The sequence below is a fragment of the Xenopus laevis genome, chromosome 7S (genome assembly GCF_017654675.1).
Source record: "Xenopus laevis strain J_2021 chromosome 7S, Xenopus_laevis_v10.1, whole genome shotgun sequence".
Lineage (NCBI taxonomy): Eukaryota > Metazoa > Chordata > Amphibia > Anura > Pipidae > Xenopus > Xenopus laevis.
This window is the reverse complement of record NC_054384.1, coordinates 70,102,695-70,246,873: the sequence shown is the minus strand read 5'-3', so window position 1 is coordinate 70,246,873 and position 144,179 is coordinate 70,102,695. Positions and strand designations below refer to the sequence as shown.

Sequence of the window (144,179 nt, the reverse complement as noted above, 5' to 3'; positions counted from 1 at the left end):
CTATGGACTATATTAAAACAATAAAATTGTAGCTAATTTACATATATAGTTTATATTCATCAGGTGCGGGCATGGGGTGTCACATAGGCACATCTGTTTGTGGGATTTTTAAATGAGCTACAAATTTTTTTTGTTTGTTTTATTGTTTTGTTTGTTTATAGAATGTTTTACTGGATGGTCCATAGAGCCCATGCATGCACTGTTGAAATTTCCTAAAGAAATTACTGCGTGTATGGTCACCTTTTGAGAGCTAATTAATGAAAATGCCTCACCGTAATAAAACTAAAAAAGTGGTGTTTGTTTTACAAATAGCTGAAATATATTAACCTGTTTTAATGCCTAAATGTTCACATAAAAATGTATCTTTAAGTTATTTGTTGGCTTTCTTTCTGAATCTTTCTTTTTATCCTGTGCCAAAAACTTTGAGTCATACTGATTCACTTAACAGTAAAAAAAAATAACAAAAACAATTAAAGGCCTAGATTTATTATTTAGCAGATGAGTTACAGTTCAAGATCCAAGTAATTAATGCAGACATTGAATGACAAGGTTAGTTTGCTATAAAGATTGTAACGAAGTTGTTGACTGACTATAGAAAATCTTTCTAGAGTATGTAACTTGCTGAGGTCCTAAAAAGCTGGATCTGGAACAGTCCAAAAAGACATGGGCCCATAATATTTAACATGTACAGGACTGTCAAATGCTAACGTAGTAGTTGTGCTTTTTAATACATAGGAAATGTAGATATAAAATTTCTGCAGTGACCATAGGTAAAGTAGGAAAGCCATAGTGCTGGCAGGTCACTTGGATCAGTAATCTGGATGCCCTCAAATGGCCCACTGTGAGATGGTCTGGTATCCTAGCTGGCTTATCTATAACTGGGAATGGCAAAGCCATATTTTGTTTTGGTAATACTTGAATTTCATTATTATGAGGTTTTATTTCTGGGATAAATTTGTGCCACTTTAACATATCCCTGAGAATTATGCAATTCATTTCTTTGCAGTGCAGATTCTGGTCTGTTTCAGGGCACTCACAAATGATTAGCAAGCCATCCATGGATTCTGGACACATGAAAGCATTGTTGATGTACTGTGATTCGGAGACTGGGTCCTAAACAGAAAAATAACTTATACTCTGTCCCTGTGGCTTGAATTTCAAGGTTCAGCAGATTGTATGACAACAAGGGGCAAAGGGAAGTGAAACCTAGAAAAAAACAGTGGAGAGAACTTTAGCAGAACTTGTATGCACTGAGGCATGTTTTTTTATTGCTGCCATAGTTACACTGTTCATGGATCCTCTGTGATTCTATGATGGTGTTATCCAACTGTTTCCATATAGTGGGACAGTTATTCAATATACTGTTAGGTTTAGTAATGTTTGTGCTATGAATCCCTTGGTGAAACAGGAAATAGTCATAAGGATGTATATTTACCTTAAAGGGTACTTCAGTCTCTATTTTCTAGGTACCTGGGAAGACAATGGGAATGTTCTGGTGGGTAATGGAGAAGACAGCAAGAACTTGCAGGAGAGTATTACTGTTAGTGGGAAAATTGTCTTTAGGAGATAATATGGCCTTAATGGTCAACTTGTCTTTTCCAGGTAACCAAGGCAACAGGATACCTCAGAAGGTAAGTAAGTAACGGCAGACGAGGGAATGAAATCTGTCACACAAAACTTGAATAGTGGGCAGGCACCACTCCGGAACGCCAAAATCAGTCAGTCAGTAGAATCCAGGAGGCTGAATTTTAAGTAGTACAAAAAAATCTTTATTTTACATTATGTATAAAACAACAAAAGCCTGATGCGTTTCGTGTCCCCCAAGGACAGTTAATCAAAGGCTAACTTACTTCTGACGCATAAACAATATTTAAAGAAAAAAGAGCCAATATAAAGTGTCTTGGGTGGAGTTAAAATTAACCAACAGATGTCTGTATAGCATTGCCCCTAGTGGCTCATTTTTAGAATTCATTCTATATTGTTAAGCTAAGCACTTCAGCATAAACATTAGAATTTTTTAAAATACATTCTATATGCATAATATAAGTTTATTGAATATTATATAAATATTAAATAGATGTGTAAATACATGCTATATGAAATATGAAATATGAATGTATATATATATATATATATATATATATATATATATATATATATATATATATATAAATATACACAAATATAAATACAAATTCGGGGTTTTGTTAGATAAAGCAAGAGATATCAAAATCATAATTTAGACCTAGTGGTTGTATGGTCCCTAGGTGGAAAAACCATTTGGCTTCTTTTTTTAATAGGTCTGAAGATTTATTCCCTCCACAAATATTTTGTACTATTTTATCGATGGCAGTTACACTCAAAAATGACACATTTCTATTGTTACAATCAGCAAATTTGCCAGTGTGACGTCATTTTGTTACTTCGCCGATTTACTAATGGGTGCTGGAGTAAAATCGCTAGCGAAGTGGACCTACTCTAGTAGCTACTAGCTACTTCGCACCCTTATGGCAGGCGAAGTTGCTCTATGGCGAAGGGACGTAACTACGCTAATTCACTAACTTGCGCATTTTACTGAACCTTGCACCAGACTTGCCTTTGCCACCTCAGACCAGGCGAAGTGCAATAGAGTAGATAGGGTTTGCTTCAAAAAAAGTTGACATTTTTTCTAAGTCCCAAAAAACGCTAACGTCTTTTGATAGGCTGAAAAAGATCGTAAATTTTTTTGGTGGTACCCTCCTTCCCCCCTACATTTCCTAACATATGGCACCTAAACTATACAGTGGGCACATGTATAGGGCAAAATAACAAGTCTATTTTATTTCATGAATCTTTCCCAGGCTTGTGTAGTGTAATGTATTTGCTGCAGCATATACGTCCATTGTACTTTAACTTGGCGACATATGCAAATTAGGCATCGCTAGTGTAACTTCGCTTTGCTTGACGACTTAACGCTAGCGCAACTTTGCTACCTTTCGCCTCCCTGAGCGCAACTTCAGATTTTAGTGAATTAGCGGCGACCTGGTGAAACTTCGCCTGGCAAAGTGCGGCGAAGGCGTCGCAAGCGCATTTTCGGCGCTTAGTGAATTTGCCCCTATATCTTTTAAACAAATCTTTTCTATTTATTTTAGCTGCTTTTTCAAGGGCTCTATCTAAAATGTCTCTTTTATAACCCTGTTGTGATAACCCTGTTATTATAAAGATCCTTAGATGTATCACAAAAATAATCTTTTTTACAGATGCGAAGCAGAAAATTTACTATATGTTATATTATCTGTTATATGTTTTGGGTGACATGATTTGGCATTAAGAATAGTGTTCACTGAACATGGTTTTCTATAAATCGTCGTGACAACAGAATTATTCTCACTATAAAGGGTAATATCTAAAAATTTATAGAAAGAGTGTGTATTTCATTTGTGAATTTAAGGTTAAAGGCGTTGTGATTTAATTCAGAAAGAAATTCTATAAATAATTATTTTGTACCTGACCATATTATTAAAATATCGTCAATGAAACAACCGTAGTATTGTATATACTGAGAAAGCAAAAACAGAGCCGACAAGGAGTAAGAAGACATCATAGTCTTATAGTACAGTAGCTGAGCATAATCAGTCCACTACAAAAGGGGACAAACCAATATCTGAAGGTCCAGAAGGATTCCTGAAATTCAGAACTGAAAGTCTGTTGAAAACTTGCAAGTATCTTCTTCTGGGAACACTAACAATAACTGTGCACCGCATTGCACATGTGCATCCCTTGAAATAAATAAGCAAAGCCACACAGAGGCACCTCACACATACTGCATGTTCATTTGCCAGATTGTAATAAAAAAAGTTGTTTAAAGAGATCAATTGATCTTTTGAGCATTAAGAGGGCCATCAAAAGCTTTTTAGGGCCTGCAGCATAGTCCTGCCCTAGAAAACTAGTTATTTACGTATAGTCCTTAATTGTTTATGAAATTATCATAAATTCTAAATTTTTAAAAAGTTAATATTTCCCATTGGCTACAGCTGCTATTTATTGTAGGAGTATACTACAAACGTCCCCGAACCTAAGTGAAGTGGATGAGCCTCAGCTTCTGTCACAAATAGAAAAGGCTGATAGATTAGGGCACATCTTATTAATGGGGGGGGGGGTTATACTGATTGGAGCAACAGTATGGCCAGAGTTGTTTAAGGAAAAAAGTTTAAAAACTTTTTAAACAACAATTATATGTCACAGATTATTGAGGGAACAACCAGAAATAAACCTATACTGAATCTAGTGATTTCCAACAACCCAGAGCATATAGCAAATTTGCTATTATTAGAGCTCCTGGATACAGGGGTGTAACTACAAAGGAAGCAGACCCTGTGGCTGCAGGGGGGGCCAGTAGGTAGTGATGTTGGGGTGGCCATGATGACAGCAGAGACAGGCACAATGATGTTAGTAGAGCTATGATGCCGGGTGGGGTAAAGTAATAGTAAAATATTTTTTTATTCCCAAGAAAAATTTGTGTTTTCCCCATTAAAACCCTGACCAGAAAAAGTCAGGTTTTAGTAAATAACTCCCTTAATGTTTTTGCAAAAAGGATGCATTCACTGGGCCCAAAAAACTCTAAATTTTAGGAAAGGGAATTTTAGCACCTTAAGATCAGTACTTCAGTGTTTCAGTGTTTCAGTGATTGGAATATCAGGTTTTCTGCTAAAACAGAGAACAGAAATGGCTGTCATTCAAAACTATTTTATATTAATACTATTCTAAATTTATTCCAGTAGGAAGGAAATACTGTATGGGAGTGTTAAAGACCCTTTGTGATTTAACTCAAAAGAAAGTTAATAGGAATGAAGAGGAAAACATTAAAAAAGTGTCAGAGGGGACAGACACTTATTTTAAAGAATGTAAATACTATAATAAAGGGCATTTTTATCAAGGGTCGAATTTCGAATTTTAAAAACTTCGATATTCAAATTCAAAAAGACCAACCGAAATTTAGTCAAAGTTTTTTTTGGCCAAATAGGTCAGTTTTCGATCGAATAGGTCCGTATTCAGCCGAATTCGAATCGAACGAATCAAAGTAATAGCATTGAATAAGAATCAAAGTTTTTTCCAAAAAAAACTTCTGTTTTTCAAAGTCCACCAATTGACTACAAATGGGTTCTAGGAGGTCCCCCATAGGCTAAAACAGCAATTCGGCAAGTTTTAGATGGCGAATGCTCAAAGACAATTTTAAAAGAGACAGTACATGATAAATTTCGATATTCTTATTTTTTAATTTTTTTCAAACGCGAATCGAATTTGGACTATTCCCTAGTCGATGTACACAAAAATAGCTTGAAATTCTAATTTTTTTAATTTGAAAATTCACCTCGACCTTTGATAAATCTGCCCCATGTGTTGTAAAACAGCAATCAGGAAGGCAAAATACAAAATGTAGAACAGATTGCATTGTGAATTGTAAATAATAAACAGTATGATTTTATGAAAGTTATGATAATGTAAGTAGGTACTTGGACACTGGGTTGCAGTAGATGCAGTATATTTATGTATTATTTATTGGGATTAGTAAAATATCATTATTTACATTCTCTAATTGGTGTAGGGTTCTTAGTGGGGTGCTGTTGGGTTCTATATTGGGTCCACTTTTATAATTATATAATTTCTTTATTAATGACTTGGAGGTGAGCATTGTAGGCGATGTATCATTGTATGCCGATGACACAAAACAATACAGGATGATTACTTCTATCCAGGATGTGGCATTCTTGCAACAAGATCAACAAACTGGCATTGATAAGATTCAGTGTTGGTAAATGTAAGGTTACACCCTTGGATGTAGAAATATGTAAGCAGGTCATACCCCCTATATGCCACCTCAGACACATATGAATCTTGGTGTGGTGATAAGGGGGTCACACACTCTCACTCACTTTACACACAGGTAAACTGGCATCATGCCACCCAACAGACCAACCAACATCTACAAAACTCATCAGCAACCATGGCGCTCCCCATGAACACAAGCGCTACACAAATGATCAGCTAACAGGTAGGTAGGTTTTTATCCATAACTACAGGTATGGGATTCATTATCCAGGAACCCATTATCCAGAAAGCTCCAGAAGCTTACGGAATGGTTGTCTCCCATACATTCCATTTTACCCAAATAATCCACATTTTAAAAAATGATTTCCTTTTTCTCTGTAATAATAAAACAGCACCTTGTACTTGATTCAAACTAATATATAATTAATCCTTACTGGATTAAAACCAACAAATTGGGTTTATTTTAAGGGATGCTGTAATTTTTACTATTGAGTGTTGTTCTTAGATTTTCCAGGGAGCTGCTATCTGGTTATCTTCCCATTGTTCTGTTGTTAGGCTGCCGGGGGAAAGGGAGGGGGTGATATCACTTCAAATTGCAGTGTAGCAGTAAAGAGTGACTGAAGTTTATCAGAGCACAAGTCACATGACTGGGGGAAGCTGGGAAACTGATTTCAACATGTCAGATTTCAAAATTAAATATAAAAATAACAGTTTGCTCTTTTGAAAAATGAATTTCAGTGCAGAAGTCTGCTGGAGCTGCACTATTAATTGATTTATTTTGGAAAAAAACATATTTTCCAATGACATTATCCCTTTAATGTTTACATGATTTTTTTAGAATTAAGGTATGAAAAGATCCATTTTCTGGAAAACCCCAGGTCCCAAGCATTCTGGATAACAGGTCCCATACCTGTACTATGATACAAACACACAAATTATTTTACTAAATTTTACTGCTGTGGGGCCCTGTTGGGAATCCAAAGCAGCTGCAAAGTATGGAAAATATCTTGTTGTCAAAGTTTAGTGGCCCAATGATTTTGCTGTGTGGTACAATAACAAATCAGTCCACTGTTCATGGAGGTGAAATCTCATTTAATTTAAACTCCATATAGGAACACTGAGAAATACAATAATTTGTAGTGGTCACATTTGTTCTTACTCATAGATACCAAATATCAATATTGTGTGACCTACCCCTGCCCAGATATTCCCATCTGATAAACCAAGAGCAGGGCCGACCACGACGACAGGGCACCCTAGGCACCTGGTCGGCTACCCGTGCACATCCCATGTGAGCATGCATGCAGCTGCGCATGCACCACAAGACAAGAAGGGAGGGGAGGGTGACAAAGCAGAAGGAAAGGGCAAGGAAGGGAAGGGGATGGAGAGAGTGATAGATGGAGGGGAGAGTGATAGAGGAGAGATGAGGAGAGAGGGGGGAGACGAGAGCAGCAGGGGAAAGAACCACCCAGACTAGGAGCAGGCAAAAAACTTTTGAACAGGTACCTGCCCAACGCCCCCACATCTTTGTGCCCTAGGCAGGTGCCTCTTCTGCCTACCTCTAGTTCCGGCCCTGACCAAGAGCCAAACCTAGTCATGTTTGTTTGAAAGCTAATATGGCATTGAATCCATATCCACTTTCCTGTTGGTACAACAGGTATGGATTCTGGGCTGATAAATATGTCTAGGTTATAGTGTTACCTCCAATTAACCTGCAAAGGGCCTTGCTGTGAACTTTAATTTCCCCCTCCATGGTGTCATTAGCGCCTGATGGCACTCCCGTCTGCGGCAGCATTGCATCCAAGATGATGGCACTCGTGACCCATGTAGGATGACGCCGGTGCAATGACGTTGTGTGCTTGGCACAAAAATTTGAAATAAGAGAACGCAGAGGTCACGGGTTCAATGTCCGATTATAGGAATTGCTACCTTGATTCCTGGGTGCTCCTAAATTGTTCCTCATTGTATTTCTGGACTTTGACTCTTGCCTGAACCTGTTTCCATGATCCTTTGCTGCCTGCCAATTGAACTACTGCCTGGAATTGACTATTATTTCTCCTGATCCCTTTTGTTAAGTGCAAATTTGAACTTTGTCCTCAAGCTTCCTCCTTGGCCGCCCCTCACACGTGGGTTTTCACCCCTCCACATGGAATTGCTCTTATCAGCCAGGGTTTGGAGCAGGGCATCACAGACTATAACCCCTTTACACGTGGCTAATTCCAGACCTTAGTGAAGAGAGATCTGTAATCTGGTTTTGGTGAAGACATGTTTTTTTCATGATGCCTTGGCCTGTTTTATTAACTCTTACAAGTCTGTATCATGACAAGCCCCTTAAAAGTTATCTTTTTTTTTAACAGGTGTTATTTTTATTTATTTTATTATAACAGGGGGATGGAAAAGTGATCTTTATTTCAAACAACTGATGTTTATACAAAAGTATACACAATTCATATATACAACATATATACAATTTTATAGTGGCCAATTTAATTGGTGAGCAGTGGTGGTAAGTGTAAATCCAGACCTGTTACCCACCTACCTGCCCCTGTCAGCTCTTCTGTGTTGTCATTGCTTTATATGTCCATTTCAACACAAATCACAGGAGTGTTTAACGTAAATGTATATGTAAGTTACTTAAAGGGGTTGTTCACCTTTCAAACACTTTTTTCAGTTGAGCCGTTTTCAGATTATTCACCAGAAATAAAGACTTTTTTCAATTACTTTCCATTTTTTTTTATTTGTTATCTGTTTTTCCAATATTGAAGCAGGGCCGAAACGAGGGGTAGGCAGAGTAGGCGGCTGCCTAGGGCGCCATCAGTGAGGGGTGCACTTTAAAAAGGATTTTTTTTTTTAAACCGATTATTTAATTACTTATTTTGATAATATGGGCGCCAGGCGAAACCTCCCGCCTTGCCCTCACCTTGCAGCGCTTCCGCCCACCCTCTCCCTCTTGCCGGCAACTTACTACTGCAGCGCAGCTTAAGAGCTTTCCAGTGGCACAGTGCGTCTTGCATTGCATACCTGATGTCAATGCAGCAGAGAATTGGTGGACGGACGCGTTGTTGTGACTCAGGCTCACTCAGGCTCAGTGTTCAAGGCTGCCTTGAACACTGCACACAGTTTGCTGGCAATGAAGATTGGATTCTTTCCTGTGAAGGTTCCTGCTGCTGGCACAGGGAGGTACAGATTTGGTACCATATTTTTTTATGTTGCTGCTGGGCTGGCACAGGTACATAGATACTTGGGGGGGGGGCTGCATGATCTGATAGATTGGGGCCAGGGGCAGTATGATGGATGCTGGGCTTGTGTGCCAGGGGGGGCAGTATCATGGATGGCTGCTGGTACAGGGGGCAGTATGATGGTTGGCTGCTGGCACAGAGGGGCAGAATGATGGGTGGCTGCTGAAAAAGTTTCATTCATTAATGTGTTTTCCACTTTCTTACTTTCTTTATTTAAATATTTTCATGGTAAGGTGGGAAATGGTAATGCTTGATCGGGGGAGGGGGGGCGCTTATTGAAGCTCTTGCCTAGGGTGCCAAACTACCTTGGCCCGGCCCTGTATTGAAGTTTAAAGTTGAATGTTCCTGTCTCTGGTGTCTCAGTCTGGCAGCTCAGTGATCCAGGAGCAGATTCTGAACTGTTACAAATTGACACATTTAGTTGATACATTTCACAGCAGTATTTGTGGAAAATTAGCAACAATTGTATCAATTCTAACAGCTGCCTGTAATAAAACTCAGGGATTCTGCTGAGCTAAAAAAACATTGTTTTTGCTACATTGTATTACTCATCATTCTATTCAGGTCATCTCCTATTCATATTCCAGTCTCAATGCATGGTTACTAGGGTAATTTAAACGCTAACAACCAGATTGCCGAAATAGCAATCCGGAAAGCTGCTGAATCAAAAGCTAAATAACTCAAAAACCACACATAACAAAAAATGAAAACCAATTGCAAATTGTCTAAGACTATCACTCTACATCATACTAAAAGTTAACTCAAAGGTGAACAACCCCTTTAAGCACAGCAATTCAACAATCTTGAATGTAAAACTTTGCAAGTTAATGTAGAAGTCAATGGAAGTTGTGTAGTTAAGCAATGTTATCAATTAGATTTTTCTATTTTGTTTGTATTCTCTATTTTTGTAGACCCAATGAAAATTATGGTTGTATTCAATGAAAATGAAAAATAAGTGCTAGCATAGTTTTGCAATAACTCACTCTACGAGTGAGTGGCAGGATCAGGGTATTTAGTCCATTAAAGGACATGTAAAGCCTACATTTTTTTGCTACCATGTATATAAGTTGGGCAGATCTTCCCCACCCAAGCCACATATTTTGTACTGCATATACCCCCTCCATTTGCCAGCGCCATCAAATTTTCCTAAAAAAAATAGGATCATACAGCAATGCCATCTCTTCATTGGCTGTTAAAGAAGAATTCAATCCATTTGTAAAAAAACCCGAGTACCCCCCACCCCAGGTAGACCTCCCTCCTCCCCCCAGGCTAACTGCCCTCCTGGGGAAATACCCCATACTTTATACTTACCCCTCGGCGCAGATTCTGCCAGTGGAGTTCCACACATCCATCTTCCAGGTCCTCGGTTAGCTGACTGGGAGATTGGCAATTTCCCCGTAATTTACGCATGTGCAGTTGTCGCAAACTGGCAAATTGCTCCAACTGCGCATGCGCAGAAATACCGGTCTCCCAGTCAGCTTACAGAGGACCCAGAAGATGGATGCGTGGAACTCTGCTGGAAGAATCTGCGCTGAGGGGTAATTATGGAGTTTGGGGCAATTCCTCGGGGGGCGCAGTTTGGGGAAGAAGGGAGGGAGGTCTACCTGGGGTGGGGGGTACTCAGTTTTTTAGAAATGGGTTGATTTAGTAATCTGAGCTGAGAAGAACTGAGCATGCTCATGAGCCAACAGCCAAAGTAAATTCCTGAGGGAGGAGGCAGAGTGGGTAAGAGAAGGAGAAGGATTTCTAAGTGATTAAAGGGATACTGTCATAGGGGAAAAAAATTTTTTCAAAATGAATCAGTTAATAGTACTGCTCCAGCAGAATTCTGCACTGAAATCCATTTCTCAAAAGAGTAAACAGATTTTTTTATATTCAATTTTGAAATCTGACATGGGGCTTGACATATTGTCAATTTCCCAGCTGTCCCAAGTCATGTTACTTGTGCTCTGATAAACTTCAATCACCCTTTACTGCTGTTCTGCAAGTTGGAGTGATATCACCCCCTCCCCCCCCGCAGCAGCCAAACAAAAAACACAATGGGAAGGTAACCAGATAACAGCTCCCTAACACAAGATAACAGCTGCCTGGTAGATCTAAGAACAACACTCAATAGTAAAAACCCATGTCTCACTGAGACACATTCAGTTACATTGAGAAGGAAAAACAGCAGCCTGCCAGAAAGCATTTCTCTCCTAAAGTGCAGGCACAGGTCACATGACCAGGGGCAGCTGGGAAACTGACAAAATGTCTAGCCCCATGTCAGATTTCAAAATTGAATATAAAAAAATCTGTTTGCTCTTTTGAGAAATGGATTTCAGTGCAGAATTCTGCTGGAGTAGCACTATTAACTGATGCGATGTTTTCCGATGACAGGATCCCTTTAAGGGAATGCTGCAGCCTTACTGTTAACCTTTTAACAACCAGAGTGGCAGGTATCTATAGATTTCAAAGAGGCTACTCACTGATTGCATTTTTGTAGGGAGGGTTTACATGTCCTTTAAGGAGCCTAGTAAGGGTTAGCAATCTGCAGTGACAATGCTGCTAGTATAGGGACTTGGTTAGAGGTTAGGCCCAGTAATAAAGGGATCCTTGGAGTGCAAGGCCGCGGTGAGCTTCACCTAGTGCTGGGGATTGTTCACCAATGCAAGCAATACTAACCATGAATTTGATTTTAGCTCCCACCATCTCAAATTGTCACTGCAGAGTTATTTGAATAATCTGTAAGTGGACATTATCTGTTTTTCAGTGGAAAAAAGTGTGTTTAACTCATCTTCCAACAGTACAGTGAGTACAGTGAGGGCTCATCTGATGCAGGTACCAGTTACCTACAAGAAGTCAGTTTCTTTAAACCTGCTACATAAGAAAAGGTGCTAAGTGGATTTTCTATTTAGGCACTATGTTACATTTAGAAATCAATATATCCTGTAATGTTAAAGCTGAATAGTTAATACTTGTATCATAAATAAATAACCAGGGGCTGATACTGTTTACCTGAAAGGACATACTGAAAATAAAGCTTACGTTTGAGCCAATCTTGTACCCACACACTCTTTAGCAGCTCACTGTGCAGCAAACAAATTTCTACAGCTTGTGCTTGTCACATTGGCTGAATCTGCATTCCAGAGACTAAGATCCACATGTGCATAAGCGATAGTCCAAATTATGTCTGTTCATGTACGTCCTTTGGTGCTGCAAGCTTGAAGGATGACGTGAGCTGGTTGGGAAAGGGGCAAACACATGAGCAAAAGCAACCTAATCACGGCAATGATTACGTTTAAGGAAACAGTATGTCGGCCAAAAGCTGATTATGGGGCATTCTTTTCAGTGGATTAATTAACATAGATAGAAGAATTCTTTAAGAAAAAAAATCTAGCGTTCACAAGGAGGTATTGCTTTAAACAACGTGGTAAATTTATAATCAGAGGAGTTTCTTTGTCCTTTAATCACACTCCTTATATGAGTATAAGGCACTGGCAAATTTTTGTTTTCACACAATATGTCTCATTTAAATAGGCCGTGTAAAGTGTCAGTGATTAGCCTATGACTAAGTGCCCCCTGGTGGCACAAAACATGCAAGGCTGTCTTAAAAAGGTTCCTTTCTTTTTCAGCTGGTCTCTAGATTTGTGACAGCCTGTCTACTTAAATACTAAAGCAAAAAGGGGATTGATGTGTTATTCACAGGGGAGGAGGTATATGACTAAAGGTCAATACCTGATTATGATTTTCCAATCTTCCCACCCTAATTCACACTTTGCACTTCATTTAATGCCTTATTACCTTTTCTGTGTCCAATACTAGGTTTGCACTTCCCCTTTAAATGCTTATATTATAATCATAACTTTAAAAACACAACTATGTGGTAAGATATGTGGGCAATTGCAGTCTAGAAGTTTATCAGAGATGTCCCATGCTTTTCTGAAGTCTCCAGAATTCAAACACTGGAATTTGGTGGGGATGTAACTAGGTCAATTATGTAACCCTCTCATATTCTGTAAAGTATTTGGAATTTATAAAAACAGTTATAGACAGAATCATGGGTATCACAATATATATTTGTACATATTGAAAAGGCATTTTGTTTGACCTATGTGTTTCTGTATAGTTTGTGTACATAGTATGTATACTATACTGAAACTTGTCTATTATAATTAATATAATACATAAACCACCCCCTGTTGAAAAATATGAGGATCTTAGAAGTCAGCTTGGAGTTCCATGACCTGTTTTAAAACCACTATCGTTACATATAAATATATATATATATATCCTTGAAAAAGGCCCCAATATGGGCCGAAACGTTGGAAATGCATTGTGAATAAAGCACATCTATTTCTTCACGATTACTAAAGAGTCCGGGTCCATTTGCACTATATATATATATATATATATATATATATATATATATATATATATATATATATATATATATATATATATATATATATATATATATATAGTGAATAAAGTACCCCCACTTGTAAAATATAAGGATATTATAAGTTACCGAGGAGTTTCATGACCATATAAAAACACGAGGCCGAAGGCTGAGTGTTTTTATACAGGTCATGGAACTCCGAGGTAACTTCTAATATCCTCATATTTTACAACTGGGGGTACTTTATTTATTATAATACACAAGTTTCAGTGAGTCATGTGACTGAAATGACATCAGAACTTACCGTTTATAACTGATGACATCAGAACTAACCATTTATAAGGATATAATTTACAGGATATTCATGGCTTTTGTGTATTATATATATACACACACACACACACACACACGTATGGGATCCATTATCCGGAAACCTGCTATCCAGAAAGCTACGATAAGGCAGTCTCCCATAGACTCCATTTTATCCAAATAATCTAAATTTTAAAAAAATGTTTTCTTACTCTTTGTAATATTAAAACAGTACCTTGTACTTGATCCAAACTAATATGTAATAAATCCTTATTGGAAGCAAAACCAACCTATTGGGCTTATTTAAAAGGATTCTGTCATGATTTTATTTCTAAATTACACTGTTTACACTGCAAATACAGTATTTCACTCTACCTTATAAAATTTTATTCCTGAACCAGCAAGTGTATTTTTTTAGTTGTAATATTGGTGTGTAGGCAGCCATCACAGGTTATTTTGCCTGGTCATGTGCTTTCAGAAAGAGCCAGCACTTTAGGATGGAACTGCTTTCTGGCACGCTGATGTTTCTCCTGCTCAATGTAACTGAATGTGTCACAGTGGGACCTAGATTTTACTATTGAGTGCTGTTCTACCAGGGAGCAGTTATCTTGTGTTAGGGAGCTGCTATGATGCTATCTGGTTATCTTCCCATTGTTCTGTTGTTAGGCTGCTGGGGGGAAGGGAGGGAGTGATATTACTGCTGCTGGTAAACTGACAATATGTCTAGACCCATGTCGGATTTGAAAATTAAATTAAAAAAAATCTGTTTGCTCTTCTAAGAAACTGTTTTCAGGGCAAAATTCTGCTGAAGCAGCACTATTAACTGATGCGTTTTGAAAAAAAATGTTTTTCCTATGACCGGATAGACAGTGTCCGGATAGACAGTGATCCTGAGCAGATGAAATTAGATCTACAGTAGATATCATGGGACAGAAGTTCCTAGATAGGGGCTATCCACAAGCGCTCATCAGCGAAACCATAGATATGGTTAGTGCCATGGATCGAGTACAGCTTTTAAAGAAGAAGGCAAAACAGTTAAGGGACAATGACAGTAATAACATGTACTACGTCAGTAAATATAACCCTCACAGCAAGGACACCAGAGGGGCAGTGTCGAATTACTGGGAAATAGTGGTTAATGATGACATCATGGGCAATAGAATACCATTCAAACCAAGGCTCAGTTATTCCAGGAACACCAGCCTCAAGGAGCACTTGAGCCCATCGGACCCTGCAGGGAAGTATACACAGTCCCCATCACAACATTTTCTAAGCCCACGTCCAGGAGTATGTACAGGTTGTGTCATTTGCAATACATTGATCCTAGGAACAGAATTTAGACACCCGAGAACGGGAAAAGTGTACAAAATTGGGCACAAAATGACATGCACTACAACAATGGTAGTGTACAGTATATTATCAAATGTCCGTGTGGGCTAATCTACTGCGGGAAAACAGTTTGACAGCTTAAAGAGAGAATTAACATGCACAGGGCAAGCATAAGGGCAGCACTTGACACAAACAGGCAAATAGATCCTGGTAAATAGGACATTGTCCAACAGCCAGTGGCTAAGCACTGGCGTGAAGCTAAACATGACCCTTCACAATTTAAATGCATGCCAATTGACCATATATATATAAAAAAAAACCTTAGATGAGGGGATATGGAAAAGTTGTTGCTACAGAGAGAGGCCTTTTGGATTTATGAATTGGATTGTGTTACCCCTAAAGGGCTAAATGGACAATTGCAGCTGAATTGTTTCCTTGTCTAATATGGCTTTTATTACGTTAACAGGTTCAGTTTCCTCCACTTCATGAAAAGTTATAAATAAGATCTATACAGCTAAGAAATGAACTTTCAAACAAATTATGTGAGTAACAAATGTTTCTTTATTGTTTGCATGTAGAAAGATACAGTTTCTTTTTTACCTTTTTTTGATACATAAAATGTTACAGTTTCAAATGAACACGTATACAGACACAGATGGTCAGACACTGACACCTAGTGGTTTGGAAAAAGCGGTGCACTTAACATGTAAAGGAAACAGAAGAAACCTTTGGACTCTATATTCCTTATCTTATATGGACTTATGACGTCATTTTTGTTGCCCAAATTCACTCATGGGGGTGGGTATTTATTCTCTACACTCTATGTACACTGAGAAACATTGGATAACATGTGATTTTTGATTAATAAATCAACACAATTTCACCAAACTACAGAGAGTGCTGATCTTCTTTTCATATATATATATATATATATATATATATATATATATATATATATATATGTACAATTATATAGTGTATATATATAAAATAACAAAAAAAAACACATTCATCAGGCTCAGTTAGAGTAACTGATTTTAATAGATAAACAAAAGATTTTCTTTTGTTTGTCTATTAAAATCACTTACTCTAACTGAGCATGTTGAGTGTTTTATTTTTTTGTTATTTTGTACACATTTTACCCGCACCTAGGCATGCTGTGTTTTTGTTTGGTGCGTGCTCCTCCATATTCCATATATTCCTCCATATTCCATATACACACATATATATATATATATATATATATATATATATATATATATATATATATATATATATATATATATATATACAGGATGCTATTGAGCCCCATACTTAGTCCAATCATTTATTTTTCCTGGAATAATCAACATGGTGGGCAGAGCATGGTATCAGAACCCAAAAAGAAAAATAAGAAAACCTGTGATATGTTTCTAATTTGTTTGATAGATCTATGCAGGGGTCTGACTTGGTCAGTATATATAGTTAGTTGGAGTAAAAGGAGAGAAAAAAGTACCCGGCATAGACCCAAACTCGATAAATATAAACCCTATAGTTCTACTTAGGCTTGCAAAATATATTTCATGGCTTAACAACTATCAATAAAATATTTTTTCAAATAAGAGTTGACTGATAAAACAAATTCAATTCTATAAATTTGAGTGAAGATTAATTGTAATAAAGTGCTTAATGTAATGCCTGATGAAAAATTAATATAACCAATAATTAAACCACCATTCTAATTTTAAAAATTGTAGATTGTAGATTAAAAGGAAATAATTCCTTTATCGGTGCAAAGTGCTAGTGCTCAAAATTACGGAGAATGAATCTATCCTTGATATTAGTGTATTATAAATATAATGTGTCAAGTGCTTCAACTGATTATTTCAAAATTCCTATAATTCATTAAAAATTGCTATACAGATGCAATTGATCAGATAACCATTAAAAAAGGGGTAATTAATTTCCTGGAGCGTTTGAATTCATTGATTAGATTGAAAAAAGAAAATGCAGATGGTGGAGCTGTCCCAAAATCCCTGTCTCAATTTTTTCTATCTCTGGGACACCACAAAGTCAAGGTAGTCAAAGTATACTGGACTGTAGTCACAATATTATTTTAAACTGTCTGATAAAGAGCTGTCTAAACTATAAGACAACAAATCCAGCAACCTTTAAAAATGTAGTTAAGAAGAAGACAGAGAGTAATGAATTTCAATGCCCCTCACCAAAAGGATAAAAATTATCAACAGAAGACCCCTAGGGTACTTCCCCCAATAGACAGAAACCCCAATTCCTCTATGGAACAAGAGGAATAAAACCTTCAGTACTTTCTTTAAGAATAAAATTAGGCGCACTGAGGTCAAAAATAAGTTGTTTTTTCTAAAAAAAAGAGCTTTTAAAACTTTATATCAATCTTGCCGTATCATAACCGTGTGCTATTCAAGCATTGATCAAAGTGCTGGGGCAATGGCAGACCACCGTCGATTTACATTATTGCCAGTGGGAAAGCATTTGCTTTAGTTTCTCTCCATAGTAAATAATTATCACATTTAACTAAACTTCTGGTGTGCCACTGCCCTAAATGGTAAAACAAGCAACACCATTTAGTGGATTACAAAATGCAAGATTTCAGGACTTTCACTTTCTCCAGGCATGGTATAATACATAAAATGAAATGTCACTCTATTTATACACATAAGCATAGCATAAATAGAAGTGCTGGTAGGGTTTGTGTCGGGTATGGGTTAGGAGTGGGCTGCTGAGGGTTGGGTGCAACTGCACATCACTGTTGTATAATGTATAAAATATAGAGGGACATAGTGCAATGTTTGTAGAGACTGAGGACAAAATCCAGTGATCATGGGCGTCCACATATAGGGGCAAGGGGGACACTTGCCCCTCCTGGGATTTGTACTTGTACATAATAAAGGATATTCTTTTGCCATATGAATATATATACTGTTTTGCTCTTTTTCCTATGAACACATTTCTTACAATTACCATTAAGAACCTGCAATAAGCTTATAAAAGGCTTACATCTTATGGTCAGCTCAGAGTACAAAATAGGGGGGTGTGGAAGCACTCTAAAGGCTAAGTTATAGTATATTTAAGTATAATGGAAGTGCTAGTTTTAATGCACATTCCCTGGTACCCTGTCTCAAAAGTAAGTTTACAAAACAGGGGTATTTAGTTACAAAGTTATGATCATAAATTTGAAAAGCCACCATACCACGGTAAACCCCATATGGCGGTCCCCAACTTATTTGCCTTTCGGCCATAGTATAAAAAGTCTTACTGCATAGTAGCATTCTGTGTAATCAGGGGAGGATAGATCCTTCATATTGAAACCAACAGACACTGATTACACAGAATGCTACTATGCGTCCTGCCGAATGCAGGAAAAATGCAGCATGTTGCGTCTCAACCTGCGTTCGGCACCTACACGCGCCTGTGTGAGTACAGCACCATTGAAAAAACCTAAATGCATTGATTCCTGTGCTCCCCTGCGGCTGAACTCTGAAAAACGGAACGCGGGGGAGCGCAGCTTCAACCACTCGTCAGTAAGAACCCTTAAAGGGGTTGTTCACCTTCCAAACACTTTTTTCAATTCAATTGAAATTGGAGTTACTGAGAGAAACAGCCAAGAATGCAGTGCTTGCTTTATTGCCATGACATGTTTCGGGCTCAAGGCCCTTTATCAAGTGTTATAACACTTGATAAAGGGCCTTGAGCCCGAAACATGTTGTGGCAATAAAGCACAATTAGCAGCAAGCACTGCATTCTTGGCTGTTTCTCTCAGTAACTCCAATTTCAATTGATTTACTCTACACCTGAGGTGGGGGTGTACACTGAGATAGAAGAAGCCTATTAAACCACTCTCCCACCCTACGTAGGGTGTGGAAAATGGCAAACACTCTTCTTAATTCTCCTGCCACTGACCCACTTACACCGTTATGGAACAACCGAGATTACCCCCTCCTATTAAAACTAGGCCCGATGAGTCTCTGGTCGGACCGTGGCGTGCATACGTTAGGTGATGTGTGGCTTGATGGCAAACTAATTTCTTTTGTGCAATTAAAGGACCAATTTCAGGTCCCACATACCCAATGGCCGTGCTCTCAATGCCACACACAAACACCATGACTTATCGCTGTCCACACATCCCCTTTTGCTGTACATTAAGAGAGGTCATACGAAAGGTCTGGTCACAGTGCTATATGCTAAGTTGCTACAAGAAGTACACAAAAACAACCTAGATGGGCTACGGTCAAAATGGGAGGTAGATGTGGGCACCATCATGGATGAGGAGTGGCAGGAAGCGCAGGAATCCCCTCAGTTAGTATCCCCCAATCATCGATTACGGCTAATTCAACTGTATATTCTCCATAGAGCTTACTACACCCCTGTCAGACTTCATTATATTAGTGCCAGCACCCCGGATGTTTGCACTAGATGTGCTTTGGAAAAGGGGACTTTGCTACACATGCTGTGGAGCTGTACTAAGCTCTCTACATACTGGAGGAAAATTCTCGACACATTAGATGCGGTGCTCCAGGTGACCATTATCAGGTCGCCAAAGGTGTGCATCCTGGCCATAATTCAAGACTTAAAGCTAACTCATCATCAGTCGTTTTTCCTTCTTGAGGCCTTACTACTAGCTAAACGGTTAATTACTCAGAATTGGAGAGCGGTGGCTCCTCCTACATTCTCTTCCTGGAAAGCAATAATGCAGGATACCTGTAACACTGAATGCTTAATGTACCTAAAAAGGGGAGTCCCCATCAAATTTCAAAAAATTTGGGGGCCCTGGACCGACCTTTACCCCCAGCACCCAAGACAACTTCTAGCAGTTTAATCTGTCAGGTTTCAGGGAAGGTGACAGTTGTATTAATACAGATGTGAACTGTTGTGCCTAGTAGTGATGGCGGCACGTTATACTTTCTGCAATGTTTTTTGTCTATGACATGTAACTTGTGACACATTGTTCTTCCTTGTTTTGACTTTATTTTGTAAACTGCTATTTTTATGCACTCAATAAACTACCCGAATTTAAAAAAAAAAAAAAAAACCACTCTCCCAGGGCGCAGTCACTTCTATAGTGTGGCAACTTTTTTCAATTCAGTTAGATTTCCCGGAAATGAAAACTTTTTCAATTACTTTCCATTATTTATTTTTTACTGTTTTTTCAAAATCTAAGTTTAAAGTTGAATGTTCCTGTCTCTGGTGTTTGATTCTAGCAGCTCAGTAAATCAGGTGCAGACTCTGAACTGTTACAATTTTGCAACATTAAGTTGATACATTTCTCAGCAGCATCTCTGGAGTATTAGCAACTATTGTATCAATTCTAACAGCTGCCTGTAATGAAACCCAGAGATTCTGCTCAGCAGGGACAAAGATAACAAATGTATCAACTAAATGTATCCATTTAGAACAGTTTACAGGGTCGGCGACCCCCCTCTCAGGGCTGCTTCAGAAGGTGAAAAATGACACTGTACACTTCAATATTAGAAAAACTGTGACACATAGAAAATAGAAAGTCATTGGAAAAGGTCATTATTTCTGGCAATCTATCTGAAAACAACTAGTTTTTTGAAGGTGAACCACCCCTTTAATGTATGAAGATCTTAATTACAGAAAGATTTACGGAAAGATCTGTTATCCGAAAAAACCCCAGGTCCCAATCATTCTGGATCACAGATCCCATACCTGTATTGTAGGCAGGCAAAGTTTTATTTTCAGAAAGATATACATTTTATAACATAGCAATAAAAACCCGGAAAGTGTCAGTATCATAGTAAATGAAAATCTGCCATCAGAAATAAATATCTTCTGTTTCATAATATACCTCTATTTATAGATATGCCTTTAAAAGTTAAATTTTAGTAGTCAATATCTATCCAATGTAAGAAAAAAAATGTATTCAAATAATGAATTACAGACTTATATACATACAGACATATATAGACATTTTTTATTTGGATTATGGAGACTAATAATTGGATGTAAGACATGTAATATACAGTACAGTATGCTATTTCACCTAATTTTGTAATTAATTTGGATTGTATTTCACTGAGCATTATGGAGATTTTTGCTGATTGTCGAAGGAGGATCTTATTTACTACTCCCGTACGTATTTAACACATGTATTAAAGAGGTTTTTTTTACACAAGGGTGCAGGCTTAAGTAAGGAAATTGCCCAAAATGTTTGTTTGGCACAATAAACACTTTTACAACATTAAGGTCCATATTTCTGGTGAGGCCACAAAGGCCCAGGCCTAGGGCAGCAAGAATTTAGGGGAGCTGTCAAAACAGCACTGGGGGCGTGTACTCCTACACACGAATCCCCAGTGCTCCTGCACATGGGCATGCTAGCACGTGTAGGGAGGCCCTCAGGCAGGGGCGATCTGGACCTAACAGCATTCAGAGTGCTATTATATTTCCATTTCTTCATTAGTATATTATTTTTAAAGCGCTACCTATTTTTATTAGTTACAGGCTAGGGTCAGAGGGGGCCAAAATCGGACTGTGCAAACAACGTCAGTGGATTTCGGCTCAAAATGCATTTCTTCACCAAAATTTGCAGAATGTGTTGACAGTGGAGCTCACACAAGGCTTCCAGATGCAAACACAGAAGAGGATTTAGTGATCAGGGGCTGAAATTGACTTTTCTGGATTTCAGCAGGGTGATTTTAGCCCTGTTCTGATCCTATAGGGATCAATTAATGTTGGTGCAAATGCTTGAAGTTACCACTTTTTTTTTACAGATGTCCAGGGAACCTTAATAAAGACAAGGGAGTTAATATAATACCCTACACATGAGCCCACTGTAAAATTAATGTTCCATATATTGTAAAATGTGTGGAGAAAACTGGTTACCCAAAAAAGTAAGTTTGGACTTTTCCAGCTAATCCCTTTTAAAAAAGGAAAAGTCGCCAGCGTTTTTTGAACTTTAATGCATTTTCCGCACACAGGATATGATGTAAGTGATAGAAGATTGAGGAAGATCTACCTGTTTTTTAGCACTTTGCCTGGTGGCAAAGATAACTCTGGCGAAAGAGGTAATGTTCAGTAAAATTCGCACTTTAATGAAAAGTGATGGTCCCGTTCACTAGCGAATTGGCGATGTCCCTGTGGACGCTGGTGAAAAGTCACTAGTTATAACTGTGGTGCCAGGGACCCCCTTAAAAGTTTTTTTAAAAAATTAGTGGTCAGGGCCCTCCTACAAGTTAAAAAAAAATAATTGGTGACCAGGGCCCTCCTATAAGTTATAAAAAACAACATTGGTGCCAGGGTCCCCTTACAAGTAAAAAAAAAATGGGGCCCCAAAGAATATTTTTTAAAAAACCATTGGCGCCAGGGCCCCCCTTACAAGTTAAAAAAAATGGGGCCCCAAAGAACATTTTTTAAAAAAAAACATTTGCGCCAGGGCCCCCCTAACAAGCAAAAAAAAATTGGGGCACCAAAGAATATTTTTTAAAGAAATATTGGTGGCAGGGGCCTTTAAAGTTAAAGCACTGCATATCTTGTCGGCACTGTACAAATAAATGATAATGATAAATGATGATGAGTAGAATTGAACTGATGGCTTCAGGACTTCAACTTCGCCTCCTTTCGTGACTTTGGGTCTTTTCGTCGCTTCGGGACTTCAATTCCAGCTGTTTTCGGGACTTCTTGCTCTTCGGGAGTTCGGCTTCGGCTATTTTCATGGCTTCGGGTCTCTTCGCTGCTTCGGGAGTTTGGCTTCGACTGTTTTCGCATCTTTTCGTCACTTCCGCATTTCGGCTGATCGTGACTTCGGAAATGGCCGCTTGGCTTCGCCGCTGTCAAGGGGGGCCCGGCTCTTTCGAAAGTGCTGCACTGCCGGGCCCCCCTTCAGGCCCGGGCCACCTGTACCCCATGATGGCGGCCCTGGCAATAGCACTCACTGCACTAGCAATGTGGCCCCTCCTTGACCCGCTCCAACGCTAGGGAAAAAAGATAAATATATAGGAAGGAAGACCAGTTTTTTTTTTCTTGAAAAGCTGCCAACCCTATCCAACGCTAGAAGCCTCAGGCAGCAGCGTGAGTGTTAGCCACTTCACCCTTTAGTGAATCTGCCCCATAGAATGTAACATGGACTGTTCCATAAATGCTGCGCTTTCACCGACCGTGGCATAAAAAGCTGCACTCAATAATGTAACAGCAAGTGAGTGAAGTCTGCGACCCAAACAGTAATATGATAGAGTGCTTCCACCCCTGATCATGTACCCTTTGCGGTACCAGGTGCTATACCAGAAGACCCACTCCTGCCTTGCAGGTCATGTAGATACATAGAAGAAATTCCAGTAGCACACTGAATGCTGAAAAAAGTGTTATATTTATTCACCCAAATACATACAGACAAGGGCAACGTTTCGGACCACTCGGGCCCTTTGTCAAGCCTGGTGTAACAATCATGCAATCAACCTTTTAAAGTGTGAGGAGGGGGTGTGGATAAAGTCTCCTCCCCTTCCTAATAAATGACATCACTATCCAGGTGTACATATTAAACCATTTAAAGTGCGATCCAAGTCCATGAAGTTTCAGAGTCCAAAGTTCATTATAAACAACGTGAGGAGTAACCTTAGTGATTCAAAAACCTGTAATTACACATTAAAAACATTCTAAAATCATTAATGTAGAGCATATTGAGAAAAAGGAGAAAAATCGAGAAAAATCGAAAAAAATAAATCGAAGAAAACAGTTGAAAAAAACAGTTGAAAAAAACATTTTTGAAAACAATTTTTTGAAAAATTTTTTTGAAAAATCTTTGAGAAAATCTTATAATATAAAGGTCATAATTAGTATTTACCTGAGACGCCAGAGTGACCCATTCCACATACTGCACTCAGCACCTTCCTGAGACACATGATAGTATGTTGGTAATGATGTCAGCACTCAGTGTGTTTAATACTAGTAACCTTAAAAGGAAGGAAAAAGAAAAAATTAAGTATACATATATGTCTATACATGATTCATAATTCTACACCATATCATACTGTATGTAGAGGACTTAGTCACCTACCGAAACATAAACATAGCAGGTGTATATTCCCTGTTCAGACCCCTGGGCCATATAGTGTCCAACTTGTGGATCCATTGCATTTCAAGCTTTTTAAGCATCATGAGTCTATCACCACCCCTTCTTGGTTCGTCCACAGAGTCAATGATCTGAAATTTAAGTTGGCTTACAGAGTGCCTGGCTGCATGAAAGTGTGCCGGGACTGGTAGTGCCGTGATTTCTCTGCGAATAGTGGATTTGTGCTTACAAATACGGTCACGAATTTTTTGTGTGGTTTCGCCTATATAAAGTAGGCCACATGGGCATTTTAACAAATAAATCACGTATGTTGATTCACAAGTGTAATAGTTCTTTATCGAATATTTTTTACCTGAGTGGGGATGGAAAAATGAGTTGCCCTTTATAACAGAATTACATTGAACACAGTGTAAACAGGGAAATGTGCCGAATTTTGGATTTTGTAAGAACCGTTGTTTATGGCCCTTTGTGCTTCCAATATCTGCCCTAACCAATTGGTCTTTCAAGCTTTTACCACGTTTGTATGATAATAGTGGCTGATCTTGAAAAGCTGCAATGTCTGGATGGCATGACTGCAGTAAGTGCCAGTGTTTGCGAATGATATTGCCCACTTGTCTGCTGGCGGTGGAATAATTACTGACAAAGGCCAATCTTTCATTCTGCCTATTATCCCTTTTAACAGGAGTCAGTAGTTCCTCCCTGCTTTTGTTTTGTATTTTGTCCAGGTTAGACCTCAACACTTCCTCTGGATAGTCCCTTTGTTTGAATCGATCTGTCATCTCATTCTCACCTCTTTTGTAATCAGCCTCCTTGCTCACAATCCGTTTCAATCTCATATATTGAGTTAAGGGTAAAGAGGCCTTGAGCGAGTCAGGATGGAAACTGCTGTAATGTAGGAGGTTATTTCTATCTGTTTCTTTCCTGAACAGATTTGTATCTAACACGGGGCCATTTCTGGTAATTTGGACATCCAAAAAGCTGAGAGACATTTTATCAACAACACTTGTGAATTCTAATGTTACTTCCATATTGTTTAGAAATGTATGAAATTCACGTAAACTTCCAAGTGTACCATCCCAAATGACCAAAAGGTCATCTATATAGCGTAAGTATAACATACAATGCTGTAGGTACAATGGGTGTGTGTATACCTTAGTCTCCTCTAGGTGGGCCATATACAAATTCGCATAAGTAGGAGCGACATTACTGCCCATGGCAGTGCCGCGTTGTTGTATATAAAAGGAATCCTCAAAGAGGAAGTAATTCTGGTGAAGTACAATTTCTAGTAAATCCAAAAGAAATAATTTTTGTAAAGCGGAAAATTCGGTAGTATCCAAATGGTGACGAATGGCATTAACACCTGACTCATGCGAAATAGATGTATAAAGGCTGGCCACATCGAAACTAACCAAAAATATTTCATGATCTGGGAGGACTATGTTATTGAGTTTGTTAAGTAAATGTGTTGTATCCTTAACAAAAGATTTGGTGTTTTTCACCAGAGGTTGCAACATAGTGTCAAGGTAAATGGCAATAGGGCTTAATACAGAGTCAGTTCCAGCAACTATTGGGCGACCTGGGGGTTTCTCCAAATTTTTATGAATCTTTGGTAAAGTGTACAACACTGGTGTTATTGGATTATCCTTTATCAAGTAACCTTTAAGATCCTCATCGATAATGCCATTATCAAACGCTTCGTATACTTTGGTCATTATACACTGTTGGATAGAGGAAAGGGGACTTGAATTTACCTTTGTGTACACATCTGCCTGAGACAATTGGGCATAAATCTCTTCTCTGTAGTATTGTTTATTCATAACTACCAGGGCACCCCCCTTATCTGCTGGTTTTATGACAATGTCCTGATTATTCATCAGCTCTGTAAGACACGCCCTTTCTTGGTAATTCAAGTTAGATTTGTGACCTAACATAGGGTTACGTATAACTTTACGTTTTAGCTTTTCAACATCACTGGAGACAAGTTTTACATATGCTTCTATTACATTATCGGATGTTGGAGGAATAAAGGTACTTTTATTACGTAAGCCGGATGACTTGAGCGACAGCTGCGAATGGCCAAGTCCGGCGTTACTATGGGTACCTGGTTGTATAGCAACAGGCATTTTGGAAAAATAACTCTTTAACCTTAAATTCCGGAAAAACCTTTGTAGATCAATGTCCAGATTAAAGGTATCACATGTAAAGGTGGGGCAAAAAGAGAGGCCTTTTTGTAAGACAGACATTTGTTGGGTAGATAATATACAGTTAGAAATATTATATACTAACGCTGTTTGTGCCCGTTCCGTCGTGCTGTCCGTGGCGGTTGCTGTCTCCGTTCCCCTGGGGCAGTGAAATAACGGTTGTGGGCCATAAACAACGGTTCTTACAAAATCCAAAATTCGGCACATTTCCCTGTTTACACTGTGTTCAATGTAATTCTGTTATAAAGGGCAACTCATTTTTCCATCCCCACTCAGGTAAAAAATATTCGATAAAGAACTATTACACTTGTGAATCAACATACGTGATTTATTTGTTAAAATGCCCATGTGGCCTACTTTATATAGGCGAAACCACACAAAAAATTCGTGACCGTATTTGTAAGCACAAATCCACTATTCGCAGAGAAATCACGGCACTACCAGTCCCGGCACACTTTCATGCAGCCAGGCACTCTGTAAGCCAACTTAAATTTCAGATCATTGACTCTGTGGACGAACCAAGAAGGGGTGGTGATAGACTCATGATGCTTAAAAAGCTTGAAATGCAATGGATCCACAAGTTGGACACTATATGGCCCAGGGGTCTGAACAGGGAATATACACCTGCTATGTTTATGTTTCGGTAGGTGACTAAGTCCTCTACATACAGTATGATATGGTGTAGAATTATGAATCATGTATAGACATATATGTATACTTAATTTTTTCTTTTTCCTTCCTTTTAAGGTTACTAGTATTAAACACACTGAGTGCTGACATCATTACCAACATACTATCATGTGTCTCAGGAAGGTGCTGAGTGCAGTATGTGGAATGGGTCACTCTGGCGTCTCTGACCTTTATATTATAAGATTTTCTCAAAGATTTTTCAAAAAATTTTTTCAAAAAATTGTTTTCAAAAATGTTTTTTTCAACTGTTTTTTTCAACTGTTTTCTTCGATTTATTTTTTTCGATTTTTCTCGATTTTTCTCCTTTTTCTCAATATGCTCTACATTAATGATTTTAGAATGTTTTTAATGTGTAATTACAGGTTTTTGAATCACTAAGGTTACTCCTCACGTTGTTTATAATGAACTTTGGACTCTGAAACTTCATGGACTTGGATCGCACTTTAAATGGTTTAATATGTACACCTGGATAGTGATGTCATTTATTAGGAAGGGGAGGAGACTTTATCCACACCCCCTCCTCACACTTTAAAAGGTTGATTGCATGATTGTTACACCAGGCTTGACAAAGGGCCCGAGTGGTCCGAAACGTTGCCCTTGTCTGTATGTATTTGGGTGAATAAATATAACACTTTTTTCAGCATTCAGTGTGCTACTGGAATTTCTTCTATGCGACCCAAACAGTGTCAGACTGACCCACAGGGATACCAGGAAAACTCCCGGTGGGCCCAGGTGTCAGTGGGCCCTCCTGCTTCAAAACATTTGGCCTATTTCATGGTCATTACCTATTTCTATGAGAACAAAGAGACTAAATAGATTGAATAATAGATTATAGCATGTAAAGAAAAGGGACTAGCAGAATAGAGGTTGTGTGAGGAGAGGAATTATAATAGTACTGAGAGTGGGCCCCTGATGTAAGAACTTTTGTTGGGCCCCTGGTCTAATACTTTGAGGTGGGCCCTTGGTGTCCCGTTCAGACATGGACCCAAACTATGGCAATTAAAATAGAGCTATAAGAAATTATAATAGAGCTATAGAAAATTCAAGGATAACATAACTATGAAGTGTTAAGTTGCCCTTAGAAGAAAACAAAATGATATGGATTATTATTATTATGCGTCCCATGCGAAGAATTAGTGCACCGCTCCTGTCCGGACGCCATAATACCCTACGCTCTCAGTGAAACCAAAGGTTGAAACTAAATACGGACAACGGGATGATGTTTTAAATAGCCCACTATATAAATCATCACTTCCTCCTCTAAATATCCCAATTGGCGGGCCAGCATGTCATTGCCCATTGCTTCGCTTCCTCGTTTTTTTTAAATAAAGTAGTGCGCGGAGTATGACAGTACAATGTGAGCTCTGAAAAATAGACTTTACGACAGGGCGGAAGGTTTCGAACGCGCGGCGCGGGGAGGGTTTAAAGGAGGAAGGAAGCCATTTTGGAGCTTCGACTAAGAGAAACACACGGAGAGGAAACAAAAAAGAAAAAGAAATCAAAACAAAAAAACCCATAATAGTTATAATTATATTGACTAATAAACAAAGAGAAACGACGGAAACACACGGACATCACGGCGACGAGGAATCAGACGTGTCCGAGCTCGGGGTGCGTGTTGGGGGGAAGGAGGGAATGCGGGGGACGGGGGTGGCTGTTCCTGTGAGGAATGGGGAAGAGATGAGCTCATCTGGGCCCGGTAAACACTGCCGCGGATTAAGAAAAGCCCGAGTTATACGGACGAGCTCGGGGATGTTTCCGGTATTTAATCTGTTAAACACAATTTTAGGATTTGCGCTATAGATATATGTGTGTGTATGTGTGTGTGTGTGTTTGCTGGGAACTGTATATAAAACATATGGGGGTCAGACTGGTGGTAAATGTGTGGTTGCATCTGATGTTACCCTGTACCTGTACGTGTTCATTGTTTTGAGTATTGTTGGGTTTTTGTTCCTTGTAGTTAATGTAGGCCTTAATGTAATGGCTGCTGCTGTGTCTCATCTCGCATGTTTCTCCTCATAGGTAGGCCTACATTCTACTCAACTGCGACGGTGGGCAAAAAGTTCAGGGATCTGTTGGTTTTGTAAAACTGACTTTAATACAAGGTACTGTTTCCTTCATCATTTCCATCGAACATTTTCTTACTCGTTTTCACTCAGTTTGGATTCGCTGACTCGACATGAATTGTAGTTCAGCCAAATGCACTAGAATTTACTTTTCTTCCTCAGGAACCAGCTCAATTATTTTTTCTGTAATCCATAATGTATAAATGAAGCCCAGCCTGATGGTGAACCCCCAAAGGGAAGTTAGAATATGAAGACGGCTGATTTGAGAGGTCTGTGCTGCTTTTGGCTATGAGAATAGTGACCAGTCATTGTCGCAGGACTTTGTCAATGCATTGGGGTCTAATACATAACCTGACCGGACAATAATAACTTTGAAAGTTATTATTATTGTGGCCAATTTAATTGGGGGGGGGGGGTTCACAGCAGTTTGCACCCCTCTGATGACTTAAGTGACCCCCCCCCCCCCAAACAGACATTGTTTTTTTTCTGGCTACATCATAATTTTAATCGTTTACAAGATCAACATTTTAGCATTGCTTTCAGGCTTTCAATATGAGGCCCAGATGTTCTAGAACATCTATGAAAGTGGCCTGTCATAGGTTAAAATTGATATTGCTTTCCATGGCCACTTTGGGGCATGTTTGACAACCGTGTTAGATATACTGATTACCCAACAGAGGCATTTCTCCTTATAGATTACATTACACACCTATTTAAAGGTGGACGTTACATTAACAAGGTTTGCAACACCCAACTGAATAATTAGAAGGCCCTGCTAACAAGTGTAACATTTTGCATAGACTGCATGACTGCACTTGCCAACCAATCATTGTTATAGCCCAGGCGTCCCCAACCTTTTTTACTGTGAGCCACATTCAAATCTAGAAAGAGTTGGGGAGCAACACAAACATTAAAAAGTCCTTTGGGGTACCAAATAAGGGCTGTGATTGGCTATTTGGTAGCCCCTATGTGGACTGGCAGCCTACAGGAGGCTCTGCTTGGCACTATACTTCATTTTTATTCAATTAAACCTTGCTTTCAAGCTTGGAATTCAAAAAAACCTGCTTTGAGGACACTTAGAGCAACATCCAAGGGGTTGGAGAGCAACATGTTGCTCACGAGCTACTGGTTGGGGATCACTGTTCTAGCCTATGCATATTACTCAACCAGTATTTCAGCATGCATTTATGCATCCATTTACAGAATAGGAACTATCTGCATGTATAGCAAGTTATGCCTTGCTGTTGTCTTTAAATCCTATCTGTTCCAGGCTTTAGTCAGTGCCGTCTAAGGTTTTGAGGTTAAATACGGTATGTGTGTAAACAATACCCTGCTGCTATTTCTTTTGTTGCAGCACTACTATGCAGGTTAAGGAAAATGTAAAGTTAAAATCAAAGGGGATGGCCATTTTGTTGAGCACCATCCAATAATTCAAACCAATACCAATAACCAATCTGCGGCTAAATACCATAAATCCAATTTTTTATATGGGTCTTTGAAAATAACTGCAATGTTAACTATTAACTATATGGGTGTTTATGGTTCTAATCCATAATATCCTGGTTTTATGCAAAAAGTTGCTAATATTTTTTGGACATTACACAACTTTAAATGACCTATTACGTAATTTTAGAAGGTAACTAGGTTTGGTATAGATTAATGACATCTTGTCCAAAAAATGTGTATTTAGTTTTTCTTCATGCCCACACACATTGGATTATTTGGTGGTGCTGGTGAACAGATGGATTCTTGGTTCTTAGAAGGTTACGGGGAAAGCACTTTGAAGTTAAACATGGAGAAAAGAAAGATGTTAGATTGTCTAACTAACTTAATAGTAGTTATCTGAACCGCAAAGTTAGAATTGCTGGATGATGGCACCAATAATAGATTCATTCCCTGTGCTCTTTGTCAACAAACCAGTTTGTGACACATTCAGCTATCCATCTGAATGCAGCTGTAGAGATTTTCTTTAAAGAAACACAAACCACTAAACAGCCTATTTTATTTATTTTTTCCATACAGGTAAAATTCTTTGAACTGTAATGCCAATCCTATAGCAGTCTCACCTGCCCTGATTGTGCATATATTGACCGGTCTTATTTGTTGCACTACCACATGTGGTGAGGTATAAAAGGTTAAAGTTTTGGCTTTTTCCACAGACTAGGCAGGCAGAAATGCAGTTGCTGTTTATGGACTACCTTTAAAGGAACAGTAACACCAAAAAATGAAACGGTTTTAAAGGAATGGCAATATAATGTACTGTTGCCCTGCACTGATACAACTGGTGTGTTTGCTTCAGAAACACAACTATATTTTATATAAACTTGCTGCTGTCTAGCCATGGGGGCAGCCATATAAGCTCAAGTAGGTAAAGCACACACAGTATGTAACAGAAGTTCTGAAGAATCCCGCTGTAAACTAAAGACTTTGTTACCTGCTGTGTATCATGTGCGTTTTCTCATTTTTCAGCTTTAATAGCTGCCCCCATGGCTACACAGCAACTTGTTTATATAAACTAGAGTAGTGTTTCTGAAGCAAACACGCCAGTTTTACCAGTGCAGCACATCAGTACATCATATTTTCATTACTTAAAGACTTTAATTTTTTGGTGTTACTACTCCTTTAAGGGGTGGAAATAATTAAATAAAAATAAATTATCCACCTTTATTTGTTTAATGGCATGGGAAGCACATTATAAAATAATAAGCAGTAAGTGCAGTCACATTTCCCTACCAACAAACCGTATTCTGAACCTAAATCTCCCCAAAAATGGCTTGTCCTTCACAAACCTTGTAATCGCTGGAAGTCAATTTCGTTATTTGCAGAGATGGGGCATAATCACAGGGAACATCCTGCTTTCACATTTTCCTCTGATTAAGCCAAATTGCCGCAATTTATTTACTTTCAGCAGTTAGTGTTGGGGGGGAAAAGGGCGTCAAATACCCCCCACGTGTCATTAAAAATAGCTCTTGCTGAAGAAAGGGGTCTGTACACAATTTCTGGTTAGAGCATGGTAATTATCAAATGTGAAATGTCCCGCACATGTCATTCTCTATATTCGTGATGCTTGGAGCAGTTAAATTTTAACATGAGATGTACCATATCCACTACGTAGAACAGTGCTAAAGGTGGCAGAAGAGGAAAGCTAGCAAGAAAAGCGTTTTACACCATGAAATTTTGGTGTAAGAGTCACAAAAAAATGCAGGCCGCATCGCTAATGGTTTCAATGCTTTGTTACAGAATGCATTTTATATTGGTGTGGCAAGGTTATCTTGGAGAGAAACTGCATCCATATATTTTGCTGTTACACCATTCAAAACAAGCTGGCAGCTCTTCTCCCATAGCCATGTCCTATCTGAAAGTGACAGCTTTTCTCAAACTACCACATTTTCTGTAATTGCAAGAAGGAACAAAGGCTTCCTAGCATGATTCACGTAATTGTGAAAGCTCAAACTCATGTGGTCCCACAGTGAAGCCCTAATAATACCAAGTTTTACATTTTCTCTCTAAAGAACTTTGATAGTACACCAGGAGTAAGAGAATTAAGTCACCGGACTCATTCATTCCCTCCACGTGATGCTTTACACTTTTAAATAGGGATGCACTGAATCCAGGATTTGGTTCGGAATTCGGCCTTTTTCAGCAGGATTCGGCCAAATCCTTGTGCCTGTCTGATCCTAATTTGCATATGTAAATTAGGGGAGGGGAGGGAAGTCACACGACTTTTCGTCAAGAATTTTTTCCACTTTCCTTTCCTGCCCCTAATTTGCATATGCTATTCGGCTGAATCTTCCACCAATGATTCGGCTGAATCCCAAATAGTGGATTCGGTGCATCCCTACTTTTAAACATCGCTCATAACATTATGCACAGTCTATATTGTGTTCTTAACTTTACTTACAAACGACTACATTTCTTGAGCTATATTTTTCTTGAGCAATTTAACAAAGGCAGTGGCTTTAGGCGAACAGTAATGCCACATTGGGCTCAAACTCTGCCTGTGGTAAAAGACATGCCTAAAATCAGCTTCTATTCTGTCTGCATCAGCCAAAATGCAAACTCTTGTGTTTCTGCCCCCTTTTTACTAACCTTCGTTGATCCCTAAAGGAAAGCAGCTTCCTGGGTGATGTTTGTGGAGGTTCTGCAAACTTCTCATAAGTGTGTGGCTTGAGAGAGGCAGTAAGGCATTAACAAAAGTAAAGCTTACCAGTTTCTCTGATTATAGTATAGTTGCTTTGATGTCAAAGATGTAACTTAGAGGTCCTGAATGAGGTACTGAAAACAATAAGAGAGTCTGCTTTTTGGTTGCTGAAGATTTACTGAACAGCCACAACTTTTTACTTGAAGTCTGTAAAGCAGTAGAATGTAAAGGCCATTGAAAAGTTGCTTAAAATTTGTTTTAAAGTAAATGTTATGGGATTCTGAAAAATGAGATGGTAACTATTTTGTTTTATATAATGCAACATGCTGTGATCTCAAGGAAACTTGACACATTCTGCGCAAAAGAGGACCGCAAGGAAAAAGTCTACATTTAGAGCCCAAAAATAACATTGCTGGGAATGAAATATGATACATATTAAATGCTAGGGCTAAAATGAAGTCCTAAAGTTGACCTACAGAAATATTCAGGTATGTAGGTATATACCTCAAACACAGTCACATGGTGGAGCAGAAAATATAGGGTTGAGTTTGCAGATGTTAAAGTGGACCTGTCACCCAGAAACAAATCTGTATAATAAAAGTCCTTTTCAAATTAAACATGAAATCCAATTTTATTAAAGCATTCATAGCTGTTGTGAGCTCATTTAAAAATCGCAAATATTGTCTGCCCCTCCTCTATGCCCTGGGCATAGAGGCGGGGCAGACAATTACTTTCACTTTCCATTCAGCACTTCCTAGATGTCACTGCTCTCCCTACATTCCCTCGTTCTCTTTACCATTTAATTGTGTAGCCAGGGCATGGAAATGGACATCAGGTCCCCCATTCTGGTGCTCAAACAAGATTCTGAGATGATGCAAAGCTTTCCTTAAAAACAGTGTCCACAAAATGGCCCCTGCCTGCTTGTTATAATTATGAATTCCCAGACTGAAGTGAACAAGATTCAAATAATTTATACAGTGTAATTCAAGTTCATTTTGCTTGACTAATGTGAAAAAAAATAGGATTTTGAATAATTTTTTTGTCTGACGGGTCTCCTTTAAATGACTGGGAGAGAATGCAGTAAGATGAAGACTGTCACTACAAGGGCAAATGCAGTGCAGTAATAGATTAGAAAATTATTCTTAGGATTTTACAGAAAAGGGGTCTTTCCCTAAGTTGGATCTTTCTAACTTAAGTCTACTAATTAGGATAAACTTTACAGGAAAATCAAGGATTCCAATTTTCAGGACCTTTTACCACCACTTTTGTCCATTGAAGCCCCGTATCAATAGATCAAAATGTGATAGCAAAAAGGTCAGACACAGAATTTAACTGCAAAAGGTTGTAGTGCTTTTAATTACTCGTGTTTCAAGCAAGAGCTCACACTTGAAAAGAGCTCCTTCTCTAAACAACTTTTTGCAGTTAAATTCTGCGTCTGGCCTTTGTTACCACATTTTGATTTGTCCACCAATTGTTTTGCCTCCAATAAGGATTAATAATACTTTAGTTGGGATCAAATACAAGGTACTGCCTCTGGAAATTGGAACTATCTGGATAACTAGTTTTCAGATAGCAGATCTCTCTAGGACTACATAAAAACTTGTGCTATTTGTATTTGCTTCTTATCTTTAATTGTAACCCTGTTACTGAAGGAATTATGTATGTTATCCATGAGCACTTGATAAATGAAACTTTTTAACATGGCCTCCTGTATATGTTGACCTTTAAGGGTTTACTAATTTGTTTTTATTTTCATTCTAGGTTGAATTGAAAAAAAAGGACTTTATTCTTAGTTGTGGGCTTTTTTTAATAAAGGAAATTGATTTTGTGCACCAGAGCAAGTGATTTCACCGTTCACAGACTTTAAAGACAAGCACTTGCTTGTGTTGCAATAACAAAGACTCATATATTGAGCAAGACTTTATCTCTTCATTTTGAAGAGTCAAACTTATTACAGTCTCTGTACTGACTTTAAACCTTGTGAAGCTGAAAAGACACACCTTCAAAGGGACAATTTAATAAACGCAACAGAATGAGCACCGCCAGAACAGAGAACCCTGTTTTAATGGGTATGTCCAGCCAGAATGGGCAGCTAAGAGGCCCACTGAAACCCAATGCAGGGCCTGGAGGTGGGGGGACACAGACACAACAAATAAACCAGCTGAAAAATGCCAGCACAATCAACAGTGGCAGTCAGCAGCAAGCACAGAGCATGAGCAGCGTTATAAAGTGAGTATTCAAACTTTTCCTTTTTTTGCCCTTGTAGAATGCTTCATTTTGGTCTGTGAATTATCCATAGTTGATACGTTTTATTTGGTTAAAATAATAAAATGCTCTGTATTGTACACGAAGCCTTCAAGGAAGCTATAATAAATAATGTCCCCTAGTTTATAAAAATGCTTCTGTAACGAAACAAAAAAGTCCTGTGGTGCATATTTGTAAAGCCTGCCCATAGGGAAAAATGTTCACTTGCTTGTGAAACTGCCGTCAGTCTTTGTATGATAGCATGAAATATCTGAGCTTAGTAGTCAACTTGAACATCTTTGTATTTCTGCAGGTCTATATTTTTCCTTGTGAATACATCTTTATTTTTAAATGTTATGATCAGTGGTGTTTTAGACATGCTTTTCCAAGCTGCCGATATGGCTTACCTTTAATTGACTTCTAAGTCTGCCAGAACTGGTCCTGCATGGCAGTGCTCTAGAAAAGGATTGACCATCTTTTTCCGTATATTGGGCCACATAAAAATGACTTCAAATTTTATGAAATATTGTTCAAAAGTAATGTATACTCTGGCCATAAGAGGCTTTCAGATTGTTCTTTATTTAAACCGAACTGTCTCTCAATGCCTTTCTTCTTCTAACTAGTCTATTTTTAATGGCAAAGAACAAATGTTACTGCATAGGTATATCTGCAACACGCACACTCGCTATCTCTCTCACACTTGCACTCTGTGCCACACTATTAAATACTAACCTGTGGCTCTTTTAACGGTACATTTGAACTATTTTGCTTATAGACCTGGTGATGACTGGAAGAAGACTTTAAAACTCCCTCCAAAAGACCTTAGAATCAAGACTTCGGTAAGATGTTTAAATATTTGTAGCTACCATTCTTCATCAGTCGTTTTAAAAAATAAATAAGTAAATAAAAATCAAAATAATCACTGTTTACAAGTTCATGAGCTTATACAACAAAAGTGGGTACAGCGATAGATTTCTTGTTCCTGTAAACCCTTCTAGATGGTAATCATAACCACTTTTTATGCATTCTGTTAATTTTCTGTCAGTATGAGGCTTTGACTTCAATACAGTTTAAAGGGTTGGATGTTCTAGTACATTGCCTCAACCAGAATAAAGTTCTGCCATCCTCATACAGGCATGCCACTATCCTGATGTGCAATCGCAAAAACCACAGGATTGAGGAGCGCACTAATTAAACAGAATGTCTGCTGTCTACAACTTTATTGTAAATTACGTCTTTGTAAAGTAATCTACAAAAAAAGTTTATAATCACAGTAAATATTCCTTTTTAGTATTCTCCAAGCCTATGGTTTTGCAATTACATTTAGAGGGTGGTTAACCTTTAGTATTTTATAGAATAGCTAATTCTAAGCAACTTTTCAATTGGCCTTCATTTTTTTTTTTTTTTTTTTAATTTTCCTTTTTTTTTTTTTTTACTCCAAATTTCAAATGGGTCACTGACCCCTTCCATAAAATGTATTGTTACTGATACTTTGTATAACTTATCCTTCTAGTCTGGGCCTCTCCTATTCATATTCAAGTCGTATTCTGTATTAAGATACCTAATTTACGTTTGTAAAATGAAACTTTTCTTTTCCTAAACCTGTCACCCAGGATGTCACCTCCACAAAAGGAAATGAATTCGAAGATTACTGTTTAAAAAGAGAGCTGCTCATGGGGATATTTGAAATGGGATGGGAGAAACCATCTCCAATACAGGTTGGCATAAAAAAAAGTTTTTTCTAAAACGAACTAGGATGTTCGATACTCTTACAGTTCTGTTTTTATTTATTTATTTATTTTTGTATTTTTATTTCAGGAGGAGAGCATTCCCATTGCATTGTCCGGTAGGGATATCTTGGCTAGAGCAAAAAATGGAACTGGCAAGAGTGGAGCCTACCTCATTCCCTTACTTGAACGGCTAGACCTAAAGAAGGACTATATACAAGGCAAGTTTAGAAAGGCGAAGTTGTTCCTTTTCATTTGCAGTGCACTTAACTTAAAGGGATACTGTCATGGGAAAACATGTTTTTTTTCCCAAAATGCATCAGTTAATAGTGCTGATCCAGCAGAATTCCACACTGAAATCCATTTTTCAAAAGAGCAATCAGATTTTTTTTAATATTCAATTTTGAAATCTGACATGAGGTAAGACATATTGTCAAGCTTCCCAGCTGCCCCCGGTCATGTGACTTGTGCTCTGATAAACTTCAGTCACTCTTTACTGCTGTACTGCAAGTTAGAGTGACATCACCCCCCCCCCAGCAGCCAAACAAAAGAACAATGGGAAGGTAACCAGATAGCTCCCTAACACAAGATAACAGCTGCCTGGTAGATCTAAGAACAATACTCAATAGTAAAAGCCAAGTCCCACTAAGACTGATTCAGTTACATTAAGTAGAAGAAATAACAGCCTGTCAGGAAGTAGTTCCATCCTTAAGTGCAGGCACAAGTCACATGACTGGGGGCACCTTGGCAACTGACAATGTCTAGCACCATGTCAGATTTCAAAACTGAATATAAAAAAAATGTTCTTGTATGCGGTCATAAAGCAATTTAAGATTTATAAGCTTCCTATAGTTTGCATCTTTTCTCTATACAGCAATGGTGATTGTTCCTACTCGAGAACTGGCACTACAGGTCAGTCAGATTTGCATCCAGGTCAGCAAGCACATGGGAGGGGTCAAAGTCATGGCGACAACAGGGGGCACGAACCTGCGGGATGATATAATGAGGCTTGATGATACAGGTAAAGAATATTACAGGTTGACTAGTAACTTTCAAAATGTCTGCTTTTGCAAGTCGAGATAGTTATTTGCAGTATTTTCTGTTGAAAAGCTGGTATTTTGGCATGGGAAAATGGTGTATCTAAAATGCAGAAAAGGAAGATGTTTGTAAATAAACTGAAAGCCAATGACTTTTTTTTTTTTTTAAATTCTCTAGTACATGTAGTAATAGCAACTCCTGGCAGGATTCTGGATCTCATTAAGAAAGGTGTGGCTAAAGTAGACCATATCCAGATGATTGTGTTGGATGAGGTAATGTATTAAAACTGTAGTGTATTGCAGATGTATAGACTACAGCAGTGTTATTTCAAGGCTATATTAGCCTGGCATTCAGTCTAGCATTTGTTAGCTGTCCAATTCTAATGCATCTTAAAGGAGAAGGAAAGCTACGGAGGCATTTTATTGCAAATAGATTAGCTGCAATAGTGCAAGCTAGAATGCTATATTTATTCTGTAGAATGTTTTACCATACCTGAGTAAAAAGCTCTAGAAGCTCTCTGTTTGTTTAGGATAGGAGCTGCAGTATTAACATGGTGTGACATCACTTCCTGCCTGAGTCTGTCCCTGCTCTGGGCTCAGATTACAGTAGAAAAGGGAGGGGGTGGGGAAGAGGAGCAAACTGAGCATGCTCTTGCCCAGGGCAATGAGGTTTAAGCTGAAAACAGGAAGTCTGATACAGAAGCCCATGTGTACACAATAGAAGGAAAGAAATGCTGTGTTTCTTTTGACAGGGAACTCAGAGCAGCACTAGTTTGGGGGTTTACTGGTATATTTAGATGGACTTTTCTGATAAGGCTTACTTAGTTTTAACCTTTCCTTCTCCTTTAAGTCTGCCCCAGCTTTGCCTGCTCTAATAGAAATTGTTTAGCATGTGCCTTCATTATAGTAAAAGTTAAGAGGTGGATGTTCAGCTTAGATGTATAGCTCCTGCTGATGCCATAGGCTGCTAAAAACCACAATCGTATAATGGAGGAACTGTGGTATAAGCGTTGGCCAGATGTGGCAGTCCCCTGGCTTAATTGGGAGTGTTGTATCCCTATTAGAATTTTTAACTGCTTTAACTTTAGTTTGTGTTACTTTCTTGAATGTCTTGATTATTTTAGTTATAGTAAGTTATGAATGATGATTTTCTCTTCCTATGCCAACCTTTCTTTGTAGGCAGACAAACTGCTGTCTCAGGATTTTGTGCAAATAATGGAGGATATAATTATGACGCTACCTAAAAACAGACAGATTCTACTTTACTCAGCCACATTTCCCCTCAGTGTTCAGAAGTTTATGGCAAGTACTCAAAGTTTATTTTGGCTTGTTCATGTTTGCAAATTGTCCTTTTTGCCTGCCTTATAGTAAAGATTAGTATAAATCACTTTCTTTTCCTCTCCATTATGCGTCTGACATTTTAATAGATATTGTTGTTCACCTTCCAAACACTTTTTTTCAGTTCAATTGTTTTCAGATTGTTCCCCAGAAATAGACTTTTTCATTTACTTTCCATTATTTTTTATTTTTTACTGTTTTTCCAGATTCTTAGTTTAAAGTTTAATGTCTCCCGTCTTCTGGTGTTTGAGTGGCAGCTCAGTAATTCAGGTGCAGATTTTGAAGTGTTACTATTTTGCAACATTTAGTTGATACATTTCTCAGCAGCATCTCTGGAGTATTCGCAACTATTGTATAAATTATAACCACTGCCTTTAATGAAATCCAGGGATTCTGCTCAGCAGGGACAAAGATAAGAAATGTATCAACTTAGAACAGTTTACAGGGTTGGCGACCCCCTTCCCAGAGCTGCTTTAGAAGGTGAAAATGACACTTTACACTTAAATATTAGAAAAACTGTCACATACAGAAAATAGAAAGTAACTGGAAAAGGTATGGGATCCATTATCTGGTAATCGGTTATCTAGAAAGCTCTGAATAATGGAAATGCCTTCTCTCATAGACTCCATTTTATCTATATGATTCCTTTATTTTATTTTATCTATATAATTCCATTTCTCTATAATAAAACAGTACAGGTATGAGAATCGGTTATCCAGAAAGTGCTGAATTACGGAAAGGCTGCCTTCTATAGACTCCACTAAAATCAAATCTGAATTTTTTAAATTTCCTTTTCTCTGTAATATTAAAACAGTACCTTGATCGAAACTGATCTAATTAATCCTTATTGGAAGCAGAACCAGCCATTTGGGTTTATTTAATGTTTATATGATATTCTATTAGACTTAAGGTATCAAGATCCAAATTACTGAAAGATACATTATCCAGAAACCCCCATGTCCCATACCTTGTACGTGATCCAAACTACGATATTATAATATCCTATTGGAAGCAGAACTGACCTAATGGGTTTATTTATTTTAATGATTTTCTAGTTGACTTAAGGTACAAAGATATAAATTAAGGAAAGATCCCATATCCAGAAAACCCCAGGTCTCAAGATTTATGGGTTACCGGTCCCATACCCGTATTCTGTTAATCAATGTGACAAGTGCTAGAATTGCACAATTTCAGAAATTTCTTCTGCATAAATTGGTACATAAATACTTTGTCTCCTCAGTTAATGGTAATTCTGACTCCACAGCTAAAGTAGGTCTTTGTTAGATTCAAGGTAGTGGTTGCTCCATATAAGCTAGTACATGTTTGGTAGCTATAGACTGTATCCCTGTCCTAGTTAGGACCTGGAATCAAATTTTTTTTAAGTTTTCATGCTGCATGCTAATTCAATACATTTTTAATTATAGTCTTTGCATTTGCAAAAACCCTATGAGATTAACCTGATGGAGGAATTAACGCTGAAAGGAGTAACGCAATATTATGCCTATGTGACAGAACGACAGAAAGTTCACTGCCTCAACACACTGTTCTCAAGGGTAAGGACTTAACTTTTATAGCAACAACCTGTGTAAGAGTCCATTGTAAACTGAAAATGCTATGGAAAAATATGGCAGTCATTTTTCCCCCAGCTTTCCCTATAACAAGCTGTATTTATTCTGTAGAATCCTTTACCATACATAATTAAACGGATGCTCTGTTTAAGCTAGCAGCTGCCATATTAGCTTGGTATGACATCACTTCCTGCTAGTCTCGCTCTGATTGCTCATAGCTCTGGGCTCGGGTTACAGCAGGAACAAAGGGAAAGAGGAGCTGGCTCAAGCCCATGCCCTGGAGATTTAAGATGAAAACAAAGTCTGATACAGAAGCCCATGTATACACAACAGATCGAGAGAAATATGGTGTTTCTTTTGACAGAGCAGAATAACTTTACTCATGTATTTAAGATTTTTAAGAAAGGTCTATATAGTTTTAACCTTTCCTTCTCCTTTAAAGTTGTATAGAATAATTGTCAAATCTGGTGTTGAGCAATGTAAAATAACACATGCCTTGATAAATTTACCACTTCAATATTGTGTTTTAATATATTATGAATTGAACAGTTGATCATGTATCATTTTTTTTTTTTTTTGGAAAATGATCAGATCAACCAGGGATATTAAAAATGCATCTTCTAAGGCAGCAATCGGCTATATGTGGTAGCATGTCAAAGATCTGTTGGTAGATTGCATGTCATGTTTAGTAGCTAGCTACCGTGGCTTTTATTTTTTTTGTGACTAGGCCTAGTTATTTAATCCATTTACCTTAGACAGCCGTGCAAGTGCAACTCTGACGGTGTCTAAGTTAACCTGTGAATATTGCATTCTGAAGCGTTTCTATGTTGCAGCATTAGACCAGGCTTATACTATGTCTATTCCAGGGGTGCATGTACAGCCCTGTACTCTGGGTTAGCTAGCATAAAGTGGGAATTATGCATCAGGTTAACTTGGATCTGTTATGGCTTCTTTCTAATTTAGATTGTAATCTTTTTCCAGCCACTGGCAATCACTCTTCAAATGAGAATTTCTATAACTTTACAAACCCTGACCTACTAACTGAATTTCTAATCTTAACTTTTCTTTTTAGCTCCAAATCAACCAGTCGATCATTTTCTGCAACTCCTCCCAACGAGTTGAACTCCTGGCTAAGAAAATATCTCAATTGGGTTATTCATGTTTCTATATCCATGCAAAGATGAGACAGGTATGTCTATATGTCCTTATTGTGGGATCACTGTAGTGGAGCAGTATACTTAATGAAGTTTTGTGTTGATTATAAATTACTGCTTAAAGGTGGTCATACACCGAGATCCGCTCGTTTGGCGATGTCACCAAACGAGCAGATCTCTCCCCGATATGCCCACCTTGAGGTGGGCAATATCGGGCTGATCCAATTGTGGGCCCTAGGGCCCAACGATCTGATCCTAGCGATGGGTAACGGGCGGTCGGATTGCGGGACAGCATCAACAAACAGATGCGGCTGCGATCCGACTGGATTTTTAGTCCTGTCCGATTGACATGTGGCCGACTTTCGGCCAGATATCGGTCGGGGGAGCCCGTCGGAGGGCCCCATACACCGGGCAATAAGCTGCCGACTCGGTCTATCTGCACTTTTATCGGCCCGTGTATGGCCACCTTACGGCAGGAACTGGAGTTCAGAGTATACAAACGCAGATATTGCTTTCAGTATGCAATGTATTTCGGAAACTTGTTTACAAATTTATTTCATGATGGAGAAAGTTTTTAGAAATGGGTTAAACCATGTCGGGTTACCAAAATATTCTAAAAGTTAAAGAAATAACATGCATATTTTCTTATTGAGTTAATGTCTGAAGAGGGTGTACTTAACCTTGTTAAGCAGGCATTGCTTTGACAACATGGAACAATTCCCAGTGTGAACATTTTGAGTGATATTTTATAGTCTGTATGTTGCTTTTGTATAATGCATAATACATACCTCGTAAAATTTGTTCAACAGGAGCATAGGAATCGTGTTTTTCATGATTTCAGAAATGGTTTGTGTCGAAATCTTGTTTGCACTGGTAAGAGGCTTTTTTTTTTTTTTTTTTTTTTTTTAATGGTAATTATTAAGGAAGGTTGTCTTCCCTTCTACAAAAACATAAAATACATGGACTCCTGATAAACAATCATGGGTGTAATACTATTGTAAGGGATAAGAAGTGATCTGATTTATTTATGCTCTTTGTAAAGTGCTGTGGGCTATGTTAGTACTATATAAAATTAAGGCAAATATATTTGGCGCAAGCCCCTTATTGTGTTGAACAGATTTTGCCCCTTTAGTGCATATGCCTGGAATTTATATATCTTTTGAAACATGTATTTTGGTATTGTAAATTAGTGCATTATTAGCACTGCTCAATATTTTCTGTTTTTTGCCTTTTCTGTCTTAATCAATCTTAAGTTTTCTTTCAGTTTATTTTTAAGTACATTTAAAGAGCTATCCAACCACCAATGTGGTTTTTGTGAAAATATTGGGTAACCATTTTTTTTCACCCTGCAGATCTGTTTACCCGTGGTATTGATATCCAAGCTGTGAATGTGGTGATAAACTTTGACTTTCCAAAGCTGGCAGAGACATACTTGCATCGCATTGGAAGATCGGGTAAAAAAACTTATCAAGTTTATGCAGTGTAAACACCAGCATTGGGAAGCTTGAATTTTACTTTTCTTTTCCACTCATCCCTTTGTTAGGATTCTGCATTAGGATGCAGTGATATCACCCCCTCCCCCAGCAGCATAACAGCGCAATGGGAAGGTAACCAGATGGCGGCTGCCTGGTAGATCTAAGAACAGCACTCAATAGTAAAGGTCCCACTGTGACACATTCAGTTACATTTAGGAGCAATAACAGCCTGCCAGAAAGCAGTTCCATCCTAAAAGGCTGGCACAAGTCACATGACTGTGGGCACCTGGGAAACTGACAATATGTCTAGCCCTATGTCAAATTTAAAAACTAAATATAAAAGGAGAAACAGCCTGCCACAAAGCAGTTCCATCCTAAAGTGCTGGTTCTTTCTGAAAGCACGTGACCAGGAAAAATTACCTGAGATGGCTGCCCACACACCAATATTACATCTAAGAAAAAATACACTTGCTGGTTCAGGAATAACATTTTATTTGGTAGAGTGAAATATTTGCAGTGTAAACAATGTCTTTTAGAAATAAAAACTACATCATAAAAATCATGACGGAACACCTTTAAGTTGAAGAAAAGCATCTTTATAGCGTTTTTAATCCTGATATTAAAAAAGTAATTTGTACTGGTTTCTGAGCTGCCCTCTCTAATTTAATAATCAGCCTCTGCCTTATAATGTGATATTAAGTATCTTGAGCCAGTCCATAAGCTCAGTAACTGACAGGAGCAGAGAGCATGTGCAGTGAATCGGCAGAAAAGATGGGGAGCTGCAGTCGTCTTTGGACACAGATGATACTGCTAAAGGGCTGTAGCTTTCTGGATAATGGATCCCATTTGGTTTTTGTTAAATGTTGTGTGTTGCTATTAAATTACCTCCTCTCATTTAACCTTTATATTTGTTATAGTTGTATTCAGGGTTTCTTTTGTCATTTAGGTCGCTTTGGCCACCTTGGGCTTGCCATAAACTTGATCACCTATGATGACCGATTCAACCTTAAAAGTATTGAAGAACAGCTGGGAACAGAAATCAAGCCCATACCCAGCAGCATAGACAAGAACTTATATGTGGCAGAATATCACAGTGAATCTGGAGAAAACAAACATTAACCTGCAGATACGTAAGGATCTCAATTTGAATTTTTTTTCTTTAATCCTGATTTTCATCCCCTCTCCCCATTATTATACAGTGCTTTTCCAGATGCAATATATGGTCAATCTTATCCGAGCTATTAACCTGCCTGTGTTTTTCGAGTGTGAGGGAAGCCAGAGTTCCCAGAGGAAACCCACATAGGGACAGGGAAAGAATACAAGCTCCTGGCTGTATCAAACACACAAGGCCAGTTTTAATCCTTGCCCCCCACTGCAAAAGTATCTAGCTTTTGTTTTAATGGTACGGATATGGGTTTTGTTATCTGAAATGCTTGGGACCTGCCGATTTCTGGATAAGCGTTTTTTAATGGATCACCATACCTTAAAGGGGTTGTGAACCTTTAAATTAACTAAGTCTTATGTAGAGTGATAATTCTGAGACAGTTTTATTTTTTTATTATTTGTGGCTTTTGAGATATTTAGATTTTTATTCAGCAGCTCTCTAGTTTGCAATTTCAGCTATCCAAATAATCCTAGCAACCATGCATTGATTTAACTGAGACTGGAATATGAATGTTTGTAGCCTTTCAGAGCATTTGTTTTTTAAATGGAGTCAGTGACCCCCATTTAAAAGCTGCAGCGTGTCAGAAGAAGGCGATTGATTAAAAAACTATAAAAAATAAAAACCAAAATGAAACGTTTCTTAGAATGTCATTCTATAACATACTAAAGGATAACTTGAAGGTAAATCACCCCTTTAAAGGCGAAGGAAACCCTTTTGCAAAAATCCCCGTATTCCCCCTCCCTCCAGGCTAACTTCCCCCCCCCCCTAGGGGAAATGCCCCATACTCCATACTTAAGCCTCTGTGCAGATTCTTCCAGCGGAGTTGCACGCATCCATCTTCTGGCTCCTGGTAAGCTGACTGAGAGATCGGCAATTCCCGTGTAATTCTGCGCATGCGCAGTTGCAGCAAACTCCAAATACCGATCTCTCAGTTAGCTTACAGAGGAGCCAGAAGATGGATGCATGCAACTCCACTGGAAGAATAGCGTGTCAACATACAAAATATCAGATCATCCGATTTACGCGTTTCATGGCTTCTCGCCACTTCATCAGAAGCGTACGCTTCTGATGAAGTGGCGAGAAGCCATGAAACGCGTAAAGCAGATGATCTGATATTTTGTATGTTGACACGCTGTTACTTTCTTTTAACTTGGACTATTAAAATTTAATGATTTTAACACATCACTCGGAGTGCTCCGTATTGGCTAAACTTCGTGGATTTGACCCTGAGGGGGACGGATGTTGCGTGCAGCATGGAGGTGAGAGTGTGAGAGATGTGATGCTCCCCGTACCTGGCTCGTGTTTATAACTCCACTGGAAGAATCTGCGCAGAGGGTTAAGTATGGAGTAAGGGGCATTTCCCTGGGGGGGGAGGAGGTAGGGCGGGTCTACCTGGGGTGGTGGCCATGGGTTTTTTTTTTTGCAAAAGGGTTTCCTTCTCCTTTAAAGGAGATCTAAAGCCCCCTGCATTGTCCCTGCATGGTGTTGTACTGGAATGTACTCTGGCTACTCTGACCTGTATATGTACAATAGCAGAGCTCAGGGGTGCCAGCTTTCCTGATCCTCTTCTCTCTCTCTTCGGTAATTTATGGAGCTTTCTGGCTCTAACTGCACATTCACCAAAAGCTGCGCTGTTCTGCATGTGTGGGGCGGTGTTGCTGGAGGGGACACATGTTCTGGGAGGGGGACCAGTGGAGTGGGATTATTTTGCCTTTAAGTCATTTACGTAAACCCAATTGGGTTGTTTGGCCATCATTGTGGATTCCTAGAGATTGCTTACCATCAAGGTACCAACATTTACAAGGGAAATTGTTTAAAAAAAAAAAAAAAATCCACATACCCCTACTGTTAAAGAGAAAAAGAATGTCCTCTGTGGGAGATGCCCCAGCACGAATATTCACAAAATATGTTGATCTGGTTACATTTGATTTCTAATTCTGCTACTTCAATAAGGCCTGCTGTTGTATTGACATGACTTCTGATTTGTTTCTTTCTTCAGGTTTTGTCACCGAGACCCATTGAAGACAAGAAGATGTTGTCCTTTCATGAATCATTTAAAGAGGGTTTCCTCCCCACATGCCTTTTTACTTTATATGTAGAGCTTCCCTCCCCTTCTGGAACACTGAGCAGCACATATAAAACCTGCATTGTCATTTTCTCCTTCCCCTGCTCTCAGGACAGTTCCCCCACAACCCCCAAATGTTTGCACTGCGTTTTCATCTTTTAGTTGCACTTAATCCCCCCCCCTTTTTTTTTTTTTTTTGACATTGTTTGTCACGGGGATGGGAAGCTTTACAGAAACCCTCGTGTCCATTTTGTTTTGAGGGGCCTGAAAATTGGCTACAGCCTTCTCTGCTTCTAAACCTTTTGCTTCCAGAGGACCCAGTATTACTGCTGAAGACATTTCAGGATCCTCTGGCAGCAACAGTTTGAAGTCCCCCCCCCCCCATCTGCATCCTTTTGTGGCGTGTTGGAGTCTCACTGAATTTTTATTTTTCGTAAGCAAACTTATCTTTACTTGTGCAAAGTGCCTTACGCTACGAGACCATTCAAAAGATCATCTTTGCAATGCAGCCCTTGGGATTCAAACCCATTATCTGTAATTAGTTCTCACTTCTCCCCCCTCCACCACTAAATAGAAATCTTCAGATTTTACATATTGTATTGTAAAATTCTTCCATATGTAGAAATCTGGTGGTTTTCCCCCCACCCCTTCAAAATGTCCAGAAAAAGTAAGAATATGTGTAACTTGAGGTCCCCAGATATGTAAATATGGTTTACTTTATAAAAAAAAGAGAAAGCAAAGGTTCAGAGCCAATATCCGAAAACATTTTGGAAGACTTTTCAGTGTGAGTTGTGAGCTTTGACCAATTCGGCATTTTTTTCCCAGATAAAAAGGAAAAGTAAAGATTTCTTCTATTTGATTTTCAACACCCCTTTTTTTTTCCAGCAAAAGCTCTTGTTTCAATCTTATTCCAAAGCCATGCTCCCCCTTTTTTTCACAGTTCATTGCATGAGGGGTAGGGGGAATGATACGAGACAATATGGTGTGTGTATAATTGTATAAAAATGTAAATAACTTTTTTTTTTTGTGGGAGGGCAGGTATTTTTTCCCCTATTGATGGTTTGTGAGGGATTCTAGGTGGATTAGGACTGTAGCAAAAACTGAGAGAGGCTCAGTTTGTAGCAACACTTTGTTTTTTTTTGTCCCCCGATTCCATTGAATGTCACTGAATGGAATAGCTCATGTGGCATTTTAACATTATTTTATCACCTACATGAAGTGACGATCACTGGCTTATTTTGTATCTGTGGGGGGCAGTGAATACTTCATAACTCAAGCACAGTGTTCACTAAACTTCCACTAATGCACAAATCCGTTTCATGTAAAAGGCCAAAAAGTAGCCCTAGCGCAAGTCACATTGAAATACTCTTGATCCACACTTTTTTTGGGGTCAGTGATATGTTAAAGTTGAAAGCAAAGTGTTGTTTTGAGCTGTGCCTCTCCCAATATGCTTGATGCTTGGCCTTATCTACAGGCACCATGAGTGAGGAGCCATCATGTTCTGTTTTATTAACCCAAAATACTTCATTTGCGCCTGGATCGTGTACAAGTGTATGTGCACTGCGCAGCAAGGATTTCACTCCCTCAATCCAAAACAGAAGGATTTTTCTAAAAATGATCCGAGATATTTAACTTAGAATAACACATTGTGTTGTGCATTAAGCTCACGGCTGTAGCAGCTTGTGTGTAAGGCATGTACTATAGATCCGGCACTTCAGTAAACAGCGCACCTAATTGCCATCAATTTACTTTATTAGTGGGATACATTCACTTTAAATTGATTTTGCTCTGCTATTGAACTGCTTTGCTTTATAAAATTGGTGCAATAAATGATCCCTGTTCTTATAGTCGGTGCACATGCCTGTGTGATCCTGCACCACTGCTCCTCTAGTTCATGTTGCTGAGCAGTGATCCGGTGCTAAAGCTCTGATCTTGCACCATTTTTTTTTTTTTTTTTTCTTTAATGTATCCTTAACACTCTGGCAGACATCTTGCGGAGGTGCGAAAGGCTGAGCACTAAAGTAATACACTGGCAGCGGTTTACTAAAGGCTGCCTGCTTTATGGTGCTGTGCAAATATTCTGTTAGGGACCGGTTATAAAAGTCAAATGGAAAGATGCTCTGGAATACCTAATTTGAATCATTTTGTCCCTGTTCTAGTTGTAACTCAATTGCTTTGTTTCTACATGAAACACACAAATCTATTTCCAACTATTTTGTTGAGTAGTTTTAAGTAAATTCACGAATTTTAAAGCTGGAATGGCCGCCGGTATGCCCTGTAGCATCTTGTCAGGCCTTCTGTTGGCTCATTTTCCATGCGATCATGTCCTCTATACCAAGAGATTTGGGTAGGGTAGCCAAATTTTAGGTTGGGGGGGGGGTAAAGATTTTTGTTTTTTTTTTTTTTGTTTTTTTTTTTAATCCAGAGTGAGATGGGAGCATCTTTCCTTGGCATAATTGTTGTGAACTTGCCCTAAATAGGTTTTCTTTTACTACAGGGCACCAAAACACTGTATTACTGTTCAGTGTTACAGGATAAACGATCTATTCAAATACCTCTTACACTGAACAGGTTGGACATCTCATTCTGGTTTTCTTTTATGGGTCGGGAGGGTTCGGATCTGTAGAAATAAAGCATATTCGGGCAGTTTAAAAGTGCCTTCTCCTAACCACTTAAGTATGTGACTTTAGTTTGACTAAAACATGGAGCTACACTGATACCAGTGGGTTGTTTTGGTAACTGACATCTGGAAAGTTGTTTTTTTTTTTTTAAATTTTTTTCTTCCCCCTGGTTTCAAGTTCTGAAAGGAGGAAAGTGAATTCATTCATTAGACTTATTTTCAGAGAGGCAAGCAAATTGGTCCTAAAATGTTTTATTTCAGATCTGTGGGTAGGGGTGCTGAGGCATTGCGCCTTTCCCTTGTTTGGGTGGGGGGAGGGGTGGGTGGGAGGCAAATAGATGATAAACTCTTTGGCTGACAGAATTACTATGCTGAACTGCACCGCAATTCCTCTAGTTTCTGCCATCGGAAGAGTAAATTCCTCTGACACTTTGTTTGACATTTAATTGCCAGCTCTGTGTCTTCCGCAGTCATTGAACGTTGTGAAGACTTTCTGCCATTTCTGCTCCACATCAGCTAAAGGAACAGCTTAGTTACAGCCACCATAATTCTGAAGTTTTGTTTTGGTTGCGGCCATTTATTCGGGGAGAAAAAGTGTTTAATGTTCAGTGCCAGAGTGGGGTAACTAAGCTGCTGTCAAAAGTAATTGGCTTACATTGAAATTTAAGAAAATGGCCTAGTGGGTATTTTTTTTTTTCCAAACATTCTGTATTTTTGGTGTTGGTGGTTGTTAAACCAATTAGAGAGTAAGATGAATGGTTCAATCTGGAATTGTTTTTTGTTTGTTTTTTCTCCCTGTTTATCTTAATAAAAACCCACTGGAAATTATCCTTGTGTGTGTTGTCTGCTTTTATTTATTTTTTTTATCTATAAAGACACAACACAGGCCCTGGTCTAAAAATAAAACGCTCTATATAATATGGTGATTTTCCCCTATATAATAAGTCTCCTTCTGTTGGCTCCTTTCCATTAAAACTCATTGGCTCTTGTGCCAGACACATCCCTTTTCATGGAATACTGTTCTGTTGCAGGAGCAGTGTTGGCTCTTTTCTCTGAGTTTTGGCCATTTCCTTCATCCCTTCTGTAATTTGTTCTCCCTGCAACAGCTAATGGTAGCCTCCCAGAGAACATGCTATTGTTGCCTTGTTTCTACTCACCTTCTAGTGCTAACACTTCATCTTGTTGCTCTGCATTTGATGCCATTGAGGCTCCAAACGCCGACTTGGTTGCAGGGAGGCAGGTTTTTTTTTTTATGCCTCAGTCAAAATTGTCAATCATGCTGCTACTTTGAGTCAAATTTCGTTCAAGGAACAGTAACCTCAAATAACGAGTGTTAAAAGTATTAAAAATATAATGCAGTATTTCCCTGCACTGGTAAAAATGCTGTTTAATTCAGAAAAACTATTATTTATATAAATAAGCTGCTGTGTAGCCATGGGGACAGCCATTCAAAGGAGAAAAGGCTCAGCTTTACACAGCAGATAAGCTCTGTAGAACGTATTGGTGTTATCTAGTTATCCACTATTTAACCTGTGCCGTATAGCTTTTTTTCAATTTTTGACATTGCTACACAGCAGCTTGATTATATGAACTATAGTAGTGTCTGGCGCAAACCTGCAAAAAAAGCAGGTATCCTGCGGAACGATGGTAGGCTTTTCTGGTGCGGGTATAGATGTGGGTCTGTTCTTGCTGCAGCTCCCTCCCAGCAGAGTGCTTGTTGCTCTCGGGCACCTTTGCTGATCAAAGTGGGTAAATATTTGGGTTGCAGGTTCGGGTCTGGGTCTTAAAAATTGGTACCATGCTGGACTCTAATGTGGGACACTGGCAAGGACTGGACGGACTAGAGGCACATAGAATCCTCCCTCTGGGGAGGAGATCCAGGACCCACAGGAAATCGCAAATGCCTTTCGTGACTATTCTAGGGAGTTGTATCAATCCAAAAGGGACCCAACTGCAGAGCTGGGAGATTATCTGGCATTTGTTCCATTCCCAAAATTGACAGGTGATCAGACTGAGGGCCCCAATAACGGTTGAGGAGATCACTGAGGCAATAGCAAGTTTCCCCAACAACAAATTGCCGGGCCCGGATGGTATTCTTCCAGAGTGGTATAAGGCAAATACTGGCCCGTAGCCTAGTCTCACTTTTCAGTGCTATTGCTGAAGTGGGGGATATCCCACACACCTGCTCGCAAGCAGTCACAACAGTCATATTAAAACAGGACCCAGTCACATATGCGACTCATATCGCCCCATATCATTGCTGATATATTAGCCAAAGTCCTGTCAGCCGACTTAAGGCAATAATGTAACATCTTGTATGTCTGGATCAAACCGGCTTTATGCCCAGGACGGCAATTGATAGTAATATCAGATGTCTATACAAGAATATTCAATCCCAACATGACAATACAGGAAGCAGGGTAGTGGTTTCCCTGGACATGGCCAAGGCATTTGATACGGTCAAGTAGCCCTTCCTGTGGGAGACTCTCAGTCGCTTTGGAGTGGGAAACGGATACATCACCTGGGTAAGGGCACTATATAAATCTCAGAACCCTTTCAGCTTCATAGGTGTACGAGACAGGGATGCTGCCTCTCCCCCCTCCTGTTTGCCCTGGCAATAGATAAGCATTCAGATCAGGAATGACAGAGAAATTGTGGGACTTTAACTGGGGCAACTGGTGGAAAAGGTGTCTGTGCGCTGACGACATATTAGTGTACCTGGCAGACCCAGGGGCCTCCTTGACTAGAATCCTTAATTTTGAGGGCGCTCAGAGTAAACTTGGAGAAATCTTCCATTTTATCAGTGGATGAAATAAATATCCCTGACCAAACTCCCTCACAGTTACGTTGGACCAGCTCCTTTAATACTGTGCCTAGGAATGATCATACACAAAGACCTTAAAGGGATACTGTCATGGGAAAACATGTTTTTTTCAAAACACAGTTAATAGTGCTGCTCCAGCAGAATTCGGCACTGAAATCCATTTTTCAAAAGAGCAAACGGATTTTGTTATATTCAATTTTGAAATCTGACATGGGGCTAGACATATTGTCAGTTTCCTATCTGCCTCCAGTCATCTGCTGTGTAACCTGTGCTTTTTCTTCTTTCTTCCAGCTTGAATGGCTGCCCCAGTGATTATACAACAGCTTGTTTATATAAACAAAAACAAACACACCAGTTTTACCAGTCTTCCTTGCTTTCTCATTTTTTGTTAAATAGAGCTAAAATAAAATCCTTTAGTATTATATATAACTAACAGCAATATTAGGCCATATACACATAGCGATTTATTGAGATATTTGCTTTAACTATTTAAAGGGGGTGTTCACCGATCCGTTCTAAGCAACTTCTAATCTTGGTTCCAGGCAGCTCTAATACAGAGACTTGAGGTCGTACAGTCTGTATTGTGGGATAAGGACCTGGGGATATGGCTGGACTATAACATGGATGGTCAGCGAAGAAATACGCATTTTTATCTCAGTAACCTGGTTCCGCAGTGGGCTATGTGTTACTCAGATCCAGACTGAGTAGTGTCCTATCTTGAGGTTCACTGTTGATTCTTTTATAATGATTTCAATGAAATGTGGTCTCTCTTGCTCTTCTAGTCTTCAACAGTGTTGAGTAGGAATGCAAGTGCTGGAGTACTTAAAGCACATACTTAATCACACACAGTATAAAAATAAAAACTGGGTTATAGACTGTGCAAAATAATAAATGTTTCTAAGATAGTTAGTTAGGCAAAAATGTAATGTATAAAGACTGGAGTGACTGGTTGTATAACATAATAGTCAGAACACGATTCCTGCTTTTCAGCTCTCTTGATTTCCACTGATTGGTTACCAGGCAGTAACCAATCAGTGATTTGAGGGGGGCCATATGGGTCATAACTGTTGCTTGTGAATCTGAGCTGAATGCTGAGGATCAATTGCAAACTCACTGAACATTTATGTCCCATGTGCCCCCCTTCAAGTCACTGACTAACTCAGAGTTAGAGAGCTGAAAAGCAGGAAGTAGTGTTCTGGCTATTATGTTAGACATCCAGTCACTCCAGCCTTTATACATTACATTTTTGGCTAACTAACTATATTAGAAACATTTTTTATTTTGCACAGCCTATCTATTTACCCAGTTTTTATTTTCACACTGAACTGTTTCTTTAAATCTATGGCCCCCAAGCCATATATCACAGTATCAGTGTAGTAACCCACAAACTGCTGCCCAACTTCCATAGGATAGTGTGCTAGTGCAAGGTTTTATCCATGTTTGTCAATAACTCCATCAGTAGCCAGATTTTCAAAGGTATCCAGTTGTGCCTTTTCTGGAAGTACCAGTTTCCATACATTAACCCTTCAACTGCCAGTGAGTGCTACTGACCAGGGTTGTACATTACCTAGCAATGCGTTAGTCCTTCAAAATAACAAACCTTGTAGTATTTACAACATCTTTCATTCTATAACCTCTGTGTCAATGACGTCAGTTGTACAGTGATGGCACTTAAATGGGGGGGGGGGGCAAGGCAGAGCCCCAATAGCAAAATAACAAAAATAAATAAATAATCTGAAACACATTTTCAAATGTATGGTCTTTTATTTAAGTCCAGCTTGTTTTAACCATTACCATCCTGATTAAATGTCATTATAACGTCTTTAATCATTTCATCCGGTACAACCATTCATAATATATTATTCCCCTGGCACATAATATATGTATTTACATGTATATATATATGTTTAATGAGAATACTGTGATTATCTGCCAAATAGTAACTTGGATACTGCTAATGATAGGGAGACAGAACTCCTCTTGGATTTCTTTTACAAAACCTTCAGATGCGACCAAACCTGGTGATAATTACAAAAACGTAGCAAAAAACAAGTCCTATAATATATAATATGAATTTGATGATACATACAAGGCAGAGCAAAGCACAGGAAACACAAACCCAAGGATAAAATCAATTCCAAATAAACCCTTTTGCTTGAAATGTCAGTATGGATATAACGTTTCGTAGTTTCTTAAACTCATCTTCTGTTCATGTTGTAAGTGGAATATGACAGCCCCTTTGTGGAGAACCTTACCAAGGGCTTAGGGCAGTTTAAAGAGAATAAAATATCATCTGATTTTTGCCTCACAAAACAAAGGCACAGGCGGTATTTGGGTTAACACAATGAGGTTGCCCACAGCAGAGGGGATATGGGCAAGGCAACACTAACTCCACCACGATAGGCCCCAATAAGGCAATATATATATATATATATATATATATATATATATATATATATATATATATAGATATATAGATATATAGATATATAGATATATAGATATATAGATATATAGATATATAGATATATAGATATATAGATATATAGATATATATATATATATATATAGATATAGATATATAGAGAGCAGTATCTGTAACTGGCATAGCATTATTGCACTGCCAGCTTGTCTTTAAAAATATAATATAGACCAAAGATCACAACGGCACCAGAATAACGCGCAAGTAAAAAACAAGAACAAAAAAAAAAAAAGTATAAAAAAGTAATACTTTTCTAAACCATTAAATGTGATAACAGTACTGTTCAACCTGTTGCACCATCAGCGTCTCCAGACGCACTGCTGTAGGCTTCGCACCAAGGATTTGGCCATTTCCCAGAATGCAGTGGGTAGTGTATTATTATAACACTGAAAAAGAGAGAATTGCTTTTATCTCAGTTTCCCTGTGGTTCCTGAGGAAGAGTAATATTAAGCAATATGGGAGCCACCTGTATTAGTTCATGAACTGAGTGTAACCCTCAGCCCCGGTTACAATAACATCCATCCATATCCGCATAGCCTCTGGGGAGGGCGCTACCATGTAATACAGCCGGTCGTGCGTCTTGACACAGAACGTTAGCGCTGGGTTCGGACTCTGTGTAGAATGAAAAGAATGAATAACTAAATAGGGTCATAGTGTTATTGCAGCAAAACAATGGTTATCTGTTAGATAAAAGCTTCCAATCATACGATCATTGCAGGAACCGCGTTTTTTTTTTTACATCTGCAAGCAGTGGCCTCTCTTGGTTTATCTGTTTGTTGTACTGTTTATCATTTAGTTCTGTATAGCACTTCCTTATAATTTCAATACAATTATGTTTAGCAGGCAATTTTACTGCTCACATCTTATCGACCTTGCCGCTACAACCTCCTAAAAAGGTTGAAATGTAAGTGGACCACATATTTAGCAAGGTTTCTATTGACTTCCCTCCTGCTGCCATTATCCTAAACCATATACAACTTTTGCCTCGTTATATTCCTGTCTTTTAGGAACAGTAATGCCAAAAAACTTAATTGTTTTAAAAGAATGATAATATAATATACTTTTACACTGCATCGTTAAAACTGATGTTTTTGATTCAAAAACACTACTATAGTTTATATAAACAAGCTGCTGTGTAGTCATGAGAGCAGCCATTCAAGCACAGGATACACAAGAGATCACAGATAAGTTCTGTAATGAGATTCTTCACAACGTATCTGTTGAGTATCCTGGGCCTTTTCAACTTTTTCAGCTTTGAATGGCTGCCCCTATGGCTACACAGCAGCTTTTATATACAGTAATTTTTTTCTGCAAACACACCAGTTGTACAAATGCAGCACAGTCAGTACATTATATTTTCATTACTTGAATTTTTTGGTGTCAATGTTCCTTTAAGAGATGTGTTCAGCCCCTTTCATTGGGATGACTTGCTTCCTTTCACCCATTTATAATAAAACTAAACTTCCCTAAGGAAATGTTAACTGGGATCATGAGGAAGACAAAGAATATAAAACATGCATATAGTGCAATATATTAAGGATATTCAGATATAATAGAATTTATCAGATATAATAGAATTTATCAGATATAATAGAATTTATCAGATAAAATGGAATTTATCGTGGGAAGTCTTGTTCTTGAACAGTTAACAAAGCAAAGCAAAAAGGATCAGTAACATCAAAACATTTTTGAAAAAAATTTGTTAGTATACAGTAAAAAAAACCCCCACAAAAACAAATTAAACTTTGGAATCGCCAAGTCAAGAAATAATTTACCGAAACGCCGCTTGCGATCCTCTTCAAAAAAGGTGATCCATCGTGCGGCGCTCGATTTCTCCTCCCAGCCTTCCTTATAGGAGATAGCCAGAGAGGAGAGAACTAGCGACGCACGATGGATCGTTGCCCTGTAGCCTTTTCTGAAGCAGAGTTTCGGTAAGTTATTTCTTAATAAAGACAGTGTTTTCCAAGTTTAAATTTGTCTCTGTGGTTTTTTTTTTCGTTGTATACTAATGAATTGTTTTTAAAAAATTTGATGTTACTGGTCCTTTAATGAAACGATTATACAGTATCCCACTGGGAATTTGTTCCCTCCTTCTGGTGGGATTAAAGGAAACAGATTTTTGTATAAACTTCATGAGAATGTTTCTAGATATCCTGATCTGCATATTATATACACATACGTACATTGAATATCAGTGCGCAAAATGCCTTTATAGTTTAGTCTGTATGTAAGTGAAAGTGAATTGCACATATAAAATTTATAAACCAGTTATAAACTAAACCAGAAACGAATTTCCCTTTCAGGGTTATACTTTCTAAAGGATGTTTAAAATAAATATAATACAATATGCATGGTTTATGAACTTATTATAGGTTATTGATCTTGTGTCATATTAATAACTGGAGTAAATAAATATTTTCTATGCATCCTACTTGTTTTTGAAAAAATATGGTGGTGCATACAAGACAACAAATCCATTGTGGATGTTGGGTCTTTAAAAGCTCTATTTGTAGAGAGGACACAAATGAAAACGTGTAAATATATAACTTTCCTTGCCAGGTTGCACACTACATTAGGCCTCCAAGATGGGATACGGAGCCAAATGTAATCAAACAATAGCACACTCACTCCACAGACAGGCAGATTCTCTACACACCCACTCTCACCCACCTCCTTCCACAGGGGCACAGAAAGAAAATCGGATATCTGCTATAGGGGACAAGAGAGGACTTCAGTGTTGATTGATAATCTGGGATCACATTGAACTGACTGACAGGCAAAATAAGGACCACACAGGCACACAACTGCATATACACAATACAGAACATGCTGGTTGAAAAACAGGCAACCGTTCACATGTATTTAAATATGGGGCACATATTAAAAAAATAAAACCAGAAACTGCACACTTTGCTACAGACACAGCTATAACAAGGCATATGCATATTTATCCACAGCCCTAACATGCAACGACCATCATGCAGTGACATGCAGCCACGTGCAGTTACACTCAAAACTGCACACAATAACAAAGGTACACACGCACCACTCTCTGTGAGGGGACAGGTCCAGTTTATAATGGTTTTCTAGTACACAGGATTGGACAGGGCTAACTAATATTTAGCTGTGTAACAGCTCTTCAATTTCCCTTCTTACCCTACACAGCCCTTTTCCAGAGGTGGGACAGGACTTCAGGTCCAAGTCAGGTTGCTTAGCTAGTATGGAGCTTAGAAAGCTTGGCTCCTGCTAATCATTAAAATCCAAAAGAATGAAGAACACTGCCCAGAATTGTCTCTATTAGGCATGGCAACTACTTAATCAATAAACCCAAGCACAGTTGATCTGAATGAGTGTCAGAAAGCACTGTTGCTTTATCTTCAAGTATCTCCTAGCACTACCACCCTTCTGACCCACATTTTATATTGCTATAATGTCATAATCTCCCCTCGTCTATCCCATCCTGGCAAAGTGATTATGACATGCCCTAATCATGTAGCTGTTGCTGCACATAATGTTAATGCGTAGCTACCAAGAGAGAAGACTCTATGACTGCTGGGGGACCTAGGAGGTATAGATTGGTCATCCAAGGGGAATCTGGGCTGTGAGTGAAATATTTTCAGATTTGGTGATTGTGGATAGTGCAGGTTTACCCTGGATGACAAATCTCCCCATGTGTTATAATCCTAAAAGGGCTCCTAGTCCCAATAAACACTGCAGATCTTCTGTATGTTAATCTTTGTAAAGAAAAAGGCATGGAAGACAAGAAACCTGCTAAAATCTATCAGTATTTTGAAAGCAATCCTGCCTCCTATCAGTGCAAATACCTAGCTGGTTTATCTCTCAAGAGAGAGATGGGCTGGATCAGCAGGGGATAGGCTAAATGCCCATAATTGAGGGTACCCCTAGAATAGGGTGATGACAAAATTTACACTGTACCCCTCCGCGGGTGAAGGAGTGGAGTAGGAACCGTCGCCTTTCACTTCGGGAGAAGCCCTCCGCTACTTGGATGCGCCAGGTCTAAATGTGAGAGAACCAAGGCAAGGAGTTCTGGCAGACAAGGGAACTGTAACGTATGACAGGAGGGGGAACAGGAAGCGCAGTCGAGGGAAAGGCAGAATTCAATATCAATAAGGAAGAGCTGTATGGAATCAGTAGACAGAGGCACAGTCAAGGTCACAGGCCGAAGTCAAATCCAGTAACCAGTAATCAGTAACACAGCTCAAAGTCAGAATCCGAAAGAATGCCAAAATCACCCCTGAGCAATATATGTGACTAGTTTCTTCATATAGGAGGCGTCTTAAAGCTGTCTACTTTTCTACTAAGTATTAAATACATTTCAGTAAGCGTGTTCAATACTTTTTCCCTGCGTCATTCCACATAACTTTATTTATGGACTATTTGTTTTGAATAATTTGTATGTGTGGATTACTTGGGTTGTTACAACACCTGGTGTAAATTTCATGTCAATAGCCCCATTAAAAATATATTTACTGAGAAAAACATTGAGGTTTCAATACTTATTTTCCCTGCTGTAAAAATGTATATGTTATAACCTGTGTCTATACTGTGTTAGCAACTGGGATACAGCCACTATGAATATGTATTTGTTACACAACTAATTATTTCTTTATTACCATTACATTAATTCCAACCTTGTTTTCCATTCATCCCTTTAGGCAATAACATTTTTTGTGTATGTAAGAATACACGTGGAAATGTATACTAATATTTTTAGTTATAGCTAATGTAACTGACAAGTTAATAGCACTGTTAAACGTTCAATGACCAAACCAATAAAAGCAGCAAATTGTTTTGTTTTTGTTTTTGACGAGATTAGAGTTTCATTGTCCACATTTCTTATAATACCGGTGATTATACAGTTTGCCAAGTAATTGATTACGTTTTATGAACAATCCAGACAAGCAGCACTAGTTTAAGGTGTTACAATGTTGGAAAGTTTGCAGTGAAATTGTTCAATGGAATGTAAAATGATGACTATATAGCGACAGTATGAACATGAAACAGGGAAACATATGGCTTTAATGTGTGTCTGACTGGGCAAATTTAAAAGTTGTTGCAATGTTTTAAATAATATAAATATGTTTTAAGTGTGTAACTAGCAGGGGCAAAGGTTGAACTACACCAGTAGTTAATTATTGGTGAGTTAAAGTTGAATATACATCAGATTAAAATCACAAAGTCAGTTTTTTTCAGCATATTTAAATCAGTGTCATATAACAAAAGATACAGACACAAAATTGTCTTTAGACGTTCGTGTTAATCACTGAAAGATTTTTTTCTATGAAATATATTCCTTAGCAGGTGACAGTCTTCCAAAAATCGCCTATTGGCATCAAAGTTATAACTTACTTCTGAAGACAGCGGTTTAAATCAACACATTAGGCTGAAATGGGTAAGCCCAGCTGGTTATAAAAGGCTGTTTCAGACAAGATGCTCCACATCTGATTTGAAAGCCCAGTGTTAATGCTGTAGCTGAACATGCAGTTAATTACACACATCAGTGTATTTTATTCAGCCCCGTGGTGGTGGTAGTAGTAGTAGTAGTAGTAATAATAATAATAATAATAATAATAATGTGGTTACAGTAAGGAGCTAAGACCAGAAGTAGGGACCAATATACGTACAGTGGCCAGGCTGAGGTTAAAAAGTCCTTTCTGTAGAAGAAATAAAGGTCACCAATTCAAAAGGTACAGAGAAAAATATGGATGAGCGAAAATTGGGAATGTGAAATTAAAGACAGACAGATCAAATTACTAAATGGAAATGTTTATGAAGTTTAAAGGCAGGACTGATAGATGAAGGCATGTGAATGTGGCTGCTGCAGCTTTCTCACCTTGGCTGCACTCCTGAGGTGGTCGTAATAAACTTCTTCTATGGCCTGGAAATAGATAACTCCTTTCAGCTTTGCCTCATGTTTATCTAGAAGAGAGGACGTCAGATAAAAAGCACAATGTAACATTTATCAGTAGTGGATCCCTACTCTATAAAATATACACATGCCCCCCTTGAAATTTATGTAGAATTAAAAAACAAAAAGTGTATTTTGAAGTATACGCTGCATCAGTAATATGTAATATACTTACTAGCAATCCAAATAAAAAAATCCTTTAGCATTTAAAATGTATTTTCTAAATATGTAATTTCTACTTGTAATTTTCCAGTAAGTTTTGTAATAACATGCAACTTCTAGATGAAGCACACCTTCTCCTGGTCTCTTACCTACATAATAGGATAGGGTACGTTTGAGGCGATCAAAGACAAACCAGCGCTTTTTCCATGACTTTATCTTTCCACCCATTTTAGTCAAAAATCCACGACACATCTTCTCATTTAAAATGATATGAGGGCAGGCATCTACTGAATGTCCTGAGGATTCTATATGAGCTCGGAGGTCAAAATCTTCCTTCCGGATTGGAAGATAGCGTGTTAGAGGACGTGCCTGGAGTGAGAAGATTAAAGGAAGAAGGATGTATTAAAACCGTTGGTATACTTCACATCTCTAAGAACAATCATGCCCTGTTAAAGGAACAGTAAAAGCAAAAAATTGAAAGCATTTTAAAGTAATTCAAATATAATGTACTTAATGTAATTGCTAGGCATTGGTAAAAGTTATGCTTTTGCTTTAAAAAGACTACTATAGTTTATAGAAATAGGCGGTGTAGAGATGGGGCAGCAATTCAAGCTAAAAATGAGAAAAGGCGCAGATTACAGATAACTGATAAGCTCTGTAATAAAATATAATGGGGTTCTACAGAGCACATCTGTTATGTAACCTGTGCTTTGAATAGCTGCCCCCATGGCTACACAGCAGCTTGTTTATATAAACTATAATAGTGTTTCTAAAGCAAACACAACAGTTGTACTAGTGCAGGGAAACAGTAAATTATATTTTACTTACTTTAAATCAATGTATTTTTTTGTGTGTGGTGCTCCTTTAAGGTATGCTGCAGGTGCAAATTATCAATCTAACCTGTGAAAAATGCCTTTCCCTCATCTTGACCTCCTTCTCTACTAGTCTTTGCCTGTGAGCCGTCTCATCTTGAAGGCGTCTTTCCAGCTCTTCTCTCCTTCGCCTCTCATCATCTAGTGCTTTTCTGCGTACCTCAACCTCACGCTCCTAAAAAAAATGCAGAAGACAAACCCAAATTTGCAAATTGCTCCTCTATAGCTTTAGAGCTTTAAAACATATTTCCTACTGCTATTTATTAGCATTTCCTAATGCTAAGAAACGTACCCTGGATTCTACAAGCCTGGATCTCTCTGCATGAGCTTCTAGAAGCATTCTCTCCATCTCTTCTATCTTCAGCATGTCTAAACCACTAGCACTATCAGGAAAAGAGAAAATGAGTGACATTGACAATAAGCAAGTGACAAGGGAAGACAAATCTGAGTGGGAATGACAGAAAACCCTAGAGAAGCAGGGTGTTAGAGTCTACAAAGGAAAACAAGACAAAAACAAAGTAGTGAAGAGAAACCTTACCTTGACATGTTATCAGGAGAACATGCCGAGTTTCCTGTAGAAACACTAGTGTCTAAACTATCAGAACTCTCCAGACTCAGAGTGTCAAATCCATGTGTAGGGTCATCTTCACGAGAATTGAAAGGCCGCTGATGATGAAGAATGGAGTGGTGCATAATAGGTGTGTACCCTTGATTAGGGGCTCCGTGAAGAGATTCCCACTGAGATTGTGCCTCAACTGCGGCTCTCTGTTTTAACTCTGCAAGACGTCTACGCTGCTCCTCTATCACTTGCTGACCTGGGGAAACATTTTCGTATCACTATACATATCGAATTTTTGTTTTGAATCTTTGCAAGACTTCATATTGTACAGAAAAAGGCATTATAACAACAGTCAATAACTTAAGGTATCCATAAATCAGTGGTTTTCATGCTTTTTTCAGCCATTTCTAGGTTACAGTTTGTTCACGTCCCCCTTAGTTAATAACGTGGTTAACAATAAAGATAAAAACACTTGCATCACTCATTCTGTTATAGTTGTACAGCAAATATCCAAGGTAGCACTTATCCAAAATATCACCAGAATTGCCTTACAGATGGGCCCCGGTTACTTTAGAGGGTCAGCTCTAAAGCCAGGGAACCCCTGGTCAAATATAATATATGAATTAATCATTGCTGATCAAAATGGAAGCTTGTTGACTTGTACATAAAAATCCCATTTGCTTATGACTATTTCACTGGGCTACAAAGCCTTTACAATAAATCGACAACACAAACATTACCATTATCCAGTCTTGCGTCTCTACCTGGCATGGTAATCAGCAAATGCTCTGTTCAGTGGGTATATGGCTACAGAGAACCAAAACCAATATCTATCTATATCTTATAACAAAGTTCCAACATATTCCCATGGTATTTATACACTGTAAAAGTGTCCAAAAGAATTCTTCTTTGGCTGCAGAGAAGCACATTTTTTACCGTTCGTCTAAAACTTCAGTGCAATTCTCTGCCTTCTGCTATACAGAAAATTAGAATTTGGGGGTGTATTAAATGTATACTAGTTAGGAAGCATACCTTGAAGTCTGTGTTATTAGCCTTTTGTGTGTGCAGAGATAAGCTATTAGGGCTCTTCCACGTGGGTGTTTTTTAAAATGCATGCCGAACGTGAAAAAAATGCATATATTGCGTTTTTTCCGTTGCAAACTCTCTCTGTTCTCTTTATAGCTGAACGCATGTTAAATGCAAGAAAATGCAACATGCTGCGTCATAAACAAAAGCACATGGAGTAAAACACAACTCACTAGTACAACCAGGCAGAATATAATGGAATCAATCAACTAATACGTTTATTTGCGCTCAAATCTGCTTTTACACACATCTAAATGCAGGATAAATGCCCATGTGCAAGAGCCCATATACTTCTAGAAGGTATTATGTATCATGGATTTATTCACAAACAAACTATATTACCATAATTTGCAGAATTAACACTATACTATATGCTTATTCTTTTTGTAAAGACCTGGCCATCTTGAAGCAGTACATAATGTTCATAAGAAGTTAATAGATCATTGCACTGCTACACAGTAAACCAGGCTTATTCATGGTGCATAATTGTATCTAGCTATAACTATATATCTTTATGACTGCCTAAAAATTTGCAAAATATTGTACATGTATAGGATCCATTATCCGGAAACCGGTTATCCAGAAAGCTCCGAATTACGGAAAGGCCACCTCCCATAGACTCCATTTTATCCAAATAATCAAATTTTTTTAAAATGGATTTCCTTTTTCTCTGTAATACGTACTTGATCCCAACTAAGATATAATTAATACTTATTAGAAGCAAACCCAGCAAATTGGGTTTAATGTTTAAATGATTTTCTAATAGACTTAAGTTATGAGGATCCAAATTACGAAAGATCCGTTATCCGGAAAACCCCAGGTACCAAGCATTCTGGATAACAGGTCCCATACCTGTATTGATTTGTGACATACAGTGTCATTTGATTATGGTTTGTACAACTGAAAACATATTCTGCTGTTGAATATTGATTTGAACTTGGCCTCAAATGGTGTAAAAAATTTCCAAATTGGACTTTTAGTTATTTGACCAGCAAGAACAATGGAAACAGATAATACTGAACACTGCTGGAAAGGCAATATGTGCCTTCAATTCTTAGCTGTACTGGCTTTTCCTGTATTTCCCTGTAATTTACTCCAACTCAAGATCCACATATAGGGGGAAATTTATTAGAGAGCTTTTTTTAAGTGAAAATTCATAGGGATATTGTCAATCTAGTAAAAGGCGAAGAAGACAATTCACTAGGGAGAAAGCTCAATGCAAGAGAAGTTTTGCGGCATTTTGTCAGGCGAATTTTCACCCTGGCGAACGATCTTTAATCCTTATCCATTTAAAAGCATGAACTTTTCTATACGTTACCTTTTCACCAAATTATATTTCGCCAGATTCTGGCTGGCAAATTGATAAAATGAAGCTACATCCTCAACATTATTATGCCAGTGACATGATATCCTGTACTCCAAAAAAGTTTAAAAAAATAGACAAAACACTGGCGTTTTTTCATATATTAATGTAGGATTAGGTTTAAAAGTTGTAACTGTTAAATATATATTATTTAAACCTTTTTAACCATTTGAAGCTCATGCCACATTTGTTTTAGGGTGGTCTCATGTATAGGAGAATAGAGGATCAATTTTGTCTTTATTTATCTTTCTGGGACATTTTTAATAAGTGGCCACTTCCTGCAATTTCACCAACATCCCTAATAAAATACATACAAACATATGACCTTTATGTACCTGCCATATTTATACTGACATAACTGTAGGTATGTTAATGAAGTTTCACTAGGTAGAAAGTGACACTAGGGGCTGTTTCATTAAGGTGTCGAATATCGAGGGTTAATTAACCCTCGATATTCGACTAGGAATTGAAATCCTTCGACTATCGAAGTCGAAAGATTTAGCGCAAATACTGCGATCGTACGATCGAAGGATTATTCCTTCGATCGAACGATTAAATCCTTCGATTCGAACGATTTTAATCCAACGATCGAAGGAATATCCTTAGATCAAAAAAACTTAGGAAAGCCTATGGGGACCTTCCCCATAGGCTAACATTGACTTCGGTAGCTTTTAGCTGCCGAACTAGGGGGTCGAAGTTTTTTTAAAGAGACAGTACTTCGACTATCGAATGGTCAAATAGTCGAACGATTTTTAGTTCGAATCCTTTGATTCTAAATCGTAGTCGAAGGTCGAAGTAGCCCATTCGATGGTCGAAGTAGCCCAAAAAATACTTCGAAATTCGAAGTTTTTTTACTTCAAATCCTTCACTCGAATTTAGTGAATCGGCCCCTAGAGAAAATACACAAACTTTTGTGCAGATGAATTTTTGCTGGCACAAGAACGCCAGTGTTCATTTGTGGAGAAATTTTGATAAATACACGTATTCGCCAGGAGATAACATCTGACGTAGTTGCGCAAAGCATGGCGGAGCCTTCCTGTAGCAATAATTCACATGTAAATGTGCCCCTTAGACTGCCCTTACACTGACATTACCTATGTTTCAACTGTGTGCTCCAGGGAATACGTGACCAGCTGCTCGAAAATATTTAAATGTTCCTTTTCCCACCCCTAGTATCTCCTTTGGCAATAAGTGCATGTGCAGTAGAGTTTACATGGTGTACACGTGCCGATTGCCTGGCTACAATGTAACCCCCAATAGAGCCTCCTGAATGCACATGTTAAAATAGTTAAAGCATGCAACTGATATCATCATTAGTACCTTAATATTCAATATACACATGATAACTAAAAAACAATAGGCACACGATACACAGCAAATAACATATAAGCTCAGTAGTATACAATGGGATGCTTCAGAACTTCAACACAGCAGCTTGTTTTTATAAAAAATATCTAGTATAGGTAAATCTAAAACAAATGGAATTGCCGAGTAATCATTGAAGACCTTTCACTACTCATCCGAGCAGCTTCTTCAGTTCAACTGACTGGTGTGGGAAATTCTCGGCATATAAACTCTTCCACTAATTCAATCACAATGGCACATTGTAACTCTTCAAAGAGGTGACAACTGAAATTTACAGAGGTGTCATAGGATTACCCAATGTGTTATGCAACTCCTAGAAACAGGTGTTACTTGTGAGAGTTGCATGAATGTGTGAAGTGTTCTGAATCCGCAGGGGTACAGATGTGAGAACTGCATTTTATGTAGCAGACAGGTGGTGTTCTCCACCTTGACATGAATCGCCTCTTTCACGCCTCGTTCAAACCAGCTTCTTTATCCAAGCTCGCCAAGTAAATGGCTCCGCATAGGAGGGCAAACTGTACAGGGCAAGACTCTGCTGTCTTTCTACACCTAAAAAAACAAGGGACACTCCTTTGAAGATAGCAAGGTCCAAATCTTGGATAAAGAAGAACGCTGGTTTGAACGAGGTCAGAAAGAGGCAATTCATGTCAAGGTGGAGAAACCATCCCTGAACAGAGGCGGGGGCCTTCGACACCACCTGTCTGCTACATACAATGCTGTTCTCACATCTGTTTACTGGCAGATTCAGAACACTTAGCCAAGTGAAGCACGTGCACACCCGAGCCCTTCAGAGATAATTAAACCCGGTTCACGGACCCTTTAAAGTCGGCACTTCCCCCAAACTGACAGGAACAGAAAAATAGGTACCGGCACTCATGGCAATTTCAAACCGGGGACAAGCACCTTACGTGTTTATCTTAGCATCACAACGTTTCGGGGGCATTCCCCCTTCGTAGGCGATTCAGAACACTTCACACATCTATTCATGCAACTCTCACAAGTAACACCTTTTTCTAGATGTTGCATGCTACATTGGTATCATATCATGGTAACTACACAGAATCAACACCTCTCTAAAGAGTTACAATGTGCCATTGTGATTGGATTAGTGGAAGAGTTTATATGATGAGAATTTCCCAGTTGAACTGAAGAAGCTGCTGAGATGAGTAGTAAAACGTCCAATGATTACCCAGCAAGTCCAGTTGTTTTAGATTTAACTATACTAGATGTACCATGACCTGGATGAATGAAAATATTAATAGTCACATATAAAACTATAGTCGTGTTTCTATACCAAACACACCAATTTTACCAGTGCATGGCAACACTACATTATATAATCATTCCTTTAAAACACTTTTTTTTTTGATGTTACTTTTCCTTTAATAAGGTCTGCTTTTACTTCAGTTTGGCCATTTTTACCATATTTCTATTAACGTTATTATTTTTATTGGGGCCAAATCAAATAATCTACCTGAGAAACCAGGCATTGGGGCCAAATCAAATAATCTACCTGTGAAACCGGGCAAAAATACTAACACTGAGAATTTTCTAGGGCAGGACATATAATATATTGCCAAAAAGTATGTTTGGCTGTTTAAGACTCACCCATCATTGCCTGAGACAAGTGCAACTACATCTGTGCTTTCGACTTTGGAGAAAACCTGTTTCAGTAGGATAATAATTCTTGGCACAGCATAAGATCCATACTGAATTAAGGTGGCCATAGGCGTTACAATTACGCTCCTCGATTGACGAGCTGACCGATATCGGTCGGCTCGGCTCCCACCACACACACCAAATATTGTACAAAAATTTGTTTTGTATGATATTATCGGTGTATGACCACCTAGTTTGTAGACATGGGAATGGGAGTATCTGACAGGCCTGGCCATGAATGCAGCCTGCTGAAATATGCAGGCTGATTTCAGCCCCTACATGGGCAGTACCTACCTCTCCTTTTTGCATCCTGAACCATTCTACCGGCTCCCGAGCAAACATACTCTCACTCTCTGGATTTCAGTTTGAAATGCAGTGGCACGTTTCTTTGCCAAAATACACTGAGTGTGTTCTCAGGTAACTCTGAGATGAATACCATGTCAGACTTGTTTATATTCTCACTTGTGAATGAAAAAAATCCCAACTAGTGGAAATCCTACTCAGGGAAGTGAAGGATAAAGGCTGCTTTAGAAGCAAAAGGAGAACCAACATATATATTAAATGATCTTGTAGTAGGTACCTAATATTTCATAAAGGGTTGCCAGCACTACGTACTGTAATATAACTTGGTAAATTACATTAGTATAAAGATATCAGCCACAGCATCAATACAGCCCATGGAAAGATGAAGGAATGATGAAGGCACAATAATGCTTTGGTGTTTTAGTGCAAAATTATTCCTTGATGCATTCTGAAAATCATCTCTGCTATGATTATTTTTGCATGCAGGGGATTATTAATGTCAAACTACCTGCAACTTCAGATGGAAGAGAATCCTCTGTGCTCAGACTGTCTGCTCAAAAGACACACACAAGAGACAGGGTGAAAGTGTGGAGGGAAAAGCACAGCGTAAGCCATGAGAAACACAGTATGTGAGAGATAAAAAGTCAAATTATTATTGTAGTTTAAATACTGCACATATTTTATTTGTAGTCAAAATGTTCTGTTGTATACACACACATCACTCACAAAGGTGTGAAACCTATTGCACAGTTCACAGGACATTACGTAGTAAGGGAAATGGTTGACCAGGAACAAAACAGGCACATATAATGCACATGAACTTCATGGAGCACAAGGGATAATGCTTTGCATGGGTCTGCTACGCATTGTATTGGATGTGGCATTATTTTTCTAAAACTCACCTTTTTGCTGCAGTGCCAGCTGTCTTTTGCTTTGGATGTCTTGCATTGTTACTGCCAATCCTCTGGAGAGACTGCCTGTGCCATTCTGTGTCAGAGGGGCATTCTGCAAAGATTTATACCATTTCCAGGAATATTAAAAATGCCATATGGAATAACTAGAAAATGGCAGCTGCAATTAATGTTATCTATCTACTTACCTTTGGAGAAACACTACGGCCCAGCGTGGCCACTGAAAAGTGAGAAGAAGAGGGGGAGACTGTTTTCATCCGTGGAAGAGTGCCTCCACCTCCAATTTCTGTCCGAGATCGAGAAATCTGTGGGGATAGACAGGTGAATGATATACAGGTAAAAGTTACAAGAGACACACACAAACTGTGTTACAGAACACTACATTTTATATGTTAAGCCTATATCATTGACTCAAAGTTGAATGAAAGACATACAATAAAGTTTTAACTTGAAAAAAAAACATTGACACCATTTATATTCAGACCGCTCCATTTTCCCCCCAATAACATTTAATGCAATTGCATTCCTATGTATTGGCATGGCATAAACTTAGCTTATATTTGTTCACGTGCTAAAATTATTCTGTTTGCCCTGTATAACACTGTACCATAATGACTTGCTGTCACCAGGATAGAAAACGACAGAATCCATCTTTGCTCATGAGAGATACAGCACAACAAGGGGGGTAGGCAGATTACCTGCAAAGCTTTACGAGATGAGTGAGATTTAGCAGGGAGTGGAGGGGGGGAAGAAGATGGAGAAGAAGAGGCAGAAGGAGCAGTTACTAAATCTTGGTACCAGGCATCCAAATCAGGAGCTGGGGGTGCAGAGTGACCTTCTGTTGTTGGGGAATTCACCTGGAATATGTTGGCAACGAGAGATGGGGAAAAGATGTAGTAGGGAGTAAGCATGGCATTAACGAATATGAAGACAAAGAAAACATAGCAAAATATTTAAGAATTATAGTTAATGACAAATTTATGCATAGAAGAACAAACAGGTAAACAAAAAAAAAAAAAAAAAAAAAGAGGGAGAACGCTCACCACCAAAAAAAAAATAAAATATGAAAGATGTGAACGAACCTCCAGAGAAATGGAGGGAGAGGAGGAAGATGAAGAAGAGAGATGAACAGGAGGAGGGTCCTCAGGTGAAGGAGCACAAGAGGCGGAGTTCACATCAGGGCCAGCCATTGGTACAGCAGTTGGGGTAGAACCTGTGGGCATGCTTTCCAGAATATCCTGTAGCTGATCTAAAGTGATGTACTAGTGAAAGATACAGTAAAGTATCACTTTGAGTAGAGGAATTTTTTCAATGCATCACCAACAGCCATTATACTGTAGAAACATTATCCTACATTATTTTATATACTCACAGAAAGAAGTGCTACAGATATCCAATAGTCAATGAATATGGAGCAAATACAAGTCACCGGAATAGCACTAAATATACATATATTTGTACACAGTCACATAACATTGAGTATGCCAAGAAACAAGTATATTTCCAAACTGAAGTTAAGGTATCCTAAAGCTTTCTAAAAAAACCTGTACATAGTATGTGGACTCATTAATCCAATATTGTGTGAAGAGAACAGATAATTTATAATAACTTTCCAATACACAGTGATCGTGCATTTTCAATAGTTTTAAAGTTATCAATTAATAGAATTACCCTGCAGGGATCCCCAACCTTTTGAACCAGTGAGCAACATTCAGTAAAAGGAGTTGAGGAACAAAAATGTTCTTGGGGTGCCAAATAAGTGCTGTGATTGGCCATTTGGTAGCCCCTATGTGGATTGTAAACCTAGATTGAGGCTCTGTTTGGCAGTGCACCTGGTTTTTATGCAAACAAAAGTTGCCTCCAAGCCAGGATTTCAAAAATAATGACCTGCTTTGAGGCCACTGGGAGCAACATCCAAGAGGTTGGAAAGCAACATTTTGTTGGAGCTACTGGTTGGGGAACACTGCTTTAAAACATTATCTATCTGTTCCTTGCTATTGCCCGCACTGCTTGTATTGACTACCAAAAGAATGGAGCAGAAGCTAGCAGACTTGCAAACAAGCATGCCAAGCAAATGGGAGGTTTGGCTGCAGGATAGCTGGATTCAGATATAATAGTAGCCAGAGCAGGGCAGAGAGAAACACTGCTCTCATTAGCAATTATATTTACAAATAACTATAAAGCCAATGAACATTTTTAATGAATGTATACTGGAAAATTGTTTAGGATTATATTTTCTTTCACCAACTTTAAATGTGCTGGTAAAGTTTCATTATACCCAACGGTTTTTTAAGCTTTAAAAGCCACAATTCTCATATTGTAAGTCTGAACAGTGACTCGAGGGCCCCAGTCCTTAGGCCAGTTAATGGCATTAATAGAAAATACCGATTTGAATCTCTAGACAAGCTTGGATGCCTAGACTGAAGGTCAATTACAGTGTGATTTGGGCTAAACAATTTTTTTGCCATCCCTTGTATTTTGGGATATATGACTAAATAGATAATATAGCAATTTTCCCATATCTGTAACATTTTTATAAACCAAGATGAAGCCTGTACAAATTTCGGATCTTAAAGGGATAGTGTCATGAGAAAAAACATTTTTTTCAAAATGAATCGGTTAATAGTGGTGCTCCAGCAGAATTTTGCGCTGAAATCCATTTCTCAAAAGAGCAAACAGAATGTTTTATATTCAATTTTGAAATCTGACATGGGGCTAGACATTTTGTCCATTTCCCAGCTGCCCCAAGTCATGTGACTTGTGCTCTGATAAACTTCAATCACTCTTTACTGCTGTACTGCAAGTTGGAGTGATATCACCCCCTCCCTTCGCCCCCCCCCCCAGCAGCAATGGAACAATGGGAAGGTAACCAGATAGCAGCTCCCTAACACAAGATAACAGCTGCCTGGTAGATCTAAGAACAACACTCAATAATAAAAACCCATGTCCCACTGAGACACATTCAGGCTGCCAGAAAGCATTTCTCTCCTAAAGTGCAGGCACAAGTCACATGACCAGGGGCATCTGGGAAATTGACAAAATGTCTAGCCCCATGTCAGATTTCAAAATCGAATATAAAAAAAATCTTTTGAGAAATGGATTTCAGTGCAGAATTCTGCTGATGGAGTAGCACTATTAACTGATGCGTTTTGAAAAAAACATGTTTTCCGATGACAGGATCCCTTTAACAGTGGACTTGAATTTAATAAGGCCTAAAATGCTCTACTTTTAAAAAGAAAAAATTACAAATGCATTCTATTTTTTCCAGTTACTGCTGAGAAAAATATTTTTGCGAAGTTTCCAGAGAGCATTACATATCTACATATGTATATTTATTCATATGAATCAAAGCAGCCATACTGGTTCCCTTGTTAAATATATATTTAAAGTCATAGTGACAAATTTCTAATGAGAGTACTGTAAACGTTGTTTAACCGCTCAGCAACCTCTGAACTGTGCATCAGGCAAGCAAAGTAAAACTGCTCCCTTAATTCATACATGTATAAAGATTGACAAAATATATTCTGTAGACCCATTGTGTGGCATGAAGCTGCAAAATAACAGTGAGGAAAACCTTTACTAGTCCAGTATGTGGGAATAATGCGAGACTGTCAGAAATGTACCTCAAGGGCGGTGGTGGGCTCTGCAGCAGAGAGAAGGGGGAAAGCAGGAACAAGAGGTGAGCTGCTGTACAAGCGCAGAACATCAGAGAGGCACAGGTATTCCTGAATGCAGTGGAGGAGGAAGGCAGGAAGAAGGCAAAGAGAGAGATAGATAGAATAGATAGATAGATAGAATAGATATAGTCACTTATTTCATATCAAGCTGCAGCCAGTAGCACATTTACATTGTACACAAAAACAATGATACATATTTAACACTCAGCCAAGGACAGCAAGTATCACAGCAGGCTGTTAGTGGTCAGCTGGGTTTGGGAAGGAGGGAGTTTACCTCTTGCTGCCAGGAAGGGGAGTAAGAGCAGACGGAAGGGATAGCGGGTGTGCAAGAAACATCAGCTTGAGCGAGTAAGCAGCCACTAGTCTCAGAGATGTGGAGAGCATCCTGTGCAAAGGGTAATTAAGGGCATTTTGTAAATTGACATGTACTAAACCTCAGACAGCAGACTCTGCCCTGACCCCACAGCACTCCACAGCAGAAATAGTTGGCCCTTTAAATGAAATATTTAGCCTCAAAACATTGTAATTTAAATAAAATCTGATATTTCTGCTTTAAACAGATGCCAAGCGCACATGCTTAAACATGTGCATAATATATTGTGCACATACTTAAAACTGTCATAGAGGGTAGGGAGAGCCTTCCTTTTCTGTTTTTTTAGCTCATTGCACCTAATCTGTGTAACTTTTTATTGTCATTGCAAAGTTTGTCTTCCCTGTTTTTCCTTTTTACTGCATAGTGATATGTTTTACGCAAGTATATACGTTAATAGCTATAAGTAATCCTACATGACTAAAGCTATATATACAGCCATACATAATGTCCATATACCAACATATTGGAGCAGATCATATGTATTCATTAATAAAGATCTCACATCTCTGAGAGCAGCTGATCCAGTTAAGAATCCCCGCCGTCCTGTTAGTGCCTGGTAACTTCTCTCCATCTGAACCAGCTTCTCTTTCTCCTGTGTGGGGCACAGACATCAGAATTGCACACAAAAAGCTACATATAGAAACACCAAGTTATTTGTATCACATTTTGCTCAGTTACTGCACCAAAGTGGCACCTAATTAGGTCTATAGAATATAGCAGCACATAATGCTGTCTCACTAGTGACCACTGTGTGAATGCAATCGATTAAACAATATAGTGCAATTTACTACCATAAAAGAGGAAAAAAATAGAGAAAAGAAAGGAGTCACTCACAAATGTACATACAAGTAAAAAAATACAGTAGATATGAATGGAAGCTAACACAGTGCAACTCTATGCTATAAAGGAGACATGGAGCAGTTGCAAGCCATTGTGCAAAATCTCAGCACTATAGCCCACAACAGAATTACTTCACCTCCCTGGATGAGGCTGAAATGTCTCAAAAGGCTACAAACAGCTTCAGGAAGGGCAAAGGTGTTGGTTGCCTGTAAAATACCCAACACTGGCAGGTCTCCATTGCAAACTGAAAAGATGTTTTTAAACATTATTGTGTTGTGTCAATTCCATTGTGAACTGAACTCATTAAAGGGGCAATATACACCCTTTTTAAATGTAATCTCAGTGAATAAAGGCTTGTGCTCAATACACTTTGTCTATCATTTACATGAAGAAATATCTATGGCATTTGTTATTTCTTGTCCTGCTGCGCGCTGTTTGCAGATGAGAAGTATATGCTTCCAGGTAGTCTGATTTTCTTCAACTCCAAAAACTTACACACGGGTTAATTGGCTTCTAATTAGATTGTCCATATTGTGTGGGAATGGGATGGCAACCACATTGTAAGCTCCATTGGGGCAAGGAATAATGTAAATGATGTATACTCTTTGTAGGCCTGCCCAGCTGAGAGCTGTCGGTCGTTTCTCTGCATGTGTTTATAAGTAGGAGGAGAAACCTAAAAGTTTTAACATTTCAAACATTATCTTTTGCTGGCAAAGGGATGGAAAAAAAGTGTGTGTTTATCAGCAACAGATATGCAGCCATGCCTCATAATCTGGTCTCATGGTTTTTATGAAAGTTAAGATTGATTAGTGTATATATGAATGATTGATTACCTTGTGTAGCTGCAAAAGTACATTGCTTCTTTCCTGGCCAAGATGTTCTGCATCCTGCGCTGCCTGGAGGCAAATCTGATTGGCTTGCATCTCCAGAGCAGCCAGGCGTTCCTGTCATGGGCAAGACAAATTTCTAGAATTACACCAGAGAGTCAAGTATTTGATCCCACTTCCTTCCCTCATGCCCTTCACGAAACTAAAGCTCATGGGACACTATTCATATTGTCTACCTCCTACAGGGCCCTACATTTCTTATAACAATCCCTGGTTAGATGTTACTCTTCAAAACTACAAAGTACAGTATGTTTCTCTGACTACCAGTGAAACTTTGATTTACCACTTTACTATGATATTGCTGCAGGGGGTTCCATTCCCCAGGAGTGTCTTTCTGCTTCTTAAAATTCTTTATTATGAGCCCCATTTACAACACTTTATGTACATTATCCCTTTCCCCATTTAATCCTACACAGAATGTTGCACTTAAAATTTATATCATAATATAAATATAATCTTATTCTGTTTTTTTTCCTCCTAACCATATCTTTACTCATATCCCATAAGAATCCCTTACTGCATTTTTCTCTTCAGAACATTGTATGCTCTACCCCTGGCATCCTAAACCCACCTTCCTGCGTGCAACGCTTCTCTGGCATTCTCCCTTGCTCTGTAAAAGTTGCTGACTTGCGGTCTCTCTTTCCTCTTCCAAGCGGCTTTCCTTTTCTAGCTGCTGGAATTCTAGATCTTCAAACTGTTTCATCTTCGACTCCAGGAGTTCAGACTCCTGAACACAACCAAAAGTACTGTCAGATAATGACGACCCAACATTAAATCAGTAACATACCAGTCATGGTTCAAGAGGCACACACAAAGATGCCAAATTAGCAACACACAGATCATACAAATGCTTACCCAATCACAGAGCACAAACTCAACTGCAGAGTCACTTTCTCACAGCAAGAATCAAGGCCTCCATTCAGACAACACCTCAGTATAAGAGATCATGTATAACAAAGAGGCAACTGTCATGTCTACACTGACACGCTAAAAAGTATAAGAGATGATATTACCCAAACACCAAAAACAGAATAAAAAGAAAAATCAGTGAATGAGACACACTTGTCACACATAGGTGACAAAACGGAGATACAAATCTGATAGATATACAGTTCATGAACAACCTAAATGATAAAGGATTAAAAACAGAGTATGTTCTTATATAAACATATATAGCCACACAGACAACAAAAGCACACTTTCCTATTGGGAAATATATCATTTCAACTGGATAGATACCACAAACTCACACATAAAGCATTACCAAACATACACATGACTTTTGCCCAACCAGCTCTGACAGAGAGGTTAGTAATGTTAAGGGGCAGTTAGCACAACATACACTAACAGCATCTATACAGTCCCACACCCAACAGAAAACAGTATGTGTGTGTGTTTATATGTTTGGTAAAAAAAAAAAACTTTGGGGGTAAGTGTATGGAAGAAATGTTTGCAAAGGTGGGAAAAAGTGGAATATCAGTGTGTAGGTTTGTTGGATATCGTTATGTATATTAGCAGAAAATAAAATGTACTTTATTACTACTACAGAGAAAAGGGTAAATAATTAAAAACCATAAGAACTATGTGAGACTGGCTACTGCAAAAATACATCCCATATCTGTAGTAAATTATAATTGCTTTTTATCATAAACTTACAAAGCACACAGCGTTGAGTTCTGAGAATACTAGATATAAATCAATACAGCAGGGCAATGTATGTATATGTATGTATATCCACAAGTGTAATTTCATATGTGGTCCCTCACAATGCATAGTTTTGGTTTTTTTTACATTGAATTCCAGCATCACAAGGAGGTCACAAAGGGGTGATGTGATTGACATAGCACTGGGTCTGGTGCAATTGTGCATAATTTATGCAACGGTGTGTGCATTTCAATGCAAATCAGACACAATTGCATGTAAAGGTGGCCATACACGGGCAGATAATGTATGGCGGTCGTTTAGACCAATTTGACAGCTAATCTGCCCGTGTATGGCGGCTTCCGACGGGTTTTTCCGATCGATATCAGGACATGATATTGATCGGGAAGGTTTGATTTTTCTCCCGACCGACCCGTCGGAGCCCATTGCGCTCGTCGTAATACGATCATTCGGCCATAGGGCCAAACGTTCAGATTACCCCCGATATAGCCATGCCGTTAGCGGCATATCGGGGAAAAGATCTGCTCGTTTGGCAATGTCGCCAAGCAAGCGGATCTTATAGTGTATGGCCACCTTAAATCAGTCTGGCATGCTGTGTATGAGTTATATTTGTGCTCGATTCAGGTGCAGCCGCTTTCAATTCAGAATGGAGGACATCTGCTTGAGAGAGTGGGTACAAAACAAACTTTACAACACGAATAATTAAGGAATTCAGTAGTACTTTGGGATATGGGACATAGTTTAAGGTATTTACATCTGAAATGAAAATTCCTAAAAACAGGTGATAGTAAACTGGTGAATATTCACTGGATACATAAGAGCACAAGAATGACAAAGAGCAAAGCAGCAACTTTTGCATCTCTAGCCAATTTTGTCAACTACAATTGTTTAGGGAAATTGCTAGTACATTTATGTTAGAAGAACTTTAACATTTTTCTTTTGGGAAAGTGACACATAGGGAGATTTTTTTTAAAAGCGAGTTTTGGCAAAAGTCGTTAGTTTTGTCTTCCCATAGAGAAAAATGTAAATTGCCAGCTATTACACACACAAAGCTATTTGAAATCTCCTGTAGTCCCAAAATGCACAGAGACCCTTTTTGGAGCGATTTTATCAGAAATAGCATGGCTATTCAGAAGTTGTAAAAATCTGTGCTAGTAAAACACAAAAGGAGATTAATAGCCGCGATAGTATGCAAAATTCGTGTGTGCCTGGCATGTCATAAGTACGTAAGATCGTATGCACGTAATTTCTAGGACGGCAATTTTGCATTCTTAGTTCCAGCGACCACACGCTCACTCATCATTCTCATATGAATATATGCACAATATGCGTGCGACAATACGCCACGGAAAATTCCCTTTTTAAAACATTTCTTTAACAGATATAGGCTCATTTCTTTAACAGAAATAGGCTTCTTGTTGAAGTACGTCCAGTTCGTGTGAGCGGAGAAAGCACCGTGGTGCACTATGGGATGCATATCAATCAGAAACCGAAGTTGCCTGAAATCGATTAAGACTATCGCCTTTTTGCCGAAAATCGCTTTTTAAAAACCGTGGAAGACAAATCTCCCCATGTGTCACTACCCTTAACTCTGCACATTTTTTTTAGTAAATATGAGTTGTTTATGACTGACGAATTGTGGCAAACGTTGGGGAAGTTATACGAGGTGATAATTCACACTTTAGTTAATATGCCCCTATATATCTGGCCTCATTTTTTCATGATACTCATAATAAAGTATACGTAGTAGAAGCTTGGTATGAAATTTGGAGCAGTGATGATTTGCCATATTAGCACAGTCATCTTCACTCAAAAAGTGAGTGGAGAATGCAAAAAAGCCCCTTCTCAGAGCAGCTGAAAGAGGTGTATTTTAGGTGTGTGTTAGGGCTTGTGTGGGTGTTTTCCCTGCAACTGACATGCAGTGCATTCTTTCAGCTATACTCACCTGTTAAGTGGCTTTAGACTTGCCACTTTTCTGTAAAAAAACAAATACTAGTCTTCCTATTTCTGTTATATACTTATGTAACTAATAATTGTCATTATTATAGTAAAATGAGAGAAACCCTTGATGGCCTGGGAATGTATTACAAAATGTTGTCATAACCTAACTGCAGAACTTCTGAATGTGTGACCATTAGGTGATTTCCACATGGGAGCTGAAATTGGCCTGCTGAAATATACAGTTATAGAATCAGACTCAAGCATTAGCCTCCAGCCCTGCCTGTACCCAGAACCATTATGTTGCTCATGCACATGCGGTGTATTTCAGCGAAGAAACGCAAGAGTTTGCATTCTCATGCGCCTGCACCCAAGCCACAATGGTTCTGGGTGTAGGCAGAAGAAGCGGCTAATGCCAGTGTAGGGGCTGATTATCAGCCTGCGTGTTTCAGCTGGCCTATTTAAGCCCCATGTGGCATTAAAAAAAAAGTCACTTAAAAAAAAGTCACTAACCACTGCATAGGAATTGTTGGTATGAGAGCCTGTTTAAAGAATGCTATTTAATAATGTTTAAATAATTAAGTTAACACTGCGTTTGATCAGAGGGAGGAAGAAGTATTTTGGCAAATAGGGAAGGAAAGTGCCTCTCTGGTCTTCAGGGAAAAGAAAGCAGCAGCTTGTAGGAGTGGCACCGGAACTTATTTCAGTGTAAAAAATGTAGACTAAAGGAGATGGTAGTTCTACAGGTTTTAGGAGAAAGGCAGTGGCGTCAGGGCTTTGGGGTTAAGGCAGAAGTTTTAAAGGGAAATATATCCCTTTTTTAAATTAGATTTTTAAGTTGCTCTTATGCATATGATTTAAACTTCCAAGATAAATATAAATACTTTTTTTTTTTTTTTTTTTTTTTTACACACACATACTTATATCCACAAATTGAAAGGATATGTTACAAGTAAGAACCATTTCCCAAACTTCCCTTAGGCGCTTAGAGCATGGTTCAACCCCCCATCACCTTGTTCCATTGTAAAAGTAAATTCTGGAATTTAAAATCCCTCTGCTTTCCCTAGACAGACTTCAAGTCCCAGACTTCATCAGTTCACAGTGGAACAAGGTGAGGGAGGGTTTGAATCACTGTGAACTCCTAAAGGATGGGGTTGCCTGCAGCAGAGGCAGACTATTATGGTTTGTTTTTAATCTATGCCTCTAAACATAATTAATTATATATTTATTTATTTTCAGAAGTTCAGATGTAGGGCTAAAAGTAACAACATGGTGGCTTTTTGGTGAATCAGGGAAAATGTAGCAAGTGTATGATTTAGGGAAAGTACAGGGAGTACATCAAGATAATTACTTTCTAGGGGAATTATACTATGCAGAAGAGTATGTATTGGGATAAATGTAAATAAGAGAAACGGAGTAATGTTGTATGTATGTGTGTTGTGTATGTAACAAAGTAAAAAGATTTTTGTGATAGATAGCTGTGCCATGGAAAGACTGAAAATGGCACACTGACCCGTGTCAGCTGGCACTGCACCTGCTCCCGCAGAGCTTCAGGGCAGTTATGGAGCTGCCTCTGCAGGTCGTGGTGAGAAAGCTGAATACTCTGCAGCTCCATCCTCTCCTGCTCCAGTTTCTCACGTGCCTAAATCCAGAAGGGGCACCCAAAAGACAAAATGGGGAATAGGATACAGCTCTGTAACCTCAGCCATGCTTATGAGAGAGGACAGTAAAAGAAGGAAAGGAATGATGAAAGAATAGGGAGAACAGAGGGTTAAGATGGAAAGGAAGAGGAAAAAGAAAATACTTAAATAAAAAAGGGTAAATATACGTGACATGAACTGTTTCGAAGAAGCAGCAGTCACTAAAGAATATCACCAGAATATTAATCTTAACCATTTCACTGCCAGAGGGGATTGCAATACTTTTCTGTGCATTTATCAATATACCAATATCAGGGTAAGCATGGTCATTATAACTGTATGGTCCTGTGCATCACCTTGGATATTCATTATCATTGATATGCACTGGGAAAAGTAGGTCCTGTATTGGATATAGTGTATAAAGAATTACTGATTTATCATTCCCAATGCACTCTACTGAATACTGCAGTGGAAGACAATTTGCTAATATTAATAAGAAAATATCAGTACATACAGTAGATAGTCTGGGTCCCCATACTGAATAGTTTATGCATTATAGATTTTCACTGTTGGCACCAAGACCAAACAAGGTACTACACTGCCATGTTCTTCATTGCTGTAAAGTACATGTTATTCTTACATGGAGTTGTACAGTATTATTTCAGAGTGCAGTAAGTTCTGATTCAGTGTTTATTTGGTATTATTCTACCATGACGTGTTCATCATCAGGTCACACTTTCGGTATCATTCTAGAGGGTAGTATGTACAGTTTCAATGTACAGTCAGTATTTTCTAAGTAAAAATATACATTATGCGCGTTTAGGCATTCAGCAACATTCCAGAGTGCAGCATATTATTATCTCTATATGTCATTATGTACATAGTAAACTGTTTAGGTCAGTCACCTAATTATAGAGTTTAACATGTTCCTTTTTGCAGGTTACAACATGCACACTGGAAATAGGGGTGTTAGAAGTGTTAGAGTTGGTGTTAATAACAGCAAAGGAGTCCCATTTTAATCAACGTGCTGGTCTACAGAATGGAAGTTGCTACAAAACACCCAAAATATTTCAGTGAAGTAAGAATGGTAACAATCTGTATTTGACACCTGGGACAATGCTGTGCCTAGATTTAAACATACAATAAGATTGGTACTGCTCCTATACCACCATTTTTAATTGGCCAGCCATAAAGTCCATAACTACATGGAAACAAATGTATATTTTTTTTGTATATTAAAAACATACTTTTTATGTCACTAAAATATTATTTACAATTTTAACAATTTTTTCTATGAAGCTAGGGGTGGAAATGGAATAGTGGCATAACAGTCTCAATTGAAACAAATGGTACAAAATACACTAGCAGTTACTACTATTCCTTCAGGCTTTCTCATGCAAGTCTTGGGCTCCCTCCATCTACAGCCTGCTTGAAACTTATGCTAAATCAGGCATTATAAGAGAGTGAACGTCATAGCTGAAATTTAATAATTGAATTACTATTTTAAGAGCATTTACTTTGCAGCATATGAGGTAGGCTTTTAAACTGAAGAACTATATTATAGGTAATTCTTCGTACTGGCAGATATTCCATCCCCAATTACTTCTTACGACGCTGTCCATATCAGTAGCATAACTATAGAGGAAGCAGACCCTGCGGTTGCAGGGGGACCCGGACCACAGGGCCTGCTTCCTCTATAGCACTGAGGACAGGCACTTGCAGCAGTGCCTATCTGCGCCAGGCCTGGCTGGGGGCCCCGGTGCACTCATGTTATGCCCCTGGTTCATATGCTATTCCACATACATTTGAAGCAATTAAAAACAAACAAATCAAACAGAAAAAATGCATTTGACAGAATAGACTGATCAGATTCTGTTCTTGTATGTAACCTACATTTAATCAACCCAATTTTATATGAAATTGCATCTAAATTTAAACGTAAACCTTCTATTTTCCTCGACTGAGAGGAGGTGCATTCCCTTATTCTCCCATAATTACCCTATTTACAAATAGAAAATGACAACCAGGTACAGAAGCTTTTGTCCATGTGTAACGGTCTTGTAAACTTGCAGGAATATTACATCCATGCGGGAATGAGTCTGTGGATTTCTACCTTCTCCTCCCCAATTAAGCTTAGAGAGAAAATTTACCCCCTTTTTGACATGAGCTCATTCAGTTGGGCTAATGTAAAAAAGGTGAATAAACTGTTATCTGACTTTTCACATATAGATAGAGTATAGATAGAGTAGAACTATACCTGATTCCACATTTATAGTTATAATCGCAGACGTTCAGCTAGTGTTTAGGTACCTTTTCTACATAAGCTCAACTGAAAGAGTTCATGTTAAAAAGAGGGGAATACTGTTTAAATGGAGTGGTTACGTTTGCAGGCCTCTCTGGCAATGCAAGGTGTTAAAATAAATATATTTATAATAAATATATTTGAAGAAAGGACATTTTAGAAGTTAAAATACAAATTTATCCCAAAAATCAAAGAAAAATAGGAGTTGGAAATATTGTAGTGGATAGATAAGAAAGTAATTTGTGATAAAAAGCCGACTCTTTTCCAGCCAGGGCAACTATCACGTGGGATATTTGGTACCTTGTCTTTTTCTTTCTGGATGTTGTTTTCAAAGTCAGCCAGACTGTCCTGCAGTTGTTGGGCCATCCTCTGCTCATGTTGCAATTGGGAAAGCTCAGCCTCCCGTTCCCCTTGCAAAAGGGCACGTTCCATCTCTGCCTATTGGCAAGGAAGATTATTAATTATTATATATTTATATTACAGAGAGGCTCACTATCTTTATTGTTGGCTTTGTCCAGAAATTCCAATTCAGTTTTTGCTTAATTCCCACAGTGTTATTGAGATTACAAACATACAGATTTATCCACATAAGAAGATGAAAACTCCACTCCTACTCTTCAGCCTAGAATACTCACCTCCCTTGCGCTTTCCTGCAACTGACCCTCTAACTCAGTCACTCTATTCTTTAGCTGATCCACACGTCCCAGGGTCTGCCTGCGTTGCTCCACCAGGACTAGTAATTCTGCATCCCCAGTTGGGCTTACTGCATCTTCCTGCTTGGGAAAATGGCAGTTGAAATAAATACAGATTTTCATTTTATGTTATGGATACATTCAGTTTTATGTTACTGAATCCTTTACAGTTATTTGTGGCCCACACTACTATATAAATCTATATTTACCAAAATATAAAAAAATATATTGTACAACGTAGCGCTAAACTAAAAATCTGTTCGCAAAGCACTGCCTCTTCTCAGCTGAAGTGAATATTCCATAAATGTGTTCAAGTATGAAGACAACTTGCCACTTATGACATTACACAATAATGAGCTATATGCAAAAGAAAAAGCAGTAAGAATTATCATTTTATTTACACTTCTGACAAATGTCATTATGGCATAATAGATAACAGAAGGATTACCCATAGTAGCAAATAGTTTTGTTAGACCTTTACCTAGGATAAAATATTGCATAAAACTTTATGTTATATTGGTATCTAAGAACCTGTGTGGTGTTGATTAACCCCCACATAGTTCTGGCAGCCAATCACATTTTGGTTTCCCTATCACTAAATATTAAGCCTCTCACCTCATGTTGGGTACTCTCCGTACTGCTGTTCTCTTCTCTCTGAATCTCCTCCTCATTCTGTTCCCCCCGTGCTTTTACCCTATTGCCTGTGCTCTCTAGATTGGTGCTCCTGGTGTTCTCCCAAGATGGTCTACGAGTGTAGAGGGATGCAGTGTTTTCCTCTGTGCCCCCCAGGGAGGGGAAGCCCCTTATCTCCTCCAGGCGAACTGGAAGTGTTGTATCATCTGTTTTACTGTATTCTGCACACAAGTTTAAAATGGTTTCCAGCCTCTGCCGTTCCTAAAAATGAGACATAACAGTTCAACACATCTACTCTCTGATCAGTTGTAAGTGCTTAAATTTCTTCTATACCAACAGTAAAAGTCTGTTATAATATTGCAAACAAACTGGCATTAAGGTATCCCTAAAACTACAGCCACATGTTGCATACAGTTCTCCTATCCATGTTTTAATTCTATCAACTACACAGCGTTCACAACCACTGTGAGTTTTAATTGTCACCTCATTGGATAGATACACTGCACCATTGTGATTGGATTATTGGAAGAGTTTATATGCTGAGGATTTCCCGTACCAGTCAGTTGAACTGAAGAAGCGGCTTGGATGAGTAGTGAAACATCTTTAATGATTAATCAGCAAGTCCAGTTGCTCTAGATTTACTTCTACTAGATATACCATGACCTGGATGAATGAAAACCTTCATAGACATACCCATGTTTTAACTATTACTCCTGTTGTACTTTAGGAACAATGAGGAAGATGTAATTAATGCACTTCATCTCTAGATAAAGCAACACAATAACAGTTGTCTATGAAGAAATCTGGGTAACATTTGTATATCTGTGGCCTTGATATTGCCACAAACACCCTGAGCCTCAGCAGCCCCAACAAGCTATCCCCGCTGCACATAAAATATTCTTTGTATAGCAATCCTTCTGCAATTGTAGACCATCTCTTGGGGGATGATCTATGAGTGCAGAGGATTTGCAACAATCAATATATTATTAAAATCATTCCAAAACAAAGAATAATAGGAATTATATTTCAGAAACAGATGGAGAGCCTCATATAGCTTTTCTTGGGTTGAGAAGGTGTGAATAAATCACTCAAACCCATGAGGTCCATTTAGTATCTTAACCAGAATAGCTATATTTTTCTATATTACAATACAAAGTACTACATAATAGATCATGAATATTGAATGGGTCTTACAATGACAGGAGATATCTTCAAAACAGATGTTACAATTTAACCATATCTTCTTAAATGGAGCAGATCCCAGGTCTATGTGCTTCTTAAGGAAAACGGACTCCGCACAATGTCTACAAAAGTACACCTAAATTGAAGGGATTCCTTTGATATATAAAATCTCCCAGAGACAGCAGTGTTTCCTAAAATGTATCTGTCTTTCAAAGACTATTTGTAAATTCCTTAGTTTAGCACTAGTGAATACTAGTGACTTGAGACTAAGTATTTTTTGTTCTGTGCATAAATGCTAGCAAACAGAATAATCCTGAAACCTAATATCTTTATATTTTATATTAGTGCTGTCCAACTTCTGTGGTACCGAGGGCCAAAATTTTACTGGCCTATGTGGTGGAGGGCCGATAATGGAAGTCAATGTTGACCACTCCCCCTTTTAAACCACACCCACTGTAAACTACACCCATATTACCACAATAACTTTTAAGATCATAGCCACATTAACGGTGGTAGCACACCAAAAAACCAAATGGTTGGTGCTCACTGCAGGCAAATCCCTCATCACTCATATGTCAAAAATTGAAGTTAAAAAGATCCCCTTAAATCCATATGCCTCATCCTCCCCGTGGATAATACAACAACCCCCCCCCAACACATGATTAAACACCTTAGGGGCCCTTAACAACAATTTCCAAATGCTAACAAACCCCAAGAACAAACCCCTAACAGGCTTACATACCACAGGTAGCGTAGGGCAAGCAGAGAATGGCACACCCAAGCAGCACTGAGTAAGCAGAGAATGGCACACCCAAGCAGCACTGGGCAAGCAGAGAATGGCACACACAAGCAGCACTGGGCAAGCAGAGAATGGCACACACAAGCAGCACTGGGCAAGCAGAGAATGGCACACACAAGCAGCAGTGGGCAAGCAGAGAATGGCACACACAGGCAGCAGTGGGCAAGCAGAGAATGGCACACACAGGGAGGGAAGGCAGAACAGAGCAGGAGACAGGAAAGCTATCATTCTAATATGTACTACATACAGTGACAGTGCTGGTGCCCATTAGCATTTTGAATAAGGTGTGAACAGGTGAACAATGTTTTATATCATGGTCTCATTCTATAGTCTTTCTGTATAACTATTTAGAAAGATTCATGTACATATCCAAAATATAACACAAATCTCTAGGCTCAAGATGATTTTAGGAGGATAGCCTACAGAACTTGCCAAGGCTCTGTACATTTAAAGAGTCAATACATTGTACACTTTGCAGATTCCAGATACAAGGAAGAACTGTGAGAAGGTGAAACTGCACAGAATACATGCTTTGGGCAGCATCAATTTCCGTTGCACAATGTTCCAGAAAAGTTTTTGAACATTAAAAACCTGAACTAATTTTATTATGCAAATTCAACAGGATGCATAAATGTAATGCTTTATCTCATTCCACTCTTTTTTCTTGATACTTTATTTATTTTAAATTTCACATACAGACACAAACATGTTGCAATGGGGAGGCAAACACATATGGGACCCTACAGAAAGGCATACAAATATATAATACATACATACTTTATGTTAAACACACACAAACCTGTCATGTCCAGTGTAAACTTCAAGGCCCCAAATCAACATTACATCCTACCTGTATTAAAAAACTCACCATACCCTGGGGCTGTCTATTCTCTGCTCCTCCCATTCATGTCTCTCACGTACACTGCTACATTATCAGATCGACTTCACACCTGCCTGCTTGTTCAGCATTACCACCTGTTCACTCCCCCTCCCACATAGGATTGCCACTATAATCTTAGTACTGTGTGTGAATTAAACCAGGACAAATTTTGAACTGTATGATGGAGTATGTGCTGTCCCTGTAAAGTACAGAGGAGTATGTCTTCGGATAATCTGCATCTTTCCAGATACATAAACCGACTATAGTTTGCAATTTGTCACTACCAAAATTAACAGGATTGTGGCATATGTTGATATATAGAAAATAGAAAAAATTGTCTGATAGGACATCAAAAAAACGAGATAGGATTCTTAATGGGACTGAGACTGGCTATAGATTAAGTTGTATACAGTATAGTTAGTACTATATTCCAATTAACAGTACTATATACCACTGAAGAGAGCAGTCTTTAAAGAAATGTTAAATGCACGGGGGAACTTTGTCACTTTCACCTTGTGAAATCAAGCTCATGGGCGGTGATATAATGTCTAGAAATACCTTTCCATTGAATAGACCTTGTATTATTGGTTGAATTGTGCGTCAGTGAGCATTTCCTAAAAATAACAGTTTATTGGCTGTGAGCTTTTGTCAGCATCTATTTGAATGTGTCTAGAGCCCACTGATATACTCACTTGCAAATACCAGGCAATACTGGTGGTAATTCAAGAAGCCCCTCTGTAAATTCACACACAACATTCCTGAAAATGGCTAGCCGAGTTGCAAATAAGAGATATAAACCACATGAACAGCTTGTGTTTAACAGACCAACACTGATTAGGCCATAGTGTTTTTTTAACTTTGCATCATTTATTTGATTTTCTTCAAAATGTTACGCATTTGCTAACGCCCCCTCTAACATTTAAAACAACTAATAAAGGCAAAAATAATGAAGATTTGGAGAACAACGACAGGTTACATTACAGTACTAGCTGAGTTATTCTTCGAAAGCAAAATTCACATTTCTGCCTTGGAGTTCCTGAGGCATAAACCGAAATCATAGCTGCATACAACGTATTGTTTGTTGGAAAAGGAATTGGTTACCAAACAGGTGCTTTGGCCCAGTGTGAGCTATGAAGCAGCAATGGATCTAAGCAACAAGATAAGTACTTTCTCTTTGATTGGTTTGCCGTGCTTGGCTTTCACTGTAATCTGATTCTATAGTGTAGCAGTGTATGAAAGTCAGATTGTAATCTGATTCTTCCGTGTATGAGAGCATGAGTCAGACCCACATTTAATATTAGTAGCATCTAACTTGTAAAATGCAGGAATTTGTATCAGACAGACTCGTTCTGCTTTAAACCAAACTGCAAAAGATGAGAAGACTAAAACAAGCGGATGGTTTTAAAGCTTGATTCCGGTTAATAAATATACTGATTAGCACAGAGGGGAAAATGTACATGCAGGAAAACATTAACAGTAGGGAAGGATACTAAATATGCATGCACAAATCCAGTATTCGGCTCAGGATTATGTTCAAATCCCAGCATATTTAGCAAGATTCACATGTATTCTAAGGCTGGCCATAGGCATTAAGATATGCTTGTTTGGCAAGGTCAACAGATGAGCAGATCTTTAAGATTTGGCTACCTACATGCTGGACCAAATTGGTCTGACCTAATCATTTGCCCCCCAGGCCAATGATCAGATCATAATGAGTGCCTATGCAGGTCCACTGGGAGAGGGCCCTCACCCAATGAGATTTTCAATCCTGCCCGATAGCTGTAAATCAGATTTGTTAGATATTTGTCAGAAAGTGACAGCAGATAAACTGACAAACTGTCAATTCAGTCTGAAAGGGCCACTGGTGTCTAATAAAATGGCGGCCAAGTTTGGGAGTTTTACTTTGAAAGCAGCAAGTAAGTTGCAAGTAAAAATAGTCCCTTTTGTAAAATGTATAATGAAGCAATAGAATTCTTAATGAATCAGATGAAAATTGAGCATATGACTGGCCAGGTATGGGATGACTTTGACGTAGTTGGCCAGCTTAAATATATTGCACTATATGGACAAACAATCCCTGTGTTGTTTAAAGGGTAAGGCATTTCTCAGTAGCAGTATGCACAACATGTCTTAAAGAGATACTGACACCTGAAATTAAACTTTTTTTTACATCTATTATAATATTGGCTTTGCAAGCTACTTCTAACTTTGCCATAAAGTATTTGCATGATGCTTTTACATTACCTGTCTGATCCCCCATGTTCCTGTATGAGGGGGCTGCCATATTTGTGCAGCAGGAGTCCGTTAGCATTAGAAACTGTAACTAACAGGCTGAGATGGGACAGTCAGGTTGGCAAACTCAGAGTGTCAGAGAGTCAGGCTTAGGAACTTCAACTAACAATTATATACAAAAACAAAACTCTCAGCAAAAAATGATCAACATGACCTATAGGTAACATTTAATGTACATTCATATGCTAAAATTCATTTTTTAGTGTCAGTATCACTTTAAATATATTGATAATGGGTGAGTGCAGAGGACTCTTGTATTTGTCTATATGTATTTTGTGGTCACAGCCTCATTGCACCCCCGCCTAATGGTTTTAAAAATTAGTGGCGAGCACAACTTTCCCTTGTTTGTTAGGGTCATATTGGCTGCCTAAATCTGCCTGTGTATGGTCCACTTAAGTGCCTGTCTAAACCCAATCTGAATCATGTTTTGTGAGGGATTATATATACAGTAGAGCCCCCATTTTATGTTTTTCAGGGGACAAGAACAAAAATGGTGTAAAGTGTAGCAAAATGTAAAATCAGGGACAGTATAAATGATTATATATTGGTTGGTGCAAAAAAATTATGTAAAATGCAGGAAAACCTAAAATCAGGGTTTGTAAAACTGAGCTTATACTGTATGTAAAATAATTGACCAACTGCTGAAACAATTGCCCACAATTTTACATAATTTTATTAGAATTCAGAAATATAACTATGCCTTAACCCCTCATTGCCCAGGGGGTCTAGCACCATAGATTTGAATTTTTCCGTAATAGAAAGCCCCAACGCATCCATGCTGCCTCACACTGACTCGTGAAAAATGACAATGGAAACACAGCAGGTACACAGTTCTAGGTCCGAAAACATGCATTTTCAGGCCAAGAACTACGTGTAACATGGTGTTAGGAAGTCAGGAAGAGGTGGGGTAGACTCCTCTCCAATTACTGACCTTTTCAGGCAGAGAAAACACTCATGTGCATTGCCCTAATGCCTGGAGAAAAAAAAGTTACTAAAGTTGACCTAATTTATCATTAAAACTGATCATTATATTTAGGGCCTCATTAGGCTCTTTACAATCTTGTCTCCCTTGCAATCGCAGGGTGTGTATTCACTATAGTTATGGCTTTGTATGCTTGCATTTATTGTTCTAATCTCAACCATCTTTCTTCTGTAATCACAGGGCTGCTGGTGAGACTGAGCTAGGATTGCACAAAGGTAGGAGAAAGGCCCACGCGTGTACCAGTACATATTCAAGCAAAGTAAGTGGATATAAGGTCCTGCGATGCACTAAAGCCATCCTTTTTGGATCTGGCCAAATACTCAAAAAATAAAAAGGAACTCTACTTTACAAGGATTCAAATTTAAGTGCATTATCTGAGAACAGAAACATGTTTATTTCACTTGTCCAGAGCTTTGAAGTAAAACAACTAAGGGCTTGTTCAGACGAGTGCTTTAACCTGTGCTCCATTTTAAAGTGCTCATCTACAGGCAAGTGCAAGAATGAAAGCAACCAACTCTTCCTTAATGGTCAAGTACTGACACAGATGCATGCAAGTGCCAAATGAGGGTTGAACATGCTGCCCATTTAAATTTATAATCTGCATTTCTTCTGAATGCTTTAAAACCAGAGCGTGCAGGCTACAACGCACGTCTGGATGAGATTAAAAGACACAAAGTCAGCCCAGGTGCATCAATGTATTGCAAACAAATCAGCATATATTATTTAATGACTACCTGTTAAAAATTGATCCTTTTATTGGTTGCTGTGAGTTAATACACCTGGGCACAAGTAGTGCCTTCCAAAATTCATGGGGGTAAGTGTTCCGCTGAACTGAATCCAGACTAAGGAGTTGGCTAAATCTGAATCCTGCAAAATGTGCTGTAATTCAGATGAATGCCAGATGAAATCCTGTATTTGGTGTACCCATAACATAAAGATCATTTCAGTGGTGTAACTACCGGGAGAGCAGGGGTGCAATTGCACCCGGACCCACTACCCCTCGGGACCTGCCAGAGATCATGCCGCAGCAAACACGGTAAGGAAACCACTTGTCTGCAAGAGGAAGAGGGTAGTTAGGTAACTGGCTCATTTATTTTATTAGGAGCAGATGCACAAACAACTTATCAAATTGTGGGCTGTGTACACCTTAGGGCATTATGTACAGAGCAAATTTATGCAAGAAAACCCTGTAATCAAAACTGCTGCTCCTATAGCCACTTAATGTTGCCTGACTTGCACTGCAAGCAACTGAAGTTCAGCAACTTATAAAGTAGGGACAATTATACTCAAATATGTTCAATTCACTGACGTGCCAGATGCAATTATACTGGAATTATAGGAAATAAAGTTCAATTATGATTACAATTGAAAAATACTTACTTGGTTTTACTTAGCAATTTAACACAGCCAAAAACAAAAATAGGTATGTACTGAATCCAGGATGCAGCCACTAGTTGCATGATTTGATCAAAATCTGTTCACCAAACCAAATTTGAAACTTTTAAGTCATGTGACTTAAGAGCCAACTTCTGAAAAAATTAAATGCAATACATTTTTTGTTTAATTATTTTTTTCAATTTCTATATTCTAGATGTGTAAATTTGTTTACTACAAAAAATCTGACAACCACTACAGGAAAGGGCCTCCTGCATCAGGATCAGTAGCATGTGCTGAATCTAACTACTGACCATGTACCAGGCTCCATTAAAAAAACAAATCACATGGTCCTATTACAGGCATTGTTTATAGCTGCAGGAAAGTCACCTTTTGTACACATTTTAAAAGATCTAATAAAAGAAATGTGTCCAAAAACAAATGATTAATGATGTGCTAATATGAGGGATGTGGACTGCTCTGTTTACAAGATTCCAATGAAACTGCCAGAAGCCACTAATAGACATTTTCATTTAAAGTGAAAATAATACTGATTGCAACCCGATTACCACATTTTATATTTCTCTGGCAATAAAGAGCATACAAAAAACATTTGTCTTCATTTGATATGATACAGTCTGACTCCTTGAGAGCATTTGACTATTTTATACCTCTTTGCTGATCCCAGACACCCTCTTGCTTTCCAAGCCCCTTCGTGCTAGGTTTAGCAGATAAAACCACACATCATCCATGGGTGTCATGTCGGAGGGGAGACAGGAATGGCTGCAGATCCATTCTACATACAGACCCCTTGGAATTAAATCAGAGCAGCTGTGTGCCTCAAAAAAACTTTACAGATCTCTATCTACACCCCTCCCCAAGCCAGCTGACTGACAAGATTTAGGGTAGGGCGATGAATTTAACCTCTTCAGCAAACACTATATAATTCACACTGGTCTCCTGGCACAGTATAAGCACATACCCATTCTGAAAATATTAGCCATTAGAGTACAATAACCCTTCAAAATCCCAAAAGCAAATTTTTGTCATTTTCTGGTCATATCTGTTATCCCCAAGCAACATAAATGTCTCCAAAATAATAATTACTCCAGCGTATATTGGATGTGAGAAGTATGAAACATCCGAATGAGGGAGGCTTCACCAAACCTGTCAAAGAGGGGTGTAGACCCCTCCCCCAAAAAAACATGTACTGTTTAGTATAAGACTATCCTGTGCAAGAGTCAAATGCAGAAGAGCAGTGTACTCCCCTCTTCCTCAGCTGGAAAAGCTAAAACAAAAGGAAAACACTAAACTCTAGAAGAAAAACATTGCCTCCAGCCTCCCATCAGATACTTGTGTTTAAAATCCAGTGAGGGTGAATTGGCAAAAAAGGTGTTTTATCCCATACAGCCACCTAGTAGGCAACCGCCTCCCTAACGCTGACACGCTAGTCAGGGGCCCACAGGTAACTATATAGTAAATACAGCCCTACATAGCAGGACACTTGTATGGTTATATATAGTATGCAGAAAACACATTTTCAATAAATAATCAAATGAATTTGACATAATGCATGCATCTGAGAATTAAACCTGGGCTGCAATGGTTACTTTTGTTTTTGAAGAAAAATCAATGAAGCAAGTTCTGTTTTCAATTTTATATGATAGCGAATTGTATCTTCCAACTGGCCCAACACAACTAAGACTCAGTCTACCAACTGTGCTCCTTTATTCAGAACAGGGATATCCAAGGTCAGCCTCTCAGCTGTCGTATAACTAAAGCAAATGTTTCTTTTTTTTTCAATCTCTAAATGGCTCTGTGCTTTGTTTTTTGCCGTGTCTAATGAATTTGTGGGCAGTTATATGTCATTAAAAAATGATATCAACCAGAAGCTTTTTCTAGAAAAATGCAGATAACAAACTGCAGAGAACTATTGCTGATAGCTTCCTAAAAAAAATTCAAGTACTGCATTCACAGGCGACCCCCCTGAATATTTTAGCAGTCAAATTTGCTAACATACTCGGGGGAATGTAATAAAAGTTATGCCTCTGGGCGAACAAATTTTGCTTTGTGCTAAATTAATATAGCTTTTGTTTTAGCGACCACTTCCGACACTGGAAGACCATTTGCAAATTTTATAGTTTGCGCCAATGCGCAGTAAATGTAATAAAACTTCTTACTGAAAAAGTCGTTATGTTTGCTCCAAAAGATTATGACACTTTCAAGCACTTCGTAAGAGTGCGCAATTAAAATTCGCAATACGCAAAAATTCGCAATGTAATAACAGTTTAAGGAACAATATTGCATTGCGAGATTTAATTACATTCCCCTGACTGTGTTTTGTCCAGCAACATTTGGCTAGGACCAGATGTTTGCAGATATTGGCCTGTGGAGAAACGGGACCCAATAATCTGCTCTTCTGCTGCTCCTCCCCTGCTTAATGAGCCTGGACTCAGATACATTGCCTCAGCTTGGGTGCAGGCAAACATGGCAGATCTCAGTGCCTAAATTTGAGATTTTGCATTTTGGTGCCAAAATCTGTCGGCATCTGCCTGTACCCAAATTGAAGCAATGTATCAAAGTGCAGGCACATCAAGCAGCGAAGAGCTGATTCTCAGCTTGTTGTCAGCAATGTCTGGCACTAGCCTTATACTGTTATAATGCTTTATACTACTACCCTTCACAGCAAAACTGTTAAATTTGTTTAAAGATAAAGACAAAATCTGACTTGCTGTACACGAGTCCCCAAAAGACCAATTAATTTAAGAACTGAAATCCTGTTATAAACTTTGGGGTAGATTTATCAAAATGTGAGATTAGACTTTACCACAAAAAAACTCTTTCCCTTTCTATATATTCCTATGTTAGTTTTTGAAGTGTATTTATCAATGAATGTTAGAACTCACCATATGATAAATAAGCTCATACAAATCCCATGGGAATGAATAGTGGGTGAATTCTTATGTGGATGAATTCCAATCTCACATACTGTAAATCTGTCCCTTAGTGTGCTTTAGGTATTGGGCTTCCGCATTGACAGACAATAAGGGTGTTGTGACTGCTGCTGTTTTACAACTAATTACTGTAGTGTTCAAAATGCCCTTTATCTATTATCTTTTTTCAGTTACCCAAGCAACCAGAAAAAAGAAGAATTCTGAGGCTAGATCATTATTGTTATTAAAATTGTTATCACTTAGCTTTCCTTTCAGACCCCTCTACTTTGCATCTCACAGTGTCATATTCAAAATTCAACTTATTCTGATAAATTGTATGCATGTATGTGGTTCTCCCTTATGTTTCTAAAATGAAATAGGAACATAACATGAATTTTATATTTTATAGTGACTTAGCTACTTTTAAACGTGTCATTATGAAAGCATTGGTTTAAAGAAGGCAGTTTTTACTTTTAATTACTGTACATTTCAGGCTAAAGTATCAGGTTAAATACTTACCAGCCTTTCCATTTCCTGCTCTCTAAGTCTTTCTTCTCTCTGCCTCCTATGGTAGTCCATTAGCTCTTCTTGGTTTCCAGAAATTTCACTGATGCTGTTTTTGCGTTCCCGTAGCATAGGCCCTTTTCTTTGTGCCCGGGGGCTTTGTGAAGGGGTTCCCAGTGATCCCATGCTATATGCTGGAGTTAGTCGACGGGAGGTCTCTTGAAGAGAGGAGGGAGATGGGCTGCGCTCCCTTACCTGCCTTGTGTTTGTATTATTTTCAGTGCCAGGAGAGCTAGCACTACCCACCCGACGTCGTCCTAAAGTGCTGGGGCTGTCTGGCACTCGAGATGGGCTGTCTGAAGCAGGCTTAAAGGAGCTAGATGAACTTCTACGTGGCATAGAAGGGCTAAGTGGGGGTAGGTCCCTCATGCTTTCAAGGTTCTTCCTCCCAAGTCTTGGACTCTCTGGTGGCAGACTTCGTGTTGGTCCTACCACCTGTCTAAAAGGGCTGGTTGGGCGGTCTGTGATCTGGTGATGAAACTTACTACCGAAGAGTGGACTGCTTGGCATACTAAGTCCCCCCATTCTACCTCCTGTTGCTGGGCTTGAAGGACTGAGCAGAGACCCACTTCCTGCACTGCGATTAGAACGTAGGTCAAGGTTGCTTCCTCCATATGTGGGAACTGGTCGTGACAAGGAATGGCTAAAGCTAGAAGTTCGAAGTGGCACCACAGGGGGTGCTGTTGGTGTTCCTGCATCTTGCCCTGGAGAGGGGCTAGTGAGACTTCCACTTCCAGGAGAAGAGAGTGGGGAGGGAAAGGTATTGTCGTATCCTGAGTTTGAGTAAGGTGGACTTGTTTGAGGTGAAAGCATGTGCCGTCTGCCCTCTCCATTGGTCATAAGGGTAATATTGTTGAGTGAGGTCTGGGAAAGCTTCCTGCTCAGTGGTGCAGGCCCTTCTAAAACTAATGAGTCCATGATATCCTGAAGATTTTTCTCAATGGAGCTTACTAGTGAGGTATGGGAGGGTACAGTTCTTGGGTAAGTTGCATCACGAGAACCATTTAACAAGGAGGATGAAGACTCTAAAAAGAAAGATGGAGTTAAACAGAGAGTTAGCATTTTTAGGAGCTATTGGAATATTAGTGTTGATCCTCTTAAAGTGTTAAGCAAATTATGTTTGCAGTGGATTAAAAAAATATTTACACTGACTTTTTCAATTAAAAAAATTACATCTGCAGCACCACATCTCCAGACAATTCAGCTGATGTTTCACTACAAGTCTCAACATCTCTACACCATCATAGCTGTGTAATAGCTTGATATTCTTATCCAAGATAATATTCAAAGTTTGTCACCTGATGGGTACAAGCCTGGCGCAGGGCTTCTCCCAGTGGAAGGAATCATGGTTTTCATCCAGTGAGCTTCAGCTGGGTGGTTAAATCTAAAGAAAGTGGACTGACCCAGGCAAATCATACACCCTGCATTAGATAAAGAAACAGCAGTGTAAAAATATGGGCAAGCACATGGATCAAAAGCCAACAAACTGCTAACATAAAAATTCAGGCAAGGCTATAGCCTTATTAAACTTTTTTAACACAATGCTGTAAATAGTCAGGAAATGCCCCAGTTATTCTGAAAACAGTCATATAGATTAGTAGATGCTCCTGATGGGGTACATGTAATATGAAATGTATTTTTAGATGAAAATGAGCACCATAGTGCCCCCAGAGGCCAAATTATCATGTGACATTAAACACTTTAGAATATCCATTTACCCATTTACAAATAAGTTAATTAATAAATTAATAATATATTTAATAATATATTTTCTCTTTGTTTCCACTTTGTGAAAAATGATATGTTATTTTAAAATGTATTAATAAATAAAATGTGTTTTTAACTTTTAAAGGCTCCCAGTGTGAATTGGATAGTTATCACTGCAGCTCTTCACAGGTAGCACCTGGGTCATTTATTTCTAATGAAGTGCTGTAAAACCACTGTATATATTATATCTTCAGTATCCGCACTCCAACAAAGCAATTGCAGGATGGCCAAATATCAATCATATACTCGCAATTTGGAATAAAGCATTCCCAGGCCAGCACTTTTTTCCAAATTGCGAGTATGTATGTATGTATGTGTATAAGAGTGCCCTCCAGTGGTCTCATTAAAAATAAAAAAAGTACTGATTACACTTCATTACTCTTGTTTAGCTCAACAAGAATAGTTAGATATTTTTTATTTTTCTCTGAAATTCATAAATGATCAGTTTTTCTCTTGAACAACCCTTTAAATCCAACTAACAAGAATATAACGTGCTCCAATGTCCTTAGCCACATCTTCTGTTTGGGGCAGATTTTTCTAGTGTTGGAGGAGGGTAGACACTTCCGGAGATAGTTTAACACAGGAAAACAAAGCTAGGTTAATCTATGCCTGACTACTAAGGGATTACAAATAAATTGATTTTACCTACAGACATTCAGCTCTGTTTTTCTCTCATTATAGAACTTAATGGTAATTTGATCACCCAGTATGCCCTATACAAACAGACTGCTATTAGTACCTCGAAGCCTGCATTAAATGTCCTGCCCTTTTATCACTAACACTGGAATTCCAGAAATGTAAATGCTTTGTGTCATTAGTGAGCTGTTTTGCCTTTAAAGATGTGGGCAGAATAGGTGTGACTGGGACAGGGCTTGGCTTCTCATCCTTCCCCTCTTGGATCACGAAGAGAAAGCCATGCTATTGCTCACAGTACATATTCATTTTGCTACTTTTCCTGGGAAATGTTAAGGCTGAAACAGCTGTGAGTTATTTATAAGTATAGGAATCCCTCCTAGACTATCAGCATGCCATGATTTTTGCTGTAAATTATATATAGACATATTTTCCTGCAATAATCACTGTCCAGTTGCTGACTGTGCAGGCAATGCCCATTAAAATAAAAGGGAAGTGCCCCCATTACCCTATTCATTTATAAAATATTTACATTTGACAGTATTGTAAATATTTATAATTCTTTAATTGCAGCCACGATGATCCTATTTGTATTCTGTAACAAACTGTGTGACCCTTGTTTGTTAGAAATTATTGTATGGTGCATACATTGGTGGTACAGGTATGGGACCTGCTATCCAGAATCATCGGGACCTGGGGTTTTCCGGATAACGGATCTTTCAGTAAATTGTATCTTCATAACTTATGTCAAAACGAAATAATCGTGTAAATATTAAAAAACACAATAGGCTGGTTTTGCATCCAATAAGGATTAATTATATCTTAGATCACGTACAAGCTACTTTTTTATTATTATGGAGAAAAAGCAAATAATTTTTTAAAAATGTTGATTATTTGGATAAAATGCAGTCTATGGGAGACAGACTTTTAGTAATTTGGAGCTTTATGGATAACTGGTTTCTGCATAACAGATCTTATACCTGTACTACATAAATAAATTATGATGATGTTGAATTCACCCCCCCCCCCCCCCCCGTAGTACAACACTAGGTTAGTCATCATACCCTGCCTTAACTCAGGACAAAGTTAGTGATATCTTATCCTAACATATTATTATAATTCTTATCCTTTTCATACTGTGCTGACAATCTGCAATGCTTTACAAAACGTATACATCATTTACATCAGTATTTGAAATGAGAATCATTACAAACATTCTGCTATAGTAAGTAACCACCACATCTAATACTTAGGGACTTCCCAGCAGAAAAGGCATACAATTTGGCTACAGGAGGACTATGCCAAGCAAGTGCAGCACTAAGACAGTGAGTATATTACCAACTCATGGAAAACCAAAGGCTGCAAGATCCCTATTGTACAGAATCTATGTACTCACATGCCTTTGTCAGTCCTTGGTTGGTAAAGCGTTAACTACGGTAAGTATAAGATAAATATGGGAACTTAACTGGACTTATTCTGAGCTGCATATTTCTGGAGCAGTAATGCATGTAAAAACATGAACATTTAGAAGCAACTAGCATTTATTATTAGGGAATGCGCTGACAACCATGCCCATAGTTATTTTATTCTTGTTAAAATACTGGCCATTTTCAAAGAAAATCACATGCAAAATGAAAGGAGAAGGAGAGCATGAAAAGATAATATATATTAGCAAAAGAAGAAGAGTCTTATCTTTTAAATAGACTGTGGGGATATTTTCTGTATTAGTGTATTGAAAGTAGTCCAGCTTTCATGTGTCTTCTCTTTCATATACCTCTTTTACTCTGCTATGCAAAAATAAGGCTGCAATGAAAGCCATGTACCAGAGATTTCATTTTATCGTGACAAAGGCGTTGATTGCATATTCTACAGAATTATACTTTTCCCTTAATGGAAAAAACATGCACACCGAAAGCAAATATCACCTTTATGCCTCTGGGCTTGATAAATCCATGTTAAATTAACTGTCTGACTTCTTCAACAAGGTCACTTGCTTAATAATACCAGGCCTGTATTCACAATTGTGGTTCACTTGCAAATATCAGGCTCAAATGTGTTAAATTTATAATTGCACATTAATCCCTTCTTTCCTTATATAATCCCCTATTATATGTACTGTAGTTTTGGTAACACTGTACCTAAACAGGCTGAGAGTATGCAAATATGTTCTAGTTCTAAACTAGGTCTTAGAGTAATTCTCTGAGTAATTTGAAAAAGGGCAATGCACCTGTTTTGGCTACTAAAAAAACATGGTGGAAAATATGCTCAGGTACACCCCATATGCATTACCCAAAAGGTTCTTTTTTTTATCGGTTCACATTGTAATAGCTGCTTCTTGCTCTGTCAACAAATGATATCATAACATGAGAAATGTTGTCTAAGTCATCAAAGTACACCAAGAATTGCAAAAGGATCTTATGATAAGCATGCCTCTAAAAACTAATTTCTATAGATAAAATGGTGATCTCTGCAGTGGTCTACAAAGCAAAAGAAAATGTATAGGACCAGCTGCACCATTCTGCATGATGCTTGGAAGGTAGACAAGCACACGTGCAGTACGTACCTAAAGAAGCCTAAAGGTGGCTTATACACAAGCAGATGTAAGCTTCTTATTTGGCAGCTTATTTGTCTGTGTGGCCACTAGTGATGGGCGAATTTATTCGCCAGGTGCGAATTCGTGACTAATTTGTGTGATTCACCAATGGCGAATAAATTTGCGAAACGGCCGCGAAAATTCGCTGGCGTCAAAAAAATGGACACCGGCGTAAAATACGGACGCCGGCATCAAAAAACGGCACAATTTCGCCCATCAATAGTGGCCACTTATTATTAAAAAAGGAAGCATAATAAAGACAAAAGAGATCTTTTAATGCCCTAGACATGAGCCCACCCTAAAACAAATGTGGCATGCCCCTCAAATGGTTGTAAAAATGTTTTAACACAAAAATCTTCAATAGTTAGAATTTTTGAAGGCAATCCCACTTTAAAATATGAAAAACTTTTTGGCATACAGGATATGATGTCACTGACATAAGAATGAGGAGGATGTAGCTTCATCTTATCAGTTCGCCAGGTCTATGCTGGCGAAGGAAACTCTGGCGAAAGAGGTAATGTTCTGTAAAATTCGCACCTTAGTTAATTGGCGGATTAACGATCCTTCGCCTCAGCGAAAATTCGCCTGGTGATAGGGTGAAGAACTACGATAGCGGTGGTCTCTAGCGAATTGTCCTCTACGCCTGTAAATCTGCCCCTTGGTGTGAGCCCCTGTTCAACTTGCTGCTCTGATATACTTCATGCAGTTGCTGGCATGGACTCAAGGGTACTCTGAAATGAACACCAGCCTTAACCTGCTAGTAATTCCAGGGTTCCATGTGTGGGTTGTGCCTAAACACGCCACAGACTTGCAGTGGAATGAAAGACAATGCTATTAGTGTCAGAAGTAATGGCATTTATACACAACTGTTATAGCATGTGCTGCAACTTGCATGCAGTTCACCAAATGGACGTTTGCACATATTAAAGTTAAAGCTACAAAAAACATTTAAAGATTGCAGCACTGCATTTCTTTTCTATAAGTTATCATTTAGTATTAGTGTTTTGGTTACTGCAGGGCCCTCAAACTTCATTATTAAAGAATACCAACAAACCAAGCTTTAGGTTTTCAAGCAATAATGGAGAAGGGAGTAGATTTAATGTCTAAATCATTAATGACCCTAAGCAAAAAGGCTTTTAATGCAAGCCTGTTTAGGCCTTTGCCATGAGTAGTGGAGTAAATGGAAAGCAAAGCACCACAGAATCAATTATGTGAGGTGGACTACACCTTAAAGGGGTTTGTTCACCTTCCAAATACTTTTTTCACTTCAGTTGTTTTCAGATTGTTTACCATAAACAAAAACCTTTTCAACTGTTTTCCATCTTTTATTTTTTACCATTTTCCCAAAATGCAAGTTTAAATGTAATGTTCCTTTCTCTTTTTAGTCTGGCAGCTCAGTGATCCAGAAGCTAGTGATGTACGGGCTGGCTGAAGCCCGTGAGTTTAACCGTGGGTCGGGCCAACTTCCTCATTTCTCAGCATTATCTGTGGAACATTAGCAACTATTTTATCAATTCTAAAGGTGGCTTATCAGTTCATAGACGGGCTGATAAAAACTGCAGACAGACCCAGTCCGCAGCTTATTGGCCCATGTGGAGCCCTCCGACGGGCTTCCCAGATCGATATCTGCCCAAGAGTCGGGCAGGTGTAGATTGAGAAGAGGTAAAAATCCCGCTGCATCTGTTCCGCGATCCGACCGCCTGTTATGATCCAATCGTTGGGCCCTAGAGCTCCCGATCAGATCAGCTTGATATCACCCACCTCAAGGTGGTCATATCGGGGAGAGATCCGATTGTTTGGCAAAATCGACAAACGAGTGGATCTCTATGTGTATGGCCACCCTAAGTTCCACTTTTAATGAAGTTCAGGGATTCTGCTCAGCAGGAGTTAAGATGGCCATAGATGCAAAGATCCGATCGTACGAATCATCGTACGATCGGACTTTCCCATCTCCCGACCCGCCACTAACCATTCAGATCAAAGTCTTACCAGTCAGATTAGTTAAAGAACAGATCAGCAATGTTCTGCCCCTGACAGCAATCGTACGATATCTATGTCCAACCAAAGCTAGTGACGGTCTCCCACTGAAAATCGTACGATCGGCAATACACGCAGAGATATTATCGGCAGCCGACAGAAATTTTCTAACCTGTCCGATTGACCAAACGACCAATCTCCGCCGGACGAAAAATGTTGGGACTCTCCACACACGGTTCGAAAATCGTACGAATCCTCGATTTAGGCAGAAATTGCACCCGCACACTTGGCCCTGCAATTATCCATGTACGGTGCTTGAGCTATCGGAGGACGACCCCTCCACAAATCAATGAACATTAGTAACTCCAGCAGAGCCAAAGATAACAAATGTATCAAATAATGTATCAATTTAAAACAGTTAAAGAGTCAGGGGACCCCCCTTCCCCAGAGCTGCTTTAGATGGTGAAAAATTTAACTTTACACTTCAATATTAGAAAAATTTACATAAATAGAATGTAATTAGAAAAGGTATATTTCTGGTGAACGATCTGAAACCAACTGAACTGAAAAAAGTGTTTGAAGTGCACAACCCCTAAACTGTTCAAATGCACTCGGAGAAAAAATTACGCAACTGCCAATAGCAACCATTCTGCAGTTAGTTTTGAACAGTTGACATCAAATTATTAAATAAAATCAACGTTTGCTACTGGCAACTTACACTTACTGGTGCAATTTAGCACTTATGGTTACCACAGATTTTCAGAAAAACAAGGGAAATTTCTAATAAAAGCACTTAATACGGGGCAGTACGCACTGACTGATATCTATAACCTCTAAAAGCGTTGTGTTATAGATTTGTGTTACACATTTTTACTTATCACAGTTCATGGGTGCTTGTACAAATGAACACTGAAGCAAAGTGTGAACACGGGTCCCTGTACTATAGCAGACATGTGTAGTGAGATTCAGCAGCCAGCCAGCATAACATACTGGGAAACTAATATATCCAACAGGATTATAGAAATCTTGCAGTGTGCTACTTTTTGTAAGAAATCTTTTTCATTCCCGAGATGATAAAGTTAAATTTGCTCATCTAAAGCAATAGTAGTGTGTAGACCAATGGCACAGTTGTGCTTCCTGAGAATCACAGCTCAGGCTATTAAATGCTGCTCTGCCCCATTGTTCATATTTAGAATCCGCCTGTTAGAGTCATTGAAAACTCCAGGCTAATTATAGGAAGTGTGTTCTAATACCTTGTGAGAAAGCAGCACCTCACACCACTTAAACATTTATTCTGCCAGAAGGGACAGAAATTACACTGGGATGGAAAAGCAGGCCATGGAATAGCAGCTATTTAAAGAAAAACAGAGGGTAAAGGCTAACATGGTGCATTTAATTTATTTTTGGTTGATTTCTTTAATGCTTTGAGAATTCCTCTAGGAGAAAAAGCTATGAAGGTTTTATAGGGTGTGGTTTTGTAAAACGCAGGTATAGTAGGGAAACTGCTTTGTGGTTTTACAGGTAACCGCCTTAAACTACAGTTTCGTGAGACTATTTCACAACACACTTCGCTGTCCTGAGGCTATGAAAATCTACCAAGGGAGATGTCTGGATTCTTGGCATGTGCTAGAGATGTGTCAGAGTCAGCCATAAAGCACATTGCATTAGCATCACATGGAAAATGTGATGTCATTTTCAATTACCTGTTCTTATTCTAGTAAGAGATCCAGACATTCGTTCTGTTACTTGTTTCCCTATTGTATTGTAGCAGGGTCTAAACTGGTATAGGAATGCTAGGCATATATCAAGATCTTCAGAAATATAAACATACAATTTTACCTACAACCGCCATCATACTATCTTTACTTAAACTAATGGTTAAACATAATAGAGGGCTACACATCTATATAAAAAACATATTTTAGGCCTTTGTTAACTGACACACAACTTGCCACAGAAGCCTTGAGTACAGTCACTCTTTTTATTGCTGCATAATCTAGTTTTATTAAGTGGGAAACAACTAGAATGAGTAACACACCTACTGCCTAGGCCGAGCAATAATAAATAACTCATTGAAATCGCCCAGAGTCACAGCAGTAATCAATAATAAGTGAGTTGATGCCATGCAAAGGATTCCTCCTAAGCCACAGTATGTGGGAGCCAGCAACATAAAACATCGCTTCTAGTGACTGAACTATGTTAATAGCTGCACATTTCAACCTTGACATTGATATTTACTTCTGGGGCATTCTGTCTCTATCTGTCCATAATCATCCTTACAGAAATCACATATAACCAACAAACTGCAAAGCTGTAACATTCTGTTAGTTAGAGTACAGGGAAAGCAAAAGTTATTATGGGTACTTGCCTTTGAGATATTTTTAACTCTGGCCCGGAGGCCAGAATGCTATTTTGACATTTCATTAGTGGGTGTACTGCAAAAAGCACATGTATAATATGCATGTGTGCTGTATTTTTACACTCCAAGCGATTACTGGATGGCAGCTTCTGCTGAGTAAAATCACACAATGCTGAGGGGTTACATCAATACAATATAGGATGAAAACCTTGAATAGAATGTTACCGGCACAAAAATAAATTATTATTTTCTTTTGTTTTCCCTCTCTCTGGAAAATGTGGCAGCTGAGCTGTTCCAGTCTTATTTTTGCCCAAATATATCCACCTCCAAGTGCCAGTGTATCGGGAGCTGTATATGCGCCATTCTGTTATCCAGCTTATGGCATATGTGTGCGAAGTGTGTATAGACCAACTGACCAGGTACTGTGCCTTACCAACTTTCTTCTTAACGAGCTGCTTCAACGTCCTTCACACACTGTAGGTAAAATTCTGCTTCCTCTAAGTTTACCAGTTGTGCTGTGTGCATCTGTTCTTCAGTGTATATTCCAATTTCAGTCTTAAGAGTTAATCATGCTTGTCTTAATAAGGGCTCTGTTAATGTGGTCATCAGCATCTATTCTGGTATACGTACATGTACATCTCAGATGGTGTATATATATCCTTGCTTGTATGTGTGCCGGCTCCTGTCCTCCTCTCAACTCTGGGCTGGTTCAGGAATTAGGATGCCAGTTCAATGCTGGAGGTGAATGAAGGGGGAGAGCTGGCCCTGTGCCTGCTTGCCTGGCAAACTCTCCTTTCGTTTAAGGGTGGATATCCTGTGCCAGGTCAAATGGTCTCTATCTCTTTCTTTCTGTCTTCCCTCCCTTCTCTCCCTGCCCTCCCTTTCCAACTCTCTCCCCTCCCTTTCTCTCACTCCTTCCTCTCTTTCCCTGTGTCTCTTCCAGCAGCTGGCTACCATTCAGGGGGATGGGACGTTCTCCTAGCCGGCTGCAGTCACAGCCAATCACACACATTCTTGCTTTCCACCCCTGGAAAAGTCATGCAAGGGAGGGAGAATATGCCGCCAACCCCCCCCCCCCCCCACACACACACACACACACACACACACACACAAATCAGGCTGCTTCTGTGGGACTGTAATATCCTATGAAACCCTCTTATTGTGAACAACCTAGTGACTGCCTTTGTGTGTTACAATTTTCTTTCTTTATTCTGATTTCATGTGTCATTATTTCCACTGCACTTTGGCAAGTTATTTTCCCTTTCCTTTTGATTGTTTGTTTATTTTACCCTGCCTGTTTTTCATTGTGTTTTCCTTTGTTTCCGGTTTCATTTTACACCTATCCTGAGTTGGCGATTTATTCCTTTAAATAAAGGCACTTATAAAATGTATTTCAAGACTGTACTGAAATCTATACAACCCTTATAAGGAATTCTTAAAGTGTCCATATTTAGAGGCAGGATCTGGGCACCCAGCTGCTCCCTCCTTCCCTCTCACAATGTCAGTGCACCTACACATATGTCCAACCTATTGTTCATTACTCCCTTAGGGGTCCCCTCTGAAAACAACTTCTCTGTCACTCTATTGTGTTACTATGTTTACCTTGCTCTCCTCCACCCACCTCCACTCTTTTCCATTTGTTTACCTGTCTCTCATTGTAAACATACAGGAAAGGCAGGGAAAGGTTATAGTAATCAAAGACTAATTAAGCAATAAGATACATGTGGCTCTTTAGTTGTGGTTGGACTACAACTCCCAGTATTCCCAGAGGGACAGTGGTTTTCACCATTTTACATGGTGTTTAAAATGTTTCACTGTAAAAATAGAAAGAGATTTTTATAGACATTGAAAGGGTCCTCTTCAATATAAAGTACAGAAATAACATGGGAATTCTCTGCATATCTCTGTGACTTCTTCTTTATGTATTACAGTTACTGTATTTTCCCAATGTGGTTAATTATTTAAGTAAGTTTACATATTAAAGCAGAGCTATATAAAGTTTTATACACATACAAACAGAGAAGTTTGTTAAAGACCCTAATATTTATTAATGATAATGATATTAATCTCACAATATTTTCAAACAGAAGCTAAACGGTTTTAGGGGAGCTTAATTTCCCCACACAGAGGTCAACTTCTATATATAAGTTAATATTTCTGAGCTCTTCCATGAAAAGCCATCTATTTGTAGCAACCCAACACATAACATTCACCCCCCCCCCGCCACCAAAAGGGAATTTGGTGGGTTTCTTTTCTCAATAATACCTCTCCAGCCTATCCCTGCTTAAAACACCTCCATCTCTGGTGTGGAACAGTGAAGGCTATGAATTGAAATGTTCTTAATGCTAGCCTAGAGAATGCCTTTCTTTCCTTGGTAAATAAAAACCCAAAAGACAAATTCTTATTATACAATTTTCTCTCACGCTTTCTCATTTCAAGAATATCTCTTGCACTGTACCACTGAGTTGTTACGTAGTGATAAGTTACCCTTTATTAATCCACCTCAGTCCTGTTTAATACATCCATAAGCTTTTCTGAATAATTCTACATTATTATTTAGCCTTTAATCTATTGTATCTTTCTCCACATTTCTTCTCTTCATTCATCCATAAGCTTTCTGAATAATTCTACATTATTCTATATTATTATTTAGCCTTTAATCTATTGTATCTTTCTCCACATTTCTTCTCTTCATTCATTCCACTCTCTTGTACTATCCTGTCTTTCTCCCAGTTTCCCTCTGGTAATTATAGCTTTGCTAAGTGATGGTTATACATAGTAACATGAAATCCAGAATATTTCAAATGCATTTTTCTTGTTCGCATAGCCCGGCAACCATATCCCTCTGTGCACTGAGCACCACAAGTCCAAGTGCCATAAAAATACTTTAGCAACTGGACGCCATAGCTACAGGTAATACCCCCAAAAAGCAAGTCTTCATCCCATAGCTGATTCACAAATACAAGTGCAATGTGCTAAAATGGATGCAAATCAACATTGTTTTACATATAAGGCAGTGTTTCCCCATGATTCCAGCATCATTACAGAAATTCGACCAACATTACAGAAATTCGACCAACAATGTGCACATGCAGGTTTTTCTTATTCATTTGTTGCAAATGTGTAACTTCTGCCAAAAGGGATCAGTAGGTATAAGCCATCAGTTGTGTGTGCAGGTGCAATAACATTAAAGGAACTCCAGAACAACTACCATCTCAACGTATAAAGTTTTTTACGTTTAATTAAACACTTTTGCACTTAAAGATTCTTTTAAAGGGGTTGTTCACCTTAAAATTAACTTTTACTACGAGGTAGAGAGTGATATTTTGAGACAATTTGCAATTGGTCTTCATTTTGTATTATTTGTTGTTTTTGAGTTATTTAGCTTTTTATTCAGCAGCTCTCCAGTTTGCAATTTCAGCAATCTGGTTGCTAGGGTCCAAATTACCTTAGCAACAACATATGTGTTTGAATAAGAGATTGGAATATAAATAGGAGAGGGTCTGAATAGAAAGATAAATAATGAAAAGTAACAATAACACTATTTTCTTTTTAGCTGCCAGGGTCAGTGACCCCCATTTGAAAGCTGGAAAGCATGAGAAAATGAATGCAGATAATTTAAATACTATACAAAATAAAAAATCAAGACCAATTTAAAAGTTGCTAAGAATTGGCCATTCTATAACAATGTTAACTTAAAGGTAAACCACCCCTTTAAGATGGCACAGTAACAAAAGTGGAACAACAGATGCTAAATTAAAGCTAATAGCTAAATCAAATGTTTGTCAGCACTGATTCATCTGCGCCATTTCTTGGTATAATCCTGTATGATAGGCTTTTGAATTAATTTGGCTTGCTCACTTGGCATCACTTACCAGAACTTGATGTGGTTTGTATTTTAGTTGCTAATCATATTTCTGCAAAGGTATAAAGAAGAACTAAATCACACTCAGCCCTTGCATCAGCCTTTAAAAAAGTAACACCTAAAATAACACAAAACACTGACAACATCAAAAAACTAAAAGTGTTCATCTGAAGGCAAAAGTAAGAAGGAAATGGCTGAGCCCACTTTATGCTCTGCAAGTGCATTTGTATTTAGTGCAGGTTCTGTCGCAGGAATTTAAATTTTATCTAACTGAGCCTTCAGCTGCCTCCAACTCACCTACCATTTAAGATTTCTCTAAGTGGGACAGCCTTACAGTTTGGGAACCTCTGCATTAGAAACAACAGCAACTTTTGCTATGATTGCTTGTTTATTTCCAGGCCTGGACTGGCCATCTGGCCGCTCGGGGAAATTCCCGGTGGGCTAGTCAATTTAGGGTTAAGTGGGAAGGAGAAGTAAAGAAGCCAAATGGGAGTCGAAGCCAAGAGGGAGCTAAAGTCGAATGGGAACCAAAGCCGAGTGAGAGCAAACGCCGAGTGAGAGCAAACACCAAATGGGAGCAAAAGCCGAATTGGGAGCAAAAGCCGAATGGGAACCAAAGTGAACGGGGGCCACAGCCGAATGGGAACCAAAGGCGAATGGGAATCAAAGCCGAATGTGGCCAAAGCTGAATGGGAGCCAAAGTCAAAATGGAGCCAAAGGCGAATGGGAGCCAAAGCCGAATGGAGGCCAAAAGCGAATGGAACCAGAGCTGAATGGGAACAAAAGCCAAATGGGAACCAATGCAGAATGAGGCCAAAGCCAAAAGGGAGCCAAGGGTTAAGTGGGCAAAGTAAAGAAGCCAAATGGAAGTCAAAGCCAAGTGGGAGCCGAAGCCGAATGGGGGCCAAAGCCAAAAGGGAGCTAAAGTCAAATGGGAACCAAAGCCGAATGGGAACCAAAGCCAAGTGAGAGCAAACACCAAATGGGAGCCAAAGCTGAATGGGAACCAAAGCTGAATGGGAACCAAAGCTGAATGGGAACCAAAGCTGAATTGGAACCAAAGCTGAATGGGGGCCAGAGCCGAATGGGAATCAAAGCCGAATGGGAATCAAAGTCAAAATGGAGTCAAAGGCGAATGGGAGCCAACGCCGAATGGAGGCCAAAAGCGAATGGAACCAAAGCCGAATGGGAACAAAAGCGAAATGGGAACCAAAGCCGAATGAGGCCAAATCCAAAAGGGAGCCACGGGTTAATTGGGCGAAGTAAAGAAGCCAAATGGGAGTCAAAGCCAAGTGAAAGCCAAAGCCGAATGGGGGCCAAAGCCAAAAGGGAGCTAAAGTCAAATGGGAACCAAAGCCGAATGGGAACCAAAGCTGAATGGGAACCAAAGCGAATGGGAGCCACAGCCGAATGGGAACCAAAGCCGAATGGAAATCAAAGCCGAATGTGGACAAAGCTGAATGGGAGCCAAAGTCAAAAGGGAGCCAAAGCCGAATGGAACCAAAGCCAAATGGGAACCAAAGCCGAATGAGGCCAAAGCCAAAAGGGAGCCAAAGCCGAATGGGGGCCAAAGAGAGCCAAAGCCGAATGGAAACCAAAGCTGAATGGGAACCAAAGCCGAATGGGAGCTGAAGCAGCCGAAAAGAGCTAAAGCCTCGGAGGAGAAAGAAGAATCTGCTGTCACCTTTAAGGAAGAAGACCACCTGCCAAATTTTAAAAGTAAGTTTCCACTGAACAGCAAACATCTTCTTTTTTTTAAAAAAATCCTTGCCACAGTGTTGTTTTTAACTTTTATAGGGGGAAAGCCCCAACACTATTCTTTTTTATATTTTAATGGAGGACTCTGGCCACCAATGTTTGTTTTTTTTATCTTTGGGGGGGGGGGAGGCCACCAATGCTTCTGGTTTCAACTTAAGGACTTTGGGCACCAATGTTTGTTTTAACTTGGGGGGGGGGGCTGGCCACCAATTTTTCCTTTTACTGTATGTGGGACCTTGACTTAATTGAGGGGGCCCTGACTACCAATTTTTTCTTTACCAATAAGCTGATGTTGCTTCCAATAAGGATTAATTAGGACCAAGTACAGGGTACTGTTTTATTATTACAGAGAAAAAGGAAATACTTTTTTAAAATTTGTATTATTTGATTATAATAGTCTATGGGAGACGGCCTTTCCATAATTCAGAACTTTTTGAATGATGGGTTTTCAGAGAACAGATCCCATACCTGTATGTGGACTGCTTTTATTTTTTTCCCAGGACTGCTTTTTACTCCCAGTCCGACCCTGCTTACTTCTTGATTAGTGTGGGAATATTAATACATACTGGTTTCTTCTAATATTTCTCAATTTAATGTTTTATGCAAAAAGGATAAAATCCCATATATTGTAATATAACATTTTAAATCAATAGCCTTATTCAGTGGGTGAGAGCAAACATAGTGACATATTCTAGAGTAGTTACTGTCTGATTTCATATCATGTGTTCTTCATAGAAAAAGCTACTCATATTTTCTGATCCTATCTTTCTTACCATACGGATCTCATATGAATGGAGAATAGCAACTCATTCTGCACATGCATATTCAAACAAAACTTTCCATTCACATCTGGTACTCTCCATATTTTTTTCTTCTTTTAAACAGGCAATTTTTCACCCTCAAACAAGCAACTTTTAAAATGACCCTTCAAAGCAGATTTTCCTTTCAAACGTGGCCAACTCAAGTCACTCATGTTAATATGGATTCAAACACCCAGTCTGTGACCCTCCAGCTGTTCTTGATTTCCACCAACCCCCAACAGCTAACGTATATCAGTTTATGCTAAGAGCTGTAGTTGCATTATACATCATAATACATTCTCTAGATTATAGCACATTCTTTAGCAGAGGCCAATATAAATATAATACAGGTATGGGATGGCCATCTCCCATTTACAGTACTTAATTTTAATCAAATAATTACATTTTTTAAATATAAGTTCCTTTCTATCTGTAATAATAAAACAGTACCTTGTACTTGGTCCCAACTAATACATAATTAATCCTTATTGGAGGCAAAACAATCCTGTTGGCTTTAATTTTCTGGATAAGGGGTTTAACTGGATTTTTTTTTTTTACACACAACCAGGTCTTATGTGCAAAGTTATTTTATGAGTTGGCTCTGTGTGTGTGTGTACCTATCCTCACATTATTTTATAAATTATGGAAAGACCCCTTATCTGGAAAATCCCAGGTCCCGAACATTCTGGAAAACAGGTCCCATACCTGTAGTATGTAGCGTGAAAAGATGAATAAGAATATTATTATTATTATTATTATTGTTAACGTATTTATAGAGCGCCAACACATTTCGCAGCGCTGTAAAGTAAATGTGTTTATACAGCTAAATCACATGAATTACATACGTAGAACATAAGAAGTTACATACATCACAACCAATACAGGCACAAACGGTGAGGAAGGCCCTGTGCAAAAGGGCTTACAATCTAAAGGGAAGGGAATAAGACACAAGGTATGGGAGTGGGCAAGATCAGAATTAAAGGGTAGAGGAAGGAGGTGTGATTGCAGATTTGGACGATGAATGACGGTAAAAGCAACTGATGCGCCATTCCGAAGGCATAGGACATTGCATGTAGGAGATGTATTTGCTGCAAGATGTCCTAAAATGCGTTCCGTAGAAACAGGCTGTCTACAAGTTTGGATATATGGCTCTGAACCATTAGCCTGTATCTGTGCTATAAACCAGTGGTTCTGGATGTATAGTTGCCCAAAGGGACATAAAGGAGTGATTTGCATGTCTCCGCCCATGATGCCTTATGGGAGAATCAAAACTCTTATTTTGGTATCTAGGCAGTGCTGTGTGTATGGCATGAGACAAGTAAATACTTGCATGTAAATTGCTAGTGAAGGGCTTTTTGGCTCCGTTTAGCCCTTCTCACTAGGGATGCACCGAATCCACTATTTTGGATTCGGCCGAACCCCCGAATCCTTCGCGAAAGATTCGGCTGAATACCGAACCAAATTCGACCCTAATTTGCATATGCAAATTAGGTGTGGGAAAGGGAAAAAACATTTATTTCCTTGTTTTGTGACAAAAAGTCACACAATTTCCCTCCACGCCCCTAATTTTCATATGCAAATTAGAATTCGGAAAAGGCCGAATCCTGGGCGAATCCCGAACCGAATCCTGGATTCGGTGCATCCCTACTTCTCACCCTAACCAGGTTCGGTTTCCCATTTCTTACTCTGCAAGTCCTACTCCTCAGAAGCCATATTCCGATATCTTGCACTGATGAGATCTAACAAGATCAAAACAGGCTGTCTGCAAGTTTGAATATATACGAGTGATTTGCATGTCTCCGCCCATGATGCTTTATGGGAGAATCAAAACTCCCACTTATTTTGGTATTAAGGCAGTGCTGGCATGAGACAAGTAAATAATTTCTGATTCTAGACGGTAACGAGAGAAGATTTGAGGAGCAGGTCAGAAGAGGAGCATAGTAAGCAGTTAGGTGAGTATATAGAGATGAGTTCTGAGATGTAGGGAGAGTTATGAAGTGCTTTGAATTTCAGGTCATTAATTTGAATTGTATTCTGAAAGGTAGCAGAATCTAGTGCAGGGATTGGCAGAGTGGCATGGCAGAGGAGGAGCGTTGCGGAGGTGTATAAACCTGGCAGCAGTGTTCATTGAATGAATATGTGTCTCACAAGAATATATACCGAAGGACAAAACATTTACATTTGATACATTGTCAAACCTTTTGTTCCAAACTTGCTATTGATCCTGCTGCATTCTGGGGAGTGGTAATAGAAAGACACCGGGGAACAATCCAGCATGTGGTGAATTTAGCTGTATCTGAATTTTGTCCTACAAATAGAAACAACCCTCTCTCCCTCTGAAAAAAACACTTGTCAAATGTGGGACAAAAATAGGACAAAACATTTCTTACACAGTTATAAAGCAGACACAGGACTGGTTTGGAAAATGCTCTATATTAATTTTTTTATTGAGACTATCAAAAAATTGAAACTTAAAATCCCTAAAATGGTATCTGATAAAGTCACTCACATGTGTACTAGTTACTAGACCAGAAGTGTCAGCTGTATCTCTGTAGAAGTGTAATCAGTCACATTAAAACTGAAATGACCAGGATCTGTAAACAAAATGAGCAGCACCAACAACAGTGTAGGAGTGTTAGTACTGGAAATAATGGCCTAACCATTAAATAAGGTATTTTAGTGAATGGGAACGGAGAAATGGTGTTGTCTAGTATACTGGAAATGGATTGTATTAAGGTATGGACAACAGTCTAAAGAAAATGTAATTAAAGGACAATATACATCCTTTTAAACATTTATTCAATTACTAGGGCTTGTGAACTTGCAAATTTTCCCTATTATTTTAATTTACAAAAATGCCTATTTTTTTATAATAACAAAAGAGTGGAAATTCTGAAACTGAAAAGTGTCACATTTTATTTTCTGCCATGTATGAGCATAATCAAAACAATAATGAGCTAAGTAATTATCTCTACATCTCCATTACTTCTAGGGTGTTGCATCAGGCTGTAAGTTACTGCATGTGCATGCATACAATGAATACCCTGAGGGAACACAATACTTGATGCATAGTGTACTTGGAGTAGGAGGACTGTGTGAAACTTTATATAGCAGACACTCTGGCCCTAGGCTGCTGTTGATATATGCCAGCATCCATCTTCATTCAGATAACAACTAAGTTTGCAGGCTTTAAAGGAATTGTTCAGTGTAAAAATAAAAACTACGTAAATAGATAGGCTGTTCAAAATTAATTTTTTTTCTAATATAGTTAGTTAGGCCAAAATGTAATATATAAGGGCGGGAGTGACTGGGTGTCTAACATAATAGCCAGAACACTACTTCCTGCTTTTCAGCTGTCTTATGGTTTCCACTGACTGGTTACCCTGGTTACAATGCAGTAACCAATCAGAGACAAACTCACAGTTGTGTCCTATGTGGCCCCCCTTCAAGTCACTGACTAGTTCAGAGTTATAAAGCTGAAAAGCAGGAAGTAGTGTTCTGGCTATTATGTTAGAAATCCAGTCACCCCAGCCTTTATACATTACATTTTTGGCTAACTAACTATATTAGAAACATTTTTTATTTTACACAGCCTATCTATTTACACAGTTTCTATTTTCACACTGAACTGTTTCTAGCATGTCAAACTTGAGTCACACAAAGGATAAAAAAAGAGAGAGAAGGCTAAGTATGTGCAACATGTATTATAATGAGTGCCACAAACTAGGGGTATATTTATCAAATAGTGAAGTTAGAGGTCGCCACATTCCGCTATAACGAAATTCCGCCATTCTTCATTCATTTCTATGGCATTTTTAAAGGCATATTTATCAAAGGGCGAACTTTCACTTTTAATCTCTAACTTCACTCTTTGATAAATGCACCCCAAGTTTGGCCATATTCTGTTTTCACAAAGACTCCATGAAGTACCAGCAGTGTTGCACGCGAGTTCTATGTAACATGTATGTTTATTTAACTGAACTTCAGATGTAATTCAAAGATATGCTAAACAGTTTTATGTTCCTGCTGTACAAGCTAAGTACAGCCATGGGGAGACTTGTCTCTCTTAAAACAGACCTGGTTCCTCTGGTTCTGGAAATACCCATAGACACCTTAGCTATTAGATAATTCCCCAACATAAAAATGAAGGTGATCATACACGGGTCAATAAAAGATATTGACTCTGTCCCTCCAAACCAAGTTGACGGATAGCTATTGGGTTAAAAATCTCAACAATCTCTAAGATGAGGACTGTCAGTGAGTTGATGATGTCTCCTCCTGATTGGTCTCCCTGGGCCCACATCGATCTGATCTGAGCTTTGGCCCAGAGGACAAATAACTGGATCATCCCAAATCAGTGCAGTGCATTGCTTGGCAAATCAGGGAAATATCTATTCATATTGTGACCACATCACTATAATTAAGTCAAGAGAATAAGCCACTGATTATTATCTGTGTGTGGATGCTGATGCCCTAACATTCTAAAGCCCTACAAATATTTTTACTAGATACCAGAAATATTTCAGAAGCTCTAGAAGACACCTACTGTGTGTGGGGTGCAACAGAAACCTATGCACATCAATACAGGGTGATATTGAAACGGTAAAATTAGAAGGTCGGATCCATGCTAATCAGTAATATTAAAAACCGGGCTACTATAATCTGCTGAGAGAAATAATTCAAATACATTTTATACAGAATATTACACTGAAAAACACTTTTCTTTCTTTCAGCGTACTAAAATGAGTACATAATGTACTTATTTCCAGTCACAGACTCCAAATTTCACCCCAGGATACAAATTCACAATAGAAAATTTAGGAGGCTTTTATGTTTTATACAGTCACACCTGCCTTGGTCTGCTGGGGGCACAAACACGACAATGCGCACATCTAGGGAGGAGAACACACCATAAAGGATCAGTTTGTATGCACACAACAGTCACCAGGCAAAAACATTTTTGCAACTTTAAAAAAACTCTTTGCTTAAAGGCAGTAACTAGGGGAGAGTACAGCCCAAAAACACGGATGAAGGCACTTTTCACGTGACTGAATTAACAGCATGTTAAGTGTTTTTTATATGTGGCAATTCCATTGGATGCGGGCTGCCAGGTATTTTTGGCACGCCTTATCCTTTCTTTTGCAAATTTTTATTTTATTAACTTGGTGTATTACATATTACCCTTTTTCTGCTGAGAGCAAACCACTAGAGTCTGCATGACAGGTATATGAAAGGTAAAAGGTATTCTCAAAATACAAATAAAGATTCATTACATTAATGAAAACAGAAACTATTAACTTGCCTCGTTCCATGTACGTAGCTCTGCTTTAATACCACAAATGATAGTTTAAGGCAGGCATGTCCAAAGTCCAGCAAGGGGCCAATTACGGTCCGTTTTCAAATTTACACTGGCCCTCAGCCTTCATCATGAAATTAATAATAATGCGGCCCGCCAGCACAGTGCGATCGGGAATCGCGTAGCCGTAGCAATAATATTTTGGCACATTAGTGAAATAATCTGCCACTTGGTCTATACTGTTGCCTGTGTGCTGAAGGTGTTAGCAATAGACACGTACTGGAACGTAGTGACGTGACGCTACTACTATGGCTACACAATTCCTTGTTTAAATGAGTTAAATGATGTAATTGGTTCAAAGAATGTCAGCCCCCACACATTTTCACCTCACCAAATCTGGCCCTCGTTGCAAAAAGTTTGGACACCCCTGGTTTAAGGGCTCCACACCACAGGCGTTTTTTGTTGGATGAGGTCGGAATGACATAACGCAGGAGACAAGATGAAGATAGTTGCAGGCATCTTATAGTGAACGAAAATGGGAGTGAACGAAAAGTTGCAGGTAAAAACTCCATTCCATCCAACACGGCACGACTGTCGGTTGTAAACTCAGAAAGCTGCGTCTTCATCCAGCAGTCTTATTGAGTTTTTACCTGCAACTTCACTTTTTGTTATTTCTTGCATTATGTTGTTCCGACGAAAAACACCCGTGGAGTTGAGCCCTTACTCTCACAGGAGACATTATGGACGGAGACAAGTAAATATCTTCTGTTTTCAGAAGACATTATGTTGCATGTTTTGCATGTGAATGGCTTTTTGGCTCCTTTTAGCCTGTCTCACCCTAACCAGGCTAGATTTTCTGCTTCACTACATTAATGAGAAACACAATTATTCTTTTGCTGAAGTAATGTAGGTCTCATATCACTCAAAGGGTTAAAAATAACTTCCAGCATTGCTGTTGATATACTGTGGTCAGTCTTTCCACATCCTGTTTAGACCCATCCTGGCCCCCCCACCAAGGCTTGTCTGTGACCCATTCCCAACCCCCCAGGAAACTCCCACTCTGTCTACCCTGCAGGCTTTTGAAAATGTTAATGCTTTCCCTTCCAGTAGTAAAAAAAACCTACTGAATACTTGTCAAAATGTAATACAAATGCTTTTGCTTTCATATGCAACCCCTTTAGGGTTCCAGACAAAGAGTCTGTACAATGAACTTCTGTTTAATATTTAAATAACTGAATATGCAAGACAAAGCTCAACATACACCTTGTTAAAAACAACTACAGGTATGGGACCTGTTATCCAGAATGCACTGGATCTTTCTGTAATTTGGATCTTCATTCCTATAAGTCTACTAGAAAATCTAGTAAACATTAAATAAACCCTATAGGCAGGTTTTGCTTCCAATAAGGATTAATTGTATCTTGTTTTGTATCAAGTACAGGGTACTATTTTATTATTACAGAGAAAATTTGGATGTAATGGAGTCTATGGGAGACGGGCATTTTGTAATGCGGAGCTTTCTGGATAACGGGTTTCTGGATAACGGATCCCATACCTTTACTCTTTCTTTCTTGAAATATTGTTACATTTTTGGTTTATTCATGATAGAAAGATCAAACCACAGATAATACACGGGAACTAAGTTTTTGCTCCAATAGAAAATAACACCGCTGCAGTCAACTCTACCACTAGCACTAACAAAGTTAAAGTTGTACTGAAGCAGGCATAGAAAGGAGCATCTCCAGCTGCAACTTAAAGGAACAGTAGAATTAAAAAAATGAAAGTGTTTTAAAGTAATAAAAATATAATGCAGTTTTGCCCAACTATTGTTTATATAAATAAGCTTCTTTAAAAGGGAAAAGGCTTAGGTTACACAGAAGATAGCCAATAAGCTCTGTAGAACATAATGGTATTATCTGTTATCCACTATTTATCCTGTGCCATATAGCCTTTTTTTCAGTTTCCACCATTGCTACATAGTAACTATAGTAGTGTTTCTGAAGCAACCCTACCCGTTTTACCAGTGCAGGGCAAAATTACATGATATTTTCATAACTTTAAAACACTTTAATTTTTTGGTTTTTCTGTTCCTTTAAGTAGCTATTCCTACCAGAAAGTAATGTTAATCAATCCTCTACACTCAACAACAGTTTACTTTCAAAAAGTAGCAAAGGCTTAAATACTGAGGAAAGCAAATTTGTTCCCAGGTAAGTTCTGCCCTTCGTTGAAAAATGCACCAGAACAGTGTACTATTGTATCGCCCTCTTGCTTGTAGTATTTTTTTTTGAGCTGGTTATATGCAAAAAGATGCAAAAAAAAAAAAACATGGCTTTCAGTTTCCAAGTACCAACTATGGTGACATAGATGTTCTTACAATAGTACACTGGTCACCAGATTTTTTCTTCGCATCTTTCCATCTCTAGGGAATACCTGATTTTGGCACTCCCAGTGATAAAGTCTTTCCTTTTTAGACCATGTAAACTATTTCCTACACCAAAATATAAATCAGAACATTTTTTAAGCAGAGTCCATTTTAAGCAAATAATAATATTTGTAAAAATTGTTTCTTCTGTTTCATGTACTAATAAAGCAGTTCCTTGTACATGAATCCATATTTGTGGCAAAACAATCCTATTGGGTTTGTTTATTGTTTAAAACTAATTTTATCAGGTATGGTGATCCAAATTATGAAAAGATCCCTTATCCAAAAAAACCCAGATCCCAAGCATTCCGGATAATAGATCCTGTACCACTACTTTTTTTGTGTACCACATATGGCCTGAAGGTGTCTCTCCTGGCAGTCTTACTCTGGAATAGAGCCATCTCAGTCAAAGGAAAACTATTCCCCCAACCAATGTAGGTCTGTACAAAAAGATATTGCATAAAACAGCTCACACATAAAACCCTGCTTCATGTAAATAGCCCATTTTCATAATAATATACTTTTTTAATAGTATGTGCAATTGGGTATTCCTAAATAGAAAATTGCCATTTTAAGAAAAAAGGGCCACCCCTGGGATCCTATGATTCATGGTGCACACAAACAAACCAAACAAACCCTACATGTTAGGTCACATGAGCATTCTGCTGCCACACTTCCTCCTATCGCAGTTAGAGCTGCATTATTTCTGGTCAGGTGATCTCTGAGGCAGCACAGAGAATATCATAAAATGGTGGCCCAAGGGAAAAATGTAAAAAGGCAATATATGCTTAAATATATACTCCAGTTTGGTAATATTCTTTGCCACTTATTATGATGTAAACTATTCATCACGGGGGTATAGTTTTTCTTTAAAGATCACTCCTTTTGATGAAGGCTTGTAAAAATAGCTTCTTTCTTGGTGATTAAACAGATTAACTATTCAATACAGGTAATGCACAAAGACCATAATCATAAAAAAATACAGGAATTAGCTTGTTTCCTTTTTGCATTTAGGTGCATACCTATTTGTTTCAAATCTATGCAATGTGAATTCCTATTTTCCTATTCAAATTCATGATTTAGGAGCAAATAAGAGCAAGATGGGTTGCTAACTCTGCTTTGTGCATGCTCTCAACATTATACAGCTTACTGGCTGACTGAATGAATTCCAGCAACTAGAATGAATGCAAACATGCAGACACAAACAGGCACTATAACTGCAAGAAATTATGGTGTTTGCCATGCAAAGCAACCAAAACCCAGGGAACCTCCAATTGGACCCACAACCTGGCACTTTGCTCTGAATCATGTAAATAATATTATCATACACATGGAATTGATGCAATCAAAACTGGGGCAGAGGAAAGGAGTTGGAATTTGAGACAAGTAGAGCAAAATGCTCCACCAGCATGACCTGCAGCAGGGGAGTTTCTGGGTCTTGCTACCCTGAGCCAGTCTTTCTGACGCAGCTCCCCCCTCGCACCCGGCACATACCATTTTGAGTACCAGAGCGGGTGTAGGGGGGCAACATCGCAAGTGCAGAGAACGCTCTTTGCACTAGCAGAGCCGAAATTCTGATTTAAAAATCTATTTAGGCTCTTAAAGCAGACCTCACCCAGATATAAAAAGCTGTATAATAAAAGTCCTTTTCAAATTACACATAAAATCCAAATTCTTTTTTTTTTATAAAAAGTATTACAGCTGTCAATCAAATATTGCCTGCCCCTCCTCTATGCCTTAGGCATAGAGGCGGGGCAGGCAATTACTTTCATTTTCATTCAGCACTTACTTGATCTCACTGCACTTCCCACATTCCCCCTCTCTCGCCAATGCATGGTTATGGACATCAGGTCTCCCATTCTTGTACACAAACAAGATTTTGAGATGATGCATGACTTGCCTTAATAAAAGTGGCCACAAAATGGCTCCAGCCTGCTTGCTATAATTATGAATTCCCAGACCAAAGGAAACAAGATTCAAATTATTTATATATTGTAATTGAAGTTTATTTTGCTTGACTAACGTGATAAAATAGGATTTGCAATAATTATTTCCCCTTTAAAGTTAACAGGAAAGGCTTTTTTGCTGCCCCTGGCAACTTGTGGGCTACTGCTGAATGGGGCGAGGTTCTCAACCCGGCTCATGGCAGCAGCACCCCTGACTTGCAGCTACATTTAGCTAACCATCCAGTACTAGCAATTCTATACCCATACGACAACAAAGAATTTAGCACAAACTGCACACATAAGAACCTGAAAAATTAGACTGCTATAATGAGTGAGAAAAGAGTCCAGGACTGCTCCAGTATAGCAGACAGTAAAACAGTGAGAAAGTGGCTATTTTGGCCTTAATATGATTCCTTTCAAAACTTTAAGAAAGCGCTTGCAGATTAAATGTTTTTCCAAGTACTTTGAAGAATCTTACCTTGTGTCAGGCGTGTGGGTTTGGTGATGGGCAGTCCATCAATGGCACAAGGGTTTCCACATGGATACAGAATGAGGTTTCCTCTGATGTTTTCAATGTAGCAATGTTCTGCAGCAATGCCAGGTCCCTGTAGGGTGATGTCCTTAGATGCATGACCCAGGGTTGTCCTCCCTTAGGTAGAAAATGAATGTCATACTAAACAAAATAGGTGCAACTTATGGAAGCATAAATATATAGTCTCAGTGCAGGTATATGTGATATTTAAAGACAAGGCAATGGCAGGGTTGTTCGAACATGGAGGGGGTGTCATTTAAAGCACAGCAGTGTTTTTTTTCCACCAATATTATATATTGATATATTTAATAGAAAGTAGAATAAATAATGTTTCTGGTGGTAATTAAAAATATGGAGGTATACTAAGTTCATTATGAATTCAGAGATCCTATTGCTGAAGCCATATATAGATGGATGGAATGCAGAATAGAATGTTAACTAGCTTAATAGAAGGAGCAATCACTTGATGGTGCTATGTACAATCTCAGAAAGTAGATATTCATCACGCTGTGCTTCTTAGGGTAGTTGCACACGGGAAGCTTTGTTGCCCGTGATTTTTTTGACGCGGCTGCGGGCAACAAATCTCTCGGAAATGCCTCTTCATAGCTGCTAACTGAAATCACTGGCAGTATGTCCAACGTTTTGGTAAATCACCTGTTTCCTCCGGAGGCAAGTTCAGACGATTTAGTGATACATTGGACATACTGCCAGTGACTTCAATTACCGGCAATGGAGAGGCATTTTCGTGAGATTTGTTGCCTGCAGCCACATCAACAAAATCATGGGCGAAATACCTAGGGCCACTACCCTAAGGGTGTAGACACACATAGCTGCTAGTAACAGCTACTTTTTGTGGCTACAAAAACCTTGCCATAGACAATACTGAGAATTGCTAAAAAAACACGTAGTGTCTTAGTAAAGCCAATTAATACTATTGTCTATTTTGTAGCCATGACAAGTAGATGCTACTAATAGTTGCTACTAGTAGCTCTGTATGTCTTCACCCTAAAACAGGTTACTTCTTAAAGGATAAGTAAATGTTTAAAATACGTGAATGTAAAATTGACGAGGGTGCCATTCTAAAAACTTTTGCAATTAACATTCATTATTTATTTTCTTTTTATTCCAAGATATTAAGGGATACATGTGCTGTTAATAGGAATGAATTTTGTTCCAACAGCGCCACCTGCTGGTCAGTTTCTGACCTGTCTGACCACCAAGCAGTCAAGGAAGGTATCAAGAGAAAGAAAGAGGCTGTTCTGCCATTCTTCTGCTTAGGAAAGATTTGAGAAAGGTTTCTAATTGTTTTCCCAAGCAGAAGAACATCAGAGCAGCCTCTTTCTTTCTCCTGACAACTTCCTTGACTATTGGTCAGATTGGTCAGATTGCTCAGAAACTAACCAGCAGGTGGCGCTGATGGAACAAAATTAATTCATATTAACAGCACATGTATCCCTTAAAGGGATCCTGTCATCAGAAAACATGTTTTTTTCAAAACACACCAGTTAATAGTGCTACTCCAGCAGAATTCTGCACTGAAATCCATTTCTCAAAAGAGCAAACAGATTTTTTTATATTCAATTTTGAAATCTGACATGGGGCTAGACATTTTGTCAATTTCCCAGCTGTCCCCAGTCATGTGACTTGTGCCTGCACTTTAGGAGAGAAATGCTTTCTGGCAGGCTGCTGTTTTTCCTTCTCAATGTGACTGAAGTGTCTCAGTGGGACATGGGTTTTTACTATTGAGTGCTGTTCTTAGATCTACCAGGCAGCTGTTATCTTGTGTTAGGGAGCTGCTATCTGGTGACCTTCCCATTGTTCTTTTGTTTGGCTGCTGGGGGGGGGGGAAGGGAGGGAGGTGATACTCCAACTTGCAGTACAGCAGTAAAGAGTGATTGAAGTTTATCAGAGCACAAGTCACATGACTTGGGGCAGCTGGGAAATTGACAATATGTCTAGCCCCATGTCAGATTTCAAAACTGAATATAAAAAAATCTGTTTGCTCTTTTGAGAAATGGATTTCAGTGCAGAATTCTGCTGGAGCTGCACTATTAACTGATTCATTTTGAAAAAAATGTTTTTTCCCATGACAGTATCCCTTTAATATCTTGGTATAAAAAGAAAGTAAATAATGAATGTAAATTACAAAAGAGCTTAGAATAGCACTCTCAGTAATTTTACATTGACTTATTTTAAAGGTTTACTTATCCTTTAAACAGTGTCTGTGAAGTTGGCATATACACTTCAAACATATTGACCTCCCTCCCACACACACAAGTACCTTCCTCTAGTGGTAGTAGGGTGATTGCAGTGCTCAGCCTTCCGCTTCCCAGGCTGACAAGATGAGGTTTTTCTGTCTGCACCTTTAGACCCTTTCCTGTATCTATGAGATCCAATGGTGTGCTCTGTTTGTGAGTAAAAAAAGTATGTTGCAAATTATGAAGAGAAAGCAACTGTACAGATTCCAGTAAGAAACCATTTTTTTTTAGTTTTTAAGCAAAAACCCATATGCCATAACTCATGTTTGCCTGATGAACACTAAGGGGCAAATTTACTTATGGTCGAATATCGTGGGTTAATTAACCCTCGATATTCGACTGCAGAATTGAAATACTTTGACTTCGAATATCCAAAGTTTTTTTTATTCTATTCCTTCACTCGAACAAAGTAAATGGGCCCCTTGCTGTGTATTTACTAAAGTTAGCTACATAAGACACCTAAATGGATTTGTCACAAATTTCAATAAGGTTATTGTGCTCTCCAGAAACAGATATGCTATTGACTTATTTTCACAGATGCAGTTTTTCTTCACTCATTTTACTCACTTGCCAGAATGTGTATACATTAAACATGGCTGTCAACATTGTCTATATATATATAGATGTAACAGACAGCATTTGCATCTTATTGCAAAAGATTATATTAAATGTTATGAAACAAATATATCACCATCTATGTGCACATTAACAGCGATTATTTGAGCCTAACAAGGCTCTTTCTCAAGCCATGTGAACAAGGGTTTTAAGACAGCAAAGTCCATAAAGGTTTTTATAGTCCATCAAAGGAAGTTACTAGAGTACTTTCAAATACCAAATACAGGGTTCTCGCCATGTACACTGTATAAAATAAACAGATGCATATAACATCGCATTAATAACATCTATACAAATTTTTTTTACCTAACTTTATTACCACTTACATGTTACAAAACAGATAGAGATTATAATCTTTATTTAGACCATGTGGGTGGAGTGAACTCAATTTATTATTCCACTAAACTTCCCTTTGTTTTAATCTCAACTCCTGGTCCCCTCCTCTCTTCAATGGGGGTACCGTCTCCAATACAATAAATCGCAACTGTTCAGCTGTATGTCCCTTCTCTTTAAAATGTCTAGAAAGAGGTAGCATCATATTACCCATATTTATTGTGGATCTATGTTGAGAGATTCGTGATTTCACCTTTCGTACCGTCTTCCCAACATATACAGTATCTTGTCACAGGAGCATATTATGACATACACAATATATTGTGAGAGACAAGTATAATATCCCCTCATTAGTTATGATTCCCCTGTCCCAAGATGCGAGAGCTGTCTGTTACTTCTATTATATATTGAGGATTTGCCGGACACCTCACCTCTGGGGACGTGCATTGCACATTGAGAAGTTGGGCGTGAGTGCTGTTGCATATATATATATATATATATATATATATATATATATATATATATATACACAAATATTTGAGGTGCGATGAATCTGTACCTGAATAACTGTGTGCGTTTTTCTGCAAGGGCTGCTCACATCTCGACTCATTGCTTTCATTGTGTCCTGTATTTCTGTCTGTGCAGGGTATTCTGTTTTCAAATAATCCTGGAATGAATAGCAGAGAGTGTCTGTTATCTATAATATTAAAAAAACATAGTTATTTTACATTACCACCATGACATTCTGCATAGTGTTTAGTTCATACAAATTTAGTACATGAGTCACACTAGTGGCATATAGTTTTTGACTGTAGCACTTCTCTCAAAGATGCCCACAGTGATCAAAATGCATTTCCTTCTAAAAGGAGCTTCCCATTCAAGTAAATACAATACAATTCATATACAGGTATGGGACCTGTTATTCAGAATGCTCAGGACCTGGGGGTTTCCGAAAAAGGGATCTTTCCATAATTTGGATCTTTATACCTTAAGTCTACTAACAAATCATTTAAACATTATTTAAACCCAACAGGATTGTTTTGCCTCCAATTAGGATTAATTATATCTTAGTTTGAATCTGGTACAAGGTAAAATTTTAATTATTTGATTTAAATGGAATCTATGGGAGATGGCCTTCCCGGAATTCAAAGATTTCTGGATAATGGTTTTCCAGATAACGGATACCTGCATATTTCACAGACACTTTAATCATTGCTACACCAATTAAAAACTTTTAATTTTTTCCCATGGGTATGTGAGTATGCATTTTCATGATAAAGTTTGCACTATGCGTCTGCAACCAAGCTGGCGCAGCAGTGAGCAATCAGGATATTTCTCATCCTGCATTCATCCACTAGCTGAAATACAGCCTGGTCTGACCATAGATGAAAGAAAAGATGGCCATAGACGTAACAATTACGATCTTTATTGGAAGAGAAAGATTGTTCGTTTCAATACACACGTGTAGAGCTAATTCGTCAGCTATACAGGTAGAAACAATAGAATTCTACCTGTATCTGACGATTCAGCACTAACAATGGCCGATGTTTGGTTGCCTTCAAAGGCACCCGATCTAAATTTTTCGTCCAGCCCGATCGACGAGCCGACTGATATCCAAGTCTTCTTCCGATCTTGGTCGGCTCTTTTCCCACCATACACACAAATATTGTACGAAAATTTTTTTTAAAACCTTTGGTGGAGCATACATGTCCCACATATTCTTGCCATGAAACCACATCAGATTGTGAGACATGCTACAACATCTGATAAAGTTGGACCATTTTCAATTACAACCAACATCAAATGTGTGTAAAAGAGAAACAAAAGTTCATCAGACTTTATCAGATGAAAACTCATCTACATCTCCATTGTTAGATGTGCACGGCTTGGTTAAAATGTATGTGCATGCACAAAATTCACTTGTGCCCTCCTTGCACCCCGTAAAGTAAACTCTGCCTGTGAATGCTTTCTTTGCTTGATCTAAGGCTGGTCATATCAGGTGCACATTAGCCTGCATCAAATCAGGCGCTCGTCCTGAGGGAAGGTACGGTCAAAATGGTTCTATGAGCTAGCTGAATGTTCTGGCTACAACATGGGATAACTGCTGGAACTGTAAAGGAGAAACGAAAGGAACATTTGGGGGAGATTGGAAGAAGAGACTGGCAGGTGGGACTAGTAATACAGATTACAGGAGCAGAATGGACAGAAGGGGAAAGATTGGTATGTGTGTGTGGGGGGGAATGGAGTAAGGAGCACATGGCACATGGGGAGAAAAGACCAAAGAAAAAATGGCAGATATGGCGAGATGAATAGGAATGGAGACATGGGACATATGTGAAAATAAAAGCATGCCACCGTACAAACTGGGGAAAGAAACAACATTACATGAAAAAAATTATAAGGGAAGGCACCTCATGAAATTCACAAGAGGAATGAGGAACAAGCTTGTAGCAATAAAGCTCAGAAAGGAGGCAAGGAGAGACACAGAGAAGCTGACAGGAAAAGAGTGAAAACTGAGAAGAAAACAAATCTAGAGAATAGAGTAAAAGAAAATGTGGATCAGATACATAAGCAGTGGGAAGGTAGGCCAGAATTTTAAAAATACTTTGGCAAGTTGGGGGAAAGCACCTAGGCCAAGGGTGGGGGTCTGTTAGTTGAGTTATACATTTGGTGGGCCCTTGAGCTGAGGTTCTCTGGTGGGCCCCAGGTACCCCAGTCCGACACTGGAACTAGTGGACCTTGAGTGCACTTACTTCTTATAAAATATATAGATCACATAAATTACATTATTTTTATTATACAGACATTTCCAACTATATGTAACTTTCTGGGTACAATCTTCCAATACAAGATCATACAAGGGCTGATAAAAGTTGCCGACTCAGTCCCATCCAGACACGTTTGAAAATTCTGTCAGACTATCTCATCCTAGCAATAAGATTTATAAAATATTTTATATTTTCTTTTTGGTGAGCAATTTCCCACACTAACATTTCTCGTTATTTCCTATAGTGAAACATACACCCAACAGATATTCTGCTGGGCATGACAAATTTACGAGTATGAATCATTATAATAATAATAGAGCGTACTTTACAGCAGAAGATTCAGAGATCTACATTAACAAAGAAATACCAGAGAGGGCCCCAGGGTTTGGAAGATCAGGAACAGAGATGTTTTTATGGCTGTGTACAAGAATAATAGTGGTGGTTTTAGGTTGGCTGTTGTAACAGGACTGTCTTTGTAGCGTGAGCACAAGCATAATAACAGAAGACCATGATAGAGAATGCAGATGTAATTTTGAATAAATGAATAGGATTAAAAAAAAAACAAGTTAAAGACGTGCTTTGGAAGCAAAGAAAGAACAGTAACAGGGAACCGAGTAGCGGTGCATATTTTTCAGAAAGTATGATAATAAATACATAACTCCAAGCCAGGAGGGTGGTAAAATGTCAGTCATTGGTGGAAATGTGGAAAAACAAGGAATACAGATGAATAGATGAGGTATTAGCAAGGCATGTGCATGGTATGGAAAAATATCACATTTAAATGACAGCCATCAAGTGAATCAAAAGGAAGGAGGCTACTGCCCCAAAGAGCTCACAGTAAAATACATCAGCCTTCAGGAGGATAAAATAGAATTTTGTTTGTGGAAGGGTAATTCTAGGACAGTCTAGAAATGATAATGCATGTGGATCATGGCAGGAATGACAGAAACATATTTGGGGAGCATAGCATTTAGATGAATAATTTTGGGGTGGTGAGGAAGTGCCATTATTGTGTTTGCAGAATAAGTACAGATTTTTAAGCTATGCCACAGCTGAGTGATCCTGGTGTTCTTTTCCAGTGAATAATAATAATAATAGAAGAAAGAGACAGACAGACAGATCAAGGTGTAGGGACTAATGTGTATTTATTATTTGCTTAAAAGTACAGCAGAGAGCACAGAGGCAGAGAGTTATGTATCACGAGGTTGTACAGGAATTCACATGAGCCATAATCCATTGTGAAGTCAGGTGTGTCATAACCTACAGAGGACTGGGAAATCGGATAGAATTTTTTCAAGAGGGCATCTCAGACTTGTAAACACTGGAATGTGCTCAGGAAGCAGGTCTACCATGCAGATTTCCAGCCACATGCCACAGGCTTGAGTGGATATCCTTAGTGTTTCTATTAAAAGACACTCCAAAGCTATCAGTGTTAACCTTTGCCAAAGCAGACAAATGCCTCCCTGGCACAGCCTTTACCTTTAACCATTAACACAAAATCACTAGGAGGGCCAGAGGTGTAAATTGGGAGGGAAGTTACGTTCACTGCAAAGGCATTATCTTTCCCATGGTGGCTAATGTAATAACAGGTGAAAATCTGCTGCAGTTCTAGTTACACATAGCATCCAATTAGCAGGTTGTATGTACTAGTCCCCTGTTTGGAAGCAACCGTCTAATCAGTTTTCTGTTTCTAGTTTACAGAACTGCAGAAACTTTACCCGTTACTGCACTCCTGCAGTAGATTTGATTATTGGGGGCCATTTCATATTTGCTACTTGCAGTCTTGTTTTTAAGAAGAAGTCACACTGTATTCCAATACGAACAATAATGGCCCATGTCATGTTATGTAAATACATGTAGGTTGAGAATCCTTTTCATTTTCAGGGAAAACAAAACAACACATCCCTTTAAAGGAGAAGGAAAGGTTAAAACTAAGTAAAGCCTTATCAGAAAGGTCCATCTACATATACCAGTAAACCCCCAAAGTAGTGCTGCTCTGAGTCCCCTGTCAAAAGAAACACAGCATTTCTTTCCTTCTATTGTGTACTCATGGGCTTCTGTATCAGACTTCCTGCCTTCAGCTTAAACCTCATTGCCCTGGGCAAGAGCATGCTCAGTTTGCTCCTCTTCCCCCGCCCCTCCCTTCTCTACTGTAATCTGAGCCCAGAGCAGGGAGAGACTCAGGCAGGAAGTGATGTCACACCACATTAATAGTGCAGCTCCTATCCTAAACAAACAGAGAGTTTCTAGAGCTTTTTACTCAGGTATGGTAAAACATTCTACAGAATAAATATAGCATTCTAGCTTGCACTATTGCAGCTAATCTATTGGCAATAGAATGCCTCCGTAGCTTTCCTTCTCCTTTAAATGTTACTATATTTCTTTTTACAGCTCAACATCATTCGCTGTTAAATTTAAACAAGTTTAGCGTTTAAAGGATCAGATGGTTGGCAGCATCTCAGGGCGGCAACACTCAATTACACAATTTGTTTTCACCCTCCCAGTGACTAATAATTATAGCTGAAACTCATGGCTAGGGGAAAGATAAATAGTGTGGGGGAGAGAAGCAGAGAGAGATAGCAGAAATAGATGACAGAAATGGATAATGACAAAAGATGACAACAGCTACTAAGAGGCTACCGGTATATCAGAAAAATAAAAATGGGCAGCGGGGCTTTTAATAAGAGAGAGGAAGAAGAATGAGACCATTGAAAAGAACAGATGTAAAAAGTTTGGAATAAAAGGAAGAAAGCACCAAAGTAAGACAAGGCACATAAGTCCTATCCTGTAATTATCAGCTAATTACAATGTGAGCTGAGATGAGACAAGGATGTTATTAGTACCACATAATCACCCTCCAGAACAAAGACAGCTGTAAACCTCCCTGCTTGATATATATATATATATATATATATATATATATATATATATATATATATATATATATATATATATATAATGTTCAAATATACATAAATGTAATTAAAAGTGACTCACTCTCTCTGATTTAAACCCACTTTTGCATTGTGCACCAAATCACACAAACAAAGAATTCATCCATCACTTACCTGTTCTCCCCTCCCCTGATGCCAACAAGTGCAGGCAATTCTGTGGTAAAACTCAGATAGGGGACCCCAGCACCTTTCCATATCTCCCCCCCTGAAATCTGGGAAACCAAAGGGCTGCTCACCATGCCAGTTGACAAGGGAAGTAAAGTTACCACCCGTTCTAAATTAATGTCTTACACTAGTTTGCCTTTCTCTGTGATTTGGGCAGGAAATGGCGAGGGGAAGAGAGGGAGGAGAGGAAACATTCCATATCCAGGAAACTGGGGGTGGAGGTAGACATAAAAATGAGCAAGTGTATGTGAGGTCATAGAAATTAATTTAAGCAAATGTAAAGTTATAAAAGGCATGCTATAATACTTTTACAATAAGAGACATAGGCTATACAGTAAGAGGATCAATGTAACAACAAAAGAATATGAGAAATCAGAGGTATGGTACAGAAAGTATTCTGTTCCAGACTAAATAAAGAACGTTTATGCCATGGATCAATTCTACTGGTTTTGGTTTTTGAGGAAAAAAAATAAAAAAATAAAGCTGATGATGTCTCTACATGAAAGACCCTTGTTTACCAGGGGAAGGGGTGGGGGACCTAGGTGAAAATTAACATTTTGTAGTCATAAAGAAGCATAAACTCTACAAAAGCAAAATTGGGGCTTAAACAATTGTTTAGTCAGTGACCAAAATCACTTGTGCAGATTCATCAGGAAAGAACCATAGCCTAAAGCTGGCCATAGACGTGCAGATTTTAGTCTTGTATCCAACGAAAGATCGGACGTCACAATATTCTGACCAGCCACTAACCATTCAGATCAAATAAAGTAGTAAAAGAACAAATCAGACTATGTTCTGCCCGTGACAGCATTCATACGAAAGTTATGTCCGACAACTAGCAGACAGTCACCCATTGATATCATCAGATAGGCAATACCTGCAGAGAAATTATCATAAGCCGACAAAAATCTTCTAACTTGTCTGATCGACATGGTATGAAAAATGTTGGGACGATCCACACAAGGTCCGACAATAGTATGAAACTTCGATTTCGTATGACTTTATCTTTGCATCCATGGCCAACTTTAAACTGGCAATAGACATGCAGATTTTATCCTATGTCCGGCAAACGATTGTGCGTTGCAATCTCCCGACCTACAACTAAACATTCAGATTAAATTAAGTAGTAAAAAGAAAAGAGTGTTCCGGCCACTAATTGACAGACAGCAATCGTATGACAGTTATGTCTGACAAATAGCAATTAAATCCATAAAAACATGTATTAAACATGAATACGACATATTTGAGACAATTATTTTAGCCATGTTTGCCTAGCAGTTTCATCTATGAGCTTTCATACAATTCTGAATGCCAAATAAAAATAGTAATTTGAAGTACAGTATTTCTACAGGCCCTACTGTGTAAATGCCCTGTGTAAATGGCATAAATCTCATTTATTAAATTCTCTCATTTTTATCTTTCTACAATACTTGCTTAGTGTCCTTCTTGGTGTCCATTTGGCCCAGATACATCACTCGTAATATCAATCTATAAAAATCACTTCTCTTAATATCTGCTCTACAAATCCTCTTTCCTCTGAATCTACTAGCCCACTCTTCCCCATCCAGCCACTACTCCCAATTGTTGCCTGGCATTTTTCACAACTTTCTTATCGCTTGGAATAAAAAAATTCTTATATATATATATGTAGAACAGCACCTACAATCAGAATCTGTAAGATCGCCAGCCTAGAAATAACTGAGTTCAGTAAGAAATCTCCCATAATCATATATTTGTAGAGACCTTGTAAGGATTTGTATTCACACATAACATTACCTCATGTCTAGGTCCCAAGTAAGCAGGTTGAAATGTGTCCACAGGTTACCATGACAATAAGCTTTTCCAGACATACTTGTTGCAGCTCTGATTCTCTTTTTACTACTGCTCCAGATAAGGACGTGTCAACATAATGCCTTTTGTAACTCCAATATGAGTAATGATCGCAATGTGGCCTTGTGAACATATCTTTAAGTAATGTAGAATCTGAATGTCTAGAGATGTCTGCTCTTAGGGAACTAGCAAACTGCCTTATGGCACTAGCAATTTGCCTAGAAAGTACTGGGGTTGGTGGCTCTGTACAGCACTATAGACAAAGATTGTGTAACATGAGATACAGCACTCCATTACTCTTGAGAAAATCGGGACACAACATAATGCATTGGGAAACAGATTTAACAGACTTTATTGAACAATACTTTTTGCTACATTGTAAGTGCAATAGATCTTTCTTTGATTATACAATTTTACACAATCGGAGTGTGCCCCTTCTTATGTGTTTATTTGCCTTATGGTACAGATATGGGATCCGTTATGCGTAAACCCGTTATCCAGAAAGCTCTGAATTACAGAAAGGCCATCTTCCGTAGACTCAATTTTATCTAAATAAGCCAACGTTTTAAATATGATTTCCTTTTTCTCTGTAATAATAAAACAGTAGCTTGTACTTGATCCCGACTAAGATATAATTAATCCTTATTAGAAGCAAAACCAGCCTATAGGGTTTATTTACTGTTTACAAGATTTTCTAGCAGACTTAAGGTATGAAGATTCAAATTACGTAAAGATCCATTATCCAGAAAACCCCAGGTCCTGAGCATTCTAGATAACAGGTCCCATACCTGTACTAGCAAACTGCCTGGAAAGCACTGGGGTTGGTGGCTCTATACATCACTGTAGACAACGATTGTGTAACATGAGTTTTTGAATATTGATGGGCTTGCTTCAAATAATTCTATATAAATAAATATGATAATAAAAGCATTGTTAGTTATCCAAAAATGTGAAGGAGCTGTACAGAGAGACACAAATACTTCCATATGTAATAAACCAATAAAATGTTTGCTTTATAAGAGATGATCAGTAAATGCTGCCTTCTGACTGTTTTCTATAGGTGACTATACTTTGCACCTTTTAATACATAGCCATATACAGGTGAGGGATCTGTTATCCGTTACAAACTTTCTTCTCTGTAAGAATAAAACAGTACCTTGTACTTGTTCCAAGCTAAGAAATAAGTAATCCTTATTAGGAGCAAAACCAGCCTATTGGGTTAATTTAATGTTTACATGATTTTCTAGTAGACTTAAAGGGGTTGTTCACATTTTTCATTTTTTATCATTTGTGTTTTTTTAGTTATTTAGCTTTTTATACAGCAGCTCTCCAGTTTGCAGTTTCAGTAGTTTGGTTGCTCAGCAGTTTGGTTGCTAGTTTCCCCCCCCCCCACTCCTCTGCAAACAGCGACTTAGCAAACCTAGGAAGTTGGAAAGGAAGTTCCAAACAAAAATGGGTTTATTTTAATGTTTGTTATATCAAGATATGTCTTAATTAGACACATGTTTGACTTGCCCACCTGGATACCATGAAAACTCCCGGTGGGTCAAGGTGTCAGTGGGCCATCATGCTGCTAAACAGCATGGCCATTCCCTATTTCTATGAGGCTAAATAGATGGAATAATAAATGACAGTATGTAAAGAAAAGAGACTAGGAGAATCAGGACTGGACTGGGATTCAAAATAGGCCCTGCCATTCCTAGTACACAGAGGCCCAAACAGACCCCAACAGCCCACTTAATAGTCACTTTCTATGGCATCTTACAGCAGCCCCTCTGGCATTTGGCAGAACCCACAGATTGCCAGTCCTGGCCTGAGGAGAATAGAGGTTGAGTGAGGAGAGGAAGAATATTAGTACAAACAAAGTTTTTTGGTGGGCCCCTGGTCTAAAGTTTTTGGGTGGGCCCCTGGTGTCCCAGTCTGACACTGTAATAAGAACAACTGCAGTAGCCCCGGCAGGGTCACAGAGTTCTAAAGCGTGCTGGTCTTATTTAATATCATATGTACTGTATAACCCAGCCAACATAAAGTGATTCTCATGTATTCAGCATATTTGTTAAAGGGGTTGTTCACCTTTAAACACTTTTTTTCAGTTCAGTGGTTTCAGATTGTTCACCAGTAGTGATGGGCGAATTTGCGGCGAATTTGCGCGTTTTGCCGCCAGCGAATAAATTCGCAAAACGCCCGCGAAAATTCGCGGCAAAAAATTCGCCGGCGTCAAAATTTTTTTTTTAAAAAAACGGACGCCGGCGCCAAAAAACGGGCGCCGTCGTCAAAAACGAGACGCCGGCGGCGTTTCGCGAATTTTTCGCCGTTTCGCGAATTTCGCGCGAAATTCACAAATTTTTCGACGAAGCGAAACGGCGCAAATTCGCCCATCACTATTCACCAGAAATAAAGACTTTTTCCAATTATTTTCTATTGGTGTCTGTTTTCCTAATATTGAAGCGTAAACTTTCATTTTTTTTAAAAGCAGCTCTGGGGGGGGGGTCGCCAATGCTTTAACTGTTCTAAATTGATACATATAGTTGATACATTTGTTATCTTTGTCCCTACTGAGCAGAATAGTTGCAATAGTTGCTAATATTCCACAGATGCTGTTGAGAAATGTATGAACTAATTGTATTTGCTAAATGTAACAGTTCAGAATGCTCTTGCATCACTGAGCTGCCAGACTGAAACACTAGAGACAGGAACATTCAATTTTAAACTTCAATTTGGGGAATACAGTAAAAAATAAAAGAAGTAAAGCAATTGAAAAAAACTATCTGAAAACAACAGAACTAAAAAAAGTGTTTGGAGGGTAAACAACTCCTTTAAAGGAGTTGGAAACAGAGCAATACTCAACCAAAACTCCTGGCAGATGACAGGCCTTGCGGAGTTCAGCTGCCTTGTAGCCCTGCAGGAAATTCATTATTTACATATGTTTTTGCTGAGTAAAGTAGAATTAATGTTGAAACCAAGCTTATTCACAGTAGACTACATGAAACGTTTGAGAACACCTGGATATTAAAAAAAAAAATATATATATATACGTTTGTGAATAATAGCAATACATTCAACAGGGATTGTTTATTAAGAGAAGTAAAATATTAAAGTCACAAAACACAAGTGTTCTTATAAACACGACACACACATAAACAGTTCTATACCTTATCTTGACAAAATGAGAACAGATAAAAATGCACAATGAGCAGCTATTCAAAATACTTTTGTACAGAAAAAATTGGGAGTGGACTGAATAATTTGGCATTTTGAATAGGAAAATCTTTACAGAGGTTTGTCATGTTGGATTTGTTCAGCTCTTCCTTGTACAAATAGAACTAATCAGGCAGAATGTATGCCTAGGGCTAATAACCTGCACAATGGGATACTGTGCTAAGGCTAATAACCTCAAGAATGGTAGACAGTTCTAGGGCTAAGAAGACCTATCCTTACAAAATCAAAGCTATCTTTACATTAAACTATAAAAACAAGAAAGGTGTTGTACTTTGCTTTTCTCAATGTAGAGCATGCTCCTAGGCTACACTGTAAGACAAGCTGGAAAAGTACAAATACTTATGTTAAATGGGTAGTCCAGTTATAAATTAACTTTTAATATGATGTAGATAATGATATTCTGACACAATATACAATTGGTTTTCATGTTTTATCAGTTATTAAGCTTTTTGTTCAGCAGCTCTCCAGCCTGGTATTTTAGCAGATATCTAGTTGCTAGGGACTTATTTACCTTAGCAACCAGGCAGTGGTTTGAACAAAAATTGTACTATAAATAGGAGAGGGCCTACATAGAATGATACTGTAAGTAATAAAAAGTAACAATAACAATAACATTGAAGTCTCACAGAGCCATAGTTTTTGGCTGCTGGCGTCAGTGACCCCATTTGAAAGCTGAAAACAGGCAGAAAAGGAAGGAATAATAATTAAAATTCAAAATAAATCATGAAACCTGCAAAGTTACTAGGAATAAGACATTCTATAAAAGGGGTCCCCAACCTTTTTTTTTTGCAAAAAAGAGCATGGTAGCCCCTGTGTGGACTGCCAGCCTGCAGGAGGTTCTGTTTGGTGGTATACCTGTTTTGAGGCCACTGAGAGCAACACCCAAAAGGACGGTGAGCAAATGTTGCTTGGTTGGGCATCACTGTTCTATAACACAGTAAAAGTTAACATAAAGGGGAACTGCCACTTTAAAGTTTGGTGCTCTCCAAGCTTGCAATGGTTATGCTAGAACTTTTACACCCCAACTTATGTGACTGATATTACTAGGAGATTCATGAAGTATATTATTGTAGTGAAATATTTATATTTTCACCACCTATGTCCCTTCCCCTCAGGTTGCCAATCTACCCTAGCAACTAGGCAGTGGTTTGAATGAGAGACTGGAAGATGAATAGGAAAGAACCTAAATTAGATGAGTGATGAAAAATAACAATACATTTTTAGCCTCAGAGTGCAATATATTTCAGCCTGCTTGGGTTTTTGACCTTCATTTGACAGCTGTAAATAGGCAGAAAAGAAAGGAAAATAATTAAAAAACTATCAAAATATAATAAATGAAGACCTATTGAATAGGAAATTCTATAACATACTAAAAGTTATCTAAAAGGTGAACTACCCCTTTGAATAAATGACCCTTAATAGGTTTTTGCATAATGGGGGGTGGCTAACATTTTGAACGCCCCCAACTGAAATGGTATTTCCTTGTCCTTTAATAACAACTTCCACGAATTACGTGTTTTTCATGAGTTCATGGCTATAGATGAATACGCAAAATGTGCCACAATTGTTTTCCCTCCACTTCTGTAAAACAGATAAACAACCAGAAAATACAAGAAAATTAAAAAAAAAATTCAAAATATAGATAAATGACATTTTAGTATGTGTATGAAAATACAATGGTTTGCTTGTTTTTTTTTTAAAGCTAAGGAGGTCTTAAATGCAAAAACTATGGAACCTGCTGGCCTAGGTTCCAGCAAGTTGTGACGAAATCACAAGATCTCTCACTACAGAACCTAGTTCAAATCACAATGGCAACCTACTGTGCCATGCACCAAAGGTGATCTTAAATTGGCTCAGTTGGCAAGAAATTTTGGGAGCTACACAAAACTTCCACCAACGTTCATTATATTAATTGCAATATTCCATTATTTTAAATACCCACTCAAGTCCATTAAACATGCAAATTTTTCAAAAGCAAACTAGTTCCATGGGCCTAATGAAAGGAGGGGCTTTTAACATACAGTATTTGTCTAAAGCACTCGGAGAGTGGCCTTTTCTCTTCTAGGGTTACTAACTGAACAGAGCCAATAAAAGTATTGCTTGATCCTAATGTTATTAATAAGGAAGGATGGTAGAACAATAACAAGTGAGTATTGTTTTCCAGAAACCATATTTGATACAAAAATTACAATCCTTATAGTGGTGTATTTTTCACAGAAGCTTTATTGGTATGCTTTTCATGCAGTCTAGAGCAAATAGTAGTTGGCCCTGTACAGATGTTCTGCATTAATGCTTTCTTCATTTCATTTTCAATACATGATTAAAATTCCAGATGATTAGTATTCTGGCATAAGTACAAAGTATGTTTTTTTTTATGTATGTGCCACAGGTGAGTTATATCTTCCAGCTTGCAGAGTTTCTATCTCTCCACCCCACCTCCCTTTGTCTCAGGACTGCTGGAGATTAAATCAGAAAATCTTAGAAATGTCAGGAATTTTGCCCAGTACAGATTATGATGTGGTGCCAGCGTGGGATGGAAGGAGGAGCAACAAAGATGAACACAATGAAAGAGTTTGTGAGATAGAAATGGAAGGGCGATACTGTCCTGAGTCGTAAGGGAAATTAAAGGAAGAAGAAAATTGCAATATAGAATAAGCAAAGGTGGTGAAAAGCAGAGACAGAATAAAATAAGTGATTTATTCCTACTATCTAGAAACTTCACAAACCACTTATTTAGGCCCACTAATTTCATAGTTTACACACACACTTTTAAAGAGAACACACACTATTTTTAATGATATCAAGCAAAGAAACCCATAAAACTGCATGAACTATGGTTCTGCTAGGAAAGTACACTTTAATTACAAAGACATGGCTGTTGTATGACTGCTTGACTGTATGACAGTTTGAATTATAAAAGGCTTGAAGTATTTTCCAGCTTTAACTGACCCCACATGAGAATTAGACATTTTCATATTAAAGGGATATTTCACCTTTAAAAAAAATGATTTTTCACAAGTTGTATTGCTTTTCTTAATATTAGGCCAACTGAGCATGTTCCATGTTTTGTTTTGTTTTTATTAAAGGTAACTGTGACAGCTTAAACCGTTGCTGATATTTCTCAGTAATATATAAACAAATCTACCCTGATTTATGCTGGCATTTTACTTCAGCTCTCCACAATCCTGCATGTTCTTTCAGATAATCTTAGTCCCTTATGCTCCATTTAAAGGAATGTTAATAGTGCTACTCCAGCAGACTTCTGCACTGAAATCCATTTCTCAAAAGAGCAAACAGATTTTTTTATATTCAATTTTGAAATCTGACATGGGGCTAGACATTTTGTCAATTTCCCAGCTGCCCCTGGTCATGTGACCTGTCCCTGCACTTTAGGAGAGAAATGCTTTCTGGCAGGCTGCTGTTTTTCCTTCTCAATGTAACTGAATGTGTCTCAGTGGGACATGGGTTTTTACTATTGAGTGTTGTTCTTAGATCGACCAGGCAGTTGTTATCTTGTGTTAGGGCGCTGCTATCTGGTTACCTTCCCATTGTTCTTTTGTTTGGCTGCTGGGAGGGAAAGGGAGGGGGTGATATCACTCCAACTTGCAGTACATGACTTGGGGCAGCTGGGAAATTGACAATATGTCTAGACCCATGTCAGATTTCAAAATTGAATATAAAAAAATCTGTTTGCTCTTTTGAGAAATGGATTTCAGTGCAGAATTCTCCTGGAGCAGCACTATTAACTGATTAATTTTGAAAAAAAATGTTTTGCCCATGACAGTATCCCTTTAAGGTTAAGGTCACACAAGAAGCAGCCTGGGCTTCTATGAAAATGCATAATTTTGCATTTTTGTACTGATACCCACTCAGTGTGCCTGCACACAGGTCAACGCCATGCCTGTCAGTGCAGAGACATAGCAGAGCAGAGGGGGAACACATCAGCATCTCTCCACCTGCAGAGCAAAACTGAAGCCTAATGGTGAAGACACACAGAGCTACTTGTTGTGGCTACAAAATGCCGAAAAATCCCTACCATAGACAATACCGATAATTGCCTCTGATAAAACACTCATAGGGGCAATTTCACTAAAGGGTGTATGTTCACCTGTGAAGGCTTCGCCACACTCCACAAATTCACTACCACTACACTAATTTCATAGCGAACTTTCGCTAACGTTCATTTCAATAGCGTTCATTCGTCAGCGCAAGAATTTCATAGCAAACTTTAGCTAAAGTTCCTTTCTGCCTAGCAAAACTTTGTTAGTACACTTACACTTAGGTCAATTTGAATAGGGCGGGTTCATATAGGTCTTATGCACTGTATGACTTTATTAAAGATGGTGCAAGTGGCCACTTATTATTAAAAATGTTTAAGGAAGCAAAATAAAGGCAAAAGAGATCCTCTCATGCCCTAGGCATGAGCCCACCCTACACCCAACAAATGTGGCATGCCCCTCAAATGGTAAAAAAAATAATAGTTTAATAGTTACAACTTTTAAAGAGAACCCCACTTTAAAATATGAAAAACACACAGGATATGATGTCACTGACATTAGATTGAGGAGGATATAGCTTCATAGCTTATCAGTTTACCAGGTCTAAGCTGGCGAGGAAACTCAGGAAAACTTCCCCTGACATACAAAACCAATGATCATCTTTAAATACCCAAAATTAAAAGAATATAACTTTTACAAATTATAGATTATGAATTTAGCATAGGCTATTATATGGCTTTTACTCCTAACAAATATCATACTCCCAGATCTGAGTAACACATTATTCAAATATTATCTCCTGAAAGTCTTTATAGTTATAAAGTGCATGCCCACCCATCATATTTAAATAACTATAAGAAACTTTCCAATATACATTTAATAAAAAATGCAATGTTATGTAGTTATTTGTAAGTGTAATTGCTATTGAAAGCAGTGTCTTTGGTCCTGATGTTTGACACAATGTAGCTTTTCAAAATGGTTGTTGCTGAAAATGCTTCCGTCAAATGTTATTACAGTTTAAAAGTTGAGCAGAACATTAGCTGCAGCACCACAGGTCCTGTTGTGTGAGTACCCCATCAGCAGCCTACTTAAGTCCCCTAGGCCCCCTGATTCAATTGTTGGCCAACAGATCAGATCATCCAGAATTGCCCAGTAAGTTGGTGCCAAATTGCAAAATATTCATTCCTCATTTTGAGGAGTTCACCAAACACCATTAACAAAGCACTCTGAATTATCTTATAACACTGCCCTTGGGAACAGTGGGTTTCAGAAAATGTCTTCCCATAGCAGACACTTTGAAATGGCTGGTATTTCTACCTTTCTACTGCTTTTACAAACCTATTATGACCCTCTGATACAGACATTTCATGCACCCCTAATTTCATTCTGGAAGACAAAACACCCCATGTGTCAGTGCCATAAGAGTTTGTGGGGACAATCTGCAGTAAGGTATTATAGTTTCTCCAGAGGAAAGTGAAATGAATGTGGAGAGGGCTTGTTTTGGTGTGCATTTGCAGCAAGGCCATTTTTCAACAGTTTCCCTGTTGTTGGTATTCTTAATTGCATGCTCCATCTAGTGGTATAATGTAAAATCTATTAATACAGGTATAGGACCTGTTATCCAGAATGCTTGGGACCTGGGGTTTTCCAGATAACAGATCTTTCAGTTTTGGATTTTCATACCTTAAAGCAGTGATCCCCAACCAGTAGCTTGTGAGCAACATGTTGCTCTCCAACCCCTTGGATGTTGCTCTCAGTGGCCTCAAAGCAGATGATTATTTTTGAATTCCAAGCTTGGAGGCTATATTTGGTTTCATAAAAACCAGACTTACTGCCAAACAGAGCCTCAATGTAGGTTCACAATCCACATAGGGGCTACCAAATGGCCAATCACAGCCTTTATTTGGCACCCCAAGAACATTGTTCTTGCTTGTGTTGCTCCCCAACTCCTTTTACTTCTGAATGTTGCTCACGGGTTCAAAAGGTTGGGGATCCCTGCCTTAAAGGAACAGTTTAGTGTGGAAATAAAAACTGTGTAAATAGATGGGCTGTACAAAATAAAAAATGTTTCTAATATAGTTAGTTAGCCAAAAATGTAATACAAAAAGGCTGGGGTGAACAGATGTCTAATAAAACAGCCAGAAACCAACTTCCTGCTTTTCAGCTATAACTCTGAGTTAGTCAGCGACTTGAAGGGGGGCCACATGGGACATTTCTGTTCAGTGAGTTTGTAATTGATCTTCAGCATTCAGCTCAGATTCAAAAGCAACAGATATGACCCATGTGGCCCCCCCTCAAGTCTCTGATTGGTTACTGCCTGGTAGCCAGGGTAACCAGTCAGTGTAAACCAAGAGAGCTGAAAAGCAGGAAGTAGTGTTCTGACTGACATGTTATACATCAAATCACTCCAGCCTTTATACATTACATTTGTGGCTAACTAACTATATCAGAAACATTTTTTAAATTGCACAGCCTATTTATTTACCCAGTTTTTAGTTTTACACTGAACAATTCCTTTAAGTCTACTAGAAAATCATGTAAACATTTCTGGATAACAGATCCCGTACCATGGTACATGTGCATGGTTTAACATTATGAGCAAAAATAATGCTGCATAGCACAAAGAATACCAATCAGCAAATAAAAAATTATAATATTCCTATAACATGAAAGCATGATACACATGACATAGTGTACAGTGTAGTCAACTCACACATATCAATAAATACAATTATACACATATGTTAGGTTGTGCATGACTTCACACGCAGTACACAACTTGTACTGGGCCTTTTACACTGGCTTAGTTGCTCAGGAATTTGACCAAAGTAATCATGCATGAAAATAAATAAGTGACCGGCTTCTTGCACTCTGTTCTTTGCTATAACTAGGAACATAATGGAGACTGTGTTAAACAGAGTGCGTTGCTCAATAAAGTGGCAGTGCCAACACTAACCATTTACTACTCTGTAATCTATCTATACAGCAAAGTTGCAGAACAAACCCAGAAGGAAATGTTTCACATGACTCTACACTAAGTTATATACAGTGCATATAGAGGAAAAATGATTTTACCTCCATGCCGTCATACATTCCAATAGCTACACTCCATGGGCCTCTTCTACAGAGCGGCTAGATGATCTTAATTTGCAGGTATGCAATCTCTTATCTAGAAACCTGATATCCAGAAGCTTGAATTACATAGACTCTATTTCTATGTAATAATAATTCTAAATTTTTTAAAATGATTTTCTTCTTCTCTGTAATAAAACAGTACTTTGTAATTGTTACTAACCAAGCTGCATAAATCTGTATGAGCAATACAATCCTGTTAGGTTTTTTAAGGTTTAATAGTTTTGTTTACAGAAAACCCCTTTTACAGAAAACCACAAGTCCCAAGCATTCCAGATCCTATACCTGTACGTTTAAAATGATTTACATGTTCAGGTAAACTCCAAAACCAGCCCCACAGGATTGGTTTGCCATCAACATGGATTTATGCAGCTTTGTTATCATCAAGTACAAGGTACCATCTTATTATTACAGAATTTTCATGAATATTGCTGATACGTTGTTTTCTTAAAAAGCACCCTATGGAAAATGTGTTCTGTTTTGAAGCTTTTTGCATAATGGGTTTCCAGAAAATAAATCTCATGCTTTGTGTTAAAATGTGGCAGACAACTCATCACAGCCATGATGTTTTTGGTTACATGATTAAAATGATATATCATTTCATCAGGAGATATATGCTGTTTTCTGGCTCTTATTTTTAAATGATAACAAAGTTTTACTATAGAATGTAGGAAGCAGGCCTGGAGTGGCAATCTGTGGGTTCTGGCAAATGCCAGAGCGGCTGCTATAAGGTCCCATAGAAAGTCAGTATTTAGTGGGCTGGTGGGGGCTGTTTGGGCCTCTATGTGGGCTGATTGGGCCTCTGTGTACCTGAAATGCCAGGGCCTATTTTAACTCTTAGTCCGGACCTGGTAGGAAGATGCTCTTAACTACTATCCTTGAAGATGCTGTACTAAATTGCATTGACTGCACTGCCTCAGATTTCTTGCATGCGACATTCTGCGGATGGTCACTACAGTAAAATCAATCCTAGGCTGGCACGTTCACCAAAAAGTTACACAAAGTGCAAGTACAAAGCAATCAATTAATTCAAACCGAATAAGCAATACAGTTTATTTCCTTTGTTTATGTCCAGAGAAAGATAGGTTTGTGCTGAGTGGGCAGCATCGGTGCCAGCCTCACACACTTCCCTATGACAGGTATACAGGTACAGAGGTCCATAGTAATACAGTCCAACACATTAGGAGGAAGAATATTTGTCCTGCACTCATGTATGCAAAATGGTTCATCCTGCCTCACATACAAAATATAAAGATACAGTGCAAAGAGCACAGCCCAACACTTACTGCTGGCCAGTACAGTCCAGGCATCACACAGTTAATGGAACACAAAAACCAGGAGTGTCTGCAAATGCTTTTGAATAAATGTGCCAACATTTCTTTATTCACGCTGAAATGATCCGTATGCCTGTATATTTATGAAACAACTCACAGAACTCCAGAGTCCAATCTTGCGTTGTCTAAGACACGTCAGGGTGTCATTAGCAGTGGAATCCCCCCCCCCCCAAACACATAAACCCCAATAATCAGACCACCGTACCTCGTTCACTTCTGGAATTAGGTGCAGCCCCTCAGTCTTTCCTCCTCTCCCCCTCCCTGTACCACGTCTGCACAGGAACAGAGAGTAGGATCCAGGCAGCTGTGAGCAGACAGAGGGCTCACTGTCCCATCTGAGATGGGGTCCTGTCCCGCCTACAGCTGCCTCTGCGCCCAACCAATGGCGAGCAGGGAGAGGGGATAGGGATTGCCCATCCGCCCACCGAAGAACAAGGAGTAGTTTATTCCATACACAAAAAATTATATCGGGCGCAACAACATTCTATCTGGTTTGGGGGTTATGCGGTCGGCTTATGTTTCAAATGTGACGCAAAAAAGTACAAAGCGATAAGCAAAGAATAATTTCTGTTTCAGCTTTTTATGTAGATAGTGGAGCTGCCTATTTTCTGTAGCGTGCCCGTTATATTAAACTCATCAACTTATAAATTCTTGTAGAGTTCATTTCTTTTCAATTTGATATTAAAAATGTAACCAAGGTAACTGAGCTCAGTCTGTAGTTTAGGGGAGACTGCAGGAGGGATTCAGAGAAACAGCATTACTATCTGACGTCTTTTCTGACTAAACTTTTCCATCACTTGTGCTTGCTTCAGCTTGGGAAAGTTGCTTGCTTGAATCATTGTTTTGATATATGTTCCTTGTGGTAA

The 144,179-nt window shown here is 38.6% G+C and overlaps 2 protein-coding genes across 24 annotated transcripts; one reads left to right on the top strand and one right to left on the bottom strand.

Annotated features, from left to right (window-relative positions):
* The first annotated feature begins 28,278 nt into the window (after positions 1 to 28,278).
* Positions 28,279 to 50,422, top strand: ddx6.S (DEAD-box helicase 6 S homeolog). Of its 6 annotated transcripts, none has more exons than XM_041571358.1 (16): positions 28,386 to 28,605; positions 29,021 to 29,099; positions 29,223 to 29,329; positions 34,963 to 35,430; positions 36,221 to 36,284; positions 37,059 to 37,163; positions 37,264 to 37,393; positions 38,047 to 38,193; positions 38,388 to 38,482; positions 39,389 to 39,511; positions 40,972 to 41,100; positions 42,188 to 42,304; positions 43,079 to 43,142; positions 43,622 to 43,723; positions 44,691 to 44,874; positions 46,909 to 50,422. In XM_041571358.1, exons 4-15 carry the CDS (start codon positions 35,234 to 35,236, stop codon positions 44,861 to 44,863), a joined length of 1,446 nt encoding a protein of 481 aa, XP_041427292.1. In that variant the 5' UTR covers positions 28,386 to 28,605; positions 29,021 to 29,099; positions 29,223 to 29,329; positions 34,963 to 35,233; the 3' UTR covers positions 44,864 to 44,874; positions 46,909 to 50,422. The 6 variants fall into 6 exon arrangements, with proteins under 6 accessions (XP_018097502.1, XP_041427292.1, XP_041427290.1 ...); XM_041571356.1 differs by having other exon boundaries at positions 29,017 to 29,099; XM_041571359.1 differs by lacking the exon at positions 28,386 to 28,605 and adding an exon at positions 28,630 to 28,755 and having other exon boundaries at positions 29,017 to 29,099.
* Positions 50,423 to 54,162: 3,740 nt separating this feature from the next.
* On the bottom strand, positions 54,163 to 143,778 carry phldb1.S (pleckstrin homology-like domain, family B, member 1 S homeolog). Of its 18 annotated transcripts, none has more exons than XM_018241989.2 (28): positions 143,519 to 143,778; positions 124,473 to 124,610; positions 122,989 to 123,112; positions 120,654 to 120,824; positions 96,058 to 96,180; positions 94,715 to 95,784; positions 83,736 to 84,014; positions 83,064 to 83,204; positions 82,729 to 82,866; positions 80,000 to 80,128; positions 75,458 to 75,613; positions 74,833 to 74,943; positions 73,662 to 73,751; positions 73,061 to 73,171; positions 72,733 to 72,834; positions 70,192 to 70,371; positions 69,808 to 69,966; positions 69,298 to 69,414; positions 69,101 to 69,203; positions 68,707 to 68,748; positions 62,402 to 62,678; positions 62,156 to 62,246; positions 61,892 to 62,038; positions 61,141 to 61,360; positions 60,755 to 60,840; positions 60,546 to 60,575; positions 57,571 to 57,609; positions 54,163 to 55,512 (listed from the first exon to the last, which is right to left on the bottom strand). In XM_018241989.2, exons 2-28 carry the CDS (start codon positions 124,530 to 124,532, stop codon positions 55,372 to 55,374), a joined length of 4,437 nt encoding a protein of 1,478 aa, XP_018097478.1. In that variant the 5' UTR covers positions 124,533 to 124,610; positions 143,519 to 143,778; the 3' UTR covers positions 54,163 to 55,371.
* Between the last annotated feature and the right edge of the window lie 401 nt (positions 143,779 to 144,179).

Excerpts from the sequence above, each read along its gene's own strand:
- ddx6.S (XM_018242013.1), top strand. The coding sequence starts at position 35,234 with ATGAGCACCGCCAGAACAGAGAACCCTGTTTTAATGGGTATGTCCAGC. Across the intron at positions 42,305-43,078 it reads TCCATGCAAAGATGAGACAG|GAGCATAGGAATCGTGTTTT; the intron begins GTATGTCTATAT and ends TTTGTTCAACAG. Across the intron at positions 43,724-44,690 it reads GCATCGCATTGGAAGATCGG|GTCGCTTTGGCCACCTTGGG; the intron begins GTAAAAAAACTT and ends TTTGTCATTTAG.
- phldb1.S (XM_018241980.2), bottom strand. The coding sequence starts at position 129,830 with ATGGAAAGGTGCTGGGGTCCCCTATCTGAGTTTTACCACAGAATTGCC. Across the intron at positions 82,867-83,063 it reads TGCAGGAAAGCGCAAGGGAG|GCAGAGATGGAACGTGCCCT; the intron begins GTGAGTATTCTA and ends CCTTGCCAATAG. Across the intron at positions 55,513-57,570 it reads CTGTGCCCCTGTGGAAGGAG|AGTCCGAACCCAGCGCTAAC; the intron begins GTGGGTGAGAGT and ends CATTCTACACAG.